The sequence below is a fragment of the Rattus rattus genome, chromosome 4 (genome assembly GCF_011064425.1).
Source record: "Rattus rattus isolate New Zealand chromosome 4, Rrattus_CSIRO_v1, whole genome shotgun sequence".
Taxonomy (NCBI): domain Eukaryota; kingdom Metazoa; phylum Chordata; class Mammalia; order Rodentia; family Muridae; genus Rattus; species Rattus rattus.
In genome coordinates, this window is record NC_046157.1 from 137,542,028 (window position 1) to 137,649,922 (window position 107,895).

General features: G+C 41.4%; 3 protein-coding genes across 3 annotated transcripts in view; 2 read left to right on the forward strand and 1 right to left on the reverse strand.

The window, feature by feature from the left end:
* Adam23 (ADAM metallopeptidase domain 23) overlaps positions 1 to 4,053 on the forward strand; it is a 145,208-nt gene extending 141,155 nt beyond the window's left edge. The window contains 1 exon segment of the mRNA XM_032901217.1: positions 2,622 to 4,053. Coding sequence (XP_032757108.1) covers positions 2,622 to 2,670 — 49 coding nt within the window. The 3' untranslated portion in view covers positions 2,671 to 4,053.
* A 21,963-nt stretch (positions 4,054 to 26,016) lies between these two features.
* Fam237a (family with sequence similarity 237 member A) lies at positions 26,017 to 30,189 on the forward strand. Its single transcript, XM_032899560.1, has 2 exons — positions 26,017 to 26,428; positions 30,050 to 30,189. The coding sequence occupies exons 1-2, from the start codon at positions 26,017 to 26,019 to the stop codon at positions 30,187 to 30,189; spliced, it is 552 nt and encodes a 183-aa protein (XP_032755451.1).
* Positions 30,190 to 33,158: 2,969 nt separating this feature from the next.
* On the reverse strand, positions 33,159 to 93,980 carry Dytn (dystrotelin). The gene is made up of 14 exons (XM_032899561.1): positions 93,962 to 93,980; positions 85,403 to 85,477; positions 83,727 to 83,928; positions 82,353 to 82,438; positions 81,494 to 81,594; positions 73,307 to 73,378; positions 72,934 to 73,097; positions 71,084 to 71,195; positions 68,897 to 69,045; positions 56,594 to 56,736; positions 52,591 to 52,663; positions 49,580 to 49,739; positions 42,297 to 42,777; positions 33,159 to 33,262 (listed from the first exon to the last, which is right to left on the reverse strand). The coding sequence occupies exons 1-14, from the start codon at positions 93,978 to 93,980 to the stop codon at positions 33,159 to 33,161; spliced, it is 1,941 nt and encodes a 646-aa protein (XP_032755452.1).
* Positions 93,981 to 107,895: the final 13,915 nt, after the last annotated feature.

A 107,895-nucleotide genomic window follows, 5' to 3' on the forward strand; every position in this document is an offset into this window, starting at 1 on the left:
GTGTGTGTGTGTGTGTGTGTGTGTGTGTGTGTGTGTGTGTGTGTGTATGTGTGTTGATGAGGGGTATGGGGACTAGGATGAGAGGCAGTAGGTGGCTAGACATGGCTCTGCAGTTAAGATCACTTGGTACCCCTTTTTAAGGCCTGGGGTTTGATTCCCAGCACCCACATGGTGGCTTGCAGCTGTCTAACACTGTAGTTCCAGTGGGATCTGGAGGTCTCTCCGAGTGTCCCTTGGCATTAGGCATGCATGAGTGCACTTACATGCTTTCAGGAAAACATTCACCCGGTAACGGTAGGAAACTCTACGTCCTTTTTAGAAGGCCCTTGGTAGGAGCTATTGTTATTTAGAGATCTTTACTGATGTATGGATGTGTATGTTTATAATACATGCATTATAGGAAAAAGCTTAAGTTTCCCAATAAAAAGGTAGTGTCATTATGAGGCTAATAGATTGTGTTGATATTTTACAGCGATCCAGAAATACTCTTCTGGTTGTGCTAACAAAGTTGCCTTCATCCAGTGAGCAAAGGGCATTTAGATGAAATGGTTTGGGAAGGAAGCCAGCAAGGACCTGTCTATTGTAGTTTTTACTTTCACACTAAAACTGAACAAAAAGTCATATAGAAAATTCAGGACAGTACTCAACATACAGTGATCTACAGTGGATGTATGGCTAAGCTATGAGGGAACGTCACAGAGGCCTTACAGAGCTATCCCTCTCTGCTCATCTCTGGGTTCCCTCTGCCCTGGACTACAGCTTGCTTTCTTCACTGCTGGGACTTCATTGGAATAGAAAATGTCCTCCAGTCCTCTTTCAGTACTGTTCAGAAAATGTGTGGTTCTACGGGGTAATGACTTCTCAGTCTGACCAAAGAACTTAGTAATGCATTAGAATGCTGTTCAATGGGAAAAGGATAATCTAAGCTTCAAATTTGGCTCTGGAGAGGAACACACACTTTTGGGCACTTCAGTTTCATGGGTACCAGGCTGAAGTAGAATTTCAGCTCTCTCTTTTAAGTCATGCTACTTGGCTGTTCTGAGTGCGGACCTACCCTGCGTTTGAATGAGAGAATTTAAATGTGAGTAATGTGCTCTGGTCCTGCTCAGTGTTTCTGAGTTTCTTCTGTCCTTAGCATTTATGTTAGTAGAGGAGACACAAGTTTTATATTTAGCCTGAATTGCAGTAATGTACCTCTGGCCTAGGTAGGGTCCCTGTTTCTCAAGGTTAGGCAGTCAGTGTTTCTCTCCCCAAAATCTTTAGTAAGGAAAAATCATTCTTAGACATCTTCTCAGAGAACATGGACTTCAATAAGAGATGCAGGTCCTGAGCGACCCCAGCGAGTTCATTTGGTGACAGCCACATCATGTAAATGTCGAATTCAGTCTTAACTTATGCTCTTTGTATAGTCAGCACTGCCTGCTCTCAAGACCATTGCGTCTCTAATGCCGAGGTGTTTGGGGCAGTGATTTAAGTCACTAGGCCAAGCCACCACGTGTCCAGGCTTTCGTGAAGATGTTTCAATGGAGGTTTAAGAAAAGAGAAAAAGAAAAGTTTTGATGAAGATGCTCATGCTTTATATTTCAAAAGAAAAGCTGAAGTGGGCCTTCTGGGAAAGTAGAAACTTTAAGGACATTTTCCTACATATTTTAAGCTTTGGTAGTGTTTCTGTTTTGAAGGTCATGTGGGGGAGGAGGAATCTGTTATAATATTTTGGTACCTAGGGCTAGTGAAGGTGTTCAGCTGGCCCCGAGGATGTGGGCAGGGGAATGAGGGAGCAAGGGCTCCTCAGCCTCCAGTTTTGCATGATGCCTTGGTGGCCGTGGAGTCCTACCCGCCAGTATGCAGACTAATGCATGAGCCCCTTGCTTGATGCCCCACATGAAGCCAGACCATGGGGAGGTTACAACCAACTCATGTTGTTGCCATGTTGTCTTGCTATTTTTCCCTTTCTCCTCAAGCACAGGGATCACTTTTTTAGGAGACTGGACACTGAGCAAGGCACCTGAACCTGCTTCTCTCAACTGAGCTAAACGGCTGCATTTGCTTGGCTAACCTGGGCCTGTGTCCATTCTCCTGAGTGTACCACCTCCCTGTGCACTCTGTCTGCCACCTTTCCACCGTAAAAAGTGCCTGTTCCATAGCGGAGTAAGAACTCACACACCCAGGGCAGAAATCGCCAGTCAGAGCAAGGATTTTGCTCCCATTGTGAGAGCTTATCTGTTGCTAGAGAACTCTGGGGGCTTGGTTGAAACAGTTACAAGACCTGAGTTTTTCCTAGTTCTCATGGGTGAAAACTACTACCCTGTAGTACTTTTCATCTGGTGAATTAGCAATGGTATTTGCTTCTGAAATTAGACCAATTTGTGGCTGAAAATGAACAATATGAAGTTTCCCCTGATGCTCCCCAAAGTGTGTAGTCTTGTGGGGAGATGCAGATCTTCCAAAACATTAGCTGCTCTGTGCTTGCGTTCCTTGGGGACTGCCTCGTGTGAGTGGGTTACACTGCTCTGGCACTGGCACCATTGTCTTTGTCATCATTTGTCCCTCACTGTCATCTGATTAATATTGTGGCTTCTCTTTCCCTCTTCCTGCCATCTTCCTTTGACGCACTCTGGAAGAAACGTCAAGAAGAGGAGATTCGATCCCACTCAGCAAGGCCCCATCTGAATCAGCTGCACTGGAGGAATGCCACCTTGCACTGTGGGGTTCTGGCAATGACATGCTTTCCACCATGCTGCTGGAACTCTTAACTCTGTAAACAAGACCATTGGGTGGTAATGACTACAAAGCTCAAATCTGAGGCCGGGGATGGGGTACAACACAACAGTCCCTTTTGGAAATAACTTCAAGTAACCCCCTCTATCACCTGTCAATAAAGGGGAGGGGTTAAAGACCACGTCGTTATAAAAAACTGTTCAGAATCCTTTATTTTTCTTTCTTTTTAACTAAAGGAGAAGGGAGAAGCAACAAGTGCAATAAAAGAACAAATCGCCAGTGACCCCCCCCCTTAGCCTGCTGACACTTAATATCTTCTAAAGGATTTGGCATGATTTTTTTTCCTTTTACTATCAAAGACAAACTCCAGCGGCATGAAGATCCAATTTTGGAAAGGGTAAAAACTGCATGGCATATATAACAACAAGCTAGCAAGCCAGCCTTCAGCAAATCCTACCGTGGAAATCCCAAGGGGAAGATGACAGACGACCACACAGACGCTGCCTGGCTTTGGATTAATGCCTTCCCACTCCTCCACCTCCGTCCTGGCCCACCCCTTCCCTCCATGCCCCTCGGCCCACTCTGGACCGGCCGTGGCAGCCCTCATCTGGACTGTGTTCTTGATGCGCTGTACCCATTATTTCTCTCCTGGACCAAGCATCCTTTGGAAATGGGATCTGGAGCTTGAACAATGCTATTGTACAGTTCTTTTGTAAATGTAGATATGGAAGTGAGGTTTTGACACGCCATTTTCGCTTGTCTCTATGGAAATGTTTTCCTCGCAAAGATTCTCTCTATACTTTGTTTGTTGCTTGCTCCACATCTCCTTTATCTTTCTTTTTCCTCTTGTTTTTTCCCTCCTTTGTCTCTGTCCTCTCTTATAACATATCCACTTGCTTAACAAGACAGATGTAGCCACAGATGCAGGGAGTTTGGGCACAAATCTAGAATGTTTGAAACCAAATATTAAAAAAAACTAGGGGGCTGGGGGGGAACCACAAAACAACCCATAACAAGAACACAAAATATGTAAATGTGAGTGTATATGTAATGATGACCCTAACATGTTTGATGTCATCATAAGCACATGTATATACTGTAGGGAAACCGAGACCCTTCTCAAGTTAATCACAGAAGTGCCAAACTCATCATTCTCGCTTCTGGTTTCGACAGTTCTCTTTCCCTGTCATAAATGTGAAAGGAGGAGGAACTTAAAGCCTTAAATAAAGAATTAATAACTTTTAAATGCTGGAAGCTTGGAGACAGTTAAGCTTTCCATTCTGTTCATCTGTATCTATTTAATTTTTTTTTGATAAATTTCATTTATGCTTCCTCTTCCTGCTTCAGAGCCTGTGTGACAGAGCCCAGTGCAGAGCAGCAGGTCATCTCTGATCATTTCTGCATGGTGGTTTCGGGACTCTAGTGTTTTGCTGGACCATGGACTCTGGGTTGTGATGGGATTCCACTATGAGTCCACACGCTTCTTTTTTCCCCCAAGTGGCCAGGGAGATAGAGTCTTGCCATTTCCAAGGCTGAGTTTCCCTCATCTTCCCCCATTCCTTCTTTAAGCATCGCCAGGAAAGCTTCCATTGCAATTCTAAGGGAACAGGCTACTGGGGAGGTCCTCTCCGAGGTTTGCTTTGGACATACAGATGTACAGTGAAAACCCATCAAGGACTCAGACCTGCCAGAGAGCCCTACTTCTTCACTGGCCCATTTTTAGCAAGAACATCCAGATGAACTATGCATTTCTTCCTGGCGTTGAGGTACTTTTACATTTAGCTCTTAGCCCCTCTCCGGCAAGACTTAAGTTTTACATTTTCCTCGACTGGGAGGAGGATTTCCTAATGGGCTTCATGAAACTGGACTTTCCCTCCTCCCCCAAAGATAGCTTTAATTGTTGACATTTCACCCTCACAGAGCAGAAACCTTGATTGCTATGTATAACCCCAGACCATAACTTAACATCCTAACCTTCAGATGGCTTTCTGAGAAAAAGGTGCTATGTAGGTCTGCAGTCTGTCGCTTGAACTTGCTGTTTGTTTCTATAGTAATAACAGGGCTCTCTGAAGGCGAGTTGGCCTTATTTCTGGTTCCAGAAGACGCAGGTTGTATCCCTTTACTTAATGGCAGTAGTTCAGTTGGAGGAAGGTCAGAGGAAACTCAGATGGTATCTCTTCCTGTTGTTGCAATGTTTCGGGGTCCACTTCACTATGAGATACCAAGCAGCTGCCAGCCTCACCGTACTCATTTCATTACTATTCCCGAGGCACCGTGGTGAGTTTGTCCGACATAAAACCATGTCAGTTACAAAACAGATCTCCCTTGTTAACTTTTGAACATTTCACGAACAACATTGTAAATGTGCGATGTTATGTTTTAAATCAGACCACAGTGGTCCCCAAATATTATGTACATATGACAAATGCCAGTGTAACTTTTTGTTACGCTGACAGTTTCATAGGTAAACAAACCTATGCTCCAATGTTAATTTACGTGTGTATATGTGAAATACACAAGCATTAAGCTGTGTGTGTACGGACACGAGGGTAGTGCAATCGTACTGTATAAAATGGGCCAGAATCATTTTCAGTGGTGTTGGGTCATGTAGTTTCAGACTCGTTGCTGCATTTTCTCTTGCACATGCCATCCATTTGCTTATTTGGGGGGCGTGAGTACCCCTTATTAATTTGAATTCAAAGCAAAAGCCTCCCATTGCTCAACATTGCCCAACGAGAGTGTCAAGTGATGGCCAAGTTCCCACTTCACCTGCTATACTTTTACTGCGACACTGACAAGGAGGTGTGCGCTAACCTCATTGCTCACCCGGGATAGTGCATGAGCCCACTGAATTAGACCTACTTCTACCAGCTAAGTGAGCAGTACCATAGGTGCATGTTTCAAACAGGAGTCACATAGAGTGCTGGAGTTTTGCCAAGTGATGTGTTTTCTTTTTTTCCTTTTCTTATTTCTTTTCTTTCTTTCTTTCTTTTTTTTTTTACTATGCAAAGATAGGAAATGCACAAACTTCCAAGACCTGTCTGAAGAACTTCACAATACTTGAATCCTTTCTTTAATTATCCCATCACATTTTTATGGTCACTGATACTTCCATTGTTGTTTTTCCTTTCTTTGGTTCCCTTCAACTTCAATGGTTTGTGATTTTTAAATGCACAACCCGAACTTTTGTTTGAAGTTAAATTCTAATCCTCTTTGCTGCCTGTGAGCAAAGATTCCATCATGCTTATATGCATCTTTTGGTTGACTGTGCATTAAAAGTTTTATTATTGTAGGATGTTGCGGTTTTGTGCTTTGACTGGTGTTTCTTAACTCTCGTTTCTTCTGTGTTTTCTTGCATTATTGGTCAAGTGGCTATGTGCCTGGCATCGTCTGGGTTTTGGCAGTCTCAATCAAAGGTTCACTGCAAACTGAAGCAGCCAATGGAGCAAAATAAACTTTCTGGTTAATGGTTAATGTTCTGGATTAGGACTCAGTTTTATTGGAATCATTGCGAGTTCTTTGCCTCATATGAAACAGAAAGCAACGAAACAAAACAAACAAACAGGACAAGAATCATACCACTGATGATTTTAGTTTGTGTTTTTAGTGTCTGTCCTCTGAGTTTAAAGAGTGGCTGGCTAGCAGTAACATCCACACTTTGACTTGGTACCAAATTAACAATGAAGGTGTGCAGATGCGTGTGCACAAACTTACGAGCGCGTGCGCACACACACACACACACACACACACACACACACACACACACACGGAAGGGGAAGGGGAGAGGACATGCAGCATCATCTGGTTATGTGCATTACATCATCAAAAACATTTAAAGTTAGAGCCCCTGATAGCCCATATAAAATTAGCCCCTGATAGCCCATATAAAATAGCCAACTGTTTACATTCCTCCTGGCGAGCATCTGCACTATCTTTTCCCTGCACCCTCTGCCATGCCTCAGTTATCTGTGTGATACAGCACAGACACACATAGATGCTGTCCTACACGGCGGTCATCAGGAAAGTCTTGCAGCCTTCTTCATTTCCTGAGGGAACTTCCCAGACTCAGCGATGAGCCTGTGTGCCGCTGAGCTCATGACCTCACCAGCATGACTGTCAAGTCTAACTGACTCTCATCTCCCCTTAGTCATCTTCAAGTTCCCCTAAAGCAGCCGGTGCCACTGGGTCTGAATCATCTTCTCAAACTTTATGTCCATTATGTGTAATTCTTTGATTACTGTGTAATTTCATGTAATAAAGGAAATGCGGACACACTTAAATAGCACAAATAGCATACTTAAGGAAGTAAGCACAGCACCATTTATAGTTGACTTTAAAGGAATGATCTCAAGCAATCCTTATTTTCAAGACAAAGTTTCTCTGTGTAGCCATGGTTGTCCTGGATGGAACTAGCTCTGTAGACTAGGCTGGCCTCGAACTCACAGAGATCCACCCACCTCTGCCAGCGGAGCACTATCACACCTGTCGAATGATCAGAATGTTGGAGATGCTGTCCTTTAGGTTACACTGTTTTCGTGGCAGCATCTTCAGAGCCTAAGCACACAAGGATGACATCTTCCTTTAGTGAGCAAAATGCGACCTAATAAACACCAGAGGAAGAGAGGAGGAAGGGTTTTTTCTGCTCTTGGGATTCGAAGGATTTCAAAAAGGAGGTGATATTTGAGCAAAAGGCTATCTCTGTGACACTGGATCTAATCCCATGTACAGTCAATAACAGCTCTCTCATTTTAGTGAGAAAGTTATCCATAAAGTCTTTGGAGATAGGATATCTTATAAAGTCCAGATCTAGTTGTCTACTCCAATTTGAGTGTCTTGTTTGTGCCACAGTTAAGATGTCTGTTAGAACTTTATATTTTTGGACAGTTTCTTACTAAGGTGCTCATTATGAACCTGCCTACTTTGCTTGGGATGGTCAGTAACAGCAAAGACAACTGCTTCGCTTGAGTTGTGAACCTTGCAGTATTTTTTTCTTCCCATAAAAGTTCTGGCTAAGCTCAGTCAGGAGTGAAGGGGTTGAAGAAGAATCATAAACGGTTAAAGCACCATTTAGTAAGTCTTCCTGTTAATAAAAGGTCAACATCATTTTCTAAGGGCAGCCATACTTTCCACCAATGAAAATTAGGCCTTGTCTCTCTGTTATGCCTTGGAGGGAAGATTACCCTTCCTTAACCTTTTCAAAAACATATTAGCAGGTCTGGCTCCTTGCCTATAACAAGTCTGTAGGCCCACACGTGACTTCTGAAAACAAAGGCAATACCATGGTCCCTTGTCATATGGAATAGCTGGCCTCCTAGGACCGGGGGACGGTCTCTTTCAAGATGTTTGTGTACACCCATACATGTATGCTCTGGTGTAGCTGCAAAGCTAGCCATGACACTAGAGTCCACTCAGTAGTGGCATATCTAAGTGTGATGATCATTGAAACCCGTGATTGGCATGATAAAGCAGTCCTTTAATAAAACCAAACAACCAAACAAGAACAACAACAACAACAATCTACATCTTGAATGGTCAAGAGTCCTTCACAGTTCTCTGGTATTTTCAATAGCTCCTGACCTTCAGGGGATAAATGAGTCTGGAGCAAAGTTGCCTCTTGAGTTCCTGGTCTTCAAATGAAGATAAAAAAAAGTGACATGGAGTCCCCTGTTATCCCAAGGGAAAAGACAAGTTCACTGCATAAGATCACTGACTCATGGAAGCAGTGGATGGCATGTGCCTCTCATTCAGACATGTGCATGTGGCAGCTCCTTCTATGTAGGTGAATCAATCGAAACCAAGGATCACAAAGCATGAGGTCTACAGGAGACTGGGTTACCAACCTGAACCAAAGGGGAACCAAAACAGACGGGCATGGCTGAGCCATGCCTGAGAGCTGGCACCTTGCCCTGAAGGAACCAGCTAATTTCAGATCCAGCCATTTGTCACTCAGTGGGAAATGAGCCTGCCTTTGTCCGTTCTGTTTATTTTCTTAGTGCAGGAAGAACCCAGACTTCAAAAACCTGGTAGTAGTGAAATTCTGACACACACACACACACACACACACACACACACTCTCTCACACACATATGGATCAAGATGGTACAGATGGAAATGGTCTTCCCATAGCACGCTGGTAAAAGGTAATCTTAAAATAACAGATATATTAAAATAACATGTCCATATGTGGCCTCTTGTAGTTAGTTGTCCTATGAATATGCAAATGTGGCCTTGCTTTCAGTCTGGGGTACAGGGTGCTAGGTGAAGAGCCCCGAGCTACATCTACAACCAATGTATCAGAGGTTGATTACACGTGTCATACAGCATCCTCCAGTACCGGACCAGGTCCCCTTTAAGAAAGTTTCTCTTCCTATTATTGACTTTTAATGCCTCTTAGATATAGGGATGAGTCTATTGACCTTGTTAACCCTGGTATCCTCTCGTTTTCTACATCACTGAAATAAGGAAAGGATTCTTGACTCATAAAACTTCAAAACAGAGCAGGAAGGGACAACTCCCAGTGGTTTAAAGCAATTTATTTCCTTATTATAAAAACCTATATGCAGAAATTTTTGATTTGCAAAACAAGTAAAATCTGAAAGAAGAAAGTTAAAAATCACTGTACTCTAATCATACTGAAATCTCTTTAATGTTTCCAACTTATCTTTCATTCTCTTGCTTCCCCCACCATACCTCATATTCCCGGCAGAAGTCTCCAAAAATGGACAAATATTTACTCAGGGAGTTTCACTTTCCACCTCTAGTGTGTGTGTGTGTGTGTGTGTGTGTGTGTGTGTGTGTGTGTGTGTGTGTGTGCGCGCGCGCACACGTGCTCACACCTGTATGCATGTGGATAGATCAGGGTTGGGGACAAGACAACCTTCCTGTACCTCCACCTATCAAGCAAATTCCCAAGTGTCACTTCAAGCATCCATGACATAACTTCTGATCCTTATAGAACTTCTTAGTCTACCAGACAATGCAAGAGCTTAAGTCAGTAGCAGGGCAGGGATGAGAGCTCAGGCATTTCAGGCCCCAGAATCCATACCCCGAGTCATCTGTGTAATGAATAAAGCTCAAAGATGCAGATTTCAAGCATCTTCCCTGAAACAACCATTCTAGCAAGGCCACAGCCAGATTCATGTTATAGGAAATTTACATTGAGTCCCTTCCTGGGCTCAGGAGACTATAGAGCATAGCAACATGACACAAGAAAGTAAGCAAACAGGGCAGCAGGAGTTACTACTCCCCTAACCCCAGCCACCCAGGATAGAATCACTTGCCAGATAGTATCTATTTGCTGCTGGTACCATTGTCAACCACTAGAACAAGAAGAGAGTGTCTAAGCTGAGAGGAATCTGCTTTTTGAAATACCCCACTGTTCAAGTAGGAATTCCAATCTTTCTTTAAAACTAAAAGCAAGCAGGTTAGGAGCCAGGATGGCTAGCAAGGCCTTCCCAAGGGGAACAGGCACATTCCATGAGCACTTACTTGAAAGGGATTGATGTTTTCATGAAGAAGAGATGAAATGTACTTCCGTATTGTGTATGATGAGTTAAACAGTTTCCTCTTGCAAAGCTTATGAAGGGAAAGTTGTAAGAATGCCAATTTCAACCCCCTAGTTAGGAACATCACTGAGTTAACTTATAATGCAAATATCTACTCAACAAAAGAATTCCTGGTGGACACAATGGATCAGAACGAGGCTGAGACTCTTCTCTGTGGGATATTATAGTTTGGTAGAAAAGTTAAGGAAGGTGGAAAGATTTTCATTCATAATGAAAATATTCTACTCAGTAGGAAAAGTACAGCTTAATAACCATGGGCAAGTCAACAGAGAAAGATACAGTTTCCTGCTAGAGGAAATCTGGGAAGCACATCAGTCCACCCCCATGAGGAGAGCACATTTCAACAAGATCTGAATAATTGGTGGAAATGTGTACAAGTAGGAGCTGGGATAGAGTTTCAGTGTTCAGTATCTCCATCTGGATATTCAAGGCATGTATAAGTTCAGCGGAAGTAATCGTCACCGAGGTACCAAGACTCAAGCACATACATGCTTTCCTTTCTTGCAGAGTTTTCTAGAAGTGGGGTGATGACCCATAGTTCTTTCACATACTTGTGTGCATTCATGAACACCAGCCCTCCTCTGCATGAACTAGCTCGATGTCCAGGTCCTACCACTGAGTGTCTTCCAGGACGCAGGAAGGAAGGGAAGAGATTTGGAAGGCAGGTTTCTAACACACCATCTTGACCGTTGCACATGCCACTCTCTATCACTCACATGCCTACTTGCCAAGAAAGCCTGACAATGTAACATGGAGATGCTACTATAAAAGATTAGAAAAGAGGGTCTGAAAGAGAGGCAGCGATTTGCCTTGGGACATTTTCTAAGGCTGTAACAAAACATTCGAGCCTGGGAGATCAAAACTCCTGAGGCTGGGAGGTCAAAGATCAGGTGACACCATCTAGTTGAGAGCCTCATGCAGCTTCAACACTTGGCAGACAGTGAAAGGGCAAGAGGCATGTGTGACGAAGACAAAATGAGAGGGTGGGACATGCTTTATAACAATCCACCCTACTGGTCACTGATCCAGGACTGCAAGAGTAAGAACTGACCCCGCCCGCAAAAAGACACTAATCCAAGACTGAGGGTTCAATCTCCATCGTCAAAGAAACCCTTGCTTGTCCCTACATCCCAGCACTGACAGAAAGAAGAACTAAGAGTCTCAGTACATGGACTTCTGGGAGTCATACTTAAACTGTAGCACACCGAAAACACTGTCCTTAAGAGGCTGTGGGAGTGAGACCAATCAGCTGGCATAATGAAATAGTTCTCAGGTTTGCTTCTGGGCTTTGTCTATTCATCTTCTGGGAGTGTCATAGGAAGATGGGCATCTATTGCTGGCCACTTTGATGGCTTTCTCTGCAAAAGGAAAGTGCCCTCCTCAAAGCCAACTGCATCTGATGATGGATCAAAGTGGGTCCATTCAGACTCCTCTCTCCCACGACTCAGGACAACTCAGCAGGCTTCCCATTTTCGAAAGTCATTTTGAGGGGAAGCTCACCATACAGCCCCACCCCATACAATCTTATTTACTCCTCTTACTCTCTGCTGCTATGGGAAAGCATGGTTTAGATGTAGTCTGATCTGTAAGTCACTCCCCAGAGACTGTCTCTAAAAAGTCTCATCTGGGACAATCATTGAACAATCTCCTTGGAAAAGAAGCAAGGAAGAGTGAACCTAGCTCTGGGTGAGATGATAGGTGTCCTGGGTTGTCACACGTAGGCCAGTTCTTGAGGCAATTGTGAGCAGGTTTCTATGGATTGGAGTAAGGGAGGCTGTTGGGAACAATCTACAAAACGGACATGGGAGAAGAGTGAGGGGCGAGCAGACGGTTTAGGCAATCCCAACCAACGCTAAAGATCTAAGATAGGGAGCCACTGTCATAGGGTGGTATGGAGTTCTACTGTTGCAAAATGGAGGGGCAGCGAAGGATTCTCCACAATCAGCAAGTTGAGTAGCTAATTGTGCGAGGTAGGTTGGGAGGAGAGTAAAATGCGAAGGTTGAGGTTGATACCCAGGGATGGAGATGACAGAGTTGGAAAGCAAATACCTGTTTCATTCTGGGACTTCTGAGGCTAAGGAGCTAAAAGGAATCTAGTCAGAGATACCCAGCAGGGTACTGCAGTGCGGTGTGACATTCATGGTGAGACTCAAGTGGAAATACTTGCTGGAGAACTACACGTAGACGTTAATATTCCAATCAGTTTAAGACACAACTTAAGCCACATGAATGCGAGGCAGTTTCTGAAGAGTGGTATCATCAGAAGAGGAGCTGGAGAGAGCTGGAGAGGGGAGCCGAACGAAGCATGCAAGGAGTCATTAATCCCAGGAGGTGCTTTCTGTGTGCTCAAAGAATTGGATGCTATTGTTCACAAGAACAAAATTTGTTCAGAGAGGGTAAATTAGATCTTCTTTCTGCATATGCTACAGAATGAATAGTGGGTTTTTTGTTTTTTTTTTTTTTTTGTTTTTTTTTTCGGGGCTGGGGACCGAAGAATAGTGGGTTTTTATAGAGGACAGCACAAAACCAATCACTGAGGAGAATAGGGTTTATAGAAAAGAAAAATTTAGAATGAAGGAGCTTTTGATAACATCTCAGCACAACAAGACTGATTTTTTAAAAAGAAACATTTACTTCTATTACTATGACTATAATTGAATTGGAACCAAAGTAAAATTGACAGCATTTTGGCATTCTACGAGACAGGGACAATACTCCACTGCTTATTAGAAGCCAATTTTTGATTATCAGCAGAATGGTTGTTTATCAATAATATTACAATGGCTCTCTGCAGAAAAAATATTATTCTGGGTCACTATGACATAAAAGGAGGAGAGGGCAGAAGATAGGACACAAAGAAAGTTGTTATCAAGCTCAAGTTTTTAAATTACATCCTTGGAATCACTCAAAGAAGAGGTGCGATGCTTAAAACATCTCACTGGGTACTTAGTATCTTGAGAGATGTGAGTTGAAAATAAGAAATAAAAGGAGGCGGTAGAAAGGGGTTCACCCAAGGTCATGGCTCTGTGTTGCATGGTGTTCATCAGAAAGCTCCCTAGCCTTTCTTTTCAATGCCTTATGGGAAGCCATAAAATAAGTCATATTCAATTTGCCGTGGTTGGAAATGAAGACATTTTTATTTTTTTGTTCATTGAAGTTGAAAAAAAAAATAAGAACAAGCCTTGTATTTATAGCAGACCATGCGCTCAGATGAAAGGAAGAAAATATAATCAATTGAGCCCATTTGTGCTTTGTTCTCGGGGTCTATACTGAGTGGACTGTCGCCCTACGGAGTAAAAAGCCTCCAGCTTTTCACGGATGAATAACTTGTGGATGAGCGTCCCTGAACCTTCTTAGGCTTCCTGTGTCTGGATAATTTCATCCTCCAGAGAGCCAAACAGCTGGGTCATCAATCAATTGCACATCATTTTTATTAGCAGGCTACCACAAATATTTGCAATATAGGCTATCTCTCTGGCTGACTTGCCTGCAATAAGTTATATTCTTTCTGGGCTCTGGGAAAGGAATCCAAGGCTTTGTCTGTGTCAGGCAAATGCTCTACCATTGAGCTACACCCCCAATCTCCTGCAGTGTGAGGGCAGTCCGCCAAGTACCTTTACAATTGGTTTGGTTATGAAGTTTTATATACATACATCATACATGCATACTTACATATAATTTAAAACAAATAAACATGTTTAATTCCTTTTATAAGACCTGATCAGTGTCCGTCTTACTTATTTACTGAATGCTGTAACCAAATACCCCAATCAGAAATAGCTTAAAGGTGGGAGGGTTTATTTTAGTTCACAACTTAAGAAGGGTTACAGTCCACCGTGGCGGGGAGGCATGTTAACAGTCATATTGTTTCCTCAGCCAGAAAAGGGAGATTAGTCAGGAGGTGGGGCTAGGCTATCAAACTTCAAGACACCCCTTTCCAGTTGACTTACTTCCTGTGGTGGGATGTCACTTCCAAAAACTTCCCCAGTCTTCCGAAACAGCATGATGCATTACCAACTGTGTGGGCCAAGCATTCCCCACATGAGGACAGTGGGAAACACTTCACCTTCAAACCCTGACAAGAGCTTAAACTGAACTTGCACAAGAAATCATTGGCAGCTAAAAGTATTATTGAGATTTTGCTTTTGATAGAAGCAAAATCACAGAAGAATGAGACCCTGGAAACATCCCTGGCAGAACTATTCCAACCCTTTATAGTCATAAATTCCCCCTGCCTCAGGAGTCGCGCCTCACAGTAGCTCTTCACTGTCAATCATCGGGTAGGCTGCTGGAGAGAATATGAGATGGCCTACTTCCTGTTCCGGGACCATTTTAGAGTCAGAGAAAAGTGTGAGGTCTGGAAAGTTCTGTGCAGTATTTGAACCACTGCTCTTTAGACAGTCTATAAGTAAGTCAGACTTGAAAATGTGATTTATTTTCTTGTGTTTCCAGTTTGATGTCTGTTCCTCATTAGCTGATGGCCACAAATAAAGAATGTAGAATGTTCGATTCTTTTCTAAATTACTGCCATTGATCTATTTCAGGATCAAAAAGATGCCAGGCAAACACTCACGAAGATGCATCTGTGTTAGACATTTCATCAATTGCCCAGCAGGTCTGGGCAAGCTATTGGTTGGGAAAGAATATAGAATTCCTTCCTTAACTTTCCCAAGTGAAAAGATCTCAGACCTAAAACTCTTGAACAGCCAATCAGAAGGTCAGAAATAAAATCCTGCCCATCTGTTAGCCCTTGGCCACTTGGTCTGGCTACCTTCCATTTTCATCTGCTTAGTTATCAGTTATTCCCTCATATAACTCAAGGGAAAGAATAATTTTCCCCCTTGTTGATAATAAAACTAGTGTTCTGGGAAATATTTATATATTTTAATTACAACTTTGAATCAGGTTTGTAAACTAAGACAAATGAACAAACAAACAAACAAAACCCCCTATGTATCAGATGTAAAACTTAGCAAATTCCCATTTCATTTAATTGTCTTCTTGGGTGATGTAATAACTCCCTTTGTCTAGAAGTTTTTGCATTGATATTTAACCAAAACCATAGGTGAATGAAGCTGTGTTAAAACTTATGACTACTAGTTTGAATATGAGATCTCTAATGGGCTGGAGGGTCTAGTATTGTATAAATAGCACTTATTATATGAATACTTATTGTGTTTAGATTTGAGTATGTGATTTGTTTTAAGTTATTGTTGTGGTTAAAGTTAATTGTCAACAGAATCTAGAGTCACATGGGAAATGGGCGTCTGGGCATGGCTGTAGCAGGTAATTTGGACTTGAAAAGACCCATTAATTGTAGGTAGGGCCGCTCTGCCTGAGCAGGGAATCCTGGGCTGGGTAATATGGATAAAGCAACCTGACCACCAACACGTGGCTCCTAATCCTGGATGAATTGTTTGTGACCAGCTCCCTCAAGTTCCTGCTGCTGTTAGCCCCTCACTAGGAGAAACTGTAACCTAGACCTGAGAGCCAAAATAAACACTGCCCTTAGTAGGGCTGCTACTGTCAGGGTCGAGAAGCTGAGAGGGGAAGTGCAGATATATTAGAAGCAGTCACCTAGCAGGAGAAAGGTTCGTGTTCTTGGGAGCTTCTGGCTTTCAGGCAGGGTGGGTCACCTCAAGTGTTGCTGAGTTTCATGAACGCTTGTGTGGGTGGAGAACAGGAGATGGGCTGAAGGGAAGCAGAGGCTGAAGAGCCCTGTGTTTGCTGCATTCACTGGGTCCTTTCTGTGGCTTCAGATATGTGTGTCTAATGACACTTGAAATCCGGATGACAGTCAATTTGATGAGAACAAGGGGCTGCGATTTTGTTCAAATGAGCCTTGATGTAGTTTCAAAGCTGGAAGATCTAAAAAAGTTGGAAGGACTGAAGTTGGTTTTACTATCTCAGTTCCATTTTCCTCCTTGATCTCCATCATAGTGCTGGCCATGATTTTACTGCCTTCATTTCATTCTCTTTTGTTTTTGCTTGCCCTTTTACATGTTCATATTGCTTGTTTACTTAAGTAATGTTATGTTCCTCCACAAGAACAAAGACTATTGATGCACCCTCTTATGTCTGTGGTGGTGACTACCATCATCTCTATGTATGCAGACAAAATACTGAACAAATAAATTACTTTGGTATGGGTCTGTGTCATTCCATTTTGGGGCCCTTTTTTTTAAAAGCTATGTTCCCCACTAGCTCGTGGACTCATCAGTGATTTAATACTTGCCTTGATGACTTTCGATACTCAGCAGAGGACACATTTGGAAACAGCGAGTGACTATTGAATCATCTTAATAATCTCTTACTTTGGAAGCTGTACGGCTTTGCCCACTGTCCTCACTTTACTCCAGAAAAGCAGGTATAGTTAGGTGAATGAATGCAGGGAATGAGTAGTGACTTCTGCCACCCCAACTCAGGGCGTCATGTGATACATTTCTGCCTCCCTCCATTTTATTAGCACTAGTTAGATGACTATATATTCTAGTGGAGGCTGACTTAAATTAAAAACAGTTCTATTTTTAATGAGTGAATTTTTCCATTATCTGTTTTAAGTGGGTTATAAAGACCATGATCTAAGGACCTTCTGTAAATGGTATTGCCTTCTTTCTCTTCCTCCTCCTCTCCTTCACTTACTTATTTATTCATTTATTTATTTACTTGAAATTTAGATGATGGTTCATACCTACAGTCCAGATTCTCAATGGGCCAAGGCAAAAGGATTTCAAGAATAAAAAAAAGTTCCAGTTTTTAGAATCAGGGAAATTGTTTTCTAAGAACTGGGTAAGTAACAAAAGAATTGTCCTAACACAGAATTAAACTTGAGCCTAGTGTCTGCAGTTTCCCACAAGGCCTCATTGTCTTATGAGGTTAACCTTGTGAATGGAAAACACTCATTCCCAGGCCCATAAACCAGATGAGTTACTACTGTCTTCCACTGTAGCGCTTTCCCTGCTAGACATGCTTATGTTTATGAATGGCCGTGTAACACAGCTGTAGCACACAGATTGGAATCCTAAGTCCATTGATGAGGTTATGAAGCTGCTTTTACTCTCTCACTTTAAATGAGATAGGAAAGTCAAGAGAATCACAGAAATGTAGAGCATGGTATTCTGGGACTACTGCGCGTCCACCAGCAACCACATGCTTACAGCCTTATTAAGAAAAGCAAACTCTGTTAAACATGGCATTCAAAGTTATTGTGACCTAAGAAAGTCCTGGCTCACATAGCATGTTACAAAAATTAGCTAAAACAAAAATAGATGTAGAAACACAAATTCTTGTGTTTCAATGAATTAACTTTAAAATCTTCTATTGGCTATGAATTGATTTGATCATAGAAAGTATACATTTGTGTGTTCATATCTTCCATCTACTTTTAGCATTTATAGCATTTCAGTCCAAAACTCCATTTTAGAAAATATGCCGAACAGCACAGCAAAGGAATGTGCCCATTCAAAAAAATTATAATGAATATTTGAGTACTGAATGAAGTAAAAAAAATGACTGGTACTTTAATTCCTTTGTCAAGACACATGAAAGAAAATTCATCAAAGATGATCATCTACCAGGCTTGGTTTCCAAATGTTGCTAGTTGCATAACTGAATTAAATCAGCATTGTTTAATAATTATTTTTTGGGGGGTTGGGGATTTAGCTCAGTGGTAGAGTGCTTGCCTAGCAAGTGCAAGGCCCTGGGTTCGGTCCCCAGCTCTGAAAAAAAAATTATTATTTGTGCTGGGAGGTGGCTCAGTTGGCAAAGTCCTTACCATGCAAACATGAGGGCCTGGGAGCAATCTCAGAATCCACATAAAACATTGGGCAAAGGGTCTGGAGAGATGGCTCAGCCATAAAGAGCACTGACTGCTCTGCTAGAGGACCTGGGTTGAATTCCCAGCATCCACATGGCGGCTCACAACTCTATAATTCCAAGATCTGACCGACACCCTCACACAGACATCCATACAGGCCAAGCACCAACGCACATAAAATCAATAAAATAATGAGCAAGACTGGGCACAGAGGTACACATCTCTATAATCTCAGTGCTGGAGAGGCAGAGGCAGGTGGATCTCTCAAGCTCGCTGGAAAACCTGTTTAGCTGACTCAGTGAGCGCTGTATCAATGAGCTATTCTGTCTCTAAAAGGTGGAGAGTGATTGAGGGCGATGGTAGACGTGGACTTCTGCCCTCCGTATGTATATGTACACACATAGGCACACACTCGCACACACACACACACACACACACACTCAGACACTCATGCACACACACTCCAACACACTCACACACACAACTCACACACTCATGCACACACACACTCACAGAGACACACAGACACACACAGACTTACAAAACACACTCATACACACACATCCAGACACTCATGCACACACACTCCAACACACTCACACACACAACTCACACACTCATGCACACGCACACTCACAGAGACACCCAGACTCACACACAGACTTCCAAACATGCTCATACACACTCACACACACACCCAGACACTCATGCACACACACTCCAACACACTCACACACACAACTCACACACTCATGCACACACACACTCACAGAGACACACAGACTCTCACACAGACTTCCAAAAACACTCATACACACTCACACTCACACACACCCAGACACTCATGCACACACACTCCAACACACTCACACACACGCTCACACAGAGACTCACACAGACTTACATATACACTCATACACACTCACACACACAACTCACACACCCTCATGCACACACACACAGACACACACAGACTCACAGACACACTCACACATACTCACACACACATACTCACATTTAGTGATGCCCCCACATGCACTAACAGAAGCACATGTATACTCATGAGAACATGTGGTATACTCATGTATGCTCAAGCACACATATAATTTTTACATGATATCCCATGATTCATATTTTGGTTGGAAGAAATGAGAAAGCGATGGGGATCAGATGTGCTTGTGTAGCTGGAAGGAGGAACAAAACATCATGGAATCCTGAACAGAGTAGAACTAAGTTCCTGAGACATCCAGGTGTCAAGGAAGAGTCCTGAGCCTGGAAGCCCTCCTCATGCCGTAAGATATCTCCTGCCTCACACATAGATCTGTGTCCTCATTCATCCATCGCTGCTCTTCTGTCAAACAGTCTATGCTTATTCTCAGCCCCTGATTTCTGAGGCTACATGGCCTTCAGGCAGAAATTTTATATTGTTTTATTAAATGGCTCCTGGGAAGAATCTTATTGTTGACAAAGCCTTAGCCCCTTGTCATGCTGCCTAGATACATAAACCTAAGTTCAAAACACCACTTAAAAAATGGTTGAGGTGTCCACCTTTAATCACAGCACTCAGTAGGTAGAGACAGGTGGAACTCTGTGACAGGCCAGCATTATTTACATGTGGAGTTCCAGGCCACCCAGACCTACACAGTGAGACCCTACCTAAACAACAACAACAACAACAACAACAACAACAACAACAACAAAAAGTCACTTACATCGTGGTCTCCTTAGAAAATGAGTAGGCCAAGAGACAAGACCAATTCAAGACTCAATACCTGTAGTAATTACTCTTGGGTTGCCAAACTCGCCTTAATAAGTAAAATCAAGGCCGGACAAAGCCACCAGAGTCTCTATGGGCTTTGTGAGCTTCTGGGAAAATGAACAAAAACCTAATTTCTCCTAGAAAGACCCAGAGAAGAAGCCACTACAAAACACTCAGTAGTATGGCCGTGGTATCTCAGCTCTCATTAACCACTGGGTCATCTTTACCTGGCCGATCAAGAAGCTATGAATGAATGAGTCCCGGACCCTGGGTAACTTTTCTCTTTCACACCTTCTGGAATTGATGTCCAGTATCATCTGATTACTGCACTGCAACTTGTCCTTGTGAATTGGATGCCTCTTAAGGAGTGACTCATCCACTTAACCCAATGGGCATTCCAGGAAATTGTTCCTGTTTATTGCCATTTTCAAATGATGGAGAAGCACAGAATAATGAGAGAGAAATGATTATTTTTACTATCTGATCCCAAGTGTTAAAGAACCATCCCATTCTTAGAGGCTACCCTGGCATTTGCAGATTTAATGCGGTGCTGAAGATGCAAACTGTCCACATAACTGCTCTTGAATTTCATTAAAATTAATCGGAAGTCCCTTTTAATGTCTTAGAAAATTGCTTCAAGTGGCAAAAATCAGAAAATCTACCCATGGGGCACATTCAGCTAATTGCAATTCACTTCCCAACTAGTCATTCTTCAGCAGCATGCTGCAACTTCATAAAACTCAAACAACTCTGGGTGACCAAATGCCAGACAAATCAGTCATTCACCTAAGCGCAAAGGCGTTTAAACAATGCTTCATTTCTTCAATATTTTGCTTGAACATACACTGTGTGAATATGCGATAACCATGAAAGCCAGAAGGGGGCATCAGAGCCTTTGAAACTGGAATCACAGACTGTGAGTCTCCTTGTGGGTGCTGAGAATTGAACCTAAGTCCCCTGGAAAAGCACCCATGCTTTTAGGTGAAGAGCCATCTCTCTAGGCCCTCTTCAATATTTTCTAACCCTACAGAATGGTGGTGTCAATTGAGTTCAGATGTGTACTTCTCTGTGTACTGAACAACTTTATGTTCTCTCCAAGTCGATACTGTGGGACAGAGAAGTGAGGATAAAGACAGCAAGAAGAGGACAGAGTGATGGGCTATGTGTCTGTATGTGCACACCACTTAGGACAGACAAAACACAATGGGTAAAATTTAGGTGTAGAAGCAAAGCCATCCCCTAACATTTAGCAGTCAAATAACCCTAAAGAAACTGTCACATAATAAAATAGGAAAGAAGGAAGATCAAACGATGTTTTCCTGAGGGCTACATGGGGCCCCAGGTAGAAATTGAGATTTCTAGACATGTGAGCTTGCTGGAGATTGTAGTTTGTAAAGAGGAAGCGATCGGGACAAGACATCGTGAAGAGGACAGCCTATGTGTTCAGCAGAAGATAAAGGTTTTAATCACATGGCTTGGTGGCGGTTTCTCCTAATCTACAACATGAATTAGGATGTCATTTTCATCTTGTAATTATGATGGCGACAGTCAAGTTTGGGACTAGAGAGTCATATATGTCCTCTTCTCAAGAATCTCTCCAAATTTTCCTGATAAATTGGAAGATGTGAAATATTTATCATACTAGAGTAGGTGGCGGATAGGATCTTTGTCTAAATAAAATGTTCAAGGATTGCTTGTTTTGTTTTAAAGTACAAATTGCTAATATTTATGGGAAATGTTTAATTAAGATATTCTCCTTTAAGGCAGACATATAACAGTGTTACTGAGACTCCATAATTTCAGTGGCAAGTAGTAACACTGGAAAGAAGAAAAGTACCTGAGTGGTAGTAGTTACCATTATGTCTTTAAGTTTGTACTTTTAAGAGTCTTTACTTCCACTGGCAGAAGCTGCTTGGGGCTGTGGTTGGGAGTCATTCTCATATGCTCATCGCTCATCGTCAGATGCAAGTGAAATGCAAGAGAAGCAACCTTTGCACTTACTCCTCCTCAGACTTTCAATTCAATGGGAGTCTTAATCTCTCTATCCCTGACCGAAGACCCTCTGGTTGCAAATGACCTCTCTGCTCCTTTGACACCTCCTTGCCAAGTGTCCATGAGAGCTCCAGATTGCTTCATGGCCTTGACATCTTTTTCCTCTTTACCCTGCCTCTTTTTGCCTAACCTGCTAATCCCCCAGTCACCGATAGCTTCATTGCTCATTGACATCTTACCCCAAGGTTTAAGACCGAATCTGTCTTAATGACCATTCTTCTTTCCCATACCAGTCAGCTGAATGCTGCAAGAGACCAAGAAAAACCCTAATATTTGTCACATTTTGCCATGAGAACCATCTTCCCAAATGTTTTCTGAGTATGAATTCATTCTATCCTCAGGAACCATGAAGGATATTTCTGTCCATTTTGTAAGAAAGAGGATGGTCTCATAGGGGTTAATGACATTTCTTAAATCATTGTATCAGGTCAAAGACATCATCCACGATCGACATCTTGATATTTTAAGAGGAAAAAGACAATGCTGCAAATCTAATTGCCAGAGTGCTGTCAGTTGACAGATACATCCTGATCTCAGGCATGGTAAGGGCACAAAAAGTTTTTCTGGGAATCCATGAGCTATGACAAGGGAAAGACACACAGATCAAACCTAGACAATTGGGATTCAGAGAATAATGGCAATAATTATGTTATTCTGCCTCATAAAAAGTATTCAGGCACACAGCGTAGTACACTATCAATTCATACATTTTCTGAGTTCTTACTGATGCTTTGAAATCTGTCTGCTCTCTCATTTCTTCTCTCCAGTCTTGCCTGCAACAGATACTCAAAAGCTTTTCTCCCTTCTCTAGATGCCCTACTTAGCACATGACTCCTTTCCTTTTGACCTTCAGTAAGAGTTGAGGTTGTACATTATCATCTTTCTCGGCTGCTTCTTCCCTGTCCTCCATGCCCACAGCACCTTTTCTTCTTTCCTGTTTGAGGAGGCAAGCGGTCTGCCCTTCTCTTAGGTCTTGGCTCCTTTTTCTTTTTTCTTACCCATCTGCTTCTCACTTCTGAAAATCTTAGTCACCCTTTCCAGATGCTCAACCTTCTCTATTGGGCTCCCTACCTCAGCTGGATGATGAACACTCAATCTCTAGCCTCTACTCCACTTGTTCTCCCTCTTGGTATCCAGGTTTTATAGGAAAAGGTTCAGGTATTGCTGTCATTTCCTGATTTTCCATCCCTGTCTTTACTCACCACAGTTCCACAGATGCTGATATGAGATTGCTCCTAATATTCTCGCCAGTAACCTATCTTCTTAGGTCCACTAGAAACTTCTTTCCATTCATTTTATTGGCACCCTTTACTGAATCTGTCTTATTCTGTTGTCTTATTTCTACTAGGTGAATATTTTTCTCATCTTGCACCTAGTCCAACCAAGATAGCAGGAATCTGGTCCTTTTGCTAGGTTCCAGCAGATCTATGCCTGTGTTCACTGGCTTCATTAAAATGCCCACTTTTCTGGAAGGATATCTAAAAGATTAGGTTCCTTGAATTCCAGGAAGCAAGACCACTATCTCATTCTCACACCCACTGGGGCAAAAGGAAGCAAATATTTCTTGCCCGATTTAAAGACAGAAACCGAAGTTCACTCAGTTCAGTAGAGAGAAGAAGGAAAAACTCAAAGCCTCTCTGGACTCCTTCAGAGCACATCCTAATGTTATCTCTGGAGGAGGCTGGCTTTCTGAGCCTTCAGTAAACCTCTCTTTAAGCCCCCCAGGTAACCATGGATACTGTCAAGCTGGCACAAAAGCCTTCAGTTAACGGAGAGTACAGGGTTTTTTAGGATGCTGGAGGCCTTTTAGGAAAGATGTGGGAATGGAGGTCCTTCACCTGAGATCCCTTAGTAGAGAATGTTTCTATGTGGGCACCAACTTTCAGGATAGCCATTGAGAAGTGACTGGGTGAAAGGGAAAGCAGAAGAACATCCAACCAAGCTGCTCCCCCTTTTTGGAGAGCAGGGATTCGGGGGGGGATCAGTTGGGAAAAAATAAGGACACCCCCAACAGCCCAGGTTAAAAACAAAAGTACTACCTACTTCAGATCAACAGTAACAAGTTCCTAGTCTACCATACTTTCTCTGCCATTCATCTACCTGGGGCCTCAGTGCAGTAGGAGGAATTCACACTCTGGCTGCAGTTGGGAATTTGCACCTTTTTTTTCTTCTCCAGACCCTAAGGTCTCACGTGCTCCTCCCCTCTCACCCTTTGAAACTCAGATGAAGTACTGGTGAGAAACCAGGTCGGCTCCCTCCCACCATCCCCCAGACAGGCGTCAGACAGGTGAGCCCCAACTTTACAGCACTTTAACTCTCTAGGTCGTTGGGTCCTGGAAACTCGGCTACAAAAAAGACTGCCCGCAGAAAGGGGAGTGGGCGTGGGCCGGGGTCAGGGAGGGGGGGGTCTGCAGCCAGCGCCCTATTTTTCTAACTCCAAACCTCTGCGGGGGAGGGCAAAGAGAGCTCTGGAGACTGGGACGGGGACTTGGGGGCGAGAGGCAGCAGCAGTTTGCAGGTCCGTTGACGTAGCCGAACACTCCCACTGCTTAAGAAGAGACACGCTGCTTCCAGGACGCGGAAGCTGGGGACAGTCACCTGCCTTGGGAACAGCCGGAGTGCGTCCTCTCCGCGCACTCGAGGGATCGCGGGTAGGGCAGTTAACTGCGGAGCGGCGCCCTTCAGACCCACAGAAGAGGCGTGGAACAAAGAGGTGAGTGGCACCCTGACCCTGAGGCTCTTCCCTGGGAGGACGAAGCAGCAGCATGAGCAGGTGCCCGGCCCAAACTCGGCCAGCACCGGACTCTCAACGGGGCGCACAAGGGAACTCCTGAGTTAGGAAGCCCACCTTTCTGAAACAGCTCTGAAACGGGGAGCCTTTATGAAGAGTCTCCAGCTACATTATCACAAACCGGAGAATCCCAGGACCCAAAACCCCAGAATCCCAGGACACGCCAACTTCAGAACCTCGGACAGCACCCCTCACTTGGTCTTCTAAAAACTTGTCTATCAAAGTTGCAATTCTTGAACAAAGATAACCTTTGGGTGTGACTTTGATATTTCATCTTAATACATCCTTTCTAGTAAAGTAAATGAGAAAATGATGCAAAACTAAACATATTTTGAGTGACCTGCTATTCCAAACATGGCCCTTAATGACTAGGTTCTGAAACACTTCCTTGGCAGTGTCTCCAATTGTCCCCCTACTGATAAGGAGAGAAAGAGCCTGTCTTCTGGTGTTGTAATTACAAATTCTGATGAGGAAGTGAGCAGTGTGCGTGTCCCTCCAGTTTTTATTTCTTTGTGCTGAATTGCTTTAGATACTTGGAGAGTAATCAGATGACCTTTTAGTGGGGGTGGGGGACGAACATATTTTTATAATAGCAAAGGTGTAATTTTTGATTGAACTTTTTGAAGAGGCAGCATAAAGACTAGTGACATGTGGTTGTTCAGATAATTTTATTATAATAGACAATGTGAGCTAGAAAAGTCAAAGGAGAGACAAACCTTGAGATTCATTGCAAGCAGAGAGAATTTAAAAACATTATCTTTATTAAGGCCATATCAGGATCACATAACATTTAGGATTGCAAACTATCTATTAGTTTTACTTTGTCCTGCAGTCTCAAAATACATGTATCCACAAACCAAGCATCAACAGTGTGTTTATTTCTGTTATAATGTTTTATAAGCCTAACATCTTTTAAAAATTAAAAGGTACTACAAAACAAGAAGGCATACAAACAAGGACAAAAAGCATTAAGTTCCTAACTGTAGTGTACTTTTGTGTTAAGATGGCAGGACTTCAATTTTCACACAGTACTCTTTTAAGCTACAGCCCAGTAAACAGTCAGTCCACTTATCATCCCACCAGGAATACATCTTGGGACGTCTTCTTAGCCTTGCTATCTCGGTTGTGCACAACCTGGATCGGGAATGGGTTGAGAGAACGAGGCTTGTGACGCAGGAAGGATATTCTCTTCCTAGTTAGTAATGTGGTGTGTTTCTTCTCCTGGGACTGAGATTCTCAGGGGGACACTAATTTCTCTTACTGAGTGAAAGACGAGCCTGGACTGATGTGTTTCCATGTGTACAGTTGCAGGACCATGGCTGATCCTGGGAACAGAAGCAGGAACCACTGCCCCCTGAGTCTCACCTGCCTCCTGCTCATTGTGGGAATGTGCTATGTGTCTCCTGTTTTCTGTCACAGTCAGACAGACCTGCTGACTCTTAACCAAGCTGATCCTCAGTGCTGGGAGTCCTCATCAATGCTCCTCCTGGAGATGCGGAAGCCTCGTGTTTCTAACACTGTCTCTGGCTTTTGGGATTTTATGATCTATCTGAAGTCATCTGAGAACTTGAAGCATGGTGCCCTGTTTTGGGATCTGGCCCAACTCTTCTGGGACATCTATGTAGACTGTGTCCTCTCTAGGAACCATGGCTTAGGAAGAAGGGAATTGGCTGGAGAAGAACAGAAAGTCTCAAAAGTGCTGCCCAGGCATTTGGGGATTAAACAAGGTGCATAGTCCTGACCTGATGAATCTATCGAGTGTGAATGTGCTGATGTGTGAGGAAGAGGGAAGGTGCCCTAGGGGAGGCCAATATCTCACACAGTCCTTTAAATGCGTGGATGTCAAGAGGGCTCAATAACAGAATAGTTGTTAACATAGTGTATTCGCTCTAGAACTTCACATGAAAATGGAAGGTCATTAGGAAGAGAAAGGAAGAGAGAGAAGGAAAAAATAAGGAAGAAAGAAAGAAAGAGAGAAAGAAAGAAAGAGAGAAAGAAAGAAAGAAGGAGAGAAATAAAGAAGGAAGGAAGGAAAGAGGCCCAATGTAAAAATTGCAATGTAAAGGTCTAAAGCTTGCCCTAAAATTAAGATAATTTTTATTGTTAACTTGAGTGTAACTTTGTGTTTCCTTGGTGTGGGATTAATAAGTCATGAATAGGAGCTGGAATGGGAGTAATGTTTGCAGCACTGGAATTCTTGTCCCCTTTAAAGTGAAAACAAGACATTGCTTTCAGGCAAATGAAGGAGTATCTTGAGAAATATTTAATGGATGATGTCAAGAGCAAAAATATCAACTAACCTATATTTATATTTTGTTGTTGTTTGAATGAATCATAAATAAGCAATTAACTTCTAGTAAGTTATTAATTTTTAATAAGTTGAATAATGACTTTTTTCTCTGCAGTGAATGCTATATAGTAATTAAAATCTAGTCTTCTCTAGAGGTCCAGCAGAAATGTTCCATATATAAGATTAGCGTGTGAGGAAAGTAAGCTCCTGCAAGTTATGAGAGACACCCAAGCCTTGGTCATACAGTTTTCCTTCTGTCCTGGGTGTTCTTTCCATCAGTAAGTTTCCAAATCTAGTAGCAAGGGCCATTTAGGTGCAGTTAGAATTATTTATGCACTGGTGGAAAAATCAAGGCATAACTAATCTGTACTAGTGATTATTTAATCGTGAGCATTGTTATATGTCTTTATAATGGTTCAATTGAAAAAAATAACAATAACAGTTCCACAGAGAAGATTTTTCAGAGCACTCCTAAAATACATAGTTTACCTTAACCTCAGCACCTAAAAATCCTTCATAATTTGCTGAGCCAAGAGACAGGATATTTCTCTACTATCATTTATATAAGTAGGCATAACAATAACATCAGCATTGACCAATCAGGATCATATATTTTCTTCATCTGAAGGGGGTGTAAGGCTTCATTCAGTCCCATCAGAGGTAGCAGTTTTGTGTTTTTAAATCCGGCGTTCACTTTCCACAATTATGAGAAATGTCTCCAGAATAAATGAAGGAATTATTGTGTTCAGCTGAACATGAAAAGAAATACGCCTCCAAAACTTCTGAAAGTCACTCTCTGCTCTTCACCAGAGAGTTGAGATGGTCTCAGCTGCTCTGTAAACTTTAGGAGAAGTTGGTTTGGAAAGAGCTCAGTAGCAGAAGCTAACATTTCCCTTTATTAAAGTTATTTTAATGTTTTACATAAGCAACTGTTTGAAGATCAGGAAATGAGATTTTCATTTGGTTGGTTTAATCACAGTGAGATAGGGTCTTGGGTCAAGAAGATGCATGTTGGGAAGTTAAATAGTTACAGGAACACTGTGGTTTCCTTTCAAGAAGCCTCATTTAGTCTCAAGTGCTTCAGGCTGGCTCTGGATGTACCAGGGTGGATCCTCAAGTTAGTTTTGCTTTTGTTCCTGGGGATGGAGTGCTATGAAGTTGGAAGGAAGGTGAGGCTGAAGAGGTGTTCGTCCTCATAGTTCTCAGGAAAATCATAGCATAGGGCAAACAGATATAGCTAAAATTACTGCATACGTAATATGCAAAAGGGCTCTTGTTCCTATGACTTTAAAATAAATTACTTTAAAGCCACTTATGAAATCTTCCTATGAATCATACTTTGCTAAAATATGTGACCCATGAGATGCTGTATGTAGTTTATCACATTTTTAAATATCGCGTCAACAAATATGAAAACAGGAGACATCAAATCAATATGGAACCCCAGGAGAGTTAATTTGTGTAAGTTCTTACTCTTTTCATCAGGAAAGGGAGGCTATGGGAAGAATTTGATAGATCACAAAGTCTCTTCTCGTTCTTCGTTTGTATGAATGTTCTGAGACTCTTTGAAAGGCCCTAACTCTGGAGACACTGGGAAAGCTTTTCCCCAAGGACAGGTGGCTGAGCTGAATGATGACCAGGACACCATGACTGTTTATAATAAGGAGGGACAGTAATAAGGAGGGAGAGAAGAAGTCAAACATGGGAGCTCTAAAAATTCTAAGTGTTGCAGATGACGTCATGAGAAAAGAGTCTAAAGGTTACTTTTGATCTAGAAAGACACTGACTAGTAACCAAATCCTGATGCCTTTCTTAGGAAGCTTTAAATATGATCTATATATCCATGTTTAACCTTAAATACTGATAGGGTTCTGGAAAGAGGAGGTCAGGAGTTTGAGAAGATATAAATGGGAAGATGAAGAGAGGAGGAAGAGAGATGGGAGATGGGAAGAGAAGAGAGAGATTAATTGGTTGGTTGGATGATTGGTTGGTTGGATGGTTGGTTGGTTGGATGGTTGGTTGGTTGGATGGTTGGTTGGTTGGATGGTTGGTTGGTTAGTTGGTTGGTTAGTTGGTTGGTTGGTTGATTTAGGGCAGTGCACTGTTAACCCCTAAAGAGGAAATAGCAGAGTTCACTCATAAAGTACTAAAGACCTCTTTGAAAATAAAAAGATTTTGTGGCCCAACATCATCTGTGTAAAAGTGATGCCCTCTTCCTACAGCAAGTTTTGCTTTGTCATTAAGGACAGGGGGCAAAAATCTGCATTCCTGAAGCTGACAGTTTATATGTTCTAGAAATATTGTGAGTTTGGAGTTTTATTGTAATGAGCAAAGTTAAAATTTAGGTTTATAATCTGATGACATTTGTGATAAGTGTCTAACAATGTTTATAGTTCTTATTTTTTAGACAGAAAACACTGCTTGCCCCATACAAACAGATCCTTCAGTGCTTGATTTTCCTCTTTGCTGAAGAAGTTTTCTAAGCCACATACTCTGCGAGCATCTGTTTGAAACTCAATTGTCAGGAAGTGTCATGAAGTGCAGCCGATGCTGTGGTACAAGACTCTTCATTCCAATATTTTTTACCAAAAATATAGTGATTATTCATATCTCTACAACAGAGTAATAATTAAACAATATTATTCATTAAAAATGTGGAAATAATCCATATGACCACAGTAGGGTAAGAGTGAAACAAGTCACAGTATGTGTGGAATGAGGCCAGCACTGCCTCTGGAAGGTTATGTTCTTGGTGGCTTAAAATGTTTGCTTTAGGTTTCTATATTAAACATGATAAAATGACTCTCTCTAAAACTTAAAGATCACATCCTGTTTTGATTTACAAATATTATAAAGAATAATAATTTGTTCTACATAGTTTACATAAGTAAAATTCACAAGACAGAAAATACCCTAAACACAAGTTTGCATGTATGTTCTAACTATGTATAGAATTGTGATGGTGGCACAGCGAAAACGTCAATTCTTCCTTTTAAGCAGAACAGCAAACCTAAATGTAATGCAGAGACCTTATGAAGCTTCCTCTCTCTATTTTCAGGTGCATATTCTCAGCTCCTTAGAACCATTTACTTAAAGAAGAAGGAATTGATTGGAGATTTGACAAGCATGCAATTGCAAAAGTGGGGCCCTGGGTTCACTGGAAAAGAGAAGCTGCAAATGAAGAGAAATCGAAGCTAATTTCAGAGTTAACTCAAGCCTTGGAATAAAAAAAAAGAATATTTTCCTATCAATGATTTATGTATTTTAAGCGCTGTAAATGTCCAAGGATGTCAAATTTTTTAAGAATCCTATTTTCAGCATCTTGATTGTTAGCTGGTCTGTTCACATGGTAATTACTGATTGACCACCCCTCTATCTACAGGAGCTAAAGAATTTGCTGGGCTGAGGGATTTGTCTCTTTACAGTATGATAATTTGCCGAGGAAGGGCTGGCAATGCTAATGAGCTAGAAGGCCACACATTTAGCATAAGCTACACAAATCACAAGCCATTAACTGCTGCATTGTTTATGAAACTGGAGTGGAAGGACTATACGCATGAGCGGGACTGCTGATGGTCTGCGATTCTCAACCTTGTCTGGGAGAATAGTTCTGAATATGGAATGAAGGAAAAAACCCACAGGGGAATAAAACATTCATCTAATGAAAACAAAATTAATAAAAGCTTTGGCTCCCAACTGATGTTATTGGATTCTCTTTATTTAAATCTTTAATATTAGCATGAACCATATCCAAACTCCAATAAGGTAGCATAATTATCTTTCAATTATGTATTTGCTGTTTGATTAAATATTAAAGCTCTATAAGTGGTTATACTTTGCACTGAGAAGCAAAATAAAATGGAAGTGAACAAGATACAAGAAAAACCTGTCCATATTTCTTTCCCTGAAAAACTGGTCAGCCTGCATGAGCCTTGTCCAAGCAGAGCCCAGACAATCGATGCATGTGAGATGTAGTCATGGCACTATCTTTACCTCAAATTAGTCCCACATTTGAAATCCTTCTCTTAAAGCACATGCTTGACAGAGACTTTGAATTTAGATATATTAGGAATTAGCCTCAAGAAAAGTTTCTCTGTAGTTTGGGGCCATCTTCAAACTGGAAAACTTGTCTAAAGGGAATCAGAAGATGCAGTCTCATTGGGGATTTGCTGGAACCTAGCAATGAGGGGTGGAACCCTGAAAAGGGTTGGTGGAGGAGGTGAAGGAGACAACAGCCTTGAGCTTTGATTGACTGGGGAATGAGACTGTTAACAAGCTAGCACTCAGACTACTTTTCTCTACAGAATCATTTTGAATAGATTATTATGTCTTATAAACCACCAAAGGGACACAACTCTTCTTCTGTTCCTCCCCTATCACTGTACTCCATATAGGAGCTAAAAGTTTTCATTTTTCCATAAAGGGTCAGGACATGAATTTACTGGTGCTGTGGGCTGCCCTGTGCCTGTTGCCATAATGACATCTGTCCAGGTAGACCAGGAGAAAGCTAAGCAAGATTTGGGCGCAGGGTTCGAATGCAGCATGAAGGGCTAGCTTAAGGACTGTGAAAGCCATTTGCCCTCTTTGTGCCTTTAGAAGCTAAAGACTCCTTAGGTTTGTTATGAGAATTAAATATATAAATGCACATAAGATGCTTAGAAATCAAGTGTGCTAATGACAAAAAGATGTTAGATAGTATCCTGGATATCAGTATCAACGTCAATGATAACTATTCAACCCAAGGGAAAAGGATCCATGTAAGTGTTTTGGTAAAACTCATCCAGCATGGGGTTTTTAGAAAGAGACACGTTTTAAAAACATGGTTGAGCTACTTGTTGATTTAGATATGATTGTAAGGAAAGGTACAGAGACATTGATGTACAATACAGGTTGTCCAATTTCCCTCAAAATGACTATCTTTCATACTACTACAACATCCCAACTAGAAAATCAACACTGGCATGATCCAGATTTTAAACAAATTTCACATGCATTCAAATGTGTGTGTGTGTGTTGTGGTTTTAAAAAAAACCCATTGTTTAACAGAAGCATCAGATAGAAAACTGATAGAGTGGATTATCTCACTGATAAATGGATATTAGCCCAAAAGCTTGGAATACCTAAGACAAAAATGTGGATGCTTCATTCCTTCTTAGACGGGAGGACAAAATACTCATGGGAGGAAATACAGGGACAAAGAGTAGAGCAGGGACTGAAGAAAAGGTCATCCAGAGACTGCCCTACCTGGGGATCCATCCCATATGCAGCTACTAAACCCAGTTACTATTGCTGATGCCAAGAAGTGCTTGCTGACAGGAGCCAGATATGGGTGTCTCCTGAGAGACTCTGCCAGAGCTCTACTTATACCAATGAGGATGGTTGTAGCTAACCATTTGACTGAATAAGGGGTACCCAAGGAGGAGTTAGGGAAAAGACTGAAGTAACTGAAGGGGTTTGCAACACCATAGGAAGAACAACAATATCAAACAATCAAACCCCACTAGAGCTCCCAGGGACTGATCTACCAACCAATGAGTACACATGGAGGGACCCATGACTTCCACCACATATGTGGCAGAGAATAGCATTGTCCAGCATCAATGGGAGGAAAAGCCCTTGGTCCTGTGCAGGCTTGTTTCCCCAATGAAGGGTAATGCCAGGGCGTTGAGGTGGGAATCATGGGAGCATCTTCACAGAAGCAGGGGGAGGGGGAGGAGGTCTGGGAGAGGGAGTAAAGGGAATAACATTTGAAATGTAAATACATAAAATATCCAAGAAAAATAAAATTATTTAAAAACCTGGATTATCAATTCAGTATTACAAATGACACTTGTAGGCTGTTGTTTATGTTCATATAGATCACACAATTGAATAATAGCAACAATACACAGAGAGTAGCTCACTGATCGAAACTCAACCACCAGGATCCTGCTTGCTACCATGTGCTCTCTTTTACCCCCTCTGCCTTTCTTTGCCCTCAAAGTTTTACCTTATACAGAAGAACCAAGATAGCGGAGTAGGGAAGTTAAAGAAAATACCCAAAACATAAGTTCATACCCTTCATAGCAACCATTTAGAGATACGATGAAGGCTTTCTTCTTTCTAATTCAGATTCTGAATAAAGGTTTTGCCATCACACCAAGGGGCCCTTGAGTCTGGATTCCTTTTCACTCCAAGCTGGGCAAGGTGACTTGATCCACAAGGGCAGAGAAGGCCCTGCACACTTGCTCAGCTCTACCATATAGCTCCACGTCCACCAAAGGCTGCGGACCTGAAACCAGCAGGAGAGAGAAGGCTTTTAGGAAAATACTATCTTGGGTTCTGAAGACCTATGTGGCTACAGCTCTGGCTCACAGAGAAGATTGAGATCCCATCTTCAATTCATTCCTGAGGATTCTGCCCCTTTCCTCAACAGAGAAGATGGCCAGTACTTAACTTACTTGCTGTGTCCTACAGTTCCATCCCAGCTGCTGGAATGAATCTGTGGAACTGAAAACCATACTCCAGAGGGCTGTCATAGAAATGCCATTATATCATAATGCCCTGGAGACTGTTGAAACCCAGCACAAGAGTGGGTCTCCAGCCCATGAATCTGCATCTGAATATCCAGTTGACTCTGGAGCTGCCCACTGGGGAGAATACGGCTATTCTGAGACCACCTCCCTGCAGCTAACAGTAGAAACCCCATCAGAAAGCCATGGCTAGTCAAAATGCAGAGGGTACAGTTGTCAGGAGCCCAGCCTAATGTGTCCATGGTATAGTACAACCCTTATACCTAAGGTTCAAGGAACATCAAGGAAAAGAAAGGTTGTAAGAGACAGAGGACCAGGACATTCACCGTGCGATAGTGCCTTCTCTCTATGGTAGGTAAGTTGCATCCTTATCTCAACAGTGTGGATGCCTTGTTTAATACCTGAACAGTAACAGCACCAGCTAAAATGCCAGTGTGATGGGGGAAATCTCATGGGGCTCCGCCCCTCGGTGAAGAGCTTCAAGCCGTTAATGGCCACTGACTGCGTGAGGGAGAATCAGTCTTCCACAGGAATGAGCCACCTAACAGGTTATCAAATACTAAGTGGTCAATCCTAAAATCATGCATTACATGGACTTAGTGGGTTGTGTTTATACATTTGTTCATGTCATATATAATAGCATCAATAATTAAAGAAAAAGAGGCCGTGACTCTGAGAGAGATCAGGGGGTCGAGGTGGATATGGTCAGAGAGATGAGACGAGCTAATTTAATTTTTAAAAAGGCTTTCGTGTTCCCTGACGATCTGTTGTAATAGAAATTGTGCTGTAAACACAGAACTTAGCAGCTGTTGTTTAAATTTTTGATGTTTATAATCCTTAAAAGAAGAGCTTTTGTTTTTAAGAAATCTGTTCTTATTTACCTTTAAACATCCCCTAACATGTTGAAGAAGTAAAGACACATTATGTGTCGATAACTTTTAAAAATAAAATATCCTAAACTGTTAAGAAGGATTATCTGGGGGTTGGGGATTTAGCTCAGTGGTAAAGGCCCTGGGTTGGTCTCCAGCTCAAAAAAAAAAAAAAAAAAAAAAAAGGATTATCTGTAAGAAACAGTGTGAGTGGTGGCCATGCTAATGAGCTCACTTTCAGAAAAGGTCCTGTACTTGGCATTTTAATTTACAGTCAACACGTAACATGACAAGGGAACAGAGGGAAGACTCAGAAAACCCTTCTGATAGTGGCGTGGCTATAATGCAGCCATATCTGCACTGTGGGACACAAGATGTTCTCTACAGAATGGCTAAAACATTTAACTTGAAATGATATTTATCAGCTAGTTGACATATTTAGTTGTCTGCGTATATGTGTGTGCACGCATGTGTGGGTATGTAATGCACTCAGCACACGTGGAGGTCAGAAGACAAGTCATAGGACTCAGTTCTCTCCTTCTATCATCTAGGTTCCAGGGATGGAGTTCAGGTCATAAGTCTAGGTGGCAAGCTTGTTGACTTGATGAACTAACTCTCCCCCCCCCCCCAACCCCGAATAAAAACTTTAAGTACAGTGATTAAAAAACAGGACATCAATATCTATTTCATACATAAGAGTTTTTCTTCTTCTTGTTCTTGTAAGCTTCTTCAAAAATGTTTTAAAAATAGCTAAAAATGGGGTTGGGGATTTAGCTCAGTGGTAGAGTGCTTGCCTAGCAAGCACAAGGCCCTGAGTTCGGTCCCCAGCTCCGAAAAAAAGAAAAAAGAAAAGAAAAAAATAGCTAAAAATATGACCCAAGAATCTAGTCCTCTCCTTGATCTATATTTATAACATATATACACACACACACTACACATTACACACAGTCACACAATGTACACATGCATTCCCACACAAGCACACATGTATGCACATACACATACATACAATTATGTACACACATTTATGCATACACACACACACACACACACACACACACACACACACATAGACCAAATAACTGTCCTTAGGTAACGTGTGTGTGTGTGTGTGTGTGTGTGTGTGTGTGTGTGTGTTGAAGTAATATAGCATATAAATTAGAAACTGATAGTCCAGAGGAAATCACAATACCAAAACTATTTATTTAAATATAATTTAAACCAGAAATGTGCTAGAAGGCTATCAGAATGGTAACTGTAGAGACTAGAAACTATTGAACCATCTGGTCTATGATTAGTCTTCTGGAATAAATACTGAGATACTGAGCCTCAGTCCTTCTGACAGCGTTCAAGCCAACCAAGTGGCTAAACACTCCATTTCAGTATGGTTGTATTCTATACTCCTCTTTAACGTATTTGCTTTCACCAAGTGGCTTTGGGGCTATAATAGTTTTGGCTGGTAGTGCTCCTTTTCTTTGAGCATTTTGAATGCACCAGATGGTTTCTCTCTAGCTTGAGAAATGTGTTTATGGTGTTATGAGGGTCACTTTCGCCAGGTTCATAGTTTTCCTTTGGATTTGACTCCTGGTGATTTGATTATAATGTGCCTTGTCCTGTGGTGGGCTCCTTTGAGCTCTTCTAGTTGGTTGTGGCACTCTGTTGTCTTTCCGATCTTTTCAGTACTTGATGTTTGGAACCATTGTATCTTTGCATATACTTTCTGGCCCTCTATTCTTCATCTAGAATGAAGGCAACAATAGAGTGGTCTGCTCTGTGGCATCAGTGGTCTGCTTGACTGCATCCCACATCTCTCTTGGGCTTTCTCAGCTCTTCACTTTCTTCATCCGACTAACTTTAGGGGCTCTGTCTTTGACCTTACTGATTCTTTGTTCAGCTTGATTTTGTTTTCATCGGATGCTTCCACTGAAAATTTTCTTTTCTTTTCTAATTTTGAAATTTCTGTTTAATTCAACACACTTTGCTCTTTATTAACATTCTCATTTTTTCATTCACCGATCGCCTGACCTCATCGACCATCTTATTGGCGATTTACAAACATCTTAAGTTGTTTCAGGTTATCTTACAAAGCGATGGGTTTCATTAGGAATCTTTACATATGTGGCACTAAACTTTGTTGCTCTTCATTCCCCTTCTCTGCTTCCTTTCCTCGGCCACCCTCCACTACCTCCCCCTCCCACTGGCTGGTCCCCTTTCCTGCCTCAGATAGCGCCCCCTACACCTTCTCATATGTGTTCTATTATCTGGTGATCATTTTGAATTCTCTGTCAGGTGATTTATATATTTCTCCTTTTTAGGGTCCATTTCTGGAGTTCTGTCTTGTTGCTTTGACTGGACCACGTTTCTCACCTTCTTCTTCCCCATGCTAATAACTACACAGCCAAAAAACAACAACAACACAAACCAAAACAAAACAATCACAACTTCTACTCTTCATTCAGTCTCACACAAGCTCTTTCTGCATTCTCATGGAAAATCCCCAGTAACAGGTTCATATTATGTGTCAGGAACTTCTCAAAGTTTCTTATTAGTCTGAGCTTCGGTTTTTGTTGTTAGAAACCCTTGGCTATGTAAAATGTAAAGATAATTCCTTTCGATCTTGCACAGCAGATTTCTTTTTTAAAGTCCCTACCACTGTCCCTACCACTACCACCACCAACAAAAGTAGTGCTCACACCTTCCATTGAAAGGGTCTTAGCAGTTGGACTACTGAGACTATAATTGGAAACATGATATTTTGGTACTTCAAATTGTTTTAAAAATTAGATAATTCTAATTGCACATTATGTATTATTATGTCATTTGAATTTAGAAATACTCTCGACTTTTATGATTTCCCTTCCAATGATACAACGATGCTTGTATAAACACATAGGAATAAATTTATATGAGAGATCTTGATAATATCTCTTAAATATGCACCAATTCTTTATCATTACCTATTCAACGGGATCTTAGAAGAGTTAGTATGGAACTGTACATGGTTAAAGTTACTTATTCAACCAGATCTTAGAAGAGTTACAGTGTTGAACTTCACATAGTTACACAGTCGAACAGATTTCTTTCAGAGCAAGAATGTGGGATTGGTGTTTTATTCAGCCTCACTGGTTTGTGCTGGGTGTGAGGAGGGAGCAGCCTTGGCACGTGCTATCACGCTGCCTTGCTGCATCTTCACTTTCCAGCCACACCCTCCTGCTCCAGCCGCACAGCTTCCGTCCCCCCTGTGCACAACTGAGGCAGACAGTGGCAAGTGGAGGGCAAAGCAGATGAGCGAGAGGAAGGATTTACCACATGAGTGTGGGGAATTCCACTCTCAAATGGAAAGAAATAACAAATGAGATAATAAAGCCAGAGGTTATGTAGTTTTTTCCTTTGATCATAAGAAAAGAATATTAAACACTTCTTCAAATCTAATTTGTCTTTTGAAAGTTTTAATCTAATTCATTTGCTACTAACTTTCAACATTCAGAATTTAAAGAGGTTTGGGTCTCTCTCTCTCTCTCTCTCTCTCTCTCTCTCTCTCTCTCTCTCTCTCTTTCCCTCTCCCTCTATCTGTCTCTGTCTCTCCCTCCCTCTCTTCCTCCCTCCTCCCCTCTCTTTCAATTAAACTCCCATGGTCTCTGGAAATCTCATTATCTTAGATATTGATACTGAAGGATTCTGTTCAGTTAATATATAAATAGTGTCCACAAAATGATCACTACATTTTCTGTTTCAACGACCTTAAGCTTCAAAGTAATATAAAGGTCATCTTCAATTACAAAATGTGGTAGTTTCTTAACAAAACTGTCATCTACAAAGGCGACCAACTTCTCGGCTAATTGCCATACTAGATGAATTTAGTGACGCTCTATCTTGGCAAATTTTAGACTATTGCATTCCAGTAGTAGGTATTTCTAACTTTTAATAACAATTCTGTTTTTAAAAGAACAATAAAGTGATGAGAATCTTTTTTGCTGTTATCTGGTGCTTCTATTAAAAGCATGGAAATAAAAACAAGTGGCCAATAACTTATTTTAGCTCAGTTTAATTTAGCTGCATTTCCCACATGTTTGTGGGTGTGGTTATCATACATCTGGCTCTGTTTGACTTTAGTTTTTGCAAGTCTCTAGAGATAATTTATAGGTTATGGAGGATATTTTTATATAATCTAGGCTACTAAAGGTGAGGTGAAGTTTGAAAAAAGATTATATCCACACCAGATTGAAATAAGGATAGAAACTTAAATAGAGGTTGGAGGGATGGGCACAGTACTTGCATAGCATGTCTAGGGCCTGAATTGATCCCCCATATTATATAAGTTGGCACACACCTGTAATCCTAGCACTGGCCAAATAGAGGATAGAGAAGCAGAAGTTCAAGATTATCTTTCCATACATAGCAAGTTTTAGGTCAGTCTAGGCTACATAAGGCCCTGTCTCAAAACAAATAAGCAAGCAAACAACCCTTTAGAAATACTTGACTGGGGAGATACACCATGAGAAATACCAGCCATGCAGTTACCACACGTCCTCATGCCTCATGTGCACACATCCTCATGTGCATGCATCCTCATGCCTTATGTGCGCACATCCTCATCCCCCATTTACACACACCCTCATGCCTTATATGCATATATCCTCATACCTCATGTGCACACATCCTCATGTGCACACATCCTCATGTGCACACATCCTCATGCCTCATGTGCACATACCCTCATGTGCACACATCATCATGTGCACGCATCTTCATGTGCATACATCCTCATGCTTAATGTGTACACATCCTCATATGCACACATCCTCATGCCTCATGTGTACACATCCTCATGCTCTATGTGCACACACACTTATGCTTCTTGTGCATATATCCTCATGCCTCATGTGCACACATCCTCATGTGCACACATCCTCATGCCTCATGTGCACAGATCTTCATGCATCATGCTCCAGTGACACAAAATGACTAATATAGAAAAAAGAGATAATAAATGTAAATCTTAAAAAAATTAGCATTTTGGGGAGAGGGTTGAGGTGGTTGGTCAGCGAGTACTTACTGCACAATCAGGAAGACCTTAGTTCAGATCCCTAGCACCCACATAAAAAGTCTGGGCATGGTTGCACACAGGCCTAAGCCTAGCAGAGTAGAGGCATAGGCATCATTAGCACTGTTGGACACCAGCCTCCCTCCAGGTTCAGTGAGAAACCTTGCTATGGGGGAATAAGGTAAATGTGATGGAGTAGGACACCGATGGTCTTCTCTGGCCTCCATGAGTGTCTGCAGGGACATCTACCACCAACATACCACGCGTGTATATTTCACACACATAAGAAAATTAGTTTTTTTGAATCATAAGAATATTTATATAATAATGCATATTTCCTGTAAGAACATCTCAGTGGTTCTACTGTGAGTGCAAACAGGTGACATTTTGAGAATTAAAAGTATTTTCTAAAGATTAGACAATTCTAATTATACATTATCATAGCAAGTAACCTTAGTAATGCACTTACTCTTTTATAATTTTCTTTTAAATTTTACAATTTTCTTTAATGGTATAATAATGATAAATACATAGAAATACACCTATGCACATAGACCCTGATAAAGTCACTTAAATATGCATTAACCTTTACCCTTAGATATAAAACTGGACAAATGTTAAGATATTAAAATAGAGACATACACTATGAGGAATCTAGACACAGTAGCAACTGCATTTGTGAGAAAAGGGTTTAGAATTCTGCAGTTTTCATTATCTTACTTGGAAAACAGAAGTAAAACAAAAAACAAGGTAGAGATGTCACAAACAAATCTTTTCAATAAAGCCCAATTAGTCAGTGACATTTTCCTGAGACAGTGAAGTGGAAATTGACTTTGTCTTGAATACTCACCAGGATCCCAAGGATGCTTAGGCAGAACCATAGCATGGGATTTTGTGCTGGTTTAAGAATGAGGCATAAAAAATTCTCATCCTGTCTTTGTCCTAGGTCCCTGACATCTCTGAGAATTCGTTTCCTTTTATTCTATGACCGTGACTTCAAATCTTCTTACTTTAATACTTTCTATTCCATTGATTAGACTCTACCAAGTTCTGTATATAGTCGACATTGTCATGTGCCTGGGTTATAGCTCTCTAACTGTCATGGGCTGAATTGTGACCCCCAAAGACTCAAATTTATAAAGTTTCAATCCCAGAACCTCAGAATATGACTATATTTAGAGATAGGGTCTTTAAAGAGATAATTACAATACTAAATAATGGACTCAGTGTGTGTGTGTGTGTGTGTGTGTGTGTGTGTATGTGTGTATGTGTGTGTGGTGTGTGTATATGTGTATGTGTGTGGTGTGTGTGTGTATCTGTGCGTGTATATGTTTGTGTGTATGTGTGTGTGTATCTGTGTGTGTATGTGTGTGTAGTGTGTGTGTAGTGTGTATGTATGTATGTGTGTGTGTGTGTATGGTGTGTGTGTGTGTGTTCTGTGTGTGTATGTGTGTGTGTGTGGTGTGTGTATGTGTGTGTATGTGTGTGTGGTGTGTGTATGTGTGTGTGTATGTGGGTGTATGTATGTATATGTGTATCTGTGTGTGTGTGTGTGTGTAAGACAATTAAGTTAAAATAATGTTGTTGGGGTAGAGTTATTCAAGTATGATTAATGGATGTAAACACAGACTGAAACCATGTAGATGGGTGGAAGATGACAATCAACGAATGAAGGGAAGAGACCTCAGGAGAAGCCAGTGCCAATTACACCTTGAGCCTGAGCTTGTGGCCTCCAGAACAGAGGAAAATCCATCCCTTGCCCTTTCTTTTCCCCTGTACTGACCCCCTTGCATTCTTCTCTTCCCTCTTTCCTTCCTTTCCTTTCCTTTATTTTTCTCTTTTTCCTTTTCTTTTTAAAAATCCTTACTCATTTTTCTTTCCTTTTTGTTTATGTTCCCTACTCTGTTGCTGGTGTTATCTATAGAAAACATAACTGTGTTGAGAAGACCTCTTCTGGTGCAGAAACACACAGGAGTACCATTTTCACTCTCCTACAAGTCTCCAGATCTTAGAGATTTTCTATTTCTTGTTTTTATTGCATTTTTTATTTACATTTCAAATGTTATTCCCTTTCCCAGTCTCCTGTCCATAAGCCCCCTATCCCATCCTCCCCTCTTCTTCTATAAGGGTGTTCCTTTCCCCATCCACTCCCCCTTCCTGCTTCCCTACCCTGACATTCCCCTACACTGGGGAGTCCAGCCTTGGCAGGACCAAGGACTTCTCCTTAGAGGTTTTTCTGTTGAAAAACTGTTAACCACAATAAATACCTCTATATCTATATCTATATCTATATCTATATCTATATCTATATCTATATCTATATCTATATCTATATTCTAAATAGAAAGAAAACAATGTGGCCACAAGACAGAGCCTTAGTAAAGTACCAAAAGCCTTTGTAACTTAGCAATGAGTTATAGCTGATGATGTACAACTTAGAACAGAAAAACTATACTCTATCACACTAAGACAGGAGCATTATTGTCCTTGTTTTTAAATGGTGGCATTGGGCTGTTCAGGTATGTGTGATGTAAGATTACTAACAACACTTGCACTTTCAAAATAGTAAAAATTAACCACATGCCAGATGCTATTGTAATGTCTTAAATGACCTTTAGTGTTTGTGGTGATTATGAATTAGTCAATGCCAGGGACTAAATCCAAAGACTAAGTAATGTTATGAACGTTGGCATTTTAACAAGCAGCCTGAGTTCCTGGTCATTACACTCTTTTGGCTCTGGAAAGGTTGCTTGGCCAGGACTCCTTAAGGATAGGTAGACTTTTGTGAATTCAAGGCTAGCTTGATCTACCCTGTCTCAAACAAACAAACAAACAAACATAAAAAACAACTTAAACAATAAAACCCTAAGTTCCCCTTACCTGTTGGTGAGTCTAGGCCAAAGGCATCCAGGAGTCTGGGCAACAATGCTTGTAGTTCCTCATCTTCCAGGTCGTTACTCTTTTCACTGAAGCAATCCATCTCTTTGCCTGGTGTTTGAGTAGGGCTGCTTACTTTAGTAGGAGGAATCTGGAGATTGTCCTGCAGTTCCTCTTGGAGAGCAGATGGGGAACTATGGACTTCCCTTGGCATCTTTTGTGGGTGACTTTGTTTACTAGTGCTCTGAAAAATGATCTCTGGGGATTCAGAGTCTGGTGGAGCTTTTCCTGAACTTGCTTGACATTTGTGCTTTCTGTTCACCTTGGCAGAATTAGGAAGAGGTTCCCATTCCGGACTATCCCTAGTGACGCTCTTGATGTGGGAAGAGTCACCTCCTCTCCATAAGCCATCGTCTGGTAAAGAATGGACAATCTTCGATACTGTGGTTTGAGGAGAAGAAGGACTAGGTGGTTGCAACATTGCCTGGGTAAAGAAAACCTTCTTTAGGAAGAAATAACTTACTTTCCCCACAAATTCATTACAGTTCAGCATCCCAACTACACTGGTGACATGTTTTGGTTTTGTTTGTTTGTTTGGTTTTGTTGCTGTTTGCTTTTCACTCTTGATATTTCAATAATTTTATTTTATGCTGTTACTTTAATATAAATTTAAATGTATGCAAGATTGGGCCTTCCTCAGGTTGCAAAATGTTTCAGGAACAACCCCAAGAAATTTGGAATGATGCCTAATTCTGAGTATGTCTGGCTCTAAAGGTGTCATAAGGAATTTCTAATAACATACACTCATGGTGATTGACAGGCACAAATTATTACAGTAAAACATGCTCCTAATGATAGGCCTCAGAGGTGTGTTGTGAGGGACTTCATGAGAAGCTGGAGGCACAAGACTCTAGGGATGTGTTCCACCGTTTTCAAGTTTGGCCCAGGCTCCTCAGGAACCTAGAGATTCTTTAGGAGTCTGTAGAATAAAATTATTTCCATACTCACTCTTTGAATTGTATGTCCATTATACTTGACATGTACATGGATGGTTCACAACCAGCAATAGGAAGTGGAGAACCAACATCAAAACACAAAACTCATAGAAGACTATCATATGCTACCAGTTAAAAAGTAGACAGCTTCAGCTGGTCTGCCTAGAACAACTGACAGAGATGAGGGGCACGTATGATCCCTGGAGCCTGACTGTCTAGCTCTGACCTTGCTCCCGGATTTGGGGAAATTTGAGGGACCCCAAGAGCATCCTTGTTAAAACCTTCAGGGGCACTAAAACTAACCAGCTTGGAGCCATGCCTGACCAGCCAGCCTAGTTGGATCTGCCAGCCACCCCAGCTGGGTCTGAATGGAATAAACCTGCAGAGTAGGGTACAACCGGGACACAGCTTCAGAGTGAGATCTGCCTGAGGAATAGCCAGCAGAGTCTGGTAACCTGACCTCCATTGTCTGGCCCATGGCTCCTCCCACCTTGCTGAGAAGTCCTGCTGCCATCAGGGTCATCCAGCCCAAGCCAGAGAAAACCAAATGCCTAAAGGACAGTGTGAAAACGCGAGCAACAAGACCAAGGTAATAAGGCACCACCAGAGCCCAGCTATTCTGCCACAACAAGCCCTGGATATCCTAATGAAACCGAAGAACAAGAAGAGGATCTTAAATCCAATCTTATGAAGATGATAGAGTCCTTTAAAGAGGACATGAATAAATCCCGTATGAAAATAATGGAAAATACATTCAAACAGGAAGAAGCATTAAAACAGGAAACAGATAAATATAAAGAACATACAATCAAACAGGTGAACAATATGAATAAAACTGTCCAGAACCTGAAAAGGGAAATGGGAAAAATAAACAAAATACAAACTAAGACAATCCTGGAGTTGGAAAAACCTAGGAAAGACATCAGGAATTATAGATGTAAGTATCCCAACAGAATACAGGAGATGGAGGAGGGAATCTCAGGTGTAGAAGATGTGGTAGAAAAAAAAATCAATGCATCAGTCAAAGAAAATGCAAAAATCTAAAGTCATGCCACAAAACATACAGGAAATTTGGAACACAATGAAAAGACCAAACCTAAAAATAATAGTATTAGAAGAAGAAGAGGAGGAGGAGGAGGAACAGGAGGAGGAGGAGCAACAACAACAACAGCAGCAGCAGTAGCAGCAGCAGCAGCAACAACAAGGAGGAGGAGGAGGGGAAAGGAAATGAGAGAGGAGGGGGGAGGAGGAGGAAGAAGAGAGGGAGAGAAGGGAGGGGGAGGGGAGGAGGAAGAAGAGAGGGAGAGAAGGGGAGGAGGGAGAGAAGAGGGAAGAAAAAAAGAAGGAGAAAGAAGGAGAAGGAGGAGTCCTAGTTTAAAGGCCCAAAAAACATCTTCAACAAAATCATAGACAAACTTTCCCTAACCTAAGGAAAGAGATGCCCATAAACATACAAGAAGCCTGTAGAACACCAAACAGATTGGATCAGAGAAGAAAATCCTCCTGTGATATAATAATCAAAATACTAAATATACAGAACAAAGCAAGAACTTTAAAAGCAGCAAGGGAAGAAGGCCAAGTAATATATAAAGGCCAACCTATCAGAATTACACCCAATTTCTCATCAGAGATTAAAACTAGAAAGCTAGAAGGCCTGAGCAGAGGTCTTGCAGTTTGAGACCCAGACTACTATACCCACAAAACTTCAGTCATCATAAATGGAGAAAACAAGATATTCCATGACAAAACCAAATTCAAATAATAGTTATTCATTAACCAAGCCCTACAGTGGATAACTCTAACCTGATGAGGCTATTTCAGAAAAACACAGGAAATAAATAATTTCACACTATTAAAAACAATAGAAGAGAAATACACTCTCTCTCTGTCTCTCTCTCTTTCAACCACCACCAACATCAAAATAACAGGAAGTAACAATCCTTTGTCATTAATATCTCTTAGCATCAATGAACTCAATTTCCCAGTAAAAAGACACAGGCTAACAAAATAGGTGGGTAAACAGAGTCCATCATTCTGCTGTGTATGAGAGGCACATCTCAGCAACACGATAGTCATTACCTAAGTATAAAGGGTTGGGAAAAGGTTTTCTAAGCAAATGGACCCCAGAAACAAGCTGGAGTAGCCATTTTAATATCTAATAAAATAGACTTCCAACTGAAAGTAATCAAAAGAGACAGGGAAGGACACTTTACATTCATCAAAGGAAAACCTACAAAGAGGATGTATCAATTCTGAACATCTATGCCCCAAATGGAAGGGTGTCACATTTGTCAAAGAAACATTACTAAACCTTAAATCATACATTGAACCCCACACATTAATAATGGGAGATCTCTACACCTCACTCTCACCAATGGAGAGATCATCAAGACAGAAACTAAACATAGAAATAATGAAACTAACAGAGGTTATGATTCAAATAGACCCAACATATATCACTCCGAACCAAAAGAACATACCTTATCAGCATTTCACTAAACCTTCTCCAAAATTGACCATACAAGTGATCACAAAGAAAATCTTAACAGACACAAGAAGATTGAAATAACCCCGTACATCTTATCAGATCATGGTTTAAAGCTGGACTTCAACAATAATAGAAAGCCTACATATTCATGGAAACTGAACAGATCTCTACTTAATTATCACTGGGTCAGGGAAGACACAAAGAAATGAAAGACTTCGTAGAATTCAACGCAAATGAGGGTACCAGATACCCAAACTTATGGAACACTATGAAAGCAGTGCTAAGAGGAAAGGTCATAGCACTTAGTGCCCTCATAAAGAAATTGAAACTTTCTCATACTAACGAATTAAAAGTACATCTGATGGCTCTAGGGGAAAAAGAAACAAACATATCCAGGAGTGGTAGATGGCAGGAAATAATCAAACCCAGGGCTGAAATCAATCAATTAAAAACAAAGAGAACAATTCAAAGACTCAACAGAACCAAGAGCTGGTTCTTTGAGAAAATCAACAAGATAGACAAGTTCTTTGTCACACTAACTAAAAGACAGAGAGACAGCAACCAAATTAACAAAATCAAGAATGAAAAGGGAGAGATAAGAACAGACACTGTGGAAATTCCAAGAATTATTAGGTGTTACTTCAAAAGGCTGTACTCCACAAAATTGGAAAATCTAAATGAAAGGATGATTTTCTAGACAAATACCAATTACCAAAGCTTAATCAAGATTGGGTGAACCATCTGAATAGTCCTATAACCCCTAAGAAAACAGAGGCAGCCATTAAAAAACCCCAAGCAACAAACAAACAAACAAACAAACAGCCCTGGATCAGATGGTTTTAGTGCAGAATTCTACCAGACTTTCAAAGAAGAGCTAATACCAACATTCCTCAAACTATTCCACAAAATAGAAACAGAGGAAACACTGCCAAACTCATCCTATGAGGCCACAGTCACCCTGACACCTAGACCACACAAAGATTCAACAAAGACAGAATTTCAAATCAATTTCCCTTATGAACACTGATGCAAAAATACTCAAGAAAATATTTGCAAACTGAATCGAAGAACACATGAAAGCTGCCATCCACATGATCAAGTAGACTTCATTTCACTGATGCAGGGATGGTTCATTATACAAAAATCCATCAATATAATCCACTATATAAACTGAAAGAAAAAAAAACAATCATAGCAGCTTTATTTGAAATAGCCAGAAACAGGAAGCAACCCAGATGTCCTTCAGCCGGAGAACGGATACAGAAAATATGGTGCATTTACACAATGGAATACTATTCAGTTATTAAAAACAAGGACACCACGAATTTTGTAGGCAAATGGATGGAACTAGAAAATATCATCCTGAGTTAGGTAACCCAGACTAAAACAATATACATGGTTTATACTAACGCATAAGTGGGTATTAGTCAAACAGTTCAGAATACTGATAATACGCCCCACAGACCCAAAGAAGTTAAACAAGAAGGAAGACCCAAGTGAGGATGCTTGAATCCCACTTAGAAGAGGGCACAAAATAGTCATGGGAGGTAGAGGGAAGGAGGGATCTGGGTGGAGAGCGAGGGGAGGCTTGGGAAGAGACAGGAGGGAGTCGCAGAGGGTCAGGAGAATGAATGGAAATATGCAGCTGCTGAAGCGGGGTGGTAAGGGATGGATCTCCATGAAGTCCCAGAGACCCAAGATGATAAAGGCTCCCAGGAGTCAATAGGGGTAACCTTTACCAAAATGCTCAACAATGGGGATCTGGAACCTGAAGAGACCGCCTTCAGTAGCCATACAGGACCCACAGTGGAGGGATGTGCCACTAACCCACCTACAAAACTTTGACCTCAAATTGGCCCCCGCCAAAAGAAATGCGGGGACACAGATGGAGCAGAAGGAATGGCCAACCGGTGATTGCCTATTTTGAGACCCATTCCACGTGCAAGCACCAATGCCTCAGACTATCAACGATGTTATGTTGTGAGCTTGCAGACAGGAGCCTAGCATGTCAGCCTTCTGAGAGGCTCTCTTCAGCAATTGACTGAGACAGACGCAGATACTCACAGACGAACAATGGACAGAGGTCAGAGACCCTTATGGAAGAGTTATGGGAAGGGCTGAAGGCCCTTAAGGAGATGGCAACACCACAGGAAGATCAACAGTGTGAACTAACCTGGATGCCTGGGAGCTCCCAGAGACCGAGGAAGCAACCAAAGAGCCTACACGGGCTGGTCTGAGGCCCCCTGTCGCATATGTAACAGAGGGCTGCCTTGTGTGGCCTCAGTGAGGCAGGATGTACCTCTCCTGCAGAGACTTGATGCACCATAGAGGTGGGCGGGGGGGGGGGGAAGCGGGGAGGGCTACCCTCTCAGAGGCAAAGGAACTCTATGAGGGAGTAACAGGAGAAGGGGAGCATTTGTGATGTAATAAAATAAATAACAAAAAGAAGACAACTTAACTTAATGTCTCCTGGTATAGCAAAAGATCCAAATTTTCTTAATAATCTGTCTTTTCAATGTTGTGTGTATCAAAATGGAAAGCACCCACAGAGTATTTCAGATGCGCCCTGAAACACAGGCATCGGCTCTCCTGCCAAGGGAAGACTGACAGATTGTGTTAGACTGGGACATTAGGCAATAATTTTCTGGGGGGAGAAGGAGGAGAAGAAAAGGAATGTGACACTGCAGAGAAAATGATTAACTCTGTGGTCATTTATAACAGTCGAGGATTCAAGCGATAATTAAAATTTTAGAAAGCTTGTATCTGCCACGGGTGAGCTGGCAAGCCTTTCAATTCTTAAATGTTTCACTGACAACAACTGGTGGGACTGGATGTGAGTTTTTTTTCTTCTTATCTTCCTTTCCTCAAAAAATAATATTGTATAATGAAATTGGCAGGCTCCAGGAGGCTCAGCCTAGCTCAGTGAGTCAATATTCACCATGTGGCCAATATATATTACAACACGAAACATGGATAGTTCCACTCAGAGAGCAGCGAGAACACTGGGATTTTAATAAAGTCGAGTATGAAACAAACACGGCTTTAGATTTCATAATGCACCTACCCTTTCAAAAACAATTGCTTTTTATGTTTGATGTTGTATCAGTGGATAATACTTTAGTTATGTGAATGGCTACAGCAAGATTTCTTTCTTCTTTTTTTTTAACTGCACCTTTATGCAAATCAACTTAAGTAAACCTCTCCTAAAAGATTGCTTACAGCAAGGAAAGTTCTGCTTTCATAAAGTCCCACATTCTAGAGGTTTAACCAAGTACACAAATCATCGACCCTCTCCCAGGCTCTAAAAATATCCAGTTATTGCTTGAAAATATTCTATATATGTATATATATATATATTGACCAATTTTATATCTCAGTTATGAATATGCTTTTGAAACACTTCTCAGTCTTTGTTGTTGTTGTTGTTGTTATTGACAGGATAAAATAGCAACAGATATAGCTTACAGAGATAAAGCATTCTAGGGAAGTCCTCAACACCTTTTAACAATGTACAAAGAGATCTAAGGCCAAATGCTATGCCGGAGCACTTTGACGGGAGCACTTTGACGGGAGCGCTTTGCTCTACCATTTCCCCTGTGTAGCAAGGCTGCGGTCTGGAAGAGTGTAGAGCTTAGTGGGTGGAAGTGGGAGCAGATTTGGGGAGATGGAGGGGAGTGGAGGGGAAGAGGCTGGTCCAAGCGATGTGTGAGACTTTGGAAAGCAGCCCTTTTTTGGCCAGGGCAGGGATACTTGAGGTTAGACTTCTAGGTAGTCCAGACAGACAGTAGACCTCCCATTTGTACCTGTAAGTCTCGTCTCATCTGTTGTAGCTTGGTCCACAGGTTATCTTGGTTGATTGTGAGCTCCCGAATCTTTGTTTCAAATCTGCAGTTCTGGTTTTCCTGTAAGGTGTGTGTGCCTTGCAATGTGTGCTTGTATCTTTGCAACTGTTTTCTAAGGAACCTGGAATGGAAACAGGTTTGTGTAAGAGCAGACTCACACCTACAGTCCAGTGAGAGCTTCCCAGGTCCTCCTGGTGGGCAGCCTGTGCTTTGACTACCCTGTCACTCCATCACCACCACTTGCTGCTGTGTCTGTGGGCAGATACCTTTTGTGTTCATTACATATGTCTTACGACTATCTCCCCAGCTTTAACATCTTTAGGGATATTAAACTCACCAGGCCTGTTGGATTACTTGACAACATGGTTTAGCACTGACTTACATTTACATATTGCCCTTATTCAGTACTGTGTCTAGAAATACCCCATTTGTGAAGGCAATTCACTTAGCATGGAGACCACAGAGAAGTATACAGCCCATGAATCACAGATCTGTTCGTTTATACTCGTCCCTTGAGTCTTTTGCCCCTCTAGGTTATAGCTTCAGTCACCTCCTTGCAATCTATGCTAACACATTAAGGCTTTCCTTGACTTCCCTTTTACCTCCCTACAAGGCAGAACTCCAACCTCTTTCTGGCCCTGTTTAGATGCTTTTCTTCTTGATTTTTCTGTATACTTTTTCTCTATGTCTAGTTGCTTTTAAATTCGGTAATGTGAGATTTCAGGTTTTTATCTAGTCTCCAGCCTTAATTTCTGAGCTTACACACTCATATACTTCCTGTTTTATTTATATATTACTAAATTATTTTATTGCACGTTGTTTTCCAATTCTGGAAACTCCATCACCACATTCTCTGGTCCTGTCACATAGTAGGTATGCAATTAACATGATCTTGTTCTTAACCAGTCCTATCGGCATTTTAACATTTATGGTAAACAGTGACATTCTTCCATATCAGAGCATTTGAAATTCCTAAGTGTCACAATGCCTGGAAAAGATCTTGAAATAAAGTTTGAGCTCTCACACAAAGCAGGTGTCATTAAATAGTCACCTTTAAACCTCTAGTCACAAGGAAGCCTGACCCAAAAATCCTAATTATAGTTAGAGTGCCAAGCATTTTATATAGTGGGTTTTTCAAAACGGAGTCAGTCCAGGGGTTACATAACTCAGAGGTGTGTAGAAAGGCTGTCAATATCACAGTGTTGTGTTTCACTAAGCATGACTGACAATCTCTCTTTTTGCCCCAAGTGGTCCAAACCTTACATCCTTTCCTCCTTTCTGGCCTATCCACCATGTTTAGACAGCTGAAGTATCCTCATTCTTCAATAGCCCAGGGGAAACCAAGCCAAGCCTTATCAGAAACAGTTTTCTTTCTTTCTTTTTTTTTGTTGTTTGTTTTGTTTTATTTTGTTTAACAAGATCTCACCATGTAGCTGCCTAGAACTCCCTAAGTAGACCAGGTTGGCTTTGAACTCAAGAGATCTCCTTGCCTCTCAGGAGTGCTGGAATTAAAGGCATGTGCCAGTACACCTGGCTCTCCAGTTTTTATTTTATGGGGAGAATTCTCATAAAGTGTTCCTACTAGCTATAATTTACCTGGCACAAGTATTTCCAGGAGTTTGAACCCTGCTGCTTTCCAAGCAAATCTATGATACCAAGTTCATATCACCTGAGAAATAATTCCTTCCACATGACCTAGGATCTGCCCTTTTAAAGTTTCCTATTTGCTTTCTATTACTAAGCACCCTGAATTCTGTGTGTGAGGCCTTGGAAGGGGTCCGAATGCTCCCAGAAAGGGCACATGCTGTGTAGTGAAACACAATGTCATTGAGTCCCCAGATACTGAAGACTAAGGAGTTGTCACTAACAATTGGATGACACTCTTCCAATGTCTGATCAGAGATGTAGTCAGGGCCCTGTCACCAGGGACTTCATGCTGTCTGTTACTAAGCTTACTGTCTACCACAGGCCGCTTCTGCTGTTTCCTGAGAGCCTGGGCCTCCAGCTGTTTGGATTCTTTTCAATCCCTTGAAGTTATGTCTTTAGTGATTATTCTACTGTTTCAGGAATTAAATGTTAGTGATCCTAAGTTCAACCTATTATCGGTGCCTTTTATACCACATCACACATACATCTGAGCTGTGTGCTGTGTACAGTTTCATACAAACCATCAATAAAAACGCTGATGCACACAGCCAAAATGGAGCCTCTGGTTTTCATTTCGTTAATTAAATCTGTCTGATACTTTTGTGCGTTTTGTAGTGATAAATATTTTATTAGGTTACAAATGGTATATGCAGCAGATATGGATTACATACACGGAATAACATAGCTTTAAAATTATTTTTGAAAAACTACAAGATTTTTTTTATTTATTTATTTTGAGACAGAGTCTCACTATGTAGCCCTGGTGTAGACCAGACTGGCCTCAACCTTACGGAGATGCACCTGCCTCTGTTCCTGAGTGCTGGAATTAAAGGCATGCAACTCTATGCCTGTGTGTGTGTGTGTGTGTGTGTGTGTGTGTGTGTGTGTGTGTGTGTGGTGAGCATATGGAAGTCATAGGCAACTTGCAGGAGTCAATTCTCTCCTTCCAACAAGCAGGTCCTAAGGATCAAAATCAGGTCAGCATGCTTATGTGGCAAGTATGTTGTCAATTGAGACATCTACACAGCCCCTCTTACCCTCCTTTCAAGTAATGGGATCAAGGATAAAACTGTTCTATACCCAGTTAGATGATATTTGTTATGCCTCACTACTCACTCAACATTAAGCTGCCTTTGAAAAAACTTCATATTGAAATATAGGATTTCCTTACTTAAATAATTTCTTCCAATAAAAAAGGGGGGCTTCATTTTTTCTACAGAAATGTCTCTATAAAAGCTCAGGGCAGAGCTTCTGGCTTGTTTCAGCCACTGTCACATATCAACACGGGGCTCCTGTCTTCTCAGATGTCTGCATGTGGCTCTTACCTTCTTTCTCTGTGCAGAGCGTTGACAGAGTCACGAGTCCTCCACAGCTCATTTTTAATGTTGACTATGGTCTAGAGAAGCAAGAAATTGGGAAGATGAGTTTTTTAGTTTGAACTTAAGCACATTTAAAAAACTGTCATATGGGCATGATAATGATGTATTGTTTTTCAAAATAAAATACAACATTTTACAAACTTGCTGATGTTTAGATTTATGTCTAAGAACAATGATGCAAAGATTAATTTATGAAAAGTATAGTTGTGCAGCCTAATTTACAAAGTTAATTATATATGAATATTACTACACTATAATATGTTCATATATACTGTAAAATACTAAAGTGTAAAGGGTAAGTTACAACAGTCTTCTGCCCCCATTAGCTGCCTCTCTGAACAGCTACTTCCAGAGTCATCCACAGAACATGCTTGGTCCTTTTCTGTCTTTGATCTAAGCTTCTTCCCTTTCCTTCAATGCTTTGCTTCATCTTTGCTCATTGCCTCCTACCTGGATGTCTCCTGACAGTCATTACTTCCCTTTGAATTCCCCAAGTCTTTTGAATGAATGAGGGTGGCTCTACTCTTCTTTAGGATTTCCTCACTGAATTTTCTCATGTCACACTCTGCTTCCTGAGCTGCCACATGAGGATTTCTGGCGACCCAGCTCAGCTTGGTTCAACTTCCACCCATGGTCAAGACATGGATTTCCCCATTTTACTCTTCTAGACAACTGTGGCTTTACTCTAAAGCTTCCTCTCCTCTTGCAAGTGACACAGAGAGGGCCTGGGCCCAGAGAAACACTGTTTAGATGATCAAAGGTGGGCACAGGGGTAGAAAAGCAAAGGGACCACAGAAAGAGGAGAGTGAGTTACACACACATGTGCAGTCACCTTTCTTGTTGGTGTAGACACTGTTGCTTCTGAGTGACAGGCCGTTATCTTCATTTAAATATTCAAGCATAGCTTTACAGTAATGACCTTTATGCTTTTAATGTAAAAAACTGTGAAGATTTTTTCCATCTATATTATCATATAAAACATTTTTTTCTGTAATTGATAAACATTTTAGGTTTCTGTATGTAAATATACAATGATGTTCACAGGCTAGATACCAAAGTTTATTGGGTCATTCTCCATTAAAGAATTAATGCTTTTTAATTTCAAAAACTTTTATTATTGATTAATTTTTTTATTACTTACAGAGAATGGGGCATGTGTGCACAGTGCTTGTGTGGAGGTCAGAAGACCGGCTCCTGGGATTGAACTCAGGCTGTCTAGCTTATACGGCAAGTGCCTTGTTCCACTGAACCACTTTCTGGGCACCTTAGGTTGTTTCCAATTTTCCAATTGTTTAGAATTAGATGCAGTAAATAAAAGTGTATGGCTTTCTTGTACATGTGTGAAAGGCTTTTGAGTTGTCAATTCAAAAGAGTTAGGCCTACACATACATGTATACACACCTCCTCACACACAAATGTAGAGGAAAAGGACTGCCTCAAACAGGTCATCCCCTGGGAAACTAGGGACAGAGGTCCTATGGCTGAAAGGAGCTAAACACCTGGTTCCAAGCCTTTCCAAGCACTGGTGGGTACACCGCTCACTCTCCAGCATGGTTCTACTTAGCACAGCTGTCTTCTAGAAACTAATCTTTTCCCTTGATTACTAAAGTTATTAAAAATGTTATAAATAATCACCCCCTGATGGCCCCCTGAAGATCAGACTACCTCAGTGATGAACTTTTTGATATTCTTCTAGAAGAATAATTATTTCACAGCAGCATAAAAAATAACAAAAAATTGGAAGAAATGGGCGGGTGGTAGTATATGGGCCAGAGTTGTTCTCATGTAAAGTAAATAAGTCCTAGACATCCGCCCCATCATCAGAGAGTAGCGTTTAATGTTACACATTCTTATCTCCCATACTAGTAATAGCAACCCATCCAAGAACAATAACAGTAATAGGGGTGAGAGGAAGCTTTAGGAGATGATGGACAGATGTTGGGCATTTTATGGCCAGGATGGTGGTCATGATTTCATGGGCGTATATCTGTGCATACACTCCACGGTGGTACCAATTAAATATGTGCCACTTTTTTTTTATTAACTTGAATATTTCTTATATACATTTCGAATGTTATTCCCTTTCCCGGTTTCCAGGCAAACATCCCCCTAATCCCTCCCCCTCCCCTTCTTTATGGGTGTTCCCCTCACCATCCTCCCCCCATTGCCGCCCTCCCCCCAACAATCTAGTTCACTGGGGGTTCAGTCTTAGCAGGACCCAGGGCTTCCCCTTCCACTGGTGCTCTTACTAGGATATTCATTGCTACCTATGAGGTCAGAGTCCAGGGTCAGTCCATGTATAGTCTTTAGGTAGTGGCTTAGTCCCTGGAAGCTCTAGTTGCTTGGCATTGTTGTTCATAAGGGGTCTCGAGCCCCTTCAAGCTCTTCCAGTTCTTTCTCTGATTCCTTCAACGGGGGTCCTATTCTCAGTTCAGTGGTTTGCTGCTGACATTCGCTTCTGTATTTGCTGTATTCTGGCTGTGTCTCTCAGGAGAGATCTACATCCGGCTCCTGTCGGCCTGCACTTCTTTGCTTCATCCATCTTGTCTAATTGGGTGGCTGTATATGTATGGATATGTGCCACTTTTAATATGTCACTCATACTTCAATTGTAGGTACCGTATTTTAAACTTCAGACTCACACTTTGCTTGTATTACAAAAATCATTCTAAATAAACCACAAATGCACTACAAGCTTAAGACTGAATAGAGAAAGTACAAACTAGAACCAAGTAAGGAGGGTGGGAGACATAGCAGGCCTCTTTTAATCCCCGTCAGGGAAAAGCATAAGTCACTGTTATAAGCATGAATGCTAAAAATAAAACACACTTAAGGAATCATTTGATTTTCTCCTGGAGAGCTGAGACTATAAGAAACTAGAAAGAAAAAAAATCCATAAAGCAAGTCATTCCATTCCAAAGGAAGCAAGGTTTTCTTCTGCCGAGCTGAAAGAGGCAGAGTTCAAATATCGTGACATATCAAAGTGAGACTCCAGAGGGGGTGGATGGGAGGGACAAAATATAATGCCTTCTAAAGTATTTGGGGGGAGGGTTGTTTCACTCAAGTTGAGAAAAATAAAAGCAAGTGAAATGATATTTTACTTTCTTGTAAATTGGCAGAATTAAAATGTGGCAAGAGTTCATTTTAGCTTTAGCCAACTTTCAGTGAGCTAGGAGTTGGATTTGCTGGGTGTATGAATTGTCGTAACTTTCTGAAAGGCAATTTTACAATAAGCGTGATGAACTTTAAGCATATTTTCAATAACCTTTTTTGGTAATCCTACTTTGGAAATGTACTGTAGGGAGACAATAGGGTAAACTGTACATAAAGAATAATGAAAGGAAGTTTTAAAAGTAAATTTTAAATTACAGTAAAAATTGGAAGCAACCTAAATGTCAAAAAAGCGAGTTAAATGAATAGCATTCTGTCTATTTAAATAACTATGCAGATGTTTTTGAGGAATTCTGACAATGGAAAAGTGTTCACAATATAATTTACATTGACACTTTGACAGTTTAATCAGTACATCTCAAAGTACGGTCTAAATGAAAATATTCAAAGGGAGTGAAGCTTATTGAAATGTTAATGATGCGTACACATAGATTATTTTCATTTTTTACTTATTTTTCCAAATTTTATGTAACAACTGTATGGCCCAGGGAGAGAGTGGGCATGGTAGCTTACACCTGTATTCCTGGTACTCTGGAGGCAGAAGCTCAGGGTTGATCCGGTTTTAGTCCAGTTTGGGCTGCAAAGAGAGACCATGTCTCAAAAGACAAACAGAAACATGTACTAGTTTATGATCGGAAACATGGCTCCATAGTTTTCATCGATTACATCGGTCTGGGATTACATCGGTCTGGGACTAGTTAGTTTTACAAGGCTTGATGCTTGCTTACAGAGTGGATGCTCTGCTTCTCTCTGGCTCCCCTCTCTTCTGGGCTCAGCTGGCGATGCGGGCTGCCATTTGCTTGCAGAGCAGGTGATGACCTTTGGCACAGGAATCTGGTGCGTTCTGTGGATGCTGTTTCTACTGCTCCGGCTGAGCTTGCATACACTGGGGTTTTAGGGCCTTTATATTGAATGCAAAGCCTGTTAGAAAGCAGACTTCCGTAAGATGTTGGGGCAATTCTTAATGATTAAGTATGACATTAATTTTTTTTCTGAAAAAATATTTTTAAAAGATTTATTTGTGTGTGCATGCACTCACATGTGTGGGCATGTATGCCATTGATATGTGCCCAAAGAGCCCAGAAGATGCCCTGAGGCTCAAATTACAGGTACTTGTGAGCTATCCAATGAGAGTACTGGGAATTGAACTTGGGTCTTCTGGAAAAGCAACAAGCACTTAACGACTGAACTATCTCTCCAGCCCCATCCCCCTTTCTGATTGAAAATGTTAATGAAGTCAGATGTCAAAGTCATTGTCTTTTCAAATAGCAATGGTGTGGTCCCACTTCCCACTTCTCCTCTGTGTTCTTTTCCAGCAGACTGTCCAGTTAGTAGAGAGTTAGTCAGCTGAAAATGGAAATGGAAATTCCATGTACCCTTCTCCATGCCAATCTAGATATAAAAATACTAAGAAAGTCAATGATAATGATTCATGGGTCATCTTGTCCAGGTCAGAGACCAGGGATTCAAAGCATGGGTGGGTGCTTGTTATGTCATATCTGAAGGAGCACAGATGACTGTACGGTCAGGAATACTTGATTGTACAGAGTTCCATTTAGTTTTATTCAAAATTATTTTGGAAGCATTTTACCATCTTTGGTTACTACAGTTGAGCAAAAGAAGAAAACATTAAAAGAGCAGGGAATTGTCTGCTCACAAAGACTTCACATTTAAGAAAGAGATTAATTCTGTTGCTTTTTGTAGACTGTGATAATGACTTTAAGACACAATGAGAAAATATGAAAAGTAATTGTTCTGTAGCTAGCCACTTCTGCAAGGAGTGGTGTATAATGCTGGAGAGAGCAACATGTTTTCGGAGTGGCACAGTCAATCCTTGTCTCATCAGATAATTTTAACACTTTGGGATTATTCTATTGTCTCAGTTCTGAAATTTATAACAAAATACCATATACAGCACACGTTAAATAGCAAAATTCATTTTCTTTTATATGTCTAGAGGTTAGAAGTTTGAGATGAGGCTCAGCTCCCTCCACACTCCACCCACACCCAGAGACAGCTTGACCCCAGGAATTCTGGTACCAGTAGCTCAAAGTTGAATCTCAACTCCTATCCCCCTGTCCCAATACCTACTCTAACTTGGATCTGCCCACCCCCAGCCCAGAAGACACAGGACCTCCTGCCCTGCCAGAGGTACGCCTTCCTTCTGGTTTCCAACTATGTCCGGGGGTGGGGGGCAATATCCTGTGCTCTAGCACCCCACCCCACCCACACCCAGAGTAAGCTGACACAAGCAGGCTCACAGATCAAGTGCTCCAGATCCCCTCCCATGCCCAGAGACAGCCTGACACAAGGAGGCCCAACATAACCAGGCTCATAGGAGGGACAAGCTCCAGTCAGAAACAGCAAGACTAGTTAACACCAGAGATGACCAGATGGTGAGAGGCAAGCCCAAGAACATGAGCAACAGAAACCAAGGCCACTTGGCATCATCAGAACCCAATTCTCCCACCAAAGCAACTCCTGGATACCTTAACACACCAGAAAAGCAAGATTCTGATCTAAGATCCCATCTCATGAAGATGATAGAGGACCTTAAGGAGGACATAAATAATTTCCTTAAACAAATACAGGAGAACACAGGTAAAGAGTTGGAAGCTCTTAAAGAGGAAACACATAAATCCTGTAAAGAAATAAAGGAAAACAGAAACAGGTGAAGGAATTGAACAAAACCATCCATGGTCTAAAAAAAGAAATAGAAACAATAAAGAAATCACAAAAGGAGACAACTATGGAGATAGAAAACCTAGGAAAGAGATCAAGAGTCACAGATGCAAGCATCACCAACAGAATAAAAGAGATAATCTCAGGCATAGAAGATAGCATATACAACAATCAAAGAAAGTGCAAAACATCCAGGAACTTTAGGACACAATAAAAAGACCAAACCTAAGAATAATAGGTATAAAAGAGAGTGAAGATTTGGTAATCTTTTGTAAAGGGCCAGTAAACATCTTCAACAAAATCATAGAAGAAATTTGCTTAACCTAAAGAAATTTGCCTGTAAATGTACAAGAAGCCTACAGAATGCCAAATAGATTGGATCAGAAAAGAAATTCCTCCCATCACCTGATAATCAAAACACCAAATGCACAGAACAAAGAGAGAATATTAAAAACAGTAAGGGAAAAAGTTCAAGCAACATATAAACACAGACCTATCAGAATTACACCAGACTTCTCAACAGAGACTCTAAAAGCCAGAAGAGATCTTGGGGAGATGTCATACTGACTGTAGGAGAACAGAAATGCCAGTTTAGGTTTACTATGCCCAACAAAATTCTCAATTTCCATAGATGGAGAAAGCAAGATACCCATGACGAAACCAAATTTACATAATATCTTTCCACTAAACCAGCACTATAGAGGATAGTAGATGGAAAACTCCAACACAAGGAGGGAAACTACACCCAAGGGAAAAAAAACAAGAAATTAATCTTCTCACAATAAACCCAAAAGAAGAGAACCATACAAACATAATACTAACTCTACCAACAAAAATAACAGGAAGCAACAATCATTGGTCTTTAATATTTCTCAATATCAATGGACTCAATCCCCAATAAAAAGGCATAGACTAAAATACTGGATACAGACAGAGAAAGAGGACAGAGACAGACACTACTACAGAGTAAAAGGCTGAAAAAAGAATTTCCAAGCAAATTGTCCTAAGAAACAAGCTGGAGTAGCCATTCTAATATCCAATAAAATAAACTTTCAACCAAAAGTTATCAGAAGAGATGGAGAAGGACACTTCATACTCATCAAAGGAAAAATCCAGCAAGATGAACCCTCAATTCTGAACATTTATGCCCCAAATGCAAGGGCACCTACATTTGTAAAAGAAATGTTACCATTAAAGCTTAAAGCACACACTAAACCTCACACAACAATAGAGAGAGATTTCAACACCCCACTCTCACCAGTGGAAAGATTATGGAAACAGAAATTAAACAGAGACACAATGAAACTAACAGAAGTTATGAACCAAATGGATTTAACAGATATATACAGAACATTTCACCCTAAAACAAAAGAATACCTTCTTTTCAGCACCTCATTGTACCATCTCCAAAATTAACCATATGATCAGACGCAAAACAAGACTCAACACATAGAAGAAGAATGAATTAATCCCATGCATCCTATCATATCACCACAGACTAAGGCTGGTCCTCAATAACAACAAAAACAACAGAAAGCCCACATAACATGGAAGGTGAATAACTCTCTACTCAGTGATAACTTGGACAGAGAAGAAATAAAAAAATTAAAGACTTTCTAAAATGTAACATAAATGAAGGTATAGCACACTCAGACTTATGGGACACAATGACAGCAGTGCTAAGAGGGAAACTCGTGGCTCTCAGTGCCTTCATAAAGAAAGTGGAAAGATCCTACACTAGCAGCTTAACAGCACATCTAAGAACTCTAGCACAAAAGGAACCAAATACACCCAAAAGGAGTAGAAAGCAGGAAATAATCAAACTCAGGGCTGAAATCGACCAAACAGAAACAGAGAACTGTACAAAGAATCAACAAAACAAAGAGCTGGTTCTTTGAGAAAATCAATTAGCCAAACTAACTAAAGGGCAAAGAGATAGTATCCAAATGAACAAAATCAGAAATGAAAAGGGAGACATAACCACAGATTCAGAGGAAATTCAAAAAATCATCAGATATTACTATAAAAGCCTATATTCAACAAAACTTGAAAATCTGCAGGAAATGGACAATTTCCTAGACAGATACCAGGTACCGAAGTTAAATCAGGAACAGATAAACCAGTTAAACAACCCCATAACTCCTAAGGAAATAGAAGCAGTTATTAAAAGTCTTCCAACCAAAAAAAAAAAAAAAAAAAGCCCAGGACCAGATGGTTTTAGTATAGAACTATATCAGACCTTCAAAGAAGACCTAATACAAATACGTCTCAAACTATTCCACAAAATAGAAACAGAAGGAACACCACTTAATTCATTCTATAAAACTACAGTTCCACTGGTAACTAAACCACACAAAGATCCAACAAAGAAAGAGAACTACAGACCAATTTCCCTTATGAACATTGATGCAAAAATACTCAGTAAAATTCTCAAAACTGAATCCATGAACACATCAAAATGATCCACAATCAAGTAGGCATCATCCCAGGGATGCAGGGATGGTTCAATGTACAGAAATCTATCAACGTAATCCACTATATAAACAAATCAAATAAAAAAAAACCACATGATCATCTCATTAGACACTGGAAAAGTCTTTGACAAAATACAACACTTTTTTTATGTTAAAAAGTCTTGGAAAGATCAGGAATTCAAGGCCCATACCTAAACATAGTAAAAGCAACATACAGCAAACCAATAGCTAACATCAAACTAAATGGAGGAAAACGTGAAACAATATCCCTAAAATCAGGGACTAGACAAGGCTGCCCACTCTCTCCCTACCTATTCAGTATAGTACTCAAAATCCTAGACTGAGCAATTAGACAACAAAAGGAGGTCAAAGGGATACAAATTGGAAAGGAAGAAGTCAATATATCACTATTTGTGGATGATATGATCATATATATAAGCAATCCCAAAAATTTTACCAGTTGATAGACAGCAAGCAAACTGGCTGGACATAAAATTCACTCAAAGCAGTAGCCTTTCTCTGCACAAAGGATAAATGGGCTGACAAAGAAATTAAGGAAACAACACTGTTCACAATAGTCACAAATAATATTAAATATCTTGGTGTGACTCTAACCAAGCAAGTAAAAGATCTGTATGACAAGAACTTCAAGTTTCTGAAGAAAGAAGTTGAAGAAGACTTCAGAAGATGAAAAGATTTCCCATGCTAATGGATGGCAGGATTAATTATAGTAAAAATGGCCATCTTACCAAAAGTAATCTATGGATTCAATGCAATACCCATTATCAAAATCCTGACTCATTTCTTCACGGAGATAGAAAGAGCAATTTTCAAATTCATCTAGAATAACAAAAAACCCAGGATATTGAAAATAATTCTCAACAATAAAAGAACTTCTCAGGGAATCTCCATCCCTGACCTCAAGCCGTATTACAAAGCAAAAGTGATAAAAACTGTATGGTATTGGTACAGACAGTCAGGTAAATCAATGGAATAGAATTGAAGACGCAGAAATAAACCCACACACCTGTGGCCACTTGATCTTTGACAAAGAAGCCAAAACCATACAGTGGAAAAAAGACAGCATTTTCAACAAAGGGTGCTGGTTCAACTGTTGGTCGGCATGTAGAAGAATGCAAATCGATCCATTTTTATCTCCTTGTAGGAAACAAGTGGATCAAGGACCATGACATAAAGCCAGATACATTGAATCTAATAGAAGAGAAATTGGGGAAGAGCCTTGAGCTCATTGGCACAGGGGAAATTTTCCTGGACAGAATACCAATGACTCATACTCTAAGATCAATAATTGACAAGTGGGATCACATAAAATTGAAAACTTCTGTAAGACAAAGGACACTGTCAATAAGACAAAACATCAACCTATATATTGAGAAAAGATCTTCACTAACACTACATTTGATTGAGGGTTAATATCCAAAATATACAAAGAACTTAAAAAGTTAGACTTGAGAAAACCAAATAACCCTATAAAATGGGGGTACAGATCTAAACAAAGAATACTCAAGTGTGGAATCTTGAATGGCCAAGAAGTACCTAAAGAAATGTTCACCATCTGTAGTCATCAGTGAAATACAAATTAAAATGACCCTGAGATTCCACCTCACATCCATCAGAATGGCTAAGATAAAAAACTCAGGCAACAGCAGATGCTGGCAAGGATGTGGAGAAAGAGGAACACTCCTCCATTGCTGGTGGGATTGCAAGCTGATACAACCACTTTGGAAAACAATCTGGCAGTTCTTCAGAAAATTGGAAATAGTTCTACCTGAAGACCCAGCTATACCATTCCGAGGCATATATCTAAAATATGCTCCAACATATAACAAGGGCACCTACTCCACTATGATCATAACAGCCTTATTTATAATAGCCAGAAGCTGGAAACAACCCAGATGTCCCTCAACATAAGAATGAATACAGAAAATGTGGTACATTTACACAATGGCTCTGCTATTAAAAATGATGATATCATGAATTTTGCAGGCAAATGGATGGAACTAGAATATATCGTCCTGAGTGAGGTAACCCAGACCTCAAACCAAATGAACACCCATGGTATGTACTCACTGATAAGTGGATATTAGCCCCAAAGCTCAGAATATCCATGATACAACTCACAGACCACATAAAGTTTAACAAGAAGTTTAACAAAATGTGGATGCTTCAATCCTACTTAGAAGAGGGAACAGAACAACCACGGGTGGTGGAGGGAGGGAGGGACCTGGGAGGCAGAGAGGAGGGGGAGGGCAGGATCAGATATGGGAAGAGACAGGAGAGAGGTCCAGAGGGTCAGAAGAATGAATAGAAAGATGTAGCAGTGGGGGATGGGGAACTGGGGAGGGAAGCACTAGAAAGTCCCAGATGTCAGGAAAACAAGATGTTCCCAGGACCCAGTGGGGATGACATTAGCTGAAATACGCAGCATAAGAGAGAGCCTGAAGAGACCACCTCCAGTAGATAGGCATGGCCCTCAGTTGAGGGATGGGCTCACCCACCCGTCTCAAAATTTTAACCCAGAATTGTTCCTGTCCAAAGGAAATGCAGGGACAGAAAATGGAGCAGAGACTGAAGGAAAGGCCATTCAGAGACTGCCCCACCTGGAGATCGGTCCCATCTGCAGACACCAAACCTTGATACTATTGTTGGTACCAAGAAGTGCTCCCAGACTGGAGCCTGGTATGGCTGTCCTCTGAAAGGCTTCACCAGCATCTAAGACAGATGCAGACACTCACAGCCAACCACTGGACTGAGCTCGGGACCCCAATAAAAGAGTTAGGGGAAGGACTGAAGGAGCTGAAAGGGATTGCAACACCGTAGGAAGAACAACAATATCAACTAACTGGACCTCTCAGAGTTCCCAGGGACTAAACTACCAACAAAAAAGTATACATGGGCTGGTCCATGGCTCCTGCTGTATATGTAGCAGAGGATGGCCTTATCCGGTATCAATGGAAGGCGAGGCACTTGGTTTTGTGGAGGTTTGTTGCCCCAGTGTCGGGGGATGCTAGAGTGGTCAGGCAGGAGTGGGTGGGTCGGTGGGAGAGCACCCTCTTAGAGACAGAGGGGAGGGGAGATGGGATGGGGGTTTGCAGAGGGGAGACCGGGAAGGGGGCAACATTTGAAATGTAAATAAGTAAAATAACCGATTAATTAAAAAAAAATAGGTGTCTGGCTCTTCTAGTCCCAGACGCTGAGAGACGCTTACCGTGCAGACATGACCAAGTCCAAGAACCACACCACACACAATCAGTCCCGCAAATGGCACAGAAATGGCATCAAGAAACCCCAGTCACAGAGATATGAATTTCTTAAGGGGGTTGACCCCAAGTTCCTGAGGAACATGCCCTTTGTCAAGAAGCACAACAAGAAAGGCCTGAAGACGATGCAAACCAACAATGCAAAGGCTGTGAGTGTATGGGCAGAGGTTATCAAGGTCCTCATGAAGCCTCCGGCCGTCAAGCCCAAGATGCCAAAGGGCCCCAGCCGCAAACTCAGCCATCTGGTTTTCATGGCTCACCCCAAGCTTGGGAAGAGTATTCGAAGCTACATAGCCCGTAGTTCTGCCAATCAAAGCCCAAAGTTCAAACCAAGACAGAGGCCACAGCTCCAGCTAAGGCCCAACCTTCAACTCCAGCTTAGGCTTCCAAGGGTGCCCGGGCCCCTGTGAAAGCCCCATAGAAAAGGCTCGTGCCAATGTGAAGACAGACGGACTGCTGTGACACACCCACCTACACACTATTTGTAGATGACCAGTGTCCTATGTTGTTTTTACAAATAAACTTCAGACGAGAAAGAACAAAAAGTCTGAGATCAGGCGCAGGTAGGAGTTACTTCCTTACTACATGGAATGCTTTATTCATAAAGCTCACCTCACACATGTTATCTCATCAGGGGACATCACAGCTTTTTGGGAGCCCTGAAAATACTTCAATACTCCACTAGAGGGCTGTTTGCAGCTGTGGAACCACTTTGAAAGGCACAAAAGTGTGAAACACTCAGTCCAGAATAGACCATGTGAAAGAGAATTGTTTTACAGTTTGAAGCTGGAACAAGAAAGCGAAAACCACCTCCAGCCCAGCGGCAGCGTGGAGAGGCACGCGTGGACGGCCTTTATCTTCTGCCCACCTGTTAGCACTACAGTGGCACCTCGCGTATTGATTACATATAAGAGTTTGCCCGTAGGTGGATGTGTAAGCACTGAACCTGTGTATGATTGGGAATGGCGGATCAGCGTCACTGTGCAAATTCCTGCATTATAAAATGAATCGCTCAGGGCAGGAGACAGCCTAGAAGCTACTATTCTGTATAAAGCGTAAGCAGCGCAGAGCTGGACCACCACAGACAGGTGGTGCACAGAAGAGACTATCATGTTAAATGAGCCTGTTAAAAAAACACTCAACCTCACTGGTAATCACCGGGGAGAAGTCAGCCCGGCCTCTACAAAAACAAAGCTAATCTCAGGGAGTCCTAGGTAGAAGGACAATGATCCTATGATGACACACCCATCAGGGTTTGCAGGGATGCAGGACAGCTGTGGGAGCTTCAGCACAACCCAAACTTCCCACTGTAGGCAGCTCCTGCCCAGGACGGCCGTGAACAAGGCCAGCACATTTCTGAGCCAGTCTACAGCCTTTGGTGCCCTTCTTAACTAAGCCCGTGACCCACTTCTACTCACTCTATCCTAGTCTATGCGAAGGCCATCCCGTTCAGCTATCTGGCATGCTTTTGTGTGTGTGTTTAGGTCTTGTTTTCCGTACTTACTGACATGGCATAAATTTTTTTTTGTAGCCGTAAAATTATATTTTAATTAAAACAAAGTGATTTAAGGGGAGAATAATGCAAATGTTGAAAATGGAGAGCAGTACGGCAACATGACCTGCTGAAATGTAATGCATCATGAATAATTACCATAATTTTTATTCTATGCATCTCATTTTTTTGTTAAGCTTGCCCATAGTTTCTCCGTAAAATTAGGCACATTATAAATGAGGGTTTCATGAATTCCTAGCTGGTTATCGCTAGGAGAATGAGAAGCTGTCGATTTTATGTAAATTTCTTTCATGTTCCACCGTCAATCAAAGCCTTAATTCTAGTGTTTTCTGCTATGTCCCTCTGGTTTCCTAAGGGGTTATATCAGCTGCAGAGGCAAGAGATTTCATCTTCTTTTCCTCGGCACTTTAATTTTGTTTTTTATTACATTTTTGAGAACTTCCCCCCAAATATTTAATAAGGGTAATGTCTGACATCTCACTTTCAATTATGTTCTTATAAATAAAAGTTATTCTTGTTGATGGGCACAGTCATGTGTAAAGCGAATCTATAGCAGGAGGAAGGAGGCGTCTTCTCGAGCAGATTGCTTGCTGAATTATTAAACCAATCCAGTGCTGTCACTTGGCAATAACCCTTACCGTAGAAGATGAGCATCCCTGATCTGCCAGCTTAATAGGGAGTAGGGATCTTTGCCTACGATCACATTTGTGAAATTATAACATGCACATTCATTGCCAGACTGGTCACCAGTCAGAGTTTCTGAGTTCATGAATACCCAGACCATGCTGAAAACTACATCATAATATCTAGGAGACTAACCACATTCATTGTACTCGGAGTAGATCAGATATAATACAAAGATTTAAATGGCTTTAGTGTTGCACAGCCCTTGCAATCCCCTTCTGTTTATCTTGTCTTCACAAGCATTATGTTGAGAGAATGAAGGACAGGCTCTTTCTGTGATGGGGTGAAGAAAGTAAGTCACAGAAAAGTAAAGGTCACACGTGTTGCTGGATGAGGCTGGGTCTCTCTAACTGTTTCAGCCCCTAGCAAACTCCAGCACGGTGCATTTTCTTTCACCCTGATTCTAAGCATACATGCACTCCCTGACAAGCAATGATGCTCCTGAGAAGGATGAGAGCAGGCTATCCTGAGAAGGATGAGAGCAGGCTATTCTGAGAAGGATGAGAGCAGGCTATCCCAAGAAGGATGAGAGCAGGCTATCCCAAGAAGGATGAGAGCAGGCTATCCCAAGAAGGATGAGAGCAGGCTATCCCAAGAAGGATGAGAGCAGGCTATCCAGAGAAGGATGAGAGCAGGCTATCCCGAGAAGGATGAGAGCAGGCTATCCTGAGAAGGATCCAGAGAAGGATGAGAGCAGGCTATCCAGAGAAGGATGAGAGCAGGCTATCCAGAGAAGGATGAGAGCAGGCTATCCTGAGAAGGATGAGAGCAGGCTATCCTGAGAAGGATGAGAGGAGGCTATCCTGAGAAGGATGAGAGCAGGCTATCAAAATGATAACTTGTAGGGTTGGGGAAAACCTCAGTAGGTAGACTGCTCCCTTGCAAACACTAGGATCTCAGTGTCAATCCCAAACCCTTCATTTAAATAGCCCAGTGAGGTGGCATGTACCTTCATCCCAGCACTGAGAGAGACAGAGCTGGGGCTTGCTGGATACCCAGTACTTTACTTGGCAAGTTTCAGGCCAGTTGAGAGATAACTATCTCAAACTAGGGTAGGGGGCACTGGAGAAATGGCTAAATGGTTAAGAGCACTGGGTTCTTCCAGAGCACCTGGGTTCAAGTCTCAGAACCTGGCAGCACAAAAGCATCTGCAACTCCAGTTCCACAGGATCCAATGTCCTCTTCTAGACTTCATGAGCACCAGACATGAATGTGACACGCAGAAATATATGCAGACAAAACACCCAAACACACACAAATAAATAGGTACAACCTTTTTTTTTAGGAAAAAATGTGGACAATGTGTAGAGAATAACACTTTGAAGTTTTTCATTTCCTCCACATTGACATGTGGATGTGCCCCAAAGCACATGGGTGTATATATATATACACACACACAAAAAAAATTTATAGTTTGCATCAGGAGTGGTAGGAATACATCTGTAATTTCAGCACGGAATACGTGAAAGAAAATGGGTGGCTAGTTAAGAAGCCGGCGTGGGCCACGCAGTGAATTCAAAGCCAGCTTTGGATACATTCCAGAGTAGAGACTCAAAAGGCAAAGCAAGACGACAGAACCAAATGTAATGATTACTTGGAGGAAAATGACTGGGGACGCCTTTACCACTTAGTGCAGGAGAATGGAAGAATGGGAAATCTCATCTACAGCATAAGTCTGGTTTTACCCACACTGAAGTGTGAAGAGCTCTCTCACAAGGCAGTTACTCAAACAGAATCTTCTAAGGCCCTGATGCCTTTGCTTGCAGGAGCAACTACTGCAGTGGCCACTACGTGGCGCTGTTGCCTATTAGTTCTCCGCGTAAAGGCTATAGAAAGTAATTTAATCTCTACTCTCTACCAATCCGTGCCCTCCACAGGAGCTTTAGCATGAAATCTGCTGCCGGGCCTCATGAATACTCCAAGCACTGAGAATCAGCAGCTGTTGAGTTCTCAGACTGTGTCTCTCCTCCTCCAAGACCCAGAGAATATCCCAGAAGGAGAAAGGATGTCAGAGCAAGAGAAGGGGATGGAGGGGTAGACCACCATCTTCCAGGTCGACAGTCTGCACTCGAACTCTGGTACCCATGACTACCCGCACCGGAGACCTATTTAAGATTGGCCCCACCAGCATTTCATCGCCAGAGGAAGAGAGATTCTCGAGACCCCATGCCTCCCTGAAGATCTATATTCGGTTAAAGGTTGCTAGAGGGTGAGAAAGAAAAAGACACGAGACAGGAAAGTAGAAAGAGGACTGTGGAAAAGGAAAGGGGTAGCAAGAGCAATACGGGACAAGAGAAGGTAATACGGTGAATAGTGATGGAAATATATGAACGTATGAAAATGCTATAATGAACCCATTATTATATATAATTAATACATGGTAATAAAAATTAAAACCCGTGGCTATAATCAATGCTGGCTGTGGCAGCAGCACCCACACCACGCACCTGGCCTGCCCGTGGCTACTAGCTGAGTCCCTTGAAGCCAGCTGGTCCAGCAGCCACTGCCTCCCCACAGCTCCTGCCCTCTGGTGTCTCAGGGGCAGGTTGTTCCTGAGGCTCCTGAAGAGGAGTTTTGTATTCTCTGTTGCTGACATCTGTGGAAATGAACAGTATTGAAAGGGGCCCCGAGGGGTAGACAAGATGGCTCAGTGGGTAACCTACCACCCAAGTTTGACCCTCTATCCATATGGTGCAAAGAAAAAACTGGCGCCCACAAATTGTCCTCTGACTTCCACGTGTTGGCTGTTGGCACACACGCACGCCTGCATGCAAATGAATAAAAGACATAAAAATCAAGCCAGTAAAAAATTGAAAGGGCCTCAGATCCTTTCCTTATGCATTGGGGGTGACATGGCGCATGATGAAAGCATTGGTAACTATTGCTTCTGTTGTTGGTGATTGGGAGAAATAATCTTTGCTCCTTGAATTTCTTCATACCCTTCATGCATAAACCTGCATGTAGCACAGGTCTCCACGCTGAACCCGCAACTGCTTCAATAAGTAACTGCTGCTTAAAGAGATTGGGGATTCTGTAAGAAGGAACCACATCGGACTGAGTTTACGGTCGCTAACATTTGGAGATGTGGGTTCCTTTAAGAACAAGGTGATGACTTGAGGAACGCCCTCTCCGGTTTGCTACTGTATACAATTTCAGTAGGTAGTGGATGACCCAAAACCCACCCATCTCGCCCACCTAAGCAACTTCAGGGAAAAGAAACAAAAATATTCTATTTGCAGTCTCCAGCTCTTAGAGTTAATGTCTATTAACACGATGACCACACGGTGTCACTATAACACCATCAAATCGCAGGCTTCCAGGGTCAGAAAGGTATTCAGAGGCAATGAACTAGAACTGAGCAGGAACTGTTGAGCAAGGCTGCGCTCCCGGGGAAAGTATTTGGAAAACTTCAGGCGGCTGCGCTTCCTGAGTGGGCCTTGATCTTGAAGGGAGAATCGGAAAGAACCGGAAAGCTGCCTTTGGTGAAGGCACTCCGACCTCAGCCTTCACTGCAATGACCTTTGAGAGAAACTTTGTTGTACAGATTCGCCGGAAATCAGTGGTTAAAAAGACAATGTTTTCTCACTCCTTAGGCACCCAACTGCCACCCACCCCCCATAAGAACAGCAAATTGTGTTCGCATTTTATTTTTCTTTCTTTTTAGAATTAAGTGCATTTGTTGGTCACTAATGATTTTCTTTGAAAGTATCAAGAGTTATAAAGTTTTACTTAGGTTTTTTTCTTCTTCTTTTTATCCCAAAGGGAAAGGAAAAGGTACTTGAAATTTAGGACCCAGGGAAAGTCATATTAAAACCTTTCTGAAGGAGGATCACAGCTAGACACTTTACTGTGTGGTTTCCACCAAATCAACACCCTTATTCTTCCTTATCCATCCCAGTTGCTAACGCCTGATTCTACTAACTTTGACAGATGTTTCCTATCGCTTGAGATCAATGGTACACTGTAGCCCATTAAGACTTTTCTTGTTCCCCAAAGCATTTATAAAAGCTGAGATGTAAAAAAGCACATTTATGTTTAATCTCACGGCACGTGTCAATCATAGAAAGCAGTGGACGTCATTATGACTTTCTACTACAGGACCCACTACTCCTCGGACACACAAGAGCCCTGTTACACTGAGAAAAGTTGGTTGAGCTGGCCCTTTACAGTCTTAGGGGTTAACTGACAGAAGGAAAGTTTGTTTTTAATTGGTTATTTTATTTATTTACATCTCAAATGTTGTTCCCCTTCCCAGTCGCCCATTTGCAAACCCCATCCCTCTCTCCATTCCCTTTGCCTCTAAGAGGGTGCTCCCCTACCCACCCACTCCTGCCTCACCCTCCAGCATCTCCCTAAGCTGGGGCATCAAGTCTCCACAGGACCAAGGGCCTCCTCTCCCACTGATGTCTGACAACGCCATCCTCTGCTGTATATGCAGCTGGAGCCAAGGCCCATCCATGTGTACTCTTTGGTTGGTGGTTTAGTCCCTGGGAGCTCTGAGGGGTCCGGTTAGTTGATATTGTTCTTCCTATGGGGTTGCAATCCCCTTCAGCTCAGAGGGAAAGGTTTTTAAATGAAATGTCTTGTAAGGATGGGGGCAGTGGAATTTTTTTCCACACTGCCTTAGATGTTACCTGGACACAGTCCTCCATCACGGTGCGTGACTTCTGGTGAGATTTTTTGTGGAGACCAGATAAGAAACACAGCTCGCAGATGTCAAAGTCGAGGCACTTTAGACAGCGGTATCTGCCAATGGAAACGGAAGCACAGCTTACGTCACTAGGAGAGCAAACAGCTGATATTCAAGTAGAGAATGAGTACCCCCAAACATACGGGGAGTGCCTTCTTAGCCTTACAAAATTTTTATGTAACTTCGAAAATTTGTTAACACACTAAATGGGAAGGCACTCCCCTTCCCAACACAGGGTACCAGGTAGAAAAGATAAGGGTCTTTAATCAAGATTATTGGATGAACCATCCAGCATGGTAGACAGCTACAGTGAATTGTCTGGACAGTATGCTAACTACCCTTGTGTGTGCTCCTTCATGTTCTGAAATCATCTTCAGAGACACAAGAAAGACAGCTGAGTGGATAATACAATGGTTTGTTGATAATTTTAGCAAAGCGTATTCTACCATCTCATCTCAGTCTTACACGACTTATTTTTTACAGAGCATAAATGATAACCCATCTCTCTAGAACTTAATTCCTATAGTAGGGACAACATTTGATCTTTATGCTTTGTCTTCCCCCTCCCTCCCTTTCTCCTTCCCTCCTCCCTCCTTCTCCTCTCCCTCTCCCTCTCCCTCCCCCCTCCCTCTCCTCTCCTCCCTCCTCCTCCCCCCCCCTCCTTCTTTCTTTTTTTCCTGTTTTCCTGACACTGCTGCTTCTGTGTGTCCCGGCTGTCTTAGAACTCTCGCTGTAGATCAGGCTGCTCTGCACCTGTCCCCCTAGTGCTTAGATTAGAGGCATGAGCCACCACCACACAGCCATGATATCTTATTTTCTTACTTGTTTGTTTGTTTGTTTGTTTATTTGAGTCTCTCTGTATAGCCCTGTTTTTCTTGAAGCTTACTGTGTCGGGCGCTGGCATCCAGAGTTTCCCTCTCCCTCCCAAGTGCTGGCATTGAGGGTGTGCCCCAACACACCTCTAGGAAGGGGCTTTAACTGTGACTGTTAAAGCTAAGGAGGGGTTTGGAAGTCTCATCCATCTGCCCGTGACTCAGCAGATCGGAATTGATGGCTGAATCTAAATTGATGCCTTCTTTGAATCCCTCATGGTGGCAAGTCAGGGAAGCCGGGTTTAGATCACTAGTCTCCTCTACCTGCTAACTGGGTAATTTAGTGTTTCTGGAAGCCGGAGATGATAGTGCAGTCTTTTGTAAAGCTTGTACCACATTTTAAGAGGCATCATCCCTGTGAACCACTTAGCCTAATGTTTCTTTCACACTTAACAAACCATTCTTGGGGGGTAGTTCCAAAGTGTTTAAAAGGTTTATTTGGAACAAAAGACACCTGTTTTATACCTTGGTTCTCAACTTTCCTAATGCTGCAACCCTTCAATACAGCTCCTCAGGTTTTGGTGACCCCAACAACCATAAAATTTTTTGTTGCTACTTTGCAACTGTAATTTTACTGTTATGAACCATAATGTAAATATCTTATACGCAGGATATCTGATATTTGACCTGTGTGAAAGGGTTGTGTGACCCCAAAAGGATCTTGACCCAAAGCTGAAAAGCCATTGCTTTGGAAGAACAAAAAAGTTGGCTTCTTCTGAGTGTGAGTCAGAGAAAAAAAACTTAATATTTCACCAATTATAGGAAATACATATATTTCAACCAGGCTGCCTCAGACACGGAGTTAATGATCTAAAAGCAAGAAAAGTCCAAATGTATAGAGAGGATCCCAGAGAGGGTTTGGTGCTATGCAGCTCCACCATTGGGCCCATTTGTTAAATGGGAAGCATGACCATGACGGTACCTCAGTCCTATGATCGGGAAGCTTCTGCAAACACTGCACCGCACAGGGTGAGTGACTGTTTCCGAGGCTGACAGTCGGTAGCAGGTTGGCAGCCACAGGAAGACCAGAGGCTCAGACTGTGCCCAAGACAGGAATTTTTCCTCCCTGATTCCGGAGCTCAACACCTGGGAAGCAAGAGCAAGCTGAAACGTGGGTTCAGGGGTATCTTTTCTCTTTCTCCCCTCTGTTTCCGTGACTGTTTTGCTAAAGATATCTGAAAGCTAGAGGCAAGGCTGCCTCCAAACTCAGGTCATCCTGGGATCCATGTGACATCTAGTTTAAGCAAAGTCTTCAAACATCTGCACCAGCTCCCAGGGACGGTCATGCTACTCACCCCTCGGAAGCAGCTGTGGATAGCACTTTCCACGGGACACAAAGAACAGCTCTCTCCCACCACAGTTGGGATCTGCAAAGGCAACTTCGTGTTAGTTCCTGAAAATGGACTTAGTATTCCCTGGGTAATGACGTTCACAGAAACAGAGGTCAAGCAAGCAACAACCACTGGACATCCGAGAACAGAGGAACCGTCTCCATCAAAAGAAAAAGGTACGTTTAGGTTTCGTGTAATGTAACATTTGAGTTGGACTGATGAAAAAGGAAAGGCCAGGGGGAAGGCCACAGGAGGAAGGCATCGAGGTAGCAAAGGGAAGAGGTCTACTATCTGACTTCTTAGAGTCTCAGGCAGGTTATTTTACGCATCTCTCCCACCACCACCAAATGAAGGTCATAGTGACACTGCATTCAAGTTAACAATGGCTTTGAGAAAAACCGTGTCAAGTGTTTTCATAGCATCTCATTTGAATACATGACAATTCAATTACTTGTTTTGTTCCTATGTCAAAATATCTGACACGAAGAACTTCATAAGAGTAGAGTTTGAGGTTGGTTTGCGGTTTCAGTATGTAGCTTCTGGGCTTCAGCAAGACAGACCTCATAGTGACCAAGGGACATAGGGACGAGAAGCCCAGGGAAATATATCACTGTTGACCTGGTTCTTTAACGAGGTCCCAAAGGAAGTTTCTACCAATAGTCCATTTAAAGTCTATCTCCTTTGATGACTCCAGACATTGGTTAGATCAGTCTTCATGATCCAGTCACTTCTCAATGATAGGATCTACTGGTTGGGAGCTTTTGATTTGAGGGTCTCTTGGGGGTACACTTCATAGGCAAAGTCCAGTCTTTGAAGTGGGGTGGTCATCATCATGGTTGAAAGGAAGGACAGATAGGAAATGAACTCACTATGTCAAAAAGAGATATCTACACATTCACCACATTATTCATGGCAGCCAAGATGTAAGGGAAACCTAGGTGTTTGTTGATGCTATTCAGCCTTTAAAAATAGGACATCTTGTCATTTGCTATAGCATACATGATCCTGGAACATACATGCTGAGTAAAATTAAAATTAACCATATACAGAAATACTGCATAATTTCTCTTACATGGAAAAATCTAAAACAGCTGAATTAGCTTCTTTGAGATGGGGCTAGAGTGAAAAAATTAGGGAGATGTTGCTCAAATACTATAAACTTAAAATTTGTGATGGCTGGGTTCTGAGGATCTAACACAGAGCACAGTAACATGTTAATGATGTCATCTTGCTCACTTGATATTTGATATGAGATCAGGTTTTGGGTATCTTCATCTTTGAATCATATACTCACACGGAGAGGTGCCCTAAAAAATAAAAACCTTGAGAATGGAGAAGTTTTGGTTCCCAGGGGAGCGGACTGGGCTCTTCAGCAGGAACAACTGAAGATGGGCTGTTAATTATCCATGTCTCTGTAAGCTCAAAGCTGAGTTGGACCCTGGAATTTCCCCAAGGCCTCATCAAATATACTAAAACTAACATAGCAGCCAATCAGAAACAGACCTATATAACTTCTCTGACATCTACCAATGAAGATTTAGATTACCTAACCTTAGTTAAAATTCTCTTACTTTTCCCCAAAGGCTTGCTCACTTTCTCTGGGGTCACCATTTTGATACATGGTTAACCCCAGCATGCTGGTAATTTCTGCAGAATAAATGCCCTGTGCCTTTGCATGTTATCTGAGTCTGGGGTCTTCCTTCAGTGGTTATTAGATCCTAACAACAAACGAATGGTAACTGTGGGTATGGTGAGTGTGCAAGGGACTGGACTGTCTGTGCTTGTGTTGCCTCCTTCTGTTCCTCCCTCCCTTTCTCCATCCTTCTGTCCCTCCCTCCCTCCCTCCCTCCCTCCCTCCCCTTTTCCTTTCCTTTGTTTTTCTTTCCTTTCTGTAATTATTCTTTTGAAAGAGGATCTCGCAGTTTGGCCTCAAATTCCTGAACCCGAATAATCATCCTACCCCCCTATCTCCAGAGTCCCAGGAACCACAGACGCGTGCACATCACACTGCACGTAACAGCTTTCATACATATAAATTTTGTTAATTAAATGTTTTTAAAACTGAATAGATCAAGGGATCACTAAGGGACTAAGGACCTCTTGTGATTTCTAAGATGGCGACACATTTGGCTGTGGTTTCTGTGCACACAGATGTGTGCACCCGTCACCTACATTTATTCCCATTTGGACAAGAGTCCCAGTTTCACATCTGACGTCTTGCCCAGCACAGGCTGTCAGCCACACTGCCTGCAATCTCAGAAGTAATTGCAAAGACCCCCTGTGGAGCCCGTCAACTCAGATAAACATCTTCCTAATAAGGAAAGTGGCACTTAGAACCACTTTGCTGACAATTAGCCAGCCAAAAGTCAACAAACATTTGCCTACTAGTAACAAGATGGCTTGTATTTTAAATTGTTAATAACCCTGCCACCAGTAGAGCATAAGTAACTACTCCCTATGTTATGTAGTCAAAAACCACAACAGCAGCAGCAGCAGACCAATGATTCCCTTCCCATCTTTTGCCTTCTGAGTACTGATGGACTAACTGAGCCACTCATTAAGAGCATTGCTGATCCAACATTCTCCTTACTGTGGTGTCCTTACCCCTAATGAAAAAGAGGGTCTCAGTTCATATGTACAACAGGAGTTCCGGAAGACTGAAATTCCAGCTCTGTGATTCTGACACTGTAGTTGGGATTCTTACTGTAGTGGAATTTAACCTGATGCTTCCCCTTTAAATATCTACATAAAGATTTTCTTTTTTAAATTGTGGATGAATTGCCTATTTGGCTAATTTCTTGCAGGTGTTTTATGGAGAAGAATTCAACGTGACTAGGTGGCACACTGGCACGGGCAGGGTGGCACTCTGAACAGTAATTAGCATTCCAAGGGGATGATTTGAATCACATTTCAAGGACTGGAATTTTCTATCATAATGTGTCTTGGATCCCACAATGGAAGCCAATGGGATGACAATTTGCTGTGCAAGTGGCAAAGCTTCTTCCCAATGGCCCTCTCAGAAGCCTGGCGCTGCTGTGGTCAGAGGAGGGAGAGGCTGTGCGAGCCAGCAGCCCAGCGGCCCAGCAGCCCATTGACCTTGATTGAATTCAAAACCAATGGATTTTTAAAACCTTTGAGACTAGAGCTAACTTGAAGCCATGAGTGGTGGTCAGGAAGTCACAAAGACTTCTAAAGGAGAGAGAGGAAATGCCCCTCTGCCCAGTTCCTTTTATCAAATCCACTTTGAAACTGGCTACTGTTATCAAGTGGATGAGTAGATTGAGCCTCCCCTGGCTTTCTAGCTGCTTGAGTTAAGGGTGAGCATCATCTGCAGTGATGGTTGCCTGAGACATGCCTCCGACAGCAGAAAATCAGCCGTAGGATCTATGTGCTGCTGCAGCCACCGGAAGAGCATTAAAGTATTAATGCCTGCACCTGGCATTTTTTGAGGCCGGCTGCATGGTACAGAGAGAAGCAAACTGCATAGCAGCTAGAAGCTGATGATTGGGCGGAACTGCCTTAAACCAGGACATCACAAAAACTGCCCCTCCCTCTGTACTGTATTAGTTTGCTTTTCTTCTGCCGTGATAAGCACCGTGTTCAAAGGCATCTTGTGAAGAACAGGTTTATTTGGCTTACAGGTCCCTGCTCACAGCCCTTTGTTGAGAGAAGTCAAGGCAGGAACTCAAACAGAAACAGAGGTGGAAACCATGAAGGACTGCTGCTTACTGGATTGCTTCCCATGGCTTGATCAGTCTGCTCTCTTATATAATCCAGGACCACCTACCCACGTGTGGTGCCATCTACAGTGGGCAGGGCCCTTTCATATTAATCATTAATTAAGAAGACGTCCTACAGATGCACCACAAGATGGAGACATTTCCTCAATTAATGTTCTCTTCCCTCTAGTGATTCCAGTTGTGCCAAGTTGACAAAGAACTAACCAGTGCACTGTCCTTTCTATTTTTTTTTTCTGGCTGAAAAGAAGACTTTAGAGGTTCTCATTCATTAGCTGCAAGCTAGCCAAGTCCGTTGTGTGGTTCCCAGCAGAGACGAGGGAAGACGGCTCACATCTGGATGATGAAGACCCTGCCCAGAGCATGGATCCCTGCCATTGCCTCTCAGGACAGTCCCTCTTTCCTTCCACAAAACCACACTAAACCCCATGCGGCAGATTTGAGTCAGAGAATTTCTTCAGTTTTCCTCAAAGCTGGCATTGAATTGGTCTCTTTCTAACAATCTCTCTGTCTCTCCTTGTCTCTCTACCTCTATCTCTGTCTCTCCCTTTTAAAAGTCCGGTAACAAAAGAAAAGAGAAAAACAAAAACACAGGCAAAAGCCAGGATATTTGTGAAGCCAGTTGGGACCCATGTCAAGATATATCCTAAGTGTCCTTTGCTTATTTTAGCATTTCCATGTCATTAGGTTTTCATAATTGACATTCCTCACTATGCATCTGATATTCTGACACATTTGAAAACTCCACAGAGGAACACAAAAGGAGTAGACTCCATGCTGGGAAAACACAGACTAATCCTGGAAATTCTTCCCTTTATCCACTTTAGTTTATGAATTATTTTCTGTTTTATCGAACTTTTCCATAAGATGTGACTCTGTCCACATCTTGCCCCCTGTGTCTGTGCTATTGTTTCCCAATTAAAACTATTTTCTAATTCCTTTGTCTCAGAGCTGAATCCTGTCTGGGGGTGAGAACATTTATGCCTCTCTATTGCTCCTGAGAAACCCCCCCCAACACTCACTGCCAGCAACATTTTAACCTTACTAAAAAATTTAAAACCTGCTGTCAACTCTGGGCAGACGAGCTTCTGTGTGCAATGGTTGGCAGTCACTGCAGAGACCCATAGCTGGTCAAAGTGCAGAAAATAAATGGCTGTTGAGTGCCTGGCCATAAATGGGACTTCTTTATTACCTCCTCCTCAAGGTTCAGGGAACATCAGAAAGAATATAAGAGCTGGAGGTAATGGGGAGAGAAGCATGGAATACTGATGTCTGGACATTGTGTAGCTGTTGCCTTCACACTCAGAGCAGCTATGCTCTCCTGCACAAAGCCTATGCAAAATGGAGTCTGTCAGCATCCCTGCTCCTCTTGGAGAATGTATATCCAGGTAATGATTGATGGAAGAGAAGAGACATTTTCTTTAGTGCTGTAGCTATTGGTAAGGTACCCAAACTCTTATAATCAAAGTCTCACTTGATATCCTCCCCAGTTTTCTCTATGTATATACCCTCTGGCACACACACATGTGCACTCCCCTCCCCCCACTTAAGAAGGCAGGGTGGCAGTTCTATACAGCCAGTGTCAATCTTCCATTAACCTGAGGCAGAGCAGTATCTAAAGCACGTTTGGTTGGGGTAAGAGGAGGAGGTAGGTTTAGACGTTTCCATTGGTCACAATAAGACTCATCAAGAGGCAGTCACTAGGACTGTGCCTATGGACAAAACCTTTAGGTCCATACTGCTATAGTTGAGAGCCCTTAGGCCCTGTGAGACGGACTCAGATTCCAGTCTGTGTTATTTCTGGCTGGAGAGAGTAACCTTGAACTCTGAATAACTAACTCTCAGTGATAGGCAGACCTTAGAAGATAAGGCTGGAATTTCAATTTATACTTGTGCTGGCTGCAATGGTCCAGGCTTAGGACACCTCCCAGTAATGCAATGGCTATGGAATTCATGGGCTTAAGGACCATAACAGCAAATCTGCCTAGATAGTCTACACAGATTTACTGTTAACGGATATTCCCAGACAAAGGTACACTTCAAAACTGGAATAGCCACTGTGGTGATTTGAATGAGAATGACCTCCATAAGTTCATGTTTGAGTACCTGGTTTCCAATTGGTGGAACTGTTTAGGAAGAACTAGGTGTAGCCTTGTTGAAAGAGGCGTGTCAATAGAAGGTGGGTGGGCTTTGAGGTTTTAAAAGTCCACACCATTCCTAGTTAGCTCTCTCTGTCTCTAAGTCATGTTTATGGATCAGATGTAATCTGGCCTAGATTCTATTGCAGATAAAATTCCTTTTTACCCCTACTACAGAATCTAAGGTATCATAGGCCCCTTATTCTTATTCTTTTATCCCCACAATTTCAGACTTATTTCCCTGGATTGCTTAGGAGACCCCGACAATTACACTCTAGTCAGCCTACCTAATCCCTCCATATTAAACCTTAATAACATTTCCTTTTTGACTACACTAGTCCGCCATTTCTCCCCAACAAACTAGGAGGTGTGGTAGCTTAGTCCTCTCAGTTCTGACCCTGCCTTTCCTCCCATACTTCCACATCTCAAAACAACACAGTCTTACATTCCGTCTACTCACCCAATCCCTACAGTGAATCCTGGTAGTTTTTCTACTCATTCTCACATGAATTGGTGGGCAACTTGCAGAACGCCCACTAATTATTATGGGTCAATTAGACTCCATCATTTCTTTCTCTATTATCTTAATTTTAATACTATTCCTGGCCTGTTGAGAACAAAATGTTTAAAGGGACTCAACATCCCTATTGCAGACTAATTACTTTAGTCTTGTAAACTAAAAATGAAGAACTAATTTTATTGGGACATCAAGGAAGAAGGTAAACCCTCCACTGTCAACACTCAAAGTTGATATTCTCCTTACACTACTCCCTATTTAGTAGTTCTCAAGGTACTGCCCCAGCACCATAACCCCCTGTCTGTTGCCACAATCCCTGCCATTACAGCCATGAACTTTAACCTTCTGGAACCATGAACCCTCAACTTAAATGCTTCCTTTATAAATTGCCTTAGTCATGGTGTTTTGTCAAAGCAATGAAAAAATAACTAAGACAGTTAGCTACTTATTCGATGTGCAGACATCAAAACACGGTCATAAGGATTAACAAGGAAGCTCATCAAACAGCAAGAAAATGGATATAAACAATTCAGAAACTTCTCAGAGAAGCTAGAGAAAGAAAAAAAAAAGTAAATACCAGAGCAGAGAAGTTCAAGGAGCAAAATGCAAGCCACAGTGCAGAGCAGCAACAACAGAACTGTGGAGCAGGGAGATGGCCATGTGGACTCAAGATAGAGATTAGAAAGCACGTGCCCCACGGAGAAGAAAGAGAACAAGGATGGTATAGAATGAAAAAGGATTGTGGGACAGCATCAAATGAGCAAAGAGTGCTCTTTCTCTCTCTCTCTCTCTCTCTCTCTCTCTCTCTCTCACACACACACACACACACACACACACACACACACACGCGCGTGCGCGCGCGTGCAAACCCCTCAGGTTTGTATAGCATTTTTCTGTGATACTCACATTTTTAGAAGCTAGGTGTAGTGTCTACCTATAACACCAGCCTAAAACCCAAGCCAGCACACCTCCCGCAACACTCAGTTTTGTGCCTATCTATAAATCCATCTTAATCTTCTGAATCTGATATTTTCCCCCTTTGGTTAGTTATGACATCTTAAAGTTGACTTTTTTCTAATTAATGAATAGCAGAATTTTTGTATGAGAGCCAGAAATGTGTTGTTTTTAGAGAGAAAGATTAAGTCAAACTACAAAGGTTTTGCTCGTGAAGCTATGGAATATGGGCCTCTGCTGAAGATGGGAACGGACGATGAAGAACTTTGGGAATGAGAGTGTGTTATGTTGGATTTTAAGTATCCCCTCTCCCCCATGCACAAAGGCATGTATTAAAGGCCTGGCTGCAGCCTGGTGGCATCAGGAAATAGATGAATTGTTGAGTGGGGGCCTCATTTGGGATAAGCCCTTGAAGGACACTTAGATTCTAGTCTTTTGTTTTCTCTTGGCCACCATAGGATGAGCAGCTCCCTTTACCATATGCTCATGCTCCCATTATGATATTTTCTGCCTGCCACAGTCCAAAAACAACAGGGACAAGTGGCCACAGGCTGAAATTTCCACAGCAGTGAGCCACAATAAAATCTCTGCTTCTCAAGTTGACTGGTTCAGGTCTCCTGTACCAGAAAGGTGGCTCACATTTTGGAGAGGTCACTGGCTCAGTGCAGAGAAAGAAGCAGACAGGGTTAGGACTGGGCTCCATAAAGATGAACCGACATTGTAAGAACAGCAACAGCAGCGACAACAATAATAATAGGTTAATATGACTGACATCAACTGAGAGTTCCTAAGTATAGGGATTTACCTGCTGGAGATCTGTTAGTAAGGCTCTCAAAACTCTTCGGGTCATGCGGGCTTGGGATTCATCACCTCTCCTGTTGTTTTCTGCATAGAGCTGAAAAAGAGCTAGGCATATAAAGGGAGGAGAATTCTTTCATTGAGTCCTTGTGTCCATGAAGAGTACATGCTTGGAGAAAGTTTCTTTGTGAGTACAATGAACTGCAGACTGATATTCTTATTGTTTGCTTGTTCCTGTGAAGGCCTTCTAGGGCAGACCATCAATAACTGATGACCCATTCACACCTCACCCTCTGGTAAGTCCAGACCTCTGTGGTAAAGATTGGTGAATAGCAAAGTGAGGATCCCTATTTTTTTTAAATAGTAATTAATGGTTTCTGCATACTCTCTAAAATCATAAATGTTAAAGGTAACCAAGTAATACAAAACTAGAAAGTGTAGATTTTTTTTAAAGAGAACCCATCAAATATTTTTTTAAATGTATAAACAAGACAGGGACTAGAGAAGTGGCCCAGCAGTTAAGAGCACTGGTTGCTTTTCCAGAGGACCTGGGTTTGGTTCCACTTTTCACAAGAAGGCTCACAACTGTCTGTAACTCCAGACTGAGGGCATCTGACTTCCAATTTCTAGCCTCTGTGGGCACTGCACTTATGTGGTACACAGACATGCATGCAGACAAAACACCCATAAAATAAAAGTATCTAAGTGAACAAACAAACAAACACTAACCCAAACCAAACCGGTCATGCTGAGGCAGGCTGAAGAGCAGTTCGTTATGACAGGGATGCAGAAGCTAGCAGACGGGGTGACAGACTTGGGGCTTCAGAACCATGCTTCAGAACACACTTAATGTCTATGCATGCTACCTCTGTACTTTGTGAGAGGGCTGTCCCCTGAGAGGGCAACCAGCGCGGCAGCCACAGGTTGAAGCTTAAGAATTCCTGATCCTGTTCTGTGGGGCCACAAGTCACAAATCACAGACAAGAGTAGAAAGGGCAGGGTTATTTATGTAAGTGGTTTATAAAAATCATAAGTATTACAGGTATTTCATATATGATGCTATGTTATTAGCTTCTGATAGTCTCTTCATAGATTTAGAACTTGGCAGAACAAGGCACTAAAGGAAAAGTGATTGTCTCAGTCATTCATTTATCCATTCATAATTCAGTAAGTACTTACTGAATGCTTCTTTGTGATAAGCAGTATGCCAAGTCTGGGTGTTCAGTCATGGCTATCCTGGTGGAGTAGGAAGCCTTAGTCCCTAGGATTCACCTACCTGCATTCCACACATCAAAGATGAGGGAAAAAGAAAAAAGCACGTACCACTCCAAAAATACTCATGGGCTCTAGCCTTGAGCCTGACTGCACTCTGCCCACTAGCTGTGTAAATTTCTACCCTCAACAGACAATTTATCAAAGATACGAAGGCTGTTGGAGTATACCAATCAAATAAACACTTCAAGGTTTAATGTTTAAAGAGGCTGAATTCATGACAAAATCACTCAGGAATGTATTTCTTTATTATTTATGAAGTTAGAAATAAGTAGCAAATCAGGAATACAAACGAATGTAAGCATTTATATTGTGCTTGCCTTCAGGAGGCAAGCTTATATCATCATCATCACCATCACCATCATCATCTTCTCCTCCTCACTCTCTTACTCATCCTTCTCTTCAAACCAACTGAGAACCAGCAGAAAAAATCCCCAGCTTAGCAAAGCATGCAGTGTACACACACACATGTGCCCACACAGATTCACAAAGCCAGTGTCTCCAGAGAGGACCTCTGAGATATCAACTGTTAGTTGTCTGTGTACATCTCAGCTAAACACCCAACTAAGTCAAAACATGATAAAGAAATGAACAGGAAATATGCAACTAGAGAGTGAAGAGCGAAGTGTAGTATAAAGACATTTTACCCTTCCAAAAGGTGGCGATTCTGCTCTGGGGTCAGGGGAGAGAGGAGAGAGAGAGAAGAGTTTGAGAGAGAGAGAGAGAGAGAGAGAGAGAGAGAGACTTTCTGCTTTTAACTATCTATGCATCCTTTGTACAATCAACACTTAGGAACACTTCTTTATTTCCTTATTGAGTGGGCAATGGGTTGGTTAGTGACAAATATCAAGCCAACAAGTAGAGAGAACATCTTCACACCAGATCTCAAGTGAATGGGAGACAGAACTAAGTGGCCAGTGGCCGGAGATCTCGCTCCTGCAGTCACAGGACAATCTGCACATCCTCACCTGTCAAACATGGCCATCAGAAGACTCAGAGTGAGTTCCGGTGCTCTTGGATGCACTTGGACTGGACTTCCCATCCCAGTTCTCTGAAACAGCTCCCGGAGCTCCTGAAAAAGCTGCTGCACAGAAATGGAGGTCACTGTGATCTCCCCCAAATGTCCATGCCATAGAACTTGCTGAATCAGGGAGCTGCTCATCAAGTCCACTGCAGGAAGCAAACAAAAGATGGGGACTATTTTCTGATGGGAGCAAATGGCTTCAAACCCAGCAAATATCTCCTGGTGTTTAAGTGGTGTTGCTGTTTGTTTGTTTTACGGTTGTCATTTTTTAAAGAAAAATAAGTCCACTATGGACCTAGATTTTTTTTTGTGTGTGAAATTGTGTGTCATTAAGGCATGAAAACACTATTAGTAGACCAGTTGCTGGGGATGTGGGTGTGACTGAAGTTAAAAAGAGATGGAAACGTGAAGAATAAACCTTCAAAGGAAGTTGAAACCCTGTGGTGATGAAGTGGGAGAGGATTTTTTTGCACTTTTCCCTGGGAGGACTAAACATTGGCCATTCCTACCTGGATACAACTTTGCTCTCTACAGCTTAGCATCAGATGGGATGTAGTGTGTTGAAATGGTGTGTTTGCAGGTCCCATAGCGAAAAATAAAATTTAAAGGCATCCTAAAATCAGTGGCTGAATTACTGGACTGTGTGGGTCTCGTTCGTCTTCAGAAATATCACTTCTTAAAAATCTTGGTTCCATCAATATGATGAGATGGTACTTTGTAAAACCAGGGCTATTTACAAAAACTGTGGGCGATTTCTCACAGGCACTCATAGGTATAGGCATCATGTAAAAAGTTTACAAGGCAAAGAATGGAGAGAAGAATGAAATCTAGCTAGCCCTGTAGTTCCCTGCCAACAGAGGGTGACAGACAAGTTTAATAAACACTCCCTGTACCACCCGAGAGGTGGAGATGTCAAGAGCCCAAGAGCTGGCATTTAAAATGCTTCAGCCTGTGAAATGATAAAACCCCGAGCTTCTCACTACTTCATAAATCACCCTCACAGATAAGGAATCCACCAAGCATAATAAAATTTTTTATTTGTTTTCTGATATTGCTTTGAAGGGAGAGTCTATGGCATGGAGGAGCAGGTTTCATGAATACCTCTTCAATAAAACCTGGCCACAGGTGGCAGGCAGCTGCTGTAAACTTTTATTTTTTTAATCATTGATCACAAGCCACTATCGTCTGGGCCCGCCATTTGGAATGCAGGGGCTTCTTGTCTTGTGAGAGTTCTAAATTACAACCATGCAGATAAAGGCGATGTCCATTAATCTTACAAGATTCCGAATAATGATAGTCACTGGATCTTGCTACCTGGAGCTCCTGTGATATTTTGTCTTGGAGTTTGAGACTTTTTGCTTTCAAAAATCCTTGCCTACCTTTTCTATTGCTGTCAGTGAAGCAACATATGGGTAGATTGCTCACAATGAGCTCTCCCCCACCATGAGCTCTCCCCGACTCCCACGTCTTGTGTATTACCAGTGGGTTCAATGCACAGGTCCAGCTTTCCTGATCCAGGAAGTCACTTGAGTGGGGCACGTTTTGCTTTTCTTCATAAATTGAACATTACACACTATCAGGGTCAGATTGTTTTGAGTGTTACAAAGAACTTGTACTTACATTGGCAAAGAGTTTGAACAGATCGTAATTTGAAGGCTGTTCTATAGACAGAATTCTCAATCCTATTAAGAGCACCTGCAAAGAAAACATGAAGTAGAGTGGATAACATTTATATCATTGAGCAAATCCCACATCCCAGGAGAGAACCGAAGGGCTCCTAGAGCCTTATCTTGTAAGCGAGACAATTAAGATAGACAGTAAGCTGTTTTATCTGTAAATGCCAATGAAAGACAGGTAGACGTTTCACAGTACAGCTTTTTGTTGTCTCATGACAGATTTCTAGTCTGATAAGACTCATGATCAGTCTTCACAGCGAGCAAAATGTAAAACTGCAGACTAGGTCTCCCCATGTGTTCCCGTTGGTAATGAAGTTCAATGAAGCTTTAGAAGGTCTTATGCACGAAGCGTTCAGTTTATTGTAAGCAGCCAATATCGTCTGCTAAAGCTGGGTACTGATGGTGCAAAGCAGTGGTCCTCAGAGTGTGGTTTCTGGCTCACCTGAGGCTTGTTACAAATTTGCATCCTAACATGGCTGTAGCATGTTGTCAACACACTTCAGGGGCAGGCATAGGCAATGTGCCCTTGAACAAGGCCCCGAAGTAGATGTATGCAAGCTAACATTGAAAGCTTTATGTATTAAAAAATATTAATTCTAGAACAGTTGTCTAGGAACTTTGCAATGGCTTTTGGGAATTATCTCTAGACAATAAGATTGCCTATGGATTTTGGTATCAGCAAACAATGTCTTCTTTTCAAATATTTGAATATATGTATAGATTATGGTTTGCAAATAGAAACAAAATAAATTCCAATCTATTATTCTGTGCCACATCTAATCAGTGGATTTTGGTTTAGTGGAAGACTCTCTTGACAAGATCTGTCAAAGAGGAGGCCCTACCTTGTTTGCATTACTATATTATAGCAGGGATATTATTAGAAATCCCTTCTACTTTTAGCAAGTAGAAGTACTTCTCTCTCTCTCTCTCTCTCTCTCTCTCTCTCTCTCTCTCTCTCTCTCTCTCTCTCTCCCCCTTCTCCCTGTACCTCTACCCCTACCTCTGCCCCTACTCCTACCTTTATATCTGTCCGTCTATCTATCTATCTATCTATCTATCTATCTATCTATCTATCTATCTATCTATCCATCCATCTATCTATCATCTATCTATATGCCAAGATATTGTTTAACATATAATCAAATTATTCATAATGTATTTTTATCATATTTAGTCATTGAAATATTTTATGTTTGTGGCACATCTCAGTTCATGGTAGTTTTATTTCAAGTATTCAAAAGTCACATGTGGCTAAAGACTGTGTACTGACAGTTCAGCTTGGGAGAGAAGCTACATGGAGTACTGATCGGGTCCCCAAGTCTTGGTTGTGCGTCTCAAGTCAGTGCTGCTACTTGAGCTGAGCTAGAGACGTGTTATCAGTGCTAGATGCAGACAGCATCATGTCTATCACTTAGGTTGCTTGAGTAGAGGGAATAGTCAGTGGATAGAAAGTAGGACTAAGTAACGAATGTGGGGAACATAGTCAGTTACGTAACTGAAGAGGAAGAGAAGTCTAAGAGGAAATATAAGAAAGACCACCAAAGATAGTAGGAGAAAGCAGTGGCTGGAGGCCAAAGAAGGCAAACTTTAGAAAGAAGAAGCAAACCATTGGTTTGGTACCTACAGGGCCACATGAGCATCAGCCTTGAGCTCCTGTACTATCTGTTTATGAGTGGCAACTTGATTCTTGGAATTTTTGCAAGAGTGGGTTCAGGAGAGCCGTGAAAGCAGCCCTCATAACGCACAGGGCTGAGTGGAGAGTGGAAGGCCGAGAGTAAACACCAAAGCAGGTGACGTTTTCAAGATCTTTAATCTGAAGGGACAATGAGAAAGCCAGAATAAACAGCATTCTAAATGAAGACTGTACTGCAAAGGCAGGAGAAATTCTAGACTATGTATGTGGATCCGGGAGGAGGAGTCCGAAGCGGAACTGGTGGTGGACTCACAGGTAAGGGGTCCAGGTAGTATTTGTCATAGCCAAGTCCCTTTGGGGGAGCACATATCCCTGTAACATACTTTATTTTTCTCCTGTTGAACTACTTTCCCCTAATCTGAGTTCCCCATACCCTATTAATGCTGGCTGCCCTGTCTGTTGGAAAATGAAGCCAAAGTCTACTACAAAGGAGTGAACACGTCAACGTGGGTTCATGATTTAATCTCTGAATCTTGGTCCAAGGACTCCATGTTCAAGGTGTCAGGCCAGCAGACTGAGTTTTTCCTGCTGGATTTCAACTTGGAAATGTGGATTGGAGCAGCAATCACTCTCCTATCTGGGTCTCCACCTTGAGGAGGAGACAAGGGAAAGGAGGCTGGATGTGCTGGAGTGCATCGAGCACAGCACAGGCTTGTTCCCTTTTACTTTATCACATTCGTTTGAATTAACAGGCAGAAAAACATGAGAACAGACAAACAAAACATGTCAGTCATTGTGCATGCTGGGCAAGCTACTTTACAACTGGGCTATGCCCCAAGTCCTATTTTATGTCCTATGCTTTTTAAAAAGATGTGCACATTGTGGATCAGCTGCACAGATGAACCAATGTATGCTTTGCCTTACTCACACGGCTATGATGAAAATAGTTAAGATCTAATTTCCAAGCAGTTTTTATGAATGCAATGCTTTACTATCATATTGTCATCTCCTTATGAAACAGGTCTCTCCGTGCGGTCATCAGTGATACCAGGTAAAGCCTCTCTGGGCAAAGTTCTCTGTTGTAACTGAATGCCACTAACCTTAATGGAGAGAGGCTGGGTGGGAGAGAATGCACAGCTGATGGACTTCATTTCTCTGAGAATCCCATCATCCCTCATTCCCTGAGAGGAAGACTAAATAAAAGGATGTGATTGATGATGTTGTCTGCGATGTCTCAGAGCTGTTGTTTTCTTTATGAATGGGGACAAGTTCACTCACTCGATAGGTGGTACGGTGTGCTGTTTTTCTGTCAATGTGGAACAAGCAAGAGTCACCTGGGAAGAGGGAACCTCAATGGAGAAAATGCCTCCAGCAGACTGGCCTGTAGTCAAGTCTATGGGTATTATCTTGATTAATGAATGCTGGGTGAGGACTCAGGCCATGAATCATGCCATCCCAGGAAGGTGTTCCTGGGTTGTACTTAAAGGCAAGCTGAGCAAGTGGGGTGCTCAGGAAGCCAGTAAGCATGGCTTACTATGGCTTCTGCTACAGATCTCACCCCGCAGTTCCATCGTGATTGACTGTAAACTGTAACATGAGATAAACCCTTTCCTCTCCTAACTTGCTTTTGTCCATGGTGTTTACTACAACAATAGGAAGCAAGCTAAGAAAGGGGGTCTAAAAACTTCAGGAATAACGAAGTTTGGATTACTTAGAGCTCTTGAGCAAGAGAGGAAACAAATTGTAAAATTTGGAAAGAGCTGTCCTTGTATTTTGTATTCTGTATTTTGAACAATTTTACGTCAGGTATTTTTTTTGTGGTGACAAACTCCAGCTAAATAGTTTATAACCATAATGTTCCATATGAAGCAAATGTTTTGTATGCAGCTAGGCTCTGAGTTCAAGACTGACGTATTAATTATGCCAAGGAGAAGAAGATTTCAAAATACAACTAATCTTAAATTTAACGCCAGCTGATTTCTAAGCTGCAGGACATCGGGAATAAGTGGGTTACTGTGCAGGGGAAATTTCATGATTAGAAACAGCCAGTCCTTCAGCCTTTGCTAAGTGACCACAACTGGAGCAAAATAAGGAGCAGTTCCGTGGATTTCACTGACTCAGGCATACATGGCAGGAGTTAGAATAATGTTTGTTTGTTTGTTTTTTCTCCAGGCAGCAATTGGAGAACTTAAAGGGTGAAAAGGTAGCATTTTCTTGATCATTCTTTTGTGCATCTCAAAATTCAAGATCTTTCTAGTTTTTCAGAGGAGAGCTAAAACTTATTTGAATTGAAGGTGTGGTCCGTGAGCGTTTAGTGCAACAGAATTTAAGGAGTTTATATTCTTGTTGAGTGCAAAGCCAAAGTTAGTACCACCAAGAAATGAAAGAATGGAGAAAAATTTATTGCTGACAGTATGTAAAGAGACCATGAGAATTATTTTCAAATAATTTTCTCCTTAAAAAAAAACATGGACTTTTATTTGGGAAGGGCAGAATATCCTCTCTCTCTCTCTCTCCCCCCCATCCCCTCTCTCCCTGTACCTCTACCCCTACCTCTGCCCCTACTCCTACCTTTATATCTGTCTATCTATCTATCTATCTATCTATCTATCTATCTATCTATCTATCCACCCATCTATCTATCTATCATCTATCTATATCATCTATATCTAGTATTTATCTCTATGCGGTTAAGGTACAGCCACATCTTTGAACATGTTAAAACCAATCTTACTGACATTTGGTTTAAGCTCACGTGTTTTTGGGCACTCTTACTCCCAAACATAGAGCAGATTATTTAAAGGTTAAAGATACAGAGACTTCTGGATGTGCTCATCTTGTGTAATGAAGATGGCAGTCAGGAATGCTCTAGGAATCCTCAACTTTCATCATAAACTTTTAATGCACAATGACAGAGGTCCTGTTTATGCTGCTGGGGAAGAATTGTCCCCAATGGTCTTATTTTTAAAAATTTTTTAATTTTATTTTTTCCATTTTATTTATTTTTATTTTTCTCCAACTTTATTAAAAAAATTTCTTATTTACATTTCAATTGTTATTCTCCCTCCTGTTTTCCAGGCCAACATCCCCCTAACCCCTCCCCCTCCCCTTCTATATGGGTGTTCCCCTCCCCAGCCTCCCCCCCATTACCGCCCTCCCCCAACAATCCTATTCACTGGGGGTTCAGTCTTGGCAGGACCAAGGTCTTTCCCTTCCACTGGTGCTCTTACTAGGCTATTCATTGCTGCCTATGCAGTTGGAGCCCAGGGTCAGCCCATGTATAGTCTTTAGGTAGTGGCTTAGTCCCTGGAAGCTCTTGTTGGTTGGCATTGTTGTTCATATGGGGTCTCGAGCCCCTTCAAGTTCGTTCAGTCCTTTCTCTGATTCCTTCAACGAGGGTCCCATTCTCAGTTCAGTGGTTTGCTGCTGGCATTCGCCTATGTATTTGCGATAATCTGGCTGTGTCTCTCAGGAGAGATCTATATCCAGTTCCTGTCAGCCTGCACTTCTTTGCTTCATCCATCTTATCTAGTTTGGTGGCTGTATATGTATGGGCCACATGAGGGGCAGGCTCTGAATGGGTGTTCCTTCAGCCTCTGTTCTAAACTTTGCCTCCCTACTCCCCCCCAAGGGTATTCTTGTTCCCCTTTTAAAGAAGGAGTGAAGCATTCGCATTTTGGTCATCCTTTTTGAATTTCATGTGTTCTGTGCATGAAATTCGAGGGTAATTCGAGCATTTGGGCTAATATCCACTTAACAATGAGTGCATACCATGTGTCTTTTTCTGTGATTGGGTTACCTCACTCAGCATAATATTTTCCAGTTCCATCCATTTGCCTATGAATTTCAAAAAGTCATTGTTTTTGATAGCTGAGTAATATTCTATTGTGTAGATGTACCACATTTTTTGTATCCATTCCTCTGTTGAAGGTCATCTGGGTTCTTTCCAGTTTCTGGCTATTATAAATAAGGCTGCCATGAACATAGTGGAGCATGTGTCTTTACTATATGTTGGGGCATCTTTTGGGTATATGCCCAAGAGAGATACAGCTGGGTCCTCAGGTATTTCAATGTCCAATTTTCTGAGGAACCACCAGACTGATTTCCAGAATAGTTGTACCAGTCTGCAATCCCACCAACAATGGAGGAGTAGTGTTCTTCTTTCTCCGCATCCTCGCCAGCATTTGCTGTCACCTGAGTTTTTGATCTTAACCATTCTGACTGGTGTGAGGTGGAATCTCAGGGTTGTTTTGATTTGCATTTCCCTTATGACTAAAGATGTTGAACATTTCTTTAGGTGTTTCTCAGCCATTCGGCATTCCTCAGCTGTGAATTCTTTGTTTAGCTCTGAACCCCATATTTTAATAGGGTTATTTGTCTCCCTGTGGTCTAACTTCATGAGTTCTTTGTAGATTTTGGATATAAGGCCTCTATCAGTAGGATTGGTAAAGATCTTTTCCCAGTGTCCTTTCCCTTACAGAAGCTTTGTAGTTTTATGAGATCCCATTTGTCGATTCTTGATCTTAGAGCATAAGCTAACCCCATGGTCTTATTTAGCTGCAAACCCTGTATACAACAATAGTTCCTGGCCAGGCAATGTTAATCCACTGGCACAATAGTGGCACCTGTGTTATGGAGCTAGTCAGTTGACGTCTCCTAGTATATTATGCCTGCTTCACAGGAGGCCATTCATAATTGCTACAGTGAGTCCAGCTGAAATTCCCAGTGGCTGGGGGTGTTGAGCAAGGCAATGCTGAGCTTTGCTCATCATCCCCCTTTGCGGTTAGGGTAGACCACAGGCCATGCTCTGAATTTAGCAGCTGGCTGGCTATCTGCATTAGAAGTTTCCACATCTGTAGATTCGGTCAGGTGAAGGATCAATAATAGTCAAAAATTGCATCTATACCAAACACAGAATTTTCTTTAAATTAATTCACAAATACATAATAAGATCTATTTCCACAGATTATATTCTTTATTTGGTATTATACATAATCTAGGGATGATTTTCAGTATGGTCAGACATGCAAGGACATTTTAGTAAGGAATTCAAACATTTGCAGATTTGGGTCTCTGGAGACTTAGATCAATTCTTTGTAAATTCCAGAGAACATCTGAGTGTATATTAATTCAATAAGCAATAACGATAATGAGTCAAAGACCCCTATATGGGTAGATGTGGGCTTTGCCTAAAGATTATCATCCTAGAAAGAAACCATGCCCAAAACTTCTTTGTGTATGTCTTTTAAAATAAGCACTATATAATCGTATTACAGACTCCGCACTTTGATTTAACCCTTTTGAATTCAGTGTTTCCATGTGCTTTAAACATGCTTACATTTCAGACAACATTAGAGAATGGGAGAAGTCAGAAACATCTTAGCCTCTGGAGGAGAACACACTGAGGGTAGAGTAGAGCAGAGCAGAAATAATTTATGAAAGTGTGATATCTGGTGCATTTTGTTCCTCTGGAAATCAGCAGGTTTCTATGCCCTGATTTCTCTCTGATGCATCAAACAGACACAGAGACTCAGCAAACCCAAGGCCTTGCAGGCCCCCAGATGCAGCTCCTGTTGAAGGAGAGGCATGGAGCTGCACAGCCATCTGGCCCGCCATTCCTGTCAAGTGATGCTCTGCGGCGTCATCTGATGAAGTTATGCAGCATAACACGGCAAGCTGTGATACAATGTGCCGGGGAGAATGAGTGAGCATCCCGGGTGACCGGCTGCCAGCCCCACCTCCTCCAGGCTCCGCTAAAACAAATTTCTGATAATAGGAGAAAACTCAAGAAAAGGAGGAAATGCTTTATGTCTCAGGCCTTAAGCCATGAACATGCAGTTTTGGGTGATTAAAGCTATAACAACACAAGCTGTGTGTTTTCTTGTTCATAGATGCAGTTTGAGAAACAAGTTTTGGTCTTCATCCATCCTTATTTTTGTTCAGCTACATCACTGTGCTTTTCAACAGATATCGAGGTGAATATGATAATGTCTCTTTCAATCTCCCACCATTAGTTTGATATCTACAAGTTCACATAGTAGGCTAGTGGGTCCTCCAAACATGGCCCGAGAAAGCCCTGTCAGTGCTTTTTGGGAAATTGCCACTGCGTATTTCCAAACCACCCAGAAGCACCAAACCACAGACTTCGAAGGCAGAAACCAGTATTTACCAAGCCACATGGATGCACACTGAATCGAGAAACACTGCATTAGGGACAGAAAATAGAACCATACATGGGTTACACACTGCTTCGTGGGTAGCGTATTGGTAGGATGGCTCAGATTTGAAAAGGGTAACGATAACTTGAAACATTTATATTGCTGTTTTCAATAAATAGTATGAGATCATTGAATTTTAAGCTAAACAACTAAGGCTAATAGTCTAGATTTGCTAAGGAAATACAGTTGCAAGTAAATTCAAAGCTAAAATGCCACTAACCCCTCTGCGGCTCACTGTGGCATTTAGATATGCTAGGAAAAGGGGAATTATTTTTCCCAAATGCATTTACCAAATACCTGTTTGGTGATAGCTTTGGGTCCATGTTGGACTGTGATCGTATCTTGATAAGGCATACACAGTGATGACATTTTAACAACAAGATACAAGTTTTTGTGATAAGAATAGTAATTTACAATATAATTATGTTGATGCTAAGATTTTTTTGTTAAATTATTATTAGGATTTTAGAGATAACAGATGAAATATTCTCCTGCATGTTATGGATTTCTGTTTAGAGGAGAGAAGATCATTTTAGTCACCCAATAAATTACTTTTCACCCATCTCTACTCTGTGACGCAAGGATCTAAAACCACATCTATGTTTAAATTTTTGTTTGCAATTTATGTCAAAAAATAACAACGAATAATCACCTTGCTTATTTGGGTCCATCTCACAGAATTCCTGGGATGACGGGACAGATGGCAAGATGGTCCTTGTAACTAGAAATGAACCGTTTTCTGCAGTAGGTTTCACGGAGGAAGGATGATGGATGAGGGGCAGCCAATGAATCATTTACCTGTGGAGTAGCAAGCACAGGTGTTCAGGGAAGGCCATTCCATCCCTTGGAGGAGGAAAACAAGGAACACTGGGATACAGATTGCTTTCTTAGAAAACTAGGAGTAGTTCAATTAAGCTAATACTTAAAAATAGGAAGCAGTTGCATTTTTAAAAGTGGACTGAATTCTCATTTGAAGAAAGTATCAAGTTAACTTGAATGTTAAGGGTCAAATATGAAGACCTCAATTGTTTAAATAAAACTATGCCAAATAACTTTATACATAAGATTTTTAACAGATACTATCCACATATCATACATATCCACACATATGTGTCTACATAGAATTTAGCCTTTTGTTTAGAAAAATAAGTAAATTAGCTCCCTTGTTAATAAATATAAACTATAAACCACACTCTTTCAACAAAAGGATGTTATGTATGGGCTAGAGAGATGGCTTGGCAGTTAAGAGCACTTGTTGTTCTTGTGGAGTACCTGGGTTTGGTTCCCAGCACCCACATTCACAGCTATCTGGAACTCCAATTCTAAGAGACCCAACATCCTCTTCTGACATCTGTGCATATATATGTATATATGTATGTATATATATATATATATATGTCTGTTTATCTATCTATCTATCTATCTATCCATCTATCTCTCTATCTCTCTATCTCTCTATCTCTCTAGCTCTCTCCAGGCAAAACACTTACATAAGATAAATTGAACTAAGTCTAAAAGATTTTTAAAAAGAATATTATGATATGAGATTTATACAGTTCTAATAAAAAAGTCATTCATTAACAACAGCAGTTGAAGACATTCAAAAAGTTATGACAGTTCAATTTAAACAATATTTTCACCTTCTTCAGTAAATGAAAGAGTTAAAGTAAAAAGTCATGAGAGCTGGAGGGATGGCTCAGCAGTTAGAGCACTGACTGCTCTTCCTAAAGTTCCTGAATTCAATTTCCAGCAACCACATGGGATTTGATGCCCTCTTCTGGTGTGGCTGAGATCAGCAATTGTGTACTCATACATAAGATAAATAAAAACCATTTAAAAAATTAAAAAAAAACATTTGGCAGATAAATATCATTTTAAATAAAAAGTGCATCAGAAACTGATTCATTTTTTTTCTTTAAAACATGATAGTGAGCTGGAGAGAGGCTCGGCTGGTGGAGTACTTGTTCTGCATGCACAAATTCAGCCCCTGGATTTGATCCCAGTCCATAGAAAGTGAGTATAGATGTGTGGCCAAAGCTGGGCGTTGGGTTTGGAGGATGAGAAGCTCAAGGTCATCTCTGGTAACACAGCAAGCCTAGTCTACATGAACGTCCATCTTTGGTTGTTAAGAAAGTGAAATGAAACAAAATAATGCCAATGGCGATAACCTGAGACTTGCCAAAACTCAGGAAGTTTATGAATATTTCCAGTAACATGCAGCAAGAAAAATCAGGTCAGAACTCTTCTCAGTATAGGGGTGTTCCTACATATGCCCCCCAAAACTCCCATGTAGTGTGGAAAGATGGCCTCCCATCCAGTCTAGACAGCTGGAGACGCACCGAGGACAGCCCCTTACCTTTCTTAGTTTCCCTGGAGCAACGGGTTAGTCAAACACTCAGCAGCCGTGACTCCACTGTTCTGGATATAGGGAAGGGTGATCCGACGTTCTCGTGTGGGGCTGATGTCTCCTCTGACTGCACGGCAGAGTCAACTGAAGTTGCACCACTTTTAAGAGCTCCAAGAAGTACATTCATTAGTAATAATATGCTGAATAATTTAAGGTCCTCATACGTCTCTGTTTCAAAGGGTCATTTCCGTATTAGTTTCATGTAATGAATAGGGAAATAAAGCATCTCCCAGTTCTGCTGGGAGCAAGAGTCACCACAGAGCTTGGGAGACAGTAACTAGGACCCTAAATCCCAGGTGATAGCACCTAGCAAACCAACCCAGAAAAGTTACACAGAAATGGAGCCAAAATCATTTTATTAATTCTTCGGCAAACGTAGAGGTGTGGTTCTACATTTTAAAAGATATTAAATACAATACCAATCACCAGAAGGATGATAACAATTTTTGATGAATTCACGTTTCCTTCTAAGTTATAAATATAACTTAATGTCTTATTTCTAAAGAAGTTCAGACTTAAAATTTAGCTATTCTAATCTTGTTGGGATTTTTAAAAAGTGTTACCACACAAACCAAATGTATTAAAACTTTACCATTAAGGATGTCAACCGGCCATGGAATCGATTGTAACTTATTCCAAAAACATCTGAGACTGACCAGATGGGCCAGTGGGGAAAGGTACTCACTTTTTACCAAGCCTGGGGATCTGAGTTTAATCCTAGAATTCACATGGTGGGAGGAGAGAACCAACTCCTACAAATTGTCCTCTATCTTGCCCCCACATTCCTGCGTGCACACACACACACACACACACACACAAACACACACACACACACACACACACAGAGAGAGAGAGAGAGAGAGAGAGAGAGAGAGAGAGAGACAGAGGAGTAAATAAGATGTAATTTAAAAAATAAATGAACAAAACCCTTGACCCAGTGCACAGGAACGTGACTTCATGTGCAGGTGTGCGGTAGCCGAGGAGTTAGGACATCTGGGAGTGCACACTCAGCTATAACAAGAGTGCACACAACCTTTCTAGAAGGTCCCATAGTGAAGATTAGTTTGGAATGAGTGCGAAGCCAAGGACAGCTTTTGAAAAGCATTATTAATACTTTACTATTAGTCTCTCCAAAGAGGAAATGAGCTCTATTAAAAAAGTGGAAATTGGTAAATGATGGGACAAGAACAGAATCAAGTTGGGTGGAAAAGCATGTCTTTGTATAATATATAATACATTCTTATTATATTGTATATTATATCTGCCTCAAGCCAACATAGCTCCTGGTATTGGCAATGGAAAGCATGTCCGAATGTTTCCCTAAACGATGCCATGCTCAGATTTGCTACCATGGACTGCTTCTGTCAATTAAGATTCTGTATCCATAAAAGGAGTTGCCTAATCAGAATAAGATAAATTAGATAACTTTTAAACACAGACAGTGGGTTTTGGCAAACTGACCACTGCTAGTCTTAAACTCGGCTGCACTTGTGGTTTCAGTTACTTCTGATTAGTGGAACTTTGGAGCTACTGTTGCAAACCGTGGCCCTAGCCCAAAGTCACATCAAGGTCACCTCCCTCCTCCTAGTCCCCATTCAGCCCACCTGTCTTTTCTCTTCTCACTCTCTTTTGTTGTGTGCTTTAGGTTATGGATCAAATCCAGCTGTTGCCATTTTATATCCTAAGTGCCTGTCAAGACGAGACCTTTGCTAACATGGCAGTTTCTGAAAATGCTAATTGGTAATCCAGTCTCTGCATCTGAAACAGCTCTCACCAAGCAAGCAGGTAGGAAAAGGGTCAGGCTTCCTATTCTGTCACAACCTGCCTTGAGTTGGGCCTAGGGATCCCAGAAACTAACTAGGTGACAGCTCCTTGTGGCAAATGGGTACTGTGGAGGCCAACAGGGGATCACCCACTCTCTGCTTAATACATAAATGTGAAGAATGAAACTTGGTGGAAGGGAGTTAGGGAGAGGGAGAAGGAGAGAGGGAGAGGCAGAGAGGGCTCTATAGATTTTAATTCAATCTATGTAGTCAATCTCATATGTAAATCAAGAAGACTTAATGAAAATGTTTATGTTGAATTATTTCAGGTTAACTTGTTAATGCTGATGCAAGAAAAAACAGAAACCATTACCAAGAAAGGCACAACAAATAAGCTAAAAATATAACAGTCTGAGTCCACACAAGCTGTGTGTCTTCACTGTTTTCAAAACACAGAAGATTCTTATGTGAATATGGTTAGAAGACATACGAGCATATAAAATTCATTTTATGAGCCCAGCAAAAAGTCGAATGATGAAATAGAAGACTTACGACTCTCTCTTTCTCTCTGTCTCTTTATATTCACTCAAACATATGCTTGCAAAATGTTTATGGGCCAATATTATTTACAAGCCTTTAAGAAGAAATCCTAAAGAGAACTATGAACCATGCATTAAAGGACTACTGTACCCAAGTAGCTTTAATTCTATGGATATAAACAAGATGACTGACAGTTTGAAATTGACACCATAATATATTTGTGAGTCCAAAGAGAGAAGTCTGGTAATTTTGTAGATATTTGACATGTATTTGGTATAAATATTATGCTTATAAATGAGTGACACAATTCCATCAACGATGTAGAACACGGTTTTAAGACACACACTAAGGAACTAATAGATTGAGCTAATATGTTTCCTCTTCACACGCGGTTTTTGCAGTAACAAAAAAACTACCCTTAGTGATATTTTAAAATACATTATTATAACTGCCATGTGGTTATGGCCTGCTGTGTAATAGATTCCTTAGACTTTTCCTGTTGAGCTGAACTCGCACCCCCCCCCCCAGACCAACCAACATCTTCCCAACACTAGAGACTTCCATCCTACTGTTGGCTTCAAGTCAACGGAAATCTACATATAAATGAGATCACACAGTATTTGAGTTATGTGTCTGGCTTCATGTTACATAACAATGTTATGTAGGTTCATGGATATTGTTGAAATGACCGGATTTCTTTTCTGAAATCGCCTAACAATAATGAATTGTTACTCGTTGACCCTTGGCCTGGGAACACAGACATCTTTTCTCCGTGTTCATTCCTTTTCCTTTGGATGGGTGCTCACTAGTGACAATGCTGATTCATATAGTCACTTTGTTTTAATTCATTTTCGTGCTCATGTGCATGCATGCATGCATGCATACATGCTTGTGGGTGTATATCTGTATGTGTGCGTGCATGTGTGTGTGTGTGTGTGTGTGCATGGGTGTATTTGTGTGTGCAAGGGTGTGTGTGTTTCTCTGTGTGTGTGTGTGTAGACATATATGCACATGTGTCTATATGCATGTGGGGGTCCTGGGTTGATGTTCGAAATCATCCTGATCACTCTTTCACCTTGTTCATTCAAACCCAGAACTCCCTGGTAGCCTTGCTAGCCAACGTGCTCTAGGAACTCTTGCCATCATGCCCACTCAGCAGTTATGAGAGTTTCTTGTGATGCAAACTCTGACAGTCCTCATGCTTGAGGGGCAAGAGGTTTCATTACTGAGCTGTATCCGACCTCTATTTTTATTTTTCTTGAACAAGCTTCATACTGATTTTCATAATGGCTGTACTAATTAATATTTTTATCAACAGAGTAAGATGGTTTCCTTTCTTCATATACTCACAGAGGCTTTTTAATCTCTTATGTTTTGGTTAACAGCCATCTCAACAGGTGCAAGACCATAGAGAAAGACCAATGAGAAGAAGATGATGATATCGGCCAATTGTTAGACTCATGAATCTGTTGCAGCCCTGCTGGGGTGTTGTGAATCTTGACGGTGTGGATTTCATCACCAGGACTGAATGCAGTGTTACACCCAAGTTATTCATGCGATCATTTACGCTTTATTTTGTACAGATTAGTAGTATTTAAACTAGTTTTTAAATTAGCATACAAAGTAACAAACTTCATTAAGACATTTTGATACATATCTATCACAATGTTTTGTTATTATTCTTATGAATCCTTTTCCTCTATTACCCTCTCCCATTCACTCTGACCCCACTTATTGGTCCCCTCCCTCTTGTCAAACAGCCTTCTCTGCTTTCTTGTTGTTCTGTCAGCTGCTTTTCTTCTCTACCCCTCATGATGGACATCTCCCTCCTCTTTCATGGACCCCTTTCTAACTTCATAACCTACACACAAATTTCAAATTTAGATTCCATGTGTGAGGAAAACATAAAACATTTGTTTTCCTAATACTGGCTTATTTTGCTTCACACAATGGTGTCCACTTCCATCAATTTTTCCTGAATGTCAGGATTTTGTTTTTCTTTGAGGTTGAGTAAATTCCATTATATATACAACTAAATAGTCTTTATTCATTTTCAGTTCCTTGGACCAATTCCTTATTTTGACTATTGTGAACAGTGCTGCAGTAAACACAAATATGTAAATATCTCTGAGGTCTGTTGGCTTAGAGTCCTTTGGGTTGATACCCGGGAGTGATACAACAGTCATCCAGTAGTTCTATGCTTAGTTATTTTTTCCTTCCAGGAACTTCTATACTGATTTCTGTAGTTGATGGACTGGTTTGCATTTCTACACACAGTGTCTAAGGCTCCTCTTTCCCTACTGTCTCAGCAGCTTTTGTTGTTTTTAATGGTTGCCATTCTGACTGAGGTGAGATGGAATCTCAGTGTATTTTGTTTATGTGAATACACTGTTGCTCTCTTCAGACACACCAGGAGAGGGCGTTGGATACCATTACAGATGGATATGGGACACCATGTGGTTGCTGGGAATTGAACTCAGGACCTCAGGAAGACTCTGGATGACTCTTAACCACTGAGTCATCTCTCCAGCACCCTCAGTGTAGTTTTAATTTGCATTTCTTTCATGGCTAATGGAATTTTTTAAATGTTTATAGGCCATTTACACTTCATATTTACACTTCATGTTAGCCCATTCATTGATTTGGTTGCTTAGCTGTATTGATAGTTAGTTTTTGTTGAGTTCTTTATATAGTCCAGATATTAATCTTTTCTCAGTTAATGGAGATTTCCCCCTGTTCTCTGAGTGATTTCCTTACTAAGTAATTGCTTCTTCATTGTTCAGAAGCTCTGGAATTTTATGCAACATCATTTGTCAACCCTAGATTTTGCCTTGAACTATCAGAAGTCCTTGCCTGTGTTTGCATCCTGCAGTGTTTTACCTCTAGCAACGTCAGGGTCCGAATTTGACATAAATGCCTCTGACTCATTTTGGATTACTTTTTGTACAGGATGAAAGATAATGGATATAGTTTTATTCTTCTACACAAAGATATCAGTTTTCCTGAAACCATTTCTTGAAGGAGAAATGCCTTTTCTCTGGTGAAAGTTTTAGATCTTTGCCAAAAAATCAGGTAGCTGTAACGGTGTAGTTTTTATTCCTGGGTCCCACCCATATTCTTGTGTGTGTGTGTGTGTGTGTGTGTGTGTGTGTGTGTGTGTGTATGTGTGTATGTGTGTGTACATGTGTCTGTGTTCATGTATGTGCAGGTACATGATTTTCAGCCACCAAAACTGAATTTTGAGGCTAAAAGTGCAAATAATACAGAGACAGCACTGGTGAGAGTCTTCATGTCTGTATCACATCATGGCAGATGGTAATATGAAGGGAGGAACATTCAGGAAGGAGGAATTACCTGACAATAAGGAAGCAACATTTTATATGTCTTGTTCTTTTTTTTTTTAATTTTTTTTAACTTTCTCTTTTTTTATTGGATATTTTTTAAATTTACATTTCAAATGTTATTCCCTTTCCTGGTTTCCCAGACATAAGCCCCATCTTCTATAAGGGTGTTCCCTCCCCATCTACTCCCTCTTCTGCCCCCTCAACATTCCTCTCACACTGGGGGGCTCCAACCTGGCAGGACCAAGGGCTTCTCCTCCCATTGGTGCCCAACAAGGCCATCCTCTGCTACATATGCAGCTGGAGCCATGGCTCAGTCCATGTATAGCCTTTGTGTAGTGGTCAGTCCCTGGAGAGCTCTGGTTGGTTGGCATTGTTATTCTTATGGGGTTGGAAGCCCCTTCAGCTCTTTTCAGTCCTTTCTCTAATTCCCCTAATGGGGTCCCGTTCTCAGTTCAATGTTTTGCTGCTAACGTTCACCTCTGTATTTGACATGCTCTGACTGTGCCTCTCAGGAGACATATATATCCTGTCAGCATGCACTTTTAGCTTCATCAATCTTTTCTAGTTTTGGTGGCTGTATATATGAGTCATATGGGGACAGGTTATGAATGGTCGTTCCAAGTCTCTGCTCCAAACTTTGCCTCTGCCCCACCTATGAATATTTTTGTTCCCCTTTAAGAAGGAGTGAAGCATCTGCACTTCAAGATTTGTCCTTCTTGAGCTTCCTGTGGTCTGTGGGTTGTATCTTGGGTAATTCGAACTTTTGGGTTAATATCCACTTATCAATGAGTGCATACCATGTGTTTTTTTCTGTGATTGGGTTATCTCACTCAGGATGATATTTTCTAGTTCCATCCATTTGCCTATGAATTTCATGAAGTCATTGGTTTTGATAGCTGAGTAGCACTCCATTGTATAGATGTACCACATTTTCTGAATCCATTCTTCTGTTGAAGGGCATCTGGGTTCTTTCCAGCTTCTGGCTATTATAAATAAGGCTGCTATAAACATAGTTGAGCATGTGTCTTTACTATATGTTGGGGCATCTTTTGGGTATATGCCCAGGAGAGGTATAGCAGGGTTCTCAGGTAGTGCAATGTCCAATTTTCTGAGGAACCTCCAGACTGATTCCCAGACTGGTTGTACCAGTTTGCAATCCCTCCAACAATAAAGGGGTGTTCCTTTTTCTCCACATCCTCGCCAGCATCTGTTGTCACCTGAGTTTTTGATCTTGGCCATTCTGACTGGTGTGAGGTAGAATCTCAGGCTTGTTTTGATTTGCATTTCCCTGATGTCTAAGGATGTTGAGCATTTCTTTAGGTGCTTCTCAGCCATTCAATATTCCTTAGCTGAGAATTCTTGTTTAGCTCTGTACCCCATTTTTTAATAGGGTTATTTGTCTCCCTGCGGTCTAACTTCTAACTTCTTGAGTTCTTTGTGTATTTTGGGTATTAGCCCTCTATCAGATGTGGGATTGGTAAAGATCTTTTCCCAATCTGTTGGTTGCCATTTTGTCCTAATGAGAGTGTCCTTTGCCTTACAGAAGCTTTGCAGTTTTATGAGGTCCCATTTGTCGGTTCCTGATCTTAGAGCTTAAGCCATTGGTGTTTTCTTCAGGAAAATTTCCCATGTGATTGAGATTCTTCCCCACTTTTTCTTTTATTAGTTTGAGTGTATCTGGTTTGATGTGGAGGTCCTTGATCCACTTGGAGTTAAGTTTTGTACAGGGCGATAGGAATGGATCGATTTGCATTCTTCTACATGCTGACCTCCAGTTGAACCAGCACCATTTTTTGAAACATGCTATCTTTTTTCCACTGGGTGGTTTTAGCTCCTTTTTCAAAGATCAAGTGACTATAGGTGTGTGGCTTCATTTCTGGGTCTTCAATTCTGTTCCACTGATCTACATGCCTGTCTCTGTACCAGTACCATATAGTTTTTAATCACTATTGCTCCGTAATACAGCTTGAGGTCAGGGATGGTGATTTCCCCAGAAGTTCTTTTATTGTTGAGTATAGCTTTGCTATCCTAGGTTTTTTGTCACTCCAAATGAATTTGCAAATTGCTCTTTCTAACTCTAAGAAGAATTGAGTTGGAATTTTGATAGGGATTGCATTGAATCTATAGATTGCTTTTGGAAAAATGGCCATTTTTACTATGTTAATCATGCCAATCATTCCCATAAACATGGGAAGTCTTTCCATCTTCTGAGATCTTCAATTTCTTTCTTCAGAGACTTGAAGTTCTTGTCAGACAGATCTTTCACTTGCTTAGTTAGAGTCACACCTCGGTATTTTATGTTATTTGGGACTATTGTGAAGGATGTCATTTCCTTAATTTCTTTCTCTGACTGTTTATCTTTTGAGTAGAAAAAGGCTACTGATTTGTTTGAGTTAATTTTATACCCAGTAACTTTGCTGAAGTTGTTTATCAGGCTTAGTAGTTCTCTGGTGGAACTTTTGGGGTCACTGAAGTATACTATCATATCATCTGCAAATTGGGATATTTTGACTTCTTCCTTTCCAATTTGTATCCCTTTGACCTCCTTTTGTTGTCTGATTGATCTGGCTAGGACTTCTAGTACTATATTAAATAAGTAGGGAGAGAGTGGGCAGCCTTTTCTAGTCTGTGATTTTAGTGGGATTGCTTCAAGTTTCTCTCTATTTAGTTTAATGTTACCTACTGGTTTGCTATATATTGCTTTTACTATGTTTAGGTATGGGCCTTGAATTGCTAATCTTTCTAGGACATGTAGGGGTGTTGAATTTTGTGAAATGCTTTCTCAGCATCTAATGAAATGATCATGTGGTTTTTTTTTCTTTGAGTTTGTTTATGTAGTTGACTATGTCGATGGATTTCCGTATATTGAATCATCCTTGCATCCCTGGAATGAAGCCTACTTAATCATGATGGATGATTGTTTTGATGTGTTCTTCGATTCGGTTTGTTAGAATTTTATTGAGTATTTTTGTATCAATATTCATAAGGGAAATTGGTCAGAAGTTCTCTTTCTAGGTTGGGTATTTGTGTGGTTTAGGTATAAGCATAAGTGTGATTTCATAGAAGGAATTGGGTAGTGTCCTGTCTGTTTCTATTTTGTGGAATAGTTTGGACAGTATTGGTATGAGGTCTTCTATGAAGGTCTGATAGAATTCTGCACTAAGCCCATCTGGTCCTGGGCTCTTTTTCGTTGGGAGACCTTTAATGACTGCTTCTATTTCCTTAGGAGTTATGGGGTTGTTTAAATGGTTTATCTGATCCTGATTTAACTTTGTTACCTGGTATCTGTCTAGGAAATTGTCCATTTCCTTCAGATTTTCCAGTTTTGTTGAATATAGGCTTTTTGCAGTAGGATCTGATGATTTTTTGAATTTCCTCTAGCTCTGTTGTTATGTCTCCCTTTTCATTTCTGATTTTGTTAATTTGGACACACTCTCTGTGTCCTCTGGTTAGTCAGGCTAAGGGTTTATCTATCTTGTTGATTTTCTCAAAGAATCAGCTCCTGGTTTTGTTGATTCTTTGTATAGTTCTTTTTGTTTCTACTTGGTTGATTTCAGCCCTGAGTTTGATTATTTTCTGCCTTCTACTCCTCTTGGCTGTATTTACTTCTTGTTCTAGAGCTTTTAGGTGTGCTGTCACGCTGCTAATGTATGTTCTCTTTCTTTTTAGAGGCACTCATATGTATGACTTTTCCTCTTAGCACTGCTTTCATTGTGTCCCATAAGTTTGGGTATGTTGTGCTTTCATTTTTATTAAATTCTAAAAAGCCTTTAATTTCTTCCTTTATTTCTTCCTTGACCAAGTTGTCATTGAGTAATGCATTGTTCAACTTCCATGTATATGTGGGCTTTCTGTCGTTTTTTTGCTATTGAAGAACATTCTTAGTCTACGGTGATCTGATAGGACACATGGGATTATTTTAATCTTTTGTATCTGTTGAGACCTGTTTTGTGACTGATTACATGGTCAGTTTTGGAGAAGGTACCATGAAGTGCTGAAAAGAAGGTATATTCTTTTGTTTTAGCATGAAATGTTCTATCAATATCTGTTAAGTCCGTTTGGTTCATAACTTCTGTTAGTTTCTCTATGTCTCTGTTTAATTTCTGTTTCTGTGATCTGTTCATTGATGAGAGTGATGGGGTGTTGAAATCTACTATTATTGTGTGAGGTGCAATATGTGCTTTGAGCTTTAGTATGGTTTCTTTTATGAATGTAGGTGTCTTTGCATTTGGAGCATAGATATTTAGGATTGAGAGTTCATCTCGGTGAAGATTTCCTTTGATGAATATGAAGTGTCCTTCCTTATCTTTTTTTGATAACTTTTGGTTGAAAGGTGATTTTATTCGATAGTCTTGTTCTTTTATAATTAGTTCAGAGTGCCACAGGACTAATTTGTTTCTGAGAGCAGTGCTTTCAATAGACCTAATAATGAGATTCTACTGCTTGAAACTCTCACCAGTTATTACTACCACCACACAGGAAAAACCAAAACCAAAACGAACAACCAACAAAGGAGACAAAAAAATTCCAATGAAAACAAAAAAAAAAAAAACCAAACCTTTGAGGGACAAAACACTTCCAACCCACTATATAGTTGTTCGAATAAGAATGGACCCTGTAGGCCTCTATGTTTAAAATGCCTGGTCCCCAGTGGTGGACCTATTTGGGAAGGATTAAAGGTGTGCTTTGTTGGCAGGGATATGAGGTTTCCAGTGCTATTCCCAGTTACCTCTCCCTCTCGGCCTCATGCTTATGGCATAAAGAATTGTGTCTCATACTCAGGCCTGCCTATTATCACACTCGCCATTATTATGGTCATAGATTCACCCTCTGAACTGTACACCCCTCCCCACAAATGCTTTCTTTTGTAAGTGGCCTTAGTTATATTGTCTCATCACAGCAATACAAATGAAAGTAGGACACACAGCAAATACTGAGACTTTATTACAAGATTTTATAAATACAGTTGTAATATTGGGTGTATATGAAAGTTGATTTGATAGCATTGTTTGAATGTGACTAACGTATATTGTTCTTGAACAGGATAGAATTTGTAGCCTCCTCCCCCCACCTCCAAGATGTAGGTAGCATACTTATAGGAAAAGAGGAAACAGAGTGTACTCATCAAAACCCTGGCTTGTGGCACCTTCACTAAAAACCATGTGTCTCTGCACCAGCAAAGCAAGAGACTTGTGATTAGATCTCTCTCTAGGCTCCTAATTTTTGCCCAGAAAAAGTCACTGAGAGGGGCAGAGCAGATGCTCACACTGGGTGGTTACCAGTTTGCTGCCAGAGCTCAGCTGCAAGCTTGGGTAACCTTTCCATGTCCTCTGCAGCCTGAGAAAGCATGCAGCTCTGGGCCAGGATCATCTCAGAGTTAAAGATGTTTAGTCCAAGGCCAGAAAATGAGCAAACTGATTGTTATATAAGACCTTACTTCACTTGTACCTCTTGGAGTCTCGCAAGTCTCATCTCCATTAGACAAAAGGCGTCATTAAGCCAGAGGATCGCATTAAACCTAAAGATACCAGAAGTGCCAAGAACCTGGGTCTCCATCCGACAGTGAAAATTGGTTTGGATGGCTATAGCTTTAAGAGATCTTAAAAATAATTTATTAAATGGGATAAGGATCCTGTGGCCAGAATGTGAATTCTAGACTAAAGTCTCTGTGGCACTGCTGTGCAAGAAATGGATTCAAGGCTCACTGATGACTTTCCAGCCAACCTGAGACAGTGGCCATTAAACTGTGCTCCAAAGAACAATAGCAGCAGACCTTGGAAATATATTGAAAATGCCAATTCTCAGGTTCCACACAAAATCACTGGCACCATAAAATCAGTGATCCTTTTTTGCTCCCTTTTTGGTTGAGGCAAGATCTTGAACTCAACATGTAGTTGAACTTTGGCCCTGAACTCCTGATCTTGCTGCCTCCATTTCCTAAGTGCTGGGATTCCAGATGTGGGCCAGCACATCTAGCTAGCAATCTGGTGAGTTCAGTTGGTGCTAATGTAAAAAACAAAAAAACAAAAAAACAAACAAAAAACTACTGCAACAGGATTCATAAATCTTTATGGTAATAAATTTCTGGAATTGGGAAAAATATTAAAAACTAAGATTATTCAGGTTTTAAACCCAATTGAATGGAGAAAGTGATTTATTTAAATTATCTAAATAATTGTCCCCTAAAACAAAGAGTTGAAAGCTATTTCTTTATCAGGTTATATAGATATGTATATAACTCTATATGGAAGTCGTCTAAAAGTAATGGAAATTCCTACCTAACCAACAGGTTAAACAACAGAGTTCGCCAAAGCGTTTGGTATTTCACCAAAGGTTAGAACTGGTCTTGTGTTGGTTGAGAGGTTCTGTGAGCTCCTCATGGCCAATATTTCCCTACATCTTGCACTGCTTATTGCTATCACCTTATTATTCTAGTGGTGTTTCTCTTTGGGTCCACAGATAGCTGCCAGTAATGTGGTGTTGCATCTTGGGAGGATAGCTTTTTAAGAAGGAACCAAGTACAGACTTTCCC

Coding starts and splice junctions, on each gene's coding strand:
- Dytn (XM_032899561.1), bottom strand. Junction 71,196..72,933: donor TTCCCGATCATAGGACTGAG/GTACCGTCATGG, acceptor TTCCATTGGCAG/ATACCGCTGTCTAAAGTGCC. Junction 52,664..56,593: donor AAATGGCAGCCCGCATCGCC/AGCTGAGCCCAG, acceptor TCTTGCTTCTCT/AGACCATAGTCAACATTAAA.
- Fam237a (XM_032899560.1), top strand. CDS start 26,017: ATGGCTGATCCTGGGAACAGAAGCAGGAACCACTGCCCCCTGAGTCTC. Junction 26,429..30,049: donor GCATTTGGGGATTAAACAAG/GTGCATAGTCCT, acceptor CTCTATTTTCAG/GTGCATATTCTCAGCTCCTT.